At 32.3% G+C, this 142,957-nt stretch overlaps 15 protein-coding genes across 29 annotated transcripts in view; 4 read left to right on the top strand and 11 right to left on the bottom strand.

The window, feature by feature from the left end:
- The first annotated feature begins 5,085 nt into the window (after positions 1-5,085).
- Positions 5,086-7,945, top strand: LOC114381269 (peptidyl-prolyl cis-trans isomerase FKBP20-1-like). 2 transcript variants are annotated; one of them, XM_028340490.1, is made up of 6 exons: positions 5,086-5,237; positions 6,457-6,575; positions 6,786-6,919; positions 7,004-7,083; positions 7,316-7,408; positions 7,515-7,945. In XM_028340490.1, exons 2-6 carry the CDS (start codon positions 6,467-6,469, stop codon positions 7,663-7,665), a joined length of 567 nt encoding a protein of 188 aa, XP_028196291.1. In that variant the 5' UTR covers positions 5,086-5,237; positions 6,457-6,466; the 3' UTR covers positions 7,666-7,945. The 2 variants fall into 2 exon arrangements, with proteins under 2 accessions (XP_028196291.1, XP_028196290.1); XM_028340489.1 differs by lacking the exon at positions 5,086-5,237 and adding an exon at positions 5,490-5,545.
- A 789-nt stretch (positions 7,946-8,734) lies between these two features.
- On the bottom strand, positions 8,735-13,660 carry LOC114382757 (E3 ubiquitin-protein ligase SDIR1-like). Of its 2 annotated transcripts, none has more exons than XM_028342359.1 (9): positions 13,371-13,660; positions 12,085-12,249; positions 11,849-11,903; positions 11,679-11,731; positions 11,336-11,564; positions 11,059-11,173; positions 10,422-10,467; positions 9,729-9,851; positions 8,735-9,204 (listed from the first exon to the last, which is right to left on the bottom strand). In XM_028342359.1, exons 2-9 carry the CDS (start codon positions 12,160-12,162, stop codon positions 9,082-9,084), a joined length of 822 nt encoding a protein of 273 aa, XP_028198160.1. In that variant the 5' UTR covers positions 12,163-12,249; positions 13,371-13,660; the 3' UTR covers positions 8,735-9,081. The 2 variants fall into 2 exon arrangements, with proteins under 2 accessions (XP_028198160.1, XP_028198159.1); XM_028342358.1 differs by having other exon boundaries at positions 9,729-9,854; positions 13,371-13,657.
- Positions 13,661-17,820: 4,160 nt separating this feature from the next.
- LOC114381015 (aspartic proteinase PCS1-like) lies at positions 17,821-19,953 on the bottom strand. Its single transcript, XM_028340190.1, has one exon. It carries the CDS (start codon positions 19,672-19,674, stop codon positions 18,337-18,339), a length of 1,338 nt encoding a protein of 445 aa, XP_028195991.1. The 5' UTR covers positions 19,675-19,953; the 3' UTR covers positions 17,821-18,336.
- An 8,962-nt stretch (positions 19,954-28,915) lies between these two features.
- LOC114382320 (probable E3 ubiquitin-protein ligase RHC2A) lies at positions 28,916-30,881 on the bottom strand. The gene has a single exon (XM_028341646.1). It carries the CDS (start codon positions 30,729-30,731, stop codon positions 29,544-29,546), a length of 1,188 nt encoding a protein of 395 aa, XP_028197447.1. The 5' UTR covers positions 30,732-30,881; the 3' UTR covers positions 28,916-29,543.
- A 12,999-nt stretch (positions 30,882-43,880) lies between these two features.
- LOC114382802 (anaphase-promoting complex subunit 2-like) lies at positions 43,881-51,867 on the top strand. Of its 4 annotated transcripts, none has more exons than XM_028342421.1 (17): positions 43,883-44,307; positions 44,377-44,469; positions 44,558-44,789; positions 45,349-45,641; positions 45,796-45,867; positions 46,648-46,892; positions 47,311-47,727; positions 47,835-48,036; positions 48,186-48,300; positions 48,411-48,493; positions 49,414-49,533; positions 49,664-49,752; positions 49,831-49,912; positions 50,253-50,444; positions 50,879-50,947; positions 51,064-51,240; positions 51,392-51,867. In XM_028342421.1, the coding sequence occupies exons 1-16, from the start codon at positions 44,077-44,079 to the stop codon at positions 51,184-51,186; spliced, it is 2,658 nt and encodes an 885-aa protein (XP_028198222.1). In that variant the 5' UTR covers positions 43,883-44,076; the 3' UTR covers positions 51,187-51,240; positions 51,392-51,867. The 4 variants fall into 4 exon arrangements, with proteins under 4 accessions (XP_028198223.1, XP_028198222.1, XP_028198220.1 ...); XM_028342419.1 differs by having other exon boundaries at positions 43,884-44,307; positions 51,446-51,867; XM_028342420.1 differs by having other exon boundaries at positions 43,884-44,307; positions 51,449-51,867.
- Positions 51,369-54,488, bottom strand: LOC114381756 (protein RADIALIS-like 4). The gene is made up of 2 exons (XM_028340976.1): positions 54,211-54,488; positions 51,369-51,513 (listed from the first exon to the last, which is right to left on the bottom strand). The coding sequence occupies exons 1-2, from the start codon at positions 54,486-54,488 to the stop codon at positions 51,369-51,371; spliced, it is 423 nt and encodes a 140-aa protein (XP_028196777.1).
- Positions 54,489-61,077: 6,589 nt separating this feature from the next.
- LOC114381056 (thaumatin-like protein) lies at positions 61,078-62,691 on the bottom strand. The gene is made up of 2 exons (XM_028340233.1): positions 62,461-62,691; positions 61,078-61,946 (listed from the first exon to the last, which is right to left on the bottom strand). Exons 1-2 carry the CDS (start codon positions 62,519-62,521, stop codon positions 61,252-61,254), a joined length of 756 nt encoding a protein of 251 aa, XP_028196034.1. The 5' UTR covers positions 62,522-62,691; the 3' UTR covers positions 61,078-61,251.
- Positions 62,692-66,020: 3,329 nt separating this feature from the next.
- Positions 66,021-69,860, top strand: LOC114382531. Of its 3 annotated transcripts, XM_028342014.1 has the most exons (6): positions 66,021-66,301; positions 66,550-67,372; positions 67,463-68,365; positions 68,836-69,037; positions 69,129-69,325; positions 69,410-69,860. In XM_028342014.1, the coding sequence occupies exons 2-6, from the start codon at positions 66,565-66,567 to the stop codon at positions 69,487-69,489; spliced, it is 2,190 nt and encodes a 729-aa protein (XP_028197815.1). In that variant the 5' UTR covers positions 66,021-66,301; positions 66,550-66,564; the 3' UTR covers positions 69,490-69,860. The 3 variants fall into 3 exon arrangements, with proteins under 3 accessions (XP_028197815.1, XP_028197814.1, XP_028197813.1); XM_028342013.1 differs by having other exon boundaries at positions 66,021-66,200; positions 66,550-68,365; XM_028342012.1 differs by having other exon boundaries at positions 66,022-66,301; positions 66,550-68,365.
- An 878-nt stretch (positions 69,861-70,738) lies between these two features.
- Positions 70,739-73,165, bottom strand: LOC114381322 (L-type lectin-domain containing receptor kinase S.4-like). The gene is made up of 2 exons (XM_028340543.1): positions 71,828-73,165; positions 70,739-71,716 (listed from the first exon to the last, which is right to left on the bottom strand). The coding sequence occupies exons 1-2, from the start codon at positions 73,158-73,160 to the stop codon at positions 70,932-70,934; spliced, it is 2,118 nt and encodes a 705-aa protein (XP_028196344.1). The 5' UTR covers positions 73,161-73,165; the 3' UTR covers positions 70,739-70,931.
- Positions 73,166-78,633: 5,468 nt separating this feature from the next.
- On the bottom strand, positions 78,634-82,226 carry LOC114382085 (ribulose bisphosphate carboxylase/oxygenase activase, chloroplastic-like). The gene is made up of 7 exons (XM_028341322.1): positions 82,077-82,226; positions 81,203-81,537; positions 80,795-80,897; positions 80,608-80,693; positions 79,685-80,157; positions 78,972-79,268; positions 78,634-78,872 (listed from the first exon to the last, which is right to left on the bottom strand). Exons 1-6 carry the CDS (start codon positions 82,119-82,121, stop codon positions 78,979-78,981), a joined length of 1,332 nt encoding a protein of 443 aa, XP_028197123.1. The 5' UTR covers positions 82,122-82,226; the 3' UTR covers positions 78,634-78,872; positions 78,972-78,978.
- A 4,739-nt stretch (positions 82,227-86,965) lies between these two features.
- LOC114382241 (probable phosphoribosylformylglycinamidine synthase, chloroplastic/mitochondrial) lies at positions 86,966-91,959 on the bottom strand. Its single transcript, XM_028341524.1, has 3 exons — positions 91,670-91,959; positions 91,485-91,552; positions 86,966-91,348 (listed from the first exon to the last, which is right to left on the bottom strand). The coding sequence occupies exons 2-3, from the start codon at positions 91,524-91,526 to the stop codon at positions 87,158-87,160; spliced, it is 4,233 nt and encodes a 1,410-aa protein (XP_028197325.1). The 5' UTR covers positions 91,527-91,552; positions 91,670-91,959; the 3' UTR covers positions 86,966-87,157.
- Positions 91,960-95,445: 3,486 nt separating this feature from the next.
- LOC114382483 (AT-hook motif nuclear-localized protein 15-like) lies at positions 95,446-106,415 on the bottom strand. Of its 7 annotated transcripts, none has more exons than XR_003660254.1 (3): positions 101,603-102,181; positions 99,292-99,966; positions 95,446-97,355 (listed from the first exon to the last, which is right to left on the bottom strand). XR_003660254.1 is itself a non-coding variant. In XM_028341945.1 (3 exons), exon 3 carries the CDS (start codon positions 101,150-101,152, stop codon positions 100,292-100,294), a length of 861 nt encoding a protein of 286 aa, XP_028197746.1. In that variant the 5' UTR covers positions 101,153-101,932; positions 102,188-102,278; positions 106,167-106,415; the 3' UTR covers positions 99,989-100,291. The 7 variants fall into 7 exon arrangements, 6 of the variants coding, with proteins under 6 accessions (XP_028197746.1, XP_028197743.1, XP_028197744.1 ...); XM_028341945.1 differs by lacking the exons at positions 95,446-97,355; positions 99,292-99,966 and adding exons at positions 102,188-102,278; positions 106,167-106,415 and having other exon boundaries at positions 99,989-101,932; XM_028341942.1 differs by lacking the exons at positions 95,446-97,355; positions 99,292-99,966 and adding exons at positions 102,188-102,278; positions 106,167-106,415 and having other exon boundaries at positions 99,989-101,959.
- A 5,105-nt stretch (positions 106,416-111,520) lies between these two features.
- On the bottom strand, positions 111,521-114,748 carry LOC114380884 (tropinone reductase homolog At5g06060-like). Of its 2 annotated transcripts, none has more exons than XM_028339998.1 (5): positions 114,591-114,748; positions 114,232-114,439; positions 112,982-113,198; positions 112,806-112,884; positions 111,521-111,969 (listed from the first exon to the last, which is right to left on the bottom strand). In XM_028339998.1, the coding sequence occupies exons 1-5, from the start codon at positions 114,677-114,679 to the stop codon at positions 111,936-111,938; spliced, it is 627 nt and encodes a 208-aa protein (XP_028195799.1). In that variant the 5' UTR covers positions 114,680-114,748; the 3' UTR covers positions 111,521-111,935. The 2 variants fall into 2 exon arrangements, with proteins under 2 accessions (XP_028195799.1, XP_028195798.1); XM_028339997.1 differs by having other exon boundaries at positions 111,564-111,969; positions 112,778-112,884.
- Positions 114,749-119,292: 4,544 nt separating this feature from the next.
- LOC114380855 (probable transcriptional regulator RABBIT EARS) lies at positions 119,293-120,448 on the bottom strand. Its single transcript, XM_028339940.1, has 2 exons — positions 120,068-120,448; positions 119,293-119,948 (listed from the first exon to the last, which is right to left on the bottom strand). Exons 1-2 carry the CDS (start codon positions 120,381-120,383, stop codon positions 119,470-119,472), a joined length of 795 nt encoding a protein of 264 aa, XP_028195741.1. The 5' UTR covers positions 120,384-120,448; the 3' UTR covers positions 119,293-119,469.
- Positions 120,449-137,991: 17,543 nt separating this feature from the next.
- Positions 137,992-142,957, top strand: part of LOC114381342 — a 5,169-nt gene continuing 203 nt past the window's right edge. Inside the window, exons 1-5 of the mRNA XM_028340572.1 lie at positions 137,992-138,249; positions 138,437-138,574; positions 140,819-141,659; positions 142,085-142,624; positions 142,833-142,957. The exon at positions 142,833-142,957 is cut by the window's right edge and continues 203 nt beyond it. Coding sequence (XP_028196373.1) covers positions 140,829-141,659; positions 142,085-142,624; positions 142,833-142,940 — 1,479 coding nt within the window. The 5' untranslated portion in view covers positions 137,992-138,249; positions 138,437-138,574; positions 140,819-140,828 and the 3' untranslated portion in view covers positions 142,941-142,957. The remainder of the gene's footprint in view (positions 138,250-138,436; positions 138,575-140,818; positions 141,660-142,084; positions 142,625-142,832) is intronic.

The following is a 142,957-nucleotide window of genomic DNA, read 5'->3' on the forward strand; positions in this document are numbered from 1 at the left end:
TCGTCCACGTCAGCAAAAACTTTGCTTCATAATATCTTCACGTGTTTTATTATACTCCACAGTCACATCATCCAAATCACTCAACAACCAACAACGTTGTGTGACTTGCATCAAAATTTCCTTTGTTTTTCTTTTGTTTTGTCAAATTCTTTCAACCTTCTGTTATCTTGTAATTTTGTGAATATGTTGTTAGTAGGCAAACTTTTTATACTCAACTCTAATCTATATCTCAAAAGATTCTTTTAAATCATTTTGATATTGAAATTTTTTGAAAGTTTATTGAGAAATTTGCACAGACAACTTTCTAGACACTATCATATCATTGTGATATTTTTTGAAATTCTAATTTGTGAAATGTGTCCTATATATATTATAGTTTTATAAAGAATTAGTTGGAAAAAAAAGTAGCAATACTTATAATTATAATTATTTATAATTTGATACATCTTATACTATTTTTTTTTTAATTTCAATAGAATCTATAAAGCGAGCTTCACTTGTAATGAAAGTTATCAATACTCGGCTTTGTAACAAATTTACTAACTATCCATTAATGTTCAATTGATTGATTTCTTTTTTTTGGAAGCCATGGCCATGTTCAATTGATTGATACAAGATAACTTATACACGAATTTGTAGTACATTGAAAATTAATTAAACCCCAGAAATACGCGTCTACAAGTTACCTTCACAGGTTATGTCTTTTCATGAGTCTGAATGAATCAGAGGAGGTGTGTTGAGTATAAATAAACCAAGTAACTCAGTAAGAGTTAGAGAAAGACAAGCTTGGTAATTTTAATAAGATAAACTTTCCATGATGGCCATTAGTTTAGTGGTAGAGGCAGTAGAAGGTTGAACTTTGTTATATATATATATATATATATATATATATATATATATATTACTGGTTGAACTCTGTTTAACTTTGACAAAATTTAATAGTTGCACTTACAAAAATCATTACTCACGTTTTTGCCAAATGGAAAAACATAAGTGAAAAGGTAAATAGAATGCAGAATGTTTAGCAGACCATATATTGATAAGTCTGATAATGAAAGGAAATGAACTGTTGAGAGCAATATTAGTGCAGTCCATGTGACCACTGACCAACAAGCCAATTCCTAAAAATATGCACATGATTTCCAAGTTCCTCTTATAATTAATTTTCTCATGGACGTGGGATGCAGAAATGTAAACACATTCTTTTAAAAACATTTTTTAAACATGCATATATATTTTCTATAGTTGACCGGAATTAACATAAATTTTATTAAAAATAAATTAGATTTATTAAATAGGAGTGATAGCAATATTATTTAATAAATTTTATATAATTCATTCAAGAATATAAAATACTACTATTTAAAATGTTAAAAAAAATTCATTAACATTCCTCACATTGATCTGTCAAAAAAAAACATTCCTCATATTAATGAGAAAGTTACAATCTGCTAGTGAGCTAGAATGCTTGACAAAAGCTACAAAAGGCTCACCTTCGAGCAAGTGTTTCAAACTTCAGAGTAACCAAAGCTTGAAATTGTGTTTCTTAAATAATAAACTCCACTTATTATATATATATATATATATATATATATAATAAAAAAAATCATGGCTCATAAAGTGAGAGAAACATAAATGAAACTTACTTAGGCAAATTGCTCTTAAAAAAGAGTACATATTTCTATATTTTGAACAATGATGCGTATTTTCTTCTTAAAAACGCATCATTTTATTTAAGCATATTTCCTTCTTATTTCCAATGTTTCTTTTTTTATAATAATTAAATAAAATGATGTTTTTTTTAAGCATATTTCCTTCTTAAAAAAAAGTGTATTTCCAATATTTCCTTTTTTATAGCAATTAAATAAAATGACATTTTTTTAAGAGTATTTCCTTCTTAAAAAAATATATTTTCAATGTTTCCTTTTTTATAGCAATTAAATAAAATGACATTTTTTTAAGCGTATTTCCTCCTTAAAAAAAGCGTTTTTCCAATGTTTCCTTTTTATAGCAATTAAATCAAATAACGTTTTTTTAGCGTATTTCCTTCTTAAAAAAAGCATATTTTTAATGTTTCCTTTTTTATAACAATTAAATAAAATGACATTTTTTTAAGCGTATTTCTTTCTTATAAAAAATCGTATTTTCAACATATCTCTTCTGCACACAAGTCTGCGTCTTTTTCACGTCAAAGCCAAATCGCCAGATCTAGTGACGACATAGACATGCCAAATCGCCAAAAGGAATGGCGAGTCCCCTCCCACCTGCATCTCGCCATTCATGCTGGCGATATGCATGTCTGGTGACATTTTTCACGTACAAAACAGTCCCCATTAAAAAATCTTTACAAACAACCCCATTCCAGAAAATAGTTTGTAAAAAGATCCCAATGGAACAATTTCCCACTTACTTCTTGCATGTCTAAGCAAGCCATCTTCTTTTGATAATTATTTTTATTTATTTAAAAGGTATTAAATTATAAGTGGGCTTTCAGTTCTTTTGACTTGGGCTTAACATTCGTTACATATATGATATATGTTAACATATATTCAACAAAAATATTTGGGGGATGTTGACATATGAATAAATAGTATTCATCGATTAGTATCAATTAGAGCCACATATAAATGTATCTCTCTTTTAGGGAAAACAATCAAATAAATGAAATCAGATTTTTAACTTATTATTCTCTTTAGCTTTTATTTATAGTTTTAGTGGTATTTTCTTAGGAGTAGTGATAGAGTAATTTATATCAATCTATCACTCTCACTCAACGAGTTTTTTTCCAAAACAGAGGTCAAATTCTATTGATGAACTATCCTAATCCATCGTTTAACTAGATTTTGTCTTGATGATCTAAGAAAAGAATCAACATGAAATTGGAATTTTCATGTCTTCAGATGCTTACATGGCTTATGCTGCAAAAGTTACTGAATAGTGAAACCATATTAAATTGATCACACGCCCGAATATTTTCAAAGTTTAATGGTTATCCCCGTCATTCCAGTGAGTTATAATGGTTGCAAGAATTATGTCTTTCATAACAAATAAATTTTCAATGTCTAGATGCATCATTTTTCATGATCACAGTTTCTCTTCCAAATCCCAATTCACTTGAAATTTTATACACCTCTCCTCATCCATCATATTCTTCACCTCCTTTACCTTACCTGTAATCAAAACCAAATTTCTTGCCTCTGTAGGTCATACTAGACCATCTAACTACCTTAAAAACTACACTTCGTATAGTCTATAATGTCTCTTTTAACACTCACTTTTGTGTATTATATATTCTGTAGATTTTTTATTATTAATTTTAATATTGAGAAATGTAGACAAAATATTAAAATATTGATTCACATTGTGATCGGGATTTAATGTTCTACTTAATCATAAATTTTAATAATTATTTTGGGTCAAAGCCCAAATAACTTTAATTCTTCTTTAGTTTTCATCCTTAAAAAAAGTTACTATATATTATCTTTAACATTAATTTTAAGGTAGATAGATAAATATTTATTTTTATATATAAAAAAGTACCATATGTTTAGAGACATAAACGAGTCAGTCGAGTACCTAAATTTTTTCGTGGCTTGTGAGCAAGATAAGTTCCTCAAACTTGACTCTTTTACCTAAACAAGCTTAATTGATAACTTGAATTTGGCTTGTTTAAAAATAAAAGTAAATCTTGAACTTAACTTGTTTAACTCATTTATATTCAAATTTTAGTTATATTATTGATATTGGTTTATATTAATATTTTTTATTCATATATTTTTTTTATACTTCCTTGTATTTACTTGTAAAAATACTTACTTCCTTTTAATATTATTTTATCTTTAAATTTTAACACTAAAAAAATCTATAAATAGAAAATAAAAATATCTTTTATAAAAACTTGTCCTTAGAAAGATTATACAGAAGTGTTGTTATCTAATAGTTCTATCTATGATGTAAGTTTAATTTTTCTATGAAATATATATTTGTGTGTAGCAAATAAAAATATTTTCTGTAAAAAAAAGTCACCAATACAATACTAAAGTGTTTTCATATAAATGATAATATTTAGACTATACAAAATTAATTGAAAAGTTAACTAGAAATTGAAAATTTAGTTGGTAATTAAAAGTTAAAAGACCAACTTATTAGATTAAAAATGTTCAATAAAATTAGCAGTGAAGTGGTCGAAAAGTGTAAAATAATAAAATCATGATTTATTTAAAAAAATTAACAATAAAAATGAATAAATATATCAAGATTAAAAGTGGGAGAAAATATAAAAAAGTTATGTTTTAAGAAACATTACTTAAAAAATAATGAAAACTATTAAAATAACTTATTTACCAAACAATTAAATGAATTTTTCAACTAATTAAAAAATAATTAAAATACCTTAATAAACATGACCATAAATAATTTTAATTTTTTTAATGATATTTGTGTTTGTCCACATGTGTGCATATGTGTAAGGTGAACCTTAACCATCAATTATTATCAAGCTTATTTCTAAAAAAAATCATCAAGTAGAATTTAAGTTTGATTTATTTAATTAATCATGCTTAATCAAAAGTTTTACTTTGTTTGTTTAAGTAACAAATAATTTTGATTAAACATTTAATAAATTAAGTATGAATAATTCACAAATAACTCAATTTATTTACATTTTTATATAGGTTGACATCTTAATCTTTATTAAATAAATAAATAGCAAAAGAGTATTCCATGATAGTACGGAAAAACAATAATAATTTCATATGATAAAAACTAAAATGAAAAATAAAATAAAATAAATCAAAATTCAGTAATTTTACACTGATAAAAGTATATATTTAACTCAAAAATTTTATAATTAACTTTTTTTCCATAGTTGAAATTGAAATTTCTAAAACCTAAATCAAACGGACAGTAGAGAGTAGAGTGTAGGGTATATTCCTTGGGATGGTGAGGATCTGTTCATTTATTACAACTTGTACGCAATATTTACTTCCCCACGCTCCTCTTCGTCACATATAAAACACGCGCATGGTAATTTGACAAACACCCTATATCACGCGCTAGGTGTGCGCGTGGGAGAGTGTTGTCCTGTGGCGTTTATTCTGAAAACCTCTGACGCAGATGAGTTTCTTCAATCGCATGGCCAACCCAAATTCGGGGCTTTCATCAATTACACCCTTCATTCGCTTCATTCCACCCTTCACCTGAAAAAAAAAAAAAAAACAAACAAACAAACAAAAAGGGTTAGTCTCAATTATCAAAATTCCATTCTTTCGTTGCTTCTGATTCATTTTTGTGTAATTTTTATTTTTCACAACTGTAATATGCTACTGATATTTGAATTATCGAATCTTTTTAAGTGTGTGAATGATGGGTCTTGTAAAAAATAAGCAAAAGTTTGCAGATTTGAAGGTTCTGGAAAACTCGAGAACTTAAAGTTATTATTTTGTGGAGAATTGGACTCTTGTTTTTCGTTGCATTGTTTTGGGCATAGATTGCCAAAGGATGTGATGGAATCTGAATTGCATGATGTGATGTTGGTTTGTCAAATGTACTACTCTATTATACGCAGTGTGATAAATGTTGTTGATTGTATTTCATTTCTGATTGATGTGTAGGGATTGTTGTGCTTACTGGTTTCAATTTCCGTTTTCTATTATTATTATTATTATTATTTGCAGTACTTCTGTACTGAGATGATATATTAAAATTTTAACCCTTATGGACTCTTTATCTTACCAAGGTGAAAGGAAATTTTTGGTCCTTTTCCAGCATTTTTACCCCCAATTTCACTAACCTAAGCTATAGTAAGTTTAACATCTATGTGCATGTTTGGGTGACAAAATGAAGTTTGCAAAAACATACTCACCTTTCCTTTTGCATTCAGTTATTCAGTTTGTGGTGGACCATTGAATTTGGTTTTGGAATTCGTGCGTAGCAAGTTTGGACTGGAAACCAAACATGCTCTATATCACAATGCAATGACATTCAGATAACTGGAGATGGTTATTTAATACTGTCCTTGAGCTTTGGATCTAGAATGGTTCATCTGAGCTCCACTATTTAATTTTCACAATCTTACGATGTGGCCAAATGGTGGTCAAATTTTTTATGCATGTTGTTTTGCATAGTTATGAAATTGGTTGACTTTGCTTACAATAACATTTAGACATACAGAAGATTTTGTGATTGCATAGACACCAAACACTGAGGCGACTGATAGTCCACAACAATGTTAGTTCTTAGATAGAACAATGACTGTTACGTGATCAAATACTTTAGTGACTATGGCCATTAAATTTGAATTTTTTGTTCATTCTTGTCTCTGCTGTTCAGCTTGTTTGGATTAAAATTCTATTTATTCTCAGTAGTTTGATACTTGATATAATACAACCTTGTGAGAGTAGGCAATACTTCAATTATCCATGTTTATGTTCGTTAACTTCTCTATCTTATTAACAGAGTGCAAACCATGGGCGATGCAATTGATTTGTCCGGCGACGGAGGAGTCATTAAGACCATTGTCAGAAAAAGCAAAGCCGATGCTGTTGGTCCAACAGAAAATTTTCCTCTTGTTGATGGTAAGCTCGTGCTAGTGTGGTGAATATTTTGGAACTAGTCTAGTAATGGACTAACATTGTCAGAAAACTTCTGTTGTTATTTTCTTCTAGTAAAGTGATTGTTGTCTTTTAAGGTTCTGTAGAAGTCATTCCAAATATTAATTATCTTAAGGTTTATTTGCATATGCTTGATTTTACTGATTCTTGTTTCAATATTGCTATGTTGATCAGTTCATTATGAAGGCACACTTGCTGATACTGGTGAAGTTTTTGACACTACACATGAAGATAACACCATCTTCTCTTTCGAGATTGGAAAGGGCAGTGTTATCAAGGCTTGGGAAATTGCTGTGAAAACCATGAAGGTCTAACAAAGCAAACTTTTGATGAAACTATATTTAAATAAAGGTTTTCAATTTTTTCTCATGCTTATCTGCTAATTTTGCCAGGTTGGAGAAGTTGCAAAAATAACTTGCAAGCCAGAATATGCATATGGCAGTGCAGGATCTCCTCCAGATATTCCTCCAGAGTACTATTCTCATGCCACAATTATTTGTTTGGAAACATAATTATGAAGCAAAAATGTTCAAAAATAACCTGGGATACAAATTCTACTAGTGTTCTAATTAATTATTTTCGATGATACTATCATGTCATGAAATCAGCCTTTGGCAAATGCAAGGCTACTCCCACGTGTAGTGAGAGGCTTTTATGGCATACACTAAAGACTGAAAATTTATAATTTTTCAATTTCTTTGCAGCGCACAACTTGTTTTTGAAGTTGAGCTTGTTGCTTGTCGGCCAAGGAAGGGCTCCAGTTTGGGAAGTGTTTCAGAGGAGAGGGCTAGGCTTGAGTAAGTAACACAGTTAATATTTTGCCAAATCTATGTGCTTTGGATGTCTCTTTTTTTATTGAAAAGTAATAATAATATATATAATGTCCTGTGATAAAAAAAACAGTGAGCTGAAGAAGCAGAGAGAGCTAGCTGCTGCTGCCAAAGAGGAAGAGAAGAAGAAGAGGGAAGAAGCAAAAGCAGTGGCTGCCGCACGTGTGCAAGCCAAGTTAGAAGCCAAAAAAGGTCAAGGAAAGGGTAAAGGTAAAGCAAAGTAGGAAGTTAACAAACATCTATATGAGTTTGGTATATGATGACAATCAAATAGTTATGTGTTATACACTATTCAGTATCTCACTACTTCCCCTTTGGCCCATCCAAAACCTTATATAAATGAAATGCTGCTTTGGCTAGATGCTTTTGTCTAATTATATGGACACCATATTTCGTCCCTTCTGAATATAGCTAGCTGATATATACAAGCAATTCTGTAATAATAAGCGTTGGATACGTAATAAAGTTGATGGGAATGATGAGTTCCCTATGTCAATTTCACTATGGAAGCCATGATTTAGAGTAGTTCATTTCTATAATGTGTTACGTTGTGGCTTGTGTGTTACCTTGTATTCACACATTTGAGTTTATTTTAAAAAAAATTGTAATTGTTTTTTAAGAGAACTTTTGGGGAAAAATAATTATTTCTGCTTTAAAAAGAATTTTCCGAACACGTACTCAGTCTTGATCAAATGATTCCCTCTGTTCTTAACTTTTAAAATAATTATTATGTCAATAGTAGTAAAATACTATAAGAGTAAATAATATATGCCACATTTACACTTTTCTTTTTCCCTCTAGATGTACATGGATAATTTTTAATATTAAATCTTTTATATACTAGTTTGAGTTTGCAAGTTAATAAATTTTTGGTATTCTGTTTAAAAATATAAAAAAATGCTAATTTAACCAAGGTGATGAGTTCAACATGTTGAAGTTCGTTTGGAGTTTATTTATTTAGCAAATGAGGGGAAAAAATTGCCCATTTAGTTAACCGAATTGCAAGCAAAATCATAAATTGATTGGGATCATTAACAGCCCGACTGGTGACTAATGAAAACTTGACCATAAGATAACATTTGAGTGGACAAAAAGTATTTGATACATACACATACTAAACCATATTTATGAGACAGTTCAATTTGGCCGGCTGAACAAATGACTTGGTCATGTAACTAATTTAAGTAAACAGTTGAGATCAAATCTTGGATAACATCAATCATTACGTCGAGAAAATGTGTTGATTATCATATAACTATTGCACGCGTAGTTAAACCAAATGATCCATCGAACTCAATATCCTAACTGATCCAACTTAAACATTAATAAACATGCGCTAACTATCCAATCCCGTCAGATATACAAGCATTTTGACACAGAGAACACCATAGCAGAAAAGAAAATTTTTGTACATGCTGTTGGGTTAAGCACAGTGACCCAAGAAATGTAAGTTTAATGGTAAACAAATTGTATGATTTGTATAGTTGTTACACGGTACTCGCCGTTCTTCTGATCCCTACACGTCAGGGTAATTACACGAATACTAGTCATGAGCTACTAATCTTGATACATGATGAGAGTAAGTTACAGTTGTAGAAGATTATAATCACACGTCCATAAATAAAAATTAGATGAGGTATTCAAACCATGTCAGCTATGATATCATTATGTCCATTGTCACTCCAACCAGATCCAGCTCGAAATTTACATACAGGGCATGTCCCTTGTTGGCGCAGCCAGGGATCGATGCAGTTAGCGTGAAACTTCAAAAAATAAAAACATAAACAAGGTGTCAGTACCATTCACATGAGATAAATAAATACAGAATATCAACACTGATTTTATTGAACTTCAGACATACTTGTTAATAGTCAACAATTGTCCATAAACAATGCCCGTACTGAAATTTACTTTCCTAAAAACCCAAATGTTTTGGTATACTGTGACTGAGTAACTTTAAAGAACTTTAAAAAAAATGTTTAACACTTATTGCAATTCTTTAAAAAGTGTTTAGATTTAAAATTCGAGAAAATTGGCATGGCATCTTATAACTATATAAAAACATGTGTTTTTAATTCAATCACAGGTGCTGCTTCTATATGGAAAAGCCTCTCTTCCTTTTCATAAGTTCAAAGTGACTTCAATATTTTTTACTTCTATGAATCAGTGATTCGGACTCAGATGACAATAGCAGAGATGAATTGAAGCAATGTATCATCAAACAAATAGGAAAATAAGCTATTTGATAAAAAGTTACTGATTACTAAGCTTAAGCTATGAAATAAACCTGATGCAAGCAAGGTAAGCTACGCAGTACGTCACCAACATCAACTTGCTCCAAGCATACACTGCAAGTGAGCTCATCATCAGAGGCTTTCATGCTCCCAACAGCAGTTGAATTATCTTGCTTCTTCTGCCACAAATGTAAAGGAATAAAGTATTTAAATATAACATCACAATAACAGCTCACAAAACAATTTACAATTTGACAGTAAGGAAAAGGTAACCATGTAGAACAACAATAGCCAAGCCTTTTCCCTTTAAGTGAGGTTGGCTACATGGACCAAAGAACGCTATAATGTTTTCTTGTGAAGCATGTCTATAGAGTCATTTACTTACAATGTAGTCATTGCATATCTATATGATCCTTTGTCATTTAACTCCCCCAAGAGAAGAGAATTACAATGAGTATATGCACAATGGTGGATATAAGTGATACAATAGTATCCAAGAAAATAATACATCAGCATTGACTATTTTCAGAGTCCTCAACCAAGATAAATGTGCTATATATATATCTATATCCATGAAGTTTGGGTGCCAGCACCCATACTGTAGAGAATAGCATAAGAAAATCACAAGAAAAACATGCAGAAAATGCACCAACGGAATCAGTGAAGTTCTCATGAGATGCACTGTAATTCATTTGTTTAGGTCACATGGGTAGAAGCAAAAATAAAGCCAAGAATGTCGACAATACCTCAGCAGGAGTGGAAGATGATGTTTGTTGCATTGAGGAACTACCACTGTAAGCAAAAGCAGCTTTTTGTCAAACAATCAGTACTATAATTTATTTAGAGTGCATATATAGACTCCATAAAATTTCCAGATGAAGGACTAAATTCCCATTTCAACTAGCATTTTAAGTCAATAATAGAAACTGGCAGGTGAAAGTGTACTGGACAGCTAATATAGAAAGTATAGTTTAAGGTCTTCATATACCATATAAAATGGTCATACACAGTAATAATAATCATCCCAAAGGTACCAAACATGGCAGTAAAAATCAGTGTTTCCGTGTCATCATTCAATTTATACTATTCACAATCAAAGCTGTCATAATTTCCTTATATTATCATTACTCTTTTACCTTTATCCTTCAAACATATCCTTAATATTTGATTGATGACACAAAAATAGAGCTGTATTTTTGCCACATCAATTTTTACCAGAATTTTACTCGGTTTTGGTATATCAAGCAATACTCTTACAGATAGAGGCTTTTGTGTTTTTTTTCGGGGGGTGAAAGAACACTCTTACAAATAAGAGTTGTTAGTTTAAAATATTAGCATCCATTTAAAGGGAGGGCATGATAACTGATCTGATTGATTACTTACCTTTGAGGACCAGAAACCTTGTATTTGTGGACAGGAAGAGCATTTATCTCTTCCTCGGTCATGGAGGGTGCAGTAGAAACATTATCTGAATCTAGAGCTCTTAAAGTTTCATAATCTGAAATTGGAAAGAAAAATCTGTATATGAATATATTATATGTCACTTCTGAAGAGACTAGAGCTAAATTAACTATCAGAATTCATTTTCAAAAAGTTCTAAAAATTATCATGGGTAGCAAAGTATGAATTTATATCACAAAAACTGAAAAGAACTACTAACCTAGATCATCAAACTCCCGATCAAGAAGTGCAAGTTGAAGTCTGAGACCCTGTAGACGCCCTCGGCTTGCAAGAGCTATTGATGGTGGCATATGCAACCTCAATTCTGTGTGGCCAAGAATGCCACTGGCTGCAGCTGCATGAGCTTGGGCCTGCACCTGAAGCTGTTGACATGTTGCATACATCCTCAACATTGTTGCCATCAAGAAAACACCAAGCACCAGCCAGAGCTGCAAATAGAGATAACTCAGATAAGACCTTATAAACCACTAGAATAAATTAAATGTCATTTTTTTCATAAAAAAAAAACTTTCATGTCTGCTTTACTTACTACAAGACCTTACCAGAAAGTTTGGGGACATCTGGTGAGAGTTCAGTATCATGAATAACAGAAGAACTGAAACATACAAGCAGTAAGGCGTAAATGGGAGGGACATTGCATGCAATATAAGGGAAAGAAAAAACATATTCACAAAAAGTGATAAAAACAAACATAATATGAGTACATTAATACCTGTCACGAGAAAAGTGAGTGAATTGGAATTACTAGGACGTGTTGCATGAACGCGCTGAATAAAATATTGGAATCAGTATAAAATTTTAGTTGATGTTATTTTAAATAAACTAAACATGGGATGATGCTATTGTTCATCGAACAAGAAAACACAAACAATAAAGAATTGAATATGTCAGCTCGGTCAGTGCCAAACAGTCATGCAAATGCAGATAATTGGTTCAAAAAATGCATACCAATGCTCGCCTCTCAGGTATAAACCCTGGAAACCCATTTTCAATATCTGCTCTTGTTCCTCGAAAAACAAAACTCATGGCTCTATATATTTGAAAACTGGAATAAGAATTTCAAAGGTTGACTAGAGACTTGATCCAAATCAACAACTAAAACCTTTCAATATTCTGAAATATCAAATAAAATCATAGTCAGTAGACAAGAAATCAATAACAGATAAATGCTTGGGTATGAAGCTCAATAGGATACAAAGAGGGGGAAATGGATAAATTTCCAATAATACAATTTATATTAAGAGACTAAATCCAACAAACCAAAAGAGATAGAAAGACAGCATCCAACATACCACATTATCCCTAAAATCAACCAATAACGTAAAATATTATCACGCATAAAAAATCTTCATCCTACAAATAACACTACCACAAAGGAGTAATAAAGGATTAAATTGTGTGTCTGCCTTAACGATAAATAATTAGCTAAAGCACAATAACTAATACAATCAAAGTAATCCATGAACATTTCAAGTTGTTTCAGTCTCACATAGAACATGATCATAAAATATATATCCGTTAATCTGTTTATACAGTGAATGGAGCATTCGCAAAAATATATGGATCCCAAATGTTTGGCACAACAGCTAGAAAAATAAGTTGGGCCCTGTTCCGGTAGCCACAAAGTCTCACATCGCTAAGGAATCGAGGCCACTGGTCGTTTATAAACATCCTCTCCTCTCAACCCACTGAGGAATCTTTTACAAGGACAAAATCATGCCGGTCCACCGAGCACCTAAACAGACAATACCTCGGATTATAGGGACCTTAACAATGCCTACCGACTTGAGGTCGGAACAGTCCCTATTTTAGAATTAAGTAACAGAACATAATTCATCAATTCTGACTTGCAACCGGTTTTTTTTCCTTGACAAAATGAAACCATCCATCCACCAGCTCCAATAAAGAATAACATAAATTGACAGAACCAAAAAACTTAGCTGCCACTAACCTAAATTCATTTTCCTTAGGAACACACCAAACACCAGAACCTTGACGCAAAAATCACTTGAAGCTTTAGAGAAGATTACACAATTTGCAAGAATCTAATCCAATGGAGATACACAAATCAAAGGTGTCAACCGACCCTAGCTCAATCTTGAAATCACGTGCAATCGAATAGCAACAACAAAGAAACACTTAATAATAACAATAAATATAACAACAAACATTGGCGGAACATTTCAGGTGATGAAAATGGAACCGCTCGGAGAATTACAGAGAGAGGGAGTTACCGAAATTGACGACGAGGAACAACAACAGCTTAATACGATTGAGGTTGTGATCGGAAACAACTTTTTATGGCTTTCGATCACAAAACAGAGGCGAGGCGGGGTTGGATCTTTTACCTCTCGATTCGATTCGATTCGAGGCCAAAGATCACGAGAATCGGTGATATAGTTTTTTTTTTTTTTTTCCTTTTAGATTTTGTGTTAAACAAAACAGAGGTCAGAGGTCAAGTCTGTGTGTGGTGTGCGGTAATCCTCAAGCATATACGTCCATTCTTCTGCTACTACAAATTACAGCGATAAAAAAAGAGAAGGAGAAAAATACTAGTATAAGATAAAATAAGTAATGTAATAGGTAAAAAAAAAAATTGAAAAACAATGTGTTATATTTTCCTCATTCAAAAGAAATAACTAAATATGTCTAAGTGAAAATTTCACTCTCAAGATAATCATATAACAATAATAAATAACTTTTAACCCTAACTATTTATAAATAATTTTAAAACTGTTTTTTTTTTTTACTTTTATTCTCGTTTAAAAAATAAATTTCTTATTAAATGCATTTTTGTAATAGGATTAAAACTAGAAATAGGTAAAACACTTATTGAAAATTTAACAAACTGATTCATTTACTAAATAATTCAAGTTAAAGATTTTAAAAATAACTGTTTTATTAAAAATTTCAGACTTAAATTCAATTCAAAAGTCTCGTAAACTTAATAGTTAAAATATTAAATAAATAAAAACTAATATAAGAGCCGCCAGTAATATGTAATACAGTATACAGCTACAGAACAATAATAATATTGTATTAAGTATAAAAATATATATTATTATCTCAAACTTTTAATACAATACTACATTATTTAATGCACAAACTGACAGACCTTCAAACAGATTATGTGAGGAGGCATTGGTGTAAACGAATAAAAAAGTGAAACAGAGAAAAATGAGAAATGACTATGAAGATTGCGTGTTCAAAATTTAAATTACAATTGCAGCGGTGACCAAAATAAACCAAATCTTGATCAAGAATATAATTCTTTAAATAAACAATAATTTTAGTGATCCAATAGGACCAATAATCAAGAACGAAAAATCCATTCTTGAATTAAATGACATGTAGAAGACATGAATTTTGAAATACAATGAATAATTAATTAAAAATATTGTGTTAATTTAATTTGGCAAACAAGTAAATAACTTTTTGCCTATTGAAAAAAAAAGAAAGTAAACAACCTTATAAGTCAATTCAAATAAGTTAAAGTTAGAAGGAAAAAAAATGTGATAGATTGGAAAAACATAAATACCAGGCAACATTAGCTTGTTTTGTAGCGTCTTTTTTCCATGTAAAAATGTTTAACAAAGTAAAATTGTTAGAGTTATTAAATAATTTATTACTACTAAATTGTTTTAGCTATCTTTTAATTTATTTGATTAGTTATTGAAGTTTTTTAAACTAAAATAAATCTATCGAATAAATAAGTCTATCTTATTATTTTATAGTGTTTTTTTTAAAATATTACTTGAAGTAATATTTGAGTTTGTAATTGATATTTTTCCTGTTTTAACTTTAATATTTTAATGAAGGTTTTCATTTATTACCTTATTTGATATTGCGGTCTTTACCTTATCAATTTTTCCTTTAATATAACTTTTTTTTTACTGCATATGACTTTTTGTTTTAATTCTTACTTTTTAATAGTTTTTTCATTAGTATCACACAGTTATTTAATTTCGTCAATAAACTATGTAATTAATTGATCATTATAACTAATGTTTATATTTTTTAATACTTTACTATAAAAATCTTTTAGATTGTGTTTGGATGAGATAATTTAAAATTTTAAAGAATTTTAAATTTTGGATATAACTTCTCTCTTCAACAATCTCTAATGTCTTGTCTAACGCTTTACGTGCAATCTTGCAAATGGACCCAACATCTTTCTCCAAACGAGAGAGTGGTTCCCTCCCTCACCCGCCCTGGGCGCCCTCTCTATTAAGGGTGGGTAAATGGACCCAGGTCCATGAACTGGCCCGCGATCTGCGCGGGTAACAAACTGATTTTTTTAAATAGTCCATGGTTATGTAATATTTTTGGGCCCGCCCCGCTTAACCCGCGGACTGTGTGGGTTTGGCCCGCGGAGTCTGTGGGTTGCCCGTAAGCCCGCTTAATCCATGGTTTGAGAATCTCACCAACTACAACACCTTAAGAATCTCGCTTAATCTAAATCTTTCATTGTTGGCTTGTGATATTTTGAGCATCTAAATTATAACTATGGCTTCCAAATCAGCATTTAGTATTGACTCACATGTGCTTAACAAATATCGAACTAGACTTCTTGGTGATAATATGCAAGCCTTGATATGTACTAAAAATTGGTTATTAGGATTTGATGAGCAAGGTAAATAATGTGTAATAATTGTTGTCTTTTAATCACTTAACTTGAGTTGATTCTAATATTTATTATCATTTTGAGTTTTAGGAAAAGAATATGAAGATGTGGAGATGAAGAAGGCTCAAGCTACTTCAAATATGAAATCATTTGTTGTTGGAGATGTTTAAGTTTCATATTTTAGATTTATTGTTTGGATTTTCTTTTGTTAAGACATTATTTATTTTATTGATGTAATTGACTAATTGTTGATATTTTATTTACATTTGTGTTAAATTTAATTTGATTGTGTTGCATTTTTATTGAAATTAAAATTCTTTTAAAACTAGGCCGGCGGATCGGCCCGTTTGATCCACGGGGTCCGCGGGACGGGGGCAGACCAATTTATTAGGTCCGTATAAGAATGTGGGACGGGCTGATCTGATCCATTGTCAATGCGGGTGGGCCTTATGCGGGGCGAGCCGACCCGCTTACCCACCGCTACTCTCTGCCTTTCGTCAGACGTGTCGCGCCTTCGCCGTCATTAAGCACTCCACGCCCGACGACGCCTACGCCGTGGAGTCCATTAGCGACAATCCCCTAGCAGCGTCCAACAGCCAGGTCATCATGGGTGTCGAGAATCGCTACCGCGTCGTGTACCACCTCGTGAACGACATTTACATGTTCGACATCACCATTGCCAACCATGACAACTCGATGAATGTGTTCGAGTGCATCCACATCGTTAACCAGGGCGTGAGCGTCGTGGTGACGGCGTGCCGCGGCGTTGACGTCACGTCGGAGAAGCTCAGTCACAAGTATGCTGGTGAAGGTGGCAGAGGAGGGGCATGGCGACAACGGAGAGAGAAATTTTCAAATTCACCCCCAAGATAGAATTTAAAATTTTATTCTTTCAACTAACTTAAATCCCTTTTTAAAATTCTAAAATTTTGAATTCGTTTTACTAAAATATCCAAATAGTTACTTTTAATAAAAAAGAATTTAATTCTCTATAAAAAATACATTACCTAATTAAATTATCCTATCCACACACACTCTTAAGTAAATTATTTTTATTTGAGAGGCAAATTTAAGTAAATTTACTTTAAAATCACTTTTTATTTACTTTATATTTACATAATTTTGGCACTTTAGTTCTTACATCTAAAAATTATTCGTTTTAATTCTTACACATACATTTTTTAACTTGTTTTAGTCCATACACATAATTTTTAATTTATTTTAGTACCTATAATTTTAGATGAATAAGTTTTTAAAAAGTGCATACATAAGAATTAAAATGAATAAATTTTAAATAAAAAAACAAAAACATAAAGATTATTCAAGTATAAAAATAAATGAATAATTAAACCTTAATTCAGTAAACTTATTTTATATAATGTATTATAATAATAAAACCAGCAACAAGCCAAAACCAATCAACCATTCTTCAAGGTGCGCAAAACGCATTCTAACCAAAATAAAAAAAAAAGAGCGTAGAGTCATCAAACACGAAACGAAACACGTTCATACTTTAAATTAAGATCAACGCTTAACCGAGGCAAATCTGTATAAGAAATTAAGAATCCCTTCTCAGTTTTCAGAACAGAAACACTTCTTCAGTAAAATTGCTTCAGTAAAATACTGAGTGGATGTTTCAATGGTGGTTAACAAAATTAATTTGAATGAAATTAATTATGGCTTGATTTTAAAGATATATGATTTAGTTTAAATGTTTTTATCATAAAATTAAATTATAAGTAAATTTTAATACAAAATTTTAGATTTAACACATAAATTACTTATTTTAATCCATAATTAATTCTAAATCCAAAAAGTATTTATGAATTCTTTTACAATATAAAAATGTATCTAAAATTAATTATAAAATCAAAATCAATTCTTGACCATGAAATCAAAAGCACATTGAATTCTTAAAATTATACTGGTATTTCGATTGGGCAAGCATGATCGCTTCAGCTTAAATTAAGATCAACGATACTCATAAAAAATTAAGACCAACTCTTAACCGAGGCAAATCAGTTTAAGAATCCCTTTTCACAAAAGAAACACTTGTGCAGTAACATACTAAATTCTTAAAATTATACTAGAAGTTCAATTTGGCAAGCAAGATCGCTTCAGCTTAAATTAAACTCTGTTCACTTAGTTGTAACTGTCACATTAAGTAACACTATTACTTACCCTACCATTAATACTTCTCTGCTGCCTCCACTTACCTATACAGATTGACCAAAATAAGAACCTCTTAATAAAAAAACATCATCATCACATGACACCTCACCAAATTGCATGTGTCACTAACAAGTAGTTAGATTTAAGAACAAACCTAGCACATCCTCAAAATAAAATAAGAACAAAACTAGTACAACTAATATTTACCAAACCTATATAATTCGCTTCTCCAAATTTCCACGAGACTAACCTAATCTCCCAAATGGTAGGCCACACCCAAACCAAAGTAAAACTGAATGTGTGTTTGTGAAACAGTTTTGTTGAATATAATAGACGTTACCTCAAAAATGTATGTTTTTCTTTTTTCCATTAAATGAGTTTTGAATGAACATCCAAACATGTACTTATGAATCCAAACCAAGTCTTCGACTGGCAAGTTCACACCTGGTGTCAGCAAATCCAACCCTGGAGTTGACCAAGTCAAACTCCATCCACACGTTTTGCTGATGATGGTGTCCAATCACGTAAGCCTCAATCCCTAACAAGTCCGAATTCCCAAACGTCAAACAGTACACGTCACCATTCCCTTTCGCCACGTCACCATCACCCCCCACCCGATACAGTAACCTCTCACCGGAAACACTCATCTCCGCCCCTTCAAACACCATCGTCACCGCCGGCACCGCCGGCACAACACCCCCTCTTCTAACCCTAAAGCACAGATCCATCGCCCCTTCAAACACGAAATTCGGATCCTCCAAAAGGGTCAACACCCCTCTCGTCTGCGCCACAAACTCGTTCCTCAAAGCAGTGTAAACCGAACCGAGAAGAAAAGTGAATCGAGTACCCGAATCAACCATTGTCTGACCCGCCCCGGTATGATCTGGCGCGAAGATTTCCTTTGGAACCTGTAGCGGTTTTGACCCGACCCGAATGCCCATTAACCGAACCGTGTACGCGACCCGGTCGAAGTAGGGTAATGGGGTATTCATTTTCACCAAAGGAGTGTACTTTAACGGTCCAAGCCACTTGAACGTGGCGTCGCCGAAGAGTAACACGCCGGAAGCATCTTTGCCGGAGATGCAGTACGAGAATTTCGGAAACCCCATTTGGGTCACAAACGAGAGCGACCCTCGGTTCATGCCCATTAACCCGGTTGTTTTGGAGTCTTCGTTTGCGTTGGAGCTGAACCCGGAATCCATGCTCCCGAATATAATTCCCGGTTGACCCGACCCGGATATGGCGAACGTGTCTGAGGCGAGGTTGCCCTCCAAGGAGGTGAAGTCGGCGTAGGAGACGGTGACGTGGCAGAGGTTATTTGAGTCGCACGAAACGGGTATCAAAAAGTCTCGAGTTCGAGTCTTGCAGATAGGAGACATGCATGGTATTGGGGTGTAGGAGGAAGATAGATGTGGGTTGAAAACTGAGTTAATGTTTTGTTGTTTTTTGCAGTGGAGCCAGGAGAGCTCGCTGCCTGTGTCGAGGACCATGGTAACGCTCTGTGGGGGCGTGCCTACGGTTAGTGAAACGGTTAAGGTTACGTTGTGGTAGAATGAGACCTTACGTGTGGACGATGGTGTTGGAAGTGAAACTAAGCCATATGGGAGTGTTTGTGTTTTAAGAGGCAATATGAGAGGGGTTTGGAGGGAAGAGGAGAGAGAAGAGGTGGTTTGGATTTGGAGGAAAACGGTGAAAAGAGTGATTGTTAGAGGAGGAAGAAGGAGGAGGAGAATGGAGAACATGTTGGATGTTGGGGTGTTGTGTTGTGTTGTGTTGTGTATGTTCTTTTGGTTTGGTTTACTATGAATTGGAGCTTTTGAATTTTAATGGAAATTAAATGGGGAGAGCGAGTGGGGAAGGGAGTGTGTGTCTGTTTTTGTTATTGGGGTTCCTTTGAGGCAGTGACTGTGTGGTGGGAATGTGTTTGAGGTACATCTTCTTTCTCCAAATTCATATATAAAGCTGGTTTGAACTTGAATTGTATCATGACATGCAGAGGAATATGTGGACTACATAGCAACCTTTACAGTGGTGTTAATTTGTTTTTGTTATATAGTAGTTGACCGCGTGACTGATATGTTATTACTTATTACTAGTATTTTTTTTAATAAAGGGTATTCTTTAATTAGTTGGTTTCATAAATTATTCTTTTTATATATGAAAATCTATTTAAAGAACTGATATTTTTTTCATACGTAGATGTTTTTTCATATTCAACCAGAGATTATCTGCTGTTCTTACAGTAAAAATCCAAATCATGATTGATTATTCTAATAATTGTTAAAAAGAGAAAGAATGTGATATACAAATAGTTGAGATTTTTAAATATTGCTGCAGAGACATTGAATCTCTGATTTATTTACACTAGATATGAAAATTGAACTTCTGATTAGATTAGATATTTATGAAACATAATTATTCGTAAATCATATTATATTATATTAATTACTGTTGTTATTTTCATTCATACCCATTGTATTATTTCGTAGTATAGAAAATAGTGCAGTGCACGTTTGTATTCTAGTATTATTATGCTTGGGCGGAAAGTGCATTTTATAACACTGATGCTCGTTGATTAATTCTCTTGTTGACATGATTAATTTGAAAGGTGAGCTAAAGAGAAAAAAGAGATAAAGTTAGATACTACCAATGCTTTTTTGAGTTTTCTTAGGAAAAAGGTGTCACTTTAGAAGGAAGAACCATAGACATAAAGTGCAGAGTTTTAGGAAAACCGGGAGAGAAGAGGTTCGGGTTTGGAGATAATGAACTGGCATATTTATTATCCATTGACTCTATTAAAAATTAGTGTGTGTTTGAATGTAGATTGAGACACCTATTAGCCTAAGTATATTATTAAAAAATTATTTGAAAAGTAAACAAACACGCTAATCTTAGGCATGGTTATTTGTGAGAGTGCTGGCAGCTAAGCTGACAACATGTTCTATAATTTTTCTGTTTCAGTCAATTCAGTACAAATGTGAAATAGTTCAGCTTGTTTTGGACTTGTCTTTGATAGGTTAGGAAATAGTTTGTTGCTTGTATATTATTAGTTGGTGATAATCTACTGATATTAGCAATTATATATATTTTAAGATTTGGTTATATAGTTGTCTCCCGTAATAAACCCTTAAGTTGATTGCTTCGAATAAAATATTATGTTGAATTTTGGTTTACTAGTCTTTTCATGTGAAGTTTAGAAGGTAAAAGCTTGAGTCTTTGACTAAACTGGCCTGATTAGTTATAAATTTTAATGGCGACACTGACTTTTCCCTTTAAGGGTAGAACTGTGTACATTTAATCTAATCTTTTCCAGACTTTGCAACAGTAAAATTTCTGTACATTAATCATAGAGGTAAGGCTTGTGGGGAGAGTAATGTTGCAATATGGATTTTGTTTCATTCCTTTCTTTACTATCAAAGTTTTGCAGGATCATCTTTTTTATAATATATATGAGTAGCCTTTCGCGATATCAGTTTTTTTTTTCTTTTAAGAAATTGTTTGATTTACAAAACCTTATGAAAAGAATATATCTGCCAACTAAATTAATGATACTTTCTAAATAATGACAGTTTGGAGGAGTGTAAGCATTATTTTATTTTTATTTTTAATAATTTAGTGATTGAAATTTAACCTTAGTAATTCAATGATCTTAATTTTTAACTTTAGCTTATAAATAAAATTTATTGAGTTAATTAACAAGTCAGGTCTAAAAAGAATATCAAGAATTTTTTATCATTGTGGCCCTACGTACATATAACTCTAGAACTATAAATAATACAAATTCTTATATTTTATATGCATTGCAAGTGATATAATTAAATATTCAATACATAATCAGCTTTCTTGTTTAAAATTAAGTAATTTTAATATTGTATTTATTAATTTAACTATTTTTTTTTACAGATTTAACTATTTATGTCTATTACTTTATTTATATATATCCTAGCCAAGACTATAAAACAAACTCATAGAAGAATATATAAAAATTTGTTTTAAAAAACTTGTTCCAACCCCACTCAAAAATACAAAAGAGTCTGTTTAATTGATTGAGGATGTGTGAGTTGTTTATTATCCATCTTTGATTACCAAAATAAACCCACCCAAATGAAGAAACAAAATCCAAAATGTTAAAAGATTTCTCACTTGCTCCACCCAACGTTGTCATCGTGGCCGAGCTACACGCCACTTATGAGTGACCATTTCTTGTCCGTTTTACTAATCTGAGTCTTTTCCAGCTTCCTTAAGACTAAGATTAGGGACCATCCAAAACAATCAAATTTCAATTAGAACAACTCCCCTACTTTGGTCTTTCCTTTGAAATTTGCACATAATGACATGCCGCTAATGTACGGGTGTCATAAACAAATCAAATTGAGAGAAATTTCAATGCTATCAAATTTGTTTTTTCTAGCAACATGGACCTAGGATTTGGTATTACTATTCTAATATGACTGTCTTTATGCGTTTCAATTAAAATGATAGAAAACTACCCTTCCTTTTAATTATGGGTCAATTGAATGTGCTGATATGTTATTCTGTTCTCCTATGTAATTTATGTCTTCATAGAAGAAAAAGGGCTACAATTCCCACTTGAAAATTTTACTTTATTTACGCATGATAATTGATAAATTAATACTCATAAGGCCCTGGAACTGCTGCATAACAAATGTTTACTAAGTTTGCCTCAGAAGATGGAACTAAACGGATTCGTTACAATTTTTCAATCAAGATAAACAGCATGCAGAGAGAGTGACGCAAGTTGATTCTTGGCAATCCCAACGGGGTTAAATTAATTCCCCAAACAGCTAATTGATGTCATTCTCTTTCTAAAGATGTTAGTCGGAATATTTTATTATCGATAAATATTAAGTATTGATTTTATGTTAGTAGAGGAGATTAAATCATAACTTTTTTACGAGGATATATATACAAACTTATTACTAACTATTCGGTCATATTTTCAGTTCTCATTCATTAATTATTATTAAGCTCTATGATTGCTCTAATCATGCTAATAATAAGAGGCTTAGAGGCAGCCAATTTGGCTGAGTAATCTCACCATTTTGACGATTAATTTCGTTACCATATTTCCCATTTTTTTATGTGCTACTTACAAACTTGGAAAAAAAATGATTATCTATTGAAAAGTACATAAATAGCATCTAATTACATATATAGAAGCTGTATATATTGCCAAGGAGCCGACAAATTATCACCTTCAACAAACAAATTATCAAAGTGTGACCAAATAAATCCCTAGGGCAGAGCCAGGTTGAAACAGAAGCATATATACAGCGAAAGCCTTTCTAATCAGGAAGCCCTAAAATTGTTCTTTGTGAACTATCTTCAACAAGAACGGCTAAAAAGATGATGCTTGCAACAAACCCCACTAATCACCATAGAAGCTGGAATTGAATGAAGGGTTGAAAAGTATACCTTACCACCGTCAACTCCACCGCTAATTATCTTGTCATTTGGTAGAAAATTCCTAAACAAATTTTCCGCACAGGGTCCTCTAATTTTAACTAATACTCTTTAGTTTTTATACACTATTACTTTCATTTAATTATTAATTTTTAATATACAATTATGTGTAACTTTATATTCTACTTTATAAAATGTACTCCTTCCTTTAATAAAGTTTATTGAACTGTGTCCCAATCCCTACACAAATTAAAGCTATGGTGATTGAGTACATATATAAATAAGGCGAGGAAACGAAATAAAATCTGAAAAATATGGCGCATGAGACTAGAGGACAAAAGAAAATTATTACGCAATAGGTGGCCTTGATTTGAATGCAAACGCAAACGTCAATTTTGGATACAAAACACAAAATGATAAAAATAAAATACAGAGAATTTTAATAAAGACTAAAAGGAGCTAGTGATGTGTGAACGTCAATTTTGGATGCAAAACACACAATGCTCAAAAGAATAGAGAAGATTTTAATTACGAGTAAGACGAGCAAGTCATCTTGGTGTCTGTGTGTGAGATAAAGAAATAAAAAAGCTATTAAAAAATAATTATGGTATTAAAAATATGAATATCATGCAGTGCTTACTTTTTAAAATTGTATTATTTTTTTTGTTATTGGTGCGAGGAACAGAGAGAAAAAGGCTTAAAGGCCCAGTCCAGTAAAAGAAGAAACCAATGGACAAAGAGAACACAAGCTCTAGCAGTCTAGCTAGAATCTAGCAAATAAATATTTAATGCTTTCGTAACATACTACTTATTTCTTCCCAAAATAATAGTTGTTTTATATTATTTTATACAGAAGATTCAAATGATAATTATTTTGAACAATTTTTTTTCTTATATAATAACTATAATGAAATGGAGAGAATAAAATTTATGAATGAACCAGTTTCACTGTTTAAGTGGTCTTACACTGTGAGACAATAATCATTTTTAAATTTAATGTTCTAATAGTTTAATAAAATCATTGAAAATTTGGACATTATGTGATGGTAATCTCCAAGATCAACTAAACAAAAATATTAAAATTAATTAATTTATAATATATATTATAAATTAAAAAAATACAATAATGGCACTCTTCGTATTTGTGCAAGCAGTTATCTCTCAAGTTTAGATATTGTTTTGGTCCAATAATACCTATAAATCGTTTAGGTGGCCATTCAATCTCCTTGGTTAAGGAAACACTAGAGACCATCCTTATATCATCATGTCTTGAAAGTTATCTATTTTCTTATAAATATTTTGTTACTAAAGAGACATTAAAGAGACATGAGGATACAATTCTTAAACTAAGTTCTTAGTACAGAATATTCAAGTTTATTTTTTGGTTATTTAGATGGGTGAATTTTTATTAATACTTCCTCCTAGAGAACCTAGGAATATAGTTTAGGCAACTAAGAAAATAAGTATAGATAAGGTGGTTTTATTATAACCTTTTAAAATACGGATTACAGCACTTTAAATTTAACTTATATATCAATAGGTCCTTTTATACTATCTGACATGGTTATTTGTGATTATTTTTTCATGGACTGTTTCTACAGATGTGATTGTGCAACATCCGATTAAGACAGGCTAACAGACAATTTGGCCTAATCTTGTCAAATAGTAAAATGATGAAGATGCTTAATCATTCTTTGACTTGTATTATTAATTGGGCATTGATACATAACCCCACAAGTTTCATGCTTTCAAAAAACATTAGACCTTGTTGTGAGAATTGTTAGATAAAGATATAAGTTTTTTAAAAGATTGAGTTAAATCTATACAATACACACTTATCTCTGTTGTCAATCACCTGACTTTAAAATATTTCAATATATCCTTGATAGTGTAAAGAATATCATTCTATATTTAACCCATTTTCAAGCATATTGAAAAAAATCTATGAAATAATTTTTTTATCAACAAATATTAATTTTTATTAATGGAAGACTCAAGCCAACAACATATCATTTCCTTTCTCCTACTTTTACCATCAATTTAATCTTATATATCTACCTATGAAGTGATTAATTAGAATGTCAACAATAATTCTAATGTTATAAACATGTGAAAAAAAATTAAACTTCATGAATTTTGATATTTAGTTATGTATGTTTTTGGAATGTTAACGGAGGTAAACTCAATTGATAAAGTGGAGCAATATTAACTAAAAAACAGAGTTTAGTTTATGTGGTTACGTCATGAATACTCCTATATATTTTTATCAATATAGTACCCCATCTTGTTGACCAAAAACACTAGCATACGAGCCTTCAATTCTAAGCCTGTGCCTTACTCTATTGAGCCTTCTTCTAAACTAACTATTTGTCCCACCAAACTAACTTACTCAAGTATCTGCATAAAGTGTTTATCTCTGTCAACCAAGAAGAAGTGGATTGACAAGCAATTCGCATCAAAGAAACATACAAGAAAAAGACTAAAAATAAACTAACAAACTTTAACATATATTTTTAGTATCTGTACTAATAATTTGTATGGTCATATTTTTTTATACAAACAAAATAATTGGCCGGGATACACCCATCCCAAGCAAACGTGGAAAGATACAACTTTATTGTGGTACGTTTTGTCGTTTATACAATAAAAACCGTAAAGTTATATAACATTAGGATTGTTGTTTATTGTTTTATTCAGAAAAAAAAAAAACAAAAACAAAAACCGCTAAAGTTGTTATAAACTTGAGCATCATCATAACTAACAAAAATTATGGACGGTTTAAGACTTTTAAGTAACTCTTAGTATGCGTTTGTTAATAATATATAAGAGAAATTTTATATCTATAAGACTTATATCTCTTATATTCTATTTTAAATTCAATATTTTCTCTTTTGTTTTTCTCCTTTAAATCAAACATATCATTAAACTAGTGACAGCCACCACCGTAAGAAAGGGACAGAGCATATACGTTGTAAACCTTGGTGGAACTGGAACTTGTAATGTGTACCAAACATAAAATGGGTAAGCCTCACTTCCTAAACTTTAATCTCTCATGATATAAATTTTTGGACTCTAGCTTTCTTACATTAAACATGGCAAGATTTTATTTTCCCCTTATAAATGAAACGTGGCAACTTGCTTTAGCATAACAATATCATAGTAGTATTATATATATTACACAGCTCATACACAGCCCACAATTAGTGCCGTTGTTGTATGATTTTGATGCTCATCTCTCGGCTTATAATTGGGAAAATGAGGATTCCATACATATAAAGATTTGTATCCTTTAATCATCTAATCTAAATCATTATTTTTATCAATATAATATCAATTAAGAATATTTATCAATTTTATTAATAATTGATATTCATCATAAAAGTTGATTAATTACTTTTAATAATACTTTTTTCAATCACTTTTTGTCAATCAGAATATTTAAACTCAATATCATTCGGATTAATAATTCATTGGTATTTAATCTAAATCATAACCAATAGGAATAAGGTCATTCTTGTTTAATGCTTTAAGCATATAGAATATTTATGTTCTCTCGATGATACGATCCCAAGCAATAGCATCAACATTACCTTAATGGTGAAATCGTATAAGATCCCTCCCCAATTTCCAAATTTTCCTTGAATACATGGGTAAAAGTCATGCATGTGTAGAAATTATTGGCACTTGAATGGCTAGCGGGAAAAAAAATAAGTATTCACTATCCACCCAGCAGTGCACGTGCAATTATTTTCATTTCTCAAGTCTCAACGATCGTAACTTCTGAGAAGATGTGTACTAAATGACCAAATTCTGGTTCCAAGTTACATGCCAACCTTTTGGTCAGTCCCCACCAGAACAGAACTGAAACCCATCTTGGCCAATAGTAGTGCTGTCCAAACGTGTACAACTCAGCAACTCATATTTTGCCAAAACAAGTACCATGCCTATAACAATGGCATTCAGTCCCATGAATATCAATTGCCCATTTGTTTATTTATAGTTTTCTTACAACCGTAACAGGTTTCCACGTTGCAAAGGCTTCTAGGAACTGCTATAGAAAGAAAATATGAGCTTCTTTTGCCTTGGCACATTTAAATAAGTTAATTTCTTCTTCTTTTTTTAACTATTTTTAAATTGTTTGCTAAAATATAGTTATTTAATAAAGGATAGTATTTCATGGACTTCTAATTTATTTTTTTGAAATATTATTTTATGAAATGTGTAAATTTACAAGCTCCTATTTTATTATTTTTCCATATTTTCTCTCACTATTTTATTAAAATTTCTCTTTTACTCCTTTTATCTTCAACAACCTTTAATACTCTCGTGCTCTCATCAAATATCATTTTTTTATAATATAAAATCAACAAAATGACTAATATAAGAAAAAAAATTATTTGAAAATAAGAATGAAATTATTTTTTAAAAAATTTAAAAGTGATAAATTATTTGAAATAAATTCAAATAAGAAAAGTAATAATTATTTTAAAAATATATAAATTACCTAGTTTCAAATTATGCTAGATAATTAAAATATCACTTTATGTCATTTTATTTTTATTGTGTTGGTTTTATTGTACAGTTTTAATTCAATATGTTACATCATGAGTTTTGAGCTTCCCACTTACAACTTTGAAACATCTTTGAAACTGTTATCTATTTCATTTAGTTAATATGTCCACTAATTTTACTAAATACAACCTAAGATGAAGAAAACAGTTGTCATGCATCTTGTCTGTGGGTAAAAAAAATGTAACTTTAAGAAACAAGTGAGCTAATATGCAGGGGGGGTTGCATACTAGTTGTCCTAACTTGCATAAAAGGCCAAGAGATCAAAGCTGATTGGCTTCATAGGAAGGGTCAGTAGGTTTAGTTAGTTGGCATGCTACCTTCATGATAATAGGTAAATGTCCATGCTCAAAATATAATCAACTACTCATTGATACAAAATAGTACGAATTCATAGATGGTACTTGGTAGCAAGCACTATATGAAAAGAATGCGATATAAAAATCCTAAAACCCACCAAGCACAATATTAGCATGAACCTGTAAATTGGTACTATGATATAGCAGAAAAATTATAGAACATGTAGTCAGTTTAGATTCATGACTCGTGAGTATTGCTATTTATAATAACCACAAGTCGTGCATATATAAAGGTTGAGAAACACTCAAGTGTCTAAATCATTAAAACCCCAACCATAAAAACAATTTAGAAAGAGAAAAGAGGACCAGATATGGGGCTGGTTATTTCCCCCCCTCCCCCCCCATAGAAACAGTTAAGAAATTGATGTATTGTAAATAAATGTAAATCACACAGTTGAAGGTTTCACCCATTAGATTTTGGAGCTGCCTTGGATTTTTGCCTCCCGAATCTCAAAGTTCGTTTCACCCAGAATTGCCGTGAAAAGAATTCAAGAATGGGTTTATACTGAACTACAATAGAAGAATAATACTAGATTTTTGGACCATAAAAAGTTAAAAACTGCTACATGATCAATAAAACACGAACTGAACCAGAAGGGAGACACAAACGCAAGTAAAGCCATACAAAATGTTTGTTTAGAATCCAAGAATCGATTGTTTGGCTAGTAGTAGGAAACTATACAAATTGTAGCAAGGTAAAATAGCTCAGCATCAACACAATCAATTCAAGGCAGCAGTATGATAAAACCAATGACAAAAAACGACACCATGAATTTAAAGGATCATAAACTGAAGTACAGCAATGACGAGAAAGATAAAGCATGGAATGAAAAAACAATACGAAGATGCTTCAGTTCATATTATCAAAGTAAAATGAAGTTCACGATGATCATCATCATATCATATATCCCCTCCCTCCAAAAATTCCAAAGATACACAAATACTTCACAATCACAGCCCGAGTCCCTCCTCTCCTTCAATCTCATTTCTCTCCATTGGTTTCACTTTCTCCCATTGCTGCTGCCACTCCCTGCCCCTATCCCCCTATTGCTAACACAACGGTTCCCCCACCCAACATCCTGAAAATGTGAGAATCAATCACAAGACCCCATGATCATCGCATTGCATTGCATCCTCGACGACCCTCGATCAATCAGTCCCATTATGTACACTATGACAATGATACGGTACAGGGGAACCCCAGAAACAAAGTTGAGATTTTTAGCCTTTTACTCAGGTCATCAATCTCATTACAACAACTACCATGCTCTCATCCCACTGTTTACATCCATAGACCAAGTCCTGCGGGACCGCGGCGAAAGATCCATAGTACTAGAACGAGAGGAACTCGCCCTCATAGACTCTCTACTAGAAGCAGAACGCTGAGTAGCACTAGCACCACCACTACTACTAGTATTACTACTTCCTCCTCTGAAGCAACCAAACAAATTGCGGAAAAACCTGTTCAACCCTCCACTCTCCCTCCCTCTATTCCCTCTAGACCAAGAAATCCTCCTCGGCTCACCCCCCCCATTGTTAAACCCACCATCCATTTCAGTGTAAACCACAGGAAGCTCTCTATCAGCACCACTTCTTCCACCGGAGAATCTCCCAACAGCAAACCCTCCACCGGGCAGCCTCCAAATCGTCAACCCAACATTCTCTTCCTCGTTCAAGCCAACATTTTGTGACGGATTTTGGTTCGAATTCGAATTCGAATTCGAATTTGGATTTGGATTTGGATTTGGGGTATCTGCGGGTAACTCGTGGCGACAAACGGGGCAAGAGTTGTGAAGTGCGAGCCATGGTAAAATGCATTCAGGGTGGTATATGTGCTTACATGGCATTTCTCTAACTGCAGTGCTTGTTTCAAAAGCTTCCTTGCAGACCGCGCAGTGTGATTCCATGGCTAAATGGGTGTCATCGATTTCGATGGTTGGTAATGAATCAATGGCTGCTTTTGAAGCAGGAGGGTGCTCGTACCTTCCAATACCGTTGATCTCAATCTGAGAGAGTTGTTCCAAAAGCCTATCGAAGCCAGATCCGAGAAGAAACTCTGACATGCTTGGTGGCAGGGGTCGGAGGCCGGAACCGGTGCCGTCGTCGTAGAAGAGTTCAAAGCCGCGACTTTCGTCCTCCGCGCCGCCGCGGAGGACGATGACGGGGTTGAAGGGGGAGCGGTCGCCGCCGTTGCGGCGGGTGCGGCGGAGGGATGAGGCGGGGCGGGGGTCGGAGGAGGGTCGTTGTCCGATCATGTACATGGCGGCAGCGGGGAAGCGATGGCGGTGGCGTCGGGGGTCGAGGTGGACGGAGCGGGGCGGGTGTTCGATTTCTTCGATGAAGCCGCCGTCGCAGTCGGGACAGACGACGGTGTGGTGGGGCCAGACACGGACGAAGCGGCTGCAGCGGTAGCACCAGTACGAGGATGTCCCGGAAGACATCATCATCTGAGATCCGCACAACACAGTTTAAGGATGAGAAGATCGTGGATGGGGTGGTGTTGTTCAGAATGTTTCTTACTTCTCTTTCTCTCTGAGGGTTTCAGATTTCTTCTTCCCTGGGAGAGAGAGAACATGTGTCGCGTGGAACAAAGATAACAGCGAAACCGCGTAGTCATGTCTTAGCGTGTCGCCAAACACGTGGCTCTACGTGATTGGACAGAACCCAGACGACACCGTTTTGATGATTATGAATTATGAGCCGTTTCGGGAGCGAGAGACTTTGCTTTGATTCGGACTTTACGATTACGCTCTCTCTGCCTCAGTGTGGACACGTACCAATCATTCCTTCAGTATTTTTGAAATTTTACTCCCCTTATTTATCTATCCTCTCCTCTCTTAATATAAACATGAATGCATTATATAAACTATATCTTATTATAAAAATTATAGTAATTATTAACAAATATATTTTTGAATCAGAATCATCCTTGTAAACGGACAAAGAAACCTATAATTATTAAAAAGAATCATTCTTATTACAAAAAAAAAAAGAATCGTTCTAGCTAGTTTTAAATAAAGAAAATCCACATTCAAATTACAAATAATAAACACACATATAATTTATTATGAAATCCACATTTTTTCTCCCTCCCTCCCGTCATTCACATGTCTTACTTATGAGGAAAAGATATGAAAATGTTAGATTTTCGGATTTTAATACCATATCAACTCTCTTTATAAACAAAAAAAAAAAATACCATATATTTTATAATATACTCTCTTGTCCTCCCTTTTTTGTAAATTACCGCAAATAAATGAAAGCTGTGTTATTTTCCTTTCATAAAAAATGGCAAGCAGATGAGTTGGACATTTGTTTAGAATATTGTTAAATTATGTGTTTTACTAACAAATATGCCAAATATTTTAATTTTTATGCATGGTTAGGATTAAAAAAATTACTTTACTAATTAAACAAAAAAATCATTTTGCACATAAATTTTAAAATAATTATTATAAAAATCCAAGAACTCATCACGCATTATTAATAGATCAATCATAATATAAAAGGATTACACTAACATTGTATTTTAGTTAAATAAATTCAAATGTTAATTAAAGAATCTTTAATATATTTTATCCAATATTAATGTATTAAATAATTTTTAATTTTTTAAAATTATTTTATGACATTATTAACATTCCCTTCAAAATATTTATCCTTTATTATTATTGTTGTGATTGTATGATTAATTTATTATGCTTTTTATACGATCAAAAATTATATTTAAATTTTTCATCTTTAAAAAAATCAATTGATCAGCACTTGATATTTTTAAAGATGAATTTAATTATTTATCATTTATTTTCTCTCAATAGATAGAAAAATGTTTCAAACATTTTCGAATGTAATGGGGTCAGGGGACATTTTTTTTGTCAAACACGTCATTAGTTTTCTTAAAGGAGCGTTTTGACGTGCATTTTTACTTTTCATCTTTTAAGGCCGTGTTTGGTTGGTTGCTAGTCCTTATTCAAATTTCAAAATTTATAAAAACTAAATATAAAAAGAAAATTGAAATTTATTTTCTCTTCTAAGCTTTAGGTTTTGTTCTCATAAGTAATAATAATTGAATTTGAATTGGTTGTCTTAAATGGACCGACCATCTGACTTTACATTAATAAATTATGAATCGTAGTGCCATACGCTGCCCTGAATAAACGCTCAGAGAATCTTTTAATACAGTACATGTTTGGGTAATGAATGTTACCTCTTGTACAAATTCAAAAATCAGTAGTAATAATTAATAATTTAATACTTATTATAAACTTTTAAATAAATAGACAAACAAAAATTAAATTTTCTTTTAAAAGTAAAAAACAATAAAGCAAAAACATTAGAAGTATTTAATTAACTTATTAAATGTTTAGTGTTTTATTAAATTAGATAGTCTTGTTAGTTGTCATCTTATCCTAAAAAAATAATTAAAGAATTCATAAATACTTTTTTTTTACTAAAAACAAAGTAGAAATACATGAATAATGCTAATTAAATATTAAAATATTTTAATTTTTATTTATTATTCTTAATTGACTACTATTTATTAATTTTACTAAAAATACATAACAAAAACTTAATAGTAATATATTTTTAATTTAATAAATGTTTAGTAAAAAATCTCATTTTATTTATTTAATCAATGTCTTACAAATTACGGTAAAAAATCAATTTCTTAAAAATTAAAGATGTTCACAAATCAATCCAACTTACTAAAAAATAAAAATTGATCCACAAAATCATAACTGAACACTAAAAAACTATTATTTATCAGATTTAGTCAAATTTTAGATTTGATTTAGTACAATTCAAATTGAACTTGAATATATACATACAAACATACTTTTGTTTATCATTTTATGTTCTGGTCAATGTTTATATTTTTATTTTTTTTTATATGTTTACATAATTTATACTTATTTGTAAAAAAATTAAGGACAATTATGTATTAATTATTTGAGTGAAACTATATAACTACAATTATTAAGTTGTGAATTTTTATTTTTGATAGTATATATTTGAAGACTAATACTACTTCAATTCTTTTTTTTTTAAAAGGTTGTGTTGTCAAAATTAATAAATATAATGATTTTTTTATTCTATTTTTCTTTTTTCTGAATTATTTGGATAATAAGACTCAACACAAAATTATATATTACTCAAAATAGAGGGTCAACATTTATATCCATTCTCATGGAAGTTACAACAAAATTAGATAAGTTATCATAGAAACATACATTCAATATCAATGGTTAAATCATTTTTGCCAAAAAAGTTTGTCATATTATTTGTTTGATGAAGTACATGGACAATAGAACAGAAGTAAACTTTTCCTTTGTCTTCACAATCTCCTAGGCAAGATCTACAAATTGGCTTTCATTGTATTTGGGATCCTTCACAAGCTTGACAACTTTAGCCTAGTCAATCTCAACAAAATTTGCTCTATAACCCAAATCATAGGCCATATTCATATCAAATAGAATGACCCAAAGCTCAACCTTTAGAATATTACAATGCATAAGTCTCCTTGAAAACAATTTCAGAAAATCACCTTTACTATTCTAGAGTGCAACACAACAAGCAGCAAGGGCTGCTAAGGCAAGGTAAGAGTCATCACAATTAATTTTTGTAGTACTCTGCAGAGGCTTCTTCCACCTTTCAAATGCATCATGGTTGCCATATCATCTTTTGGTGCTAATATCATATGAGTGAGTTTGTTTCTACATATATCATATACACCACTCCAAACACTCAACACTAGACCCAGAGTGTATGTCACTTATTACTAAAGATGAATTCATTCTTTCTCGATCAAATGCGATCAACAATAGTTCCAAACGTAGTGTTCCACTTTAACTCTCCCTTTGTTTTCGTGCTACAAACATTCATGATAAGCTAATTAGACATGGCATGGTTAAAGAACACAAATCCAACATTCATACTAAATTCCCACCATATTGGTTGCACCCATTTACAGCCATTGAGCGTGTGCATCACTACATCTTTTATCTTATTTTTTCACAACGAGCAAATGGAGTCATTTGTCATATGCTGTCGAAATCGTAACTCATTCGTGAAAAACACTTTAAGACTAATTTTTCATAAATGAAATCTAATCATTTTTGGGTCATCCCAATGCCGGATGTTTTTAAACAACATAGATTCTTGAAGAGTATGAGCATTAGGCAATTCGAGATAAACATCTTTATATGAAAAGTGATCATCAATAACATTATTCCACTCCAAATAATTTGTTTTACGAGCCATGCAAGGCGGCTTTAACACCTTTATAATTTCAACAACATTCCCAGGTAAATCAACAATAATTCACTCTAAATCTCAATCTCCTCTAGCATTGACATAAAAACATACCATAATGTTCTTTCCATGATTTATTTATTCACTCCGATATTGATCTAGTTTACCATGATTTGAAATCCAATTATCTTTTCAAAATCGTATTCTTCTATCATTACTCACACTTCAGGTCATATTTAACAATAATAGATCTTTTTATCACCACATTTGTACTTTATACGTATAACTTGTTCCCATAAATCATTAAGTCTGCTACATAATTTCCACCCCACTTTCATTGAAAAAGGTCTTGTGCCCATATTGTTTTTATTCTATTAAAATAGTTGTGTGATTTTCTATGTTATTCCATTTTTTCACTTCAATAAAATGCATATGTAAATTAACTAAATATTAAGAGACAAAGTAAGTGTATATTTGATTAGATAATAATTAATTTAATTTTGAATTTTGAAAACGACACATAAATAAAAATAATTATTTTTTCAAAATCCGACAATTGAAAAAGAACGGAGAGGGAGTAAAATTTATTTAATACTTTCTCTAAAAAAATGAAAAGTATATAAATCAGAACATTTTAAATTAAATTAGATTAAATTGAATTTAAATTCTAAATCAAACAGTTGAATAATTAATTAAAACACTTAAATAACTCAATTAAATATTTTTCAAAGTCAATTATATTCAATCTAATCCGTGAATATTCGTATTAAAGATGTCTATTACTATTAGTGTGGCTGTTAATAAATTGAGCTTCCTGGAGTTTTTGTTAAAAAAAAGTGTAATATTTTTGCGTACAATTTAAAATGTATAAATTAATTTGTAGCAGGTTTTGTATGGAAGGGGACGTTTGAATTTTTCGTGGAATATTCCGTGTACTGTTCGTTTTTGTTCTTATTATCATTTCATTTCATTCATCTCCTCTTGCTGGAAAATTGTGTTAAACGAAAAATAATAAAAATGAGGAGCCAGGAGGGATGCATAATAATGTGATAAATGAACACATGCTTTTATTATATTTATAGTAACACTGTTGAAAATCATACATTGATAACGGATTAAATTTAAAAAAAAAATCTACGCATTTTTATAATCTTTATTTGTATGTAACTTGCCCGTTCGAATGATTATAAAAAAAATTATGCATGCTAATAAAATTATCAATTTTTTTTTACAATATTTATAAGTTTTATAATTCTTAGTTTCATTCTTTTACGTTTTAATAAAAAAAATCATTTCATTTATTTATTGAATATTTAATTTTACATGTAACATATTTTATAAATATATAAAATAATATATTAATTAACAAAATGAAAGAATTTTTAAATTTTGAGTATACTCAAGTACCTTAAAGATATTGGGAAATCTCATACACATGTTTGCAGGGGATATTTAGAAAAGTTGAATAATTTACTATATATATATATATATAAGACGTATATAAACACAAGAAAGAAGAAATAAACAATGCTTGCTCTGGACCAACGACTTATACGCACCGATGATCAAGCAAGCTTAGTGTACTCTTTGTCTTATAGCACTTCCTTTTCATTCAATTATACGTTTTGTCCAACCTTTCCAGTTAAAATTCTAGAAACAATAACTAGGAAAAGGTTTTTAAACTTTATATAAAATAAAATATGAATATTTTATAGGTGATGTAAAATCATATACATGCTCTATGCTTAGATACAATCTGATAATCAATTTCTTTCCTTCAAGTATGTATAGTCCTATAAAGCATATTACCACTATCAATCTTGGAACTCACTTATAGGCTGTGATTGCTTGAATACCCAACTCAATCTCTTCTTTTAGGATCAGTGGGGAATGACAGCTCATAACATATCCAAGTTTCCTTACCTAGCTATCTTGTTTACAAACCACAAATATATAAAAAGTTGCTATTCTAATCAGCCAATACCAAATGAAAGAATCAAGCATATTAATATCATTAATTTGCAATCACCTATCTATATGATATTTTAGACTCAATGGTCATTATCATTTGCTGAACTTGAATACTGTAATCGGGGTCTAGTCTACATCACGTGCTAAAAATTTGGGTAAAAAAAAATGTAATAGAAAACACGCGGTATAATTGACAATTCATCTTTGCATAAAGTTTGATTTGACACCAACAATTTTTTTTTGCAAATTAATGACTATAACTTGAGGATTTCGACAACCAATAAACAAAAGATTGAAAAAAGATATAATAATTGAAGTTACGGATGCACCACTTCATAGTCTGTTAATTCTTTAATTGGTTTGACAGATTAAAGTAGACTTGACTATTCCATTAATTGATCTTGATCATCCTCTATTTGTTTACCTTCACAAAAGATAATTTGCTTTACTCAAGTCAGAAAAGAAAACAAATACTTAGTGGACAATTACCACGTCCAACTGGGATAAGAATGTTGGAAGCCCACTTCCCCCACATTTCACGTGCTTCTTTTATTTTATTCCTATTATATTATTTTGGGAATTTTATTATTTTTGAATCTGGCCTATTTTTCATCCACATTCAACTCATATCTTTGTAACATATTTGTAATCATTTTCAATAACAAATTACGTACCTATCCTTTTTCACGTACTGATAACTTCTATCTCACGTTCTGATAACAAGTTGGTTGAGCTCTGTGATGGATAGACTCTATAAATAAGATGGAGTGCTCTCAGTTTTGTATCACCAAACTCACTTCTCTATTCAGAAAAAATACAACATCTATTCAGAGCGAGTAAGGGTTTGGAAGAACAAAATTGCATTTGCCTTCATGTTCGTATATGCACCGCTTCGCGTTCGATTTGCAATGGCTGGAGGTACGCTCATAATATTTAGTTTCCGCTGTTTTGATTTGAATATTCCATTTAAATTAATTTGCATGTTTAGATCAATGCCTCTTTAATTTACATTTGGTATCAGAGCCACATAGTGCCTCTGCCTTGCTTCTATTATGCTTTGTTCAATTAAAGAAGAAAGGTGAACAATAAGCCTTAAACAATTTTTTTTAAAAGCAACACTTCTCAAAAGGCTGAATTTAATATTTAAATATTAAAAGTTTGAACCTTTCTAGAAAGCGTAAAAGGGAAGCTAACTTTTATATATTAAAATAATGTGATACGCTGGAGGATGAAGAAATCGAACCTTATTAGACATGGTGAGAAGCATGAGTAGTAATGTAAAGCTTCCTCAATTTTTGTGGATTGATACTCTTAAGACGGTTACATATTTCTCAAACCAACTTTTAAATTTGGCAGAACAAAGAAATCGAATCTTATTAGACATGGTGAGAAGCATGAGGAGTAATGTAAAGCTTCCTCAATTTTTGTGGACTGATTCTCTTAAGACGGCTGCGTATATATTAAATCAAGTTCCAACCAAGCATGTCTCAAAGACATCTTTTGAGTTATTCAAGGGTTGAAAACCAAGTTTGCGACATATATGCGTTTGGGGATGCTCGTCTGAAGTAAGAATTTATAATCCACAAGAGAAGAAACTAGACCCTAGGACTATTACTGGGTATTTCATTGGATATGCTGAAAGATCTAAAGGGTATAGGTTCTATTGTCCATCCCACAACACTAGGATTGTGGAATCAAGGAATGCAACATTCCTTGAAAATGACTTGATCAGTGGGAGTAATCAATTTCAGAACATTTCTTCTGAAAGGGATCACTATGAAGCTGAACCTTATGGGACAAGTAATAGGTTGATAGTCATTCTCACCCCTCAAGTTAAAATAAGTGTTAGACAACCAGTGATTGAAGTTCCACAAGCTGTTGAAAGTGATCATGTAGATCAAGTTGTTTGTGAGGAACAACATAATGATATTGAACAAACTGGTGAAGAACCGGTTGAACAAGTTCCTCAGCAGGATGACCAAGCAACATTAAGAAGATCAACTAGAGTAAAAAAGACAACAATTCTTAGTGATTATGTAGTGTACCTACAAGAATTAGACTACAACATTGGAGCCGAAAATGATCCTGAGACATTTTCACTAGCCATGAGTTCTAAGGAATCAAATTTGTGGTATAATGCTATGAGGGATGAGATGAATTCTATGGCATCTAACCAAGTTTGGGATCTCATTGAGTTGCCTATTGGTGTAAAAGTCATCGGATGTAGATGGGTCTTCAAAACAAAGAAAGACTCAGAAGGCAACATTGAGAGACATAAGGCAAGACTTATTGCTAAAGGATTCACTCAAAGAGAAGGAATCGATTACAAAGAGACCTTTTCCCCTGTATCTAAGAAAGACTTTCTTCGAGTAATTTTGGCATTAGTAGCTCATTTTGATCTTGAGTTGCATCAAATGGATGTAAAAATGACATTCCTGAATGATGATCTAGAAGAAGAGGTTTACATGAAACAACCTGAGGGATTCTTATCTAGTGTTGGTGAGCACTTAGTCTGCAAGCTTAATAAGTCCATCTATGGATTGAAACAAGCCTCCCGCCAGTGGTATTTAAAATTTCATGAGGTCATTTCTTCATTCAGCTTTGAAGAGAATGTCATGGATCACTGTATATACCAGAAGGTCAGTGAGAGTAAGATTTGTTTCTTTGTATTATACGTAGATGATATTCTGCTTGCGACTAATGATAAGGGTATGTTATATGAGGTGAAATAATTTCTCTCAAAGAACTTTGATATGAAGGATATGGGAGAGGCATCTTATGTCATAGGCATAAAGATCCATAGAGAAATATCTTGAGGCATTTTAGGCTTGTCTCAAGAAACCTATATCAACAAAGTTTTAGAGAGATTTAACATGAAAAATTGTTCACCAAGTGTAGCTCCCATTGTGAAGGGTGACAAACTCGCTTTGAGTCAGTGCCCCAAAAATGATTTTGAGCGAGAACACATGAAAAATATTCCATATGCTTTAGCAATTGGAAGCCTTATGTATGCTCAGGTTTGCACTAGACTTGATATTGCGTTCGCTGTTGGAGTCTTGGGAAGATATCAAAGTAATCCAGGTATTGACCACTGGAAAGCTGCAAAGAAAGTGATGAGATATCTTCAAGGAACAAAGGATTACATGCTCATGTACAGACAAATTGATTGTCTGGAAGTGATTGGCTACTCCGACTCAGACTTTGCTGGTTGCGTTGATTCACGAAGATCAACATCTGGTTATATTGTTATGTTAGCCGGTGGAGATGTATCTTGGAGAAGTGCCAAGCAAACCTTAACTGCTACTTCCACTATGGAGGTTGAGTTCATTTCTTGTTTTAAGGCTACCTCGCATGGTGTATGGTTGAAGAGTTTCATGTCTGGCCTTGGAGTTGTGGACTCTATTTCTAGGCCATTAAAGTTGTATTGTGTCAACTTTGCTGCAATGTTTATGGCTAAAAACAACAAAAGTGGAAGTCGAAGTAAGCACATCGACATCAAGTACTTAGCCATAAGAGAACGTGTTAAAGAAAAGAAAGTGGTCATTGAACACGTCAACACTGAGTTGATGATTGCTGATCCTTTAACTAAAGACATGCCACCAAAGAATTTTAAGAATCATGTAGTACAAATGAGACTTGGTTCCATGATGTAATTTCATTGTACGTACATTTGTTATTTTCAATGAAACTCTTATTCAGTTAGATATTTTCTCATATGGTTTTGTGCACATATTTATTTATTTCAAGAAAAATCATTCGGTTTAGATATAGAATAAACATATGATTTGTTCATTAAGTTGAGAGCTAGTGTTGAGAGACTTGATATATTGTGGTACATGGAAGATACTACTCATCATCAGAGGACCTATCGCCATGACTCTTATATTATGTTTCTTGTTACGGTTGATGTTGAGTTAAATGGACCAAGTGGGAGAATGTTGGAAGCCCACGTTCCCCCATGTTCCACGTGCTTCTTTTATTTTATTACCATTATATTATTTTGGAAATTTTATTATTTCTGAATCTGATCCATTTTCCATCCATATTCAACTCATATCTTTGCAACATATTTGCAACCACCTTCAGTAACAAATCACGTACCCATCATTTATCTCACGTACTGATAACTTCTATCTCACGTTTTGATAACAAGTTGGTTGAGCTCTATGATGGACAGACTCTATAAATAGGATGAGGTGCTCTCAGTTTTATATTACCAAACTCACTTCTCTATTCAGAAAAAATACACCATCTATTCAGAGCGAGTAAGAGTTTGAAAGAACAAAATTGCATTTGCCTTCAGGTTCGTGTATGCGCCGCTTCGCATTCGATTTGCAATGGCTGGAGATACGCTCATAATATTTAGCTTTCGTTGTTTGATCTGAATATGCCATTTAAATTAATCTGCATGTTTAGATCAGTGCCTCTTTAATTTACAAAGAAAGGAAGCCAGGAAAATTGTATTTGTTAGAACGGATATTGGGTGGACAATTTTAGTTCTTTGTTCATCAAATATTTGTTACAATCACTTAAAGTTGTAAAAATTAAGTCCAATCAGTTCCAAATCCATAATCGAATACTATTGGTTTGGTTTTGACTTTTGAATCCTAATTTACAAAAACTATTACTCTATTAGTCCCCCTTTGGAGTGGATTAAAAATTTGAAATTAATTTTTTTAAAAATAATAATCACATTTTAGTTTTAGTTTTAGAAAATTTTAAACCTAGTTTTATAAAAATGTGATTAGTTTTAAAAAAACTCATTTTGAAAGTTTTATATCCTATTAAAATTAATTTAAAAATGTTTTTTTGTGATGGTAATAACAATGGTGAAAGTGACAACAATGTAGTGATAGTGGTGGTGGTGTTGATGGGGACGACCACGATAATGATAGTGATAGTAACAATGACGATGATGACATTAATAACAATGATGACAACAATGACAACTACAATATTGATGATGGTGGTAATGGAGGTGGCTAAGGTGGTAATAATGTCAATGATAGTGATGGTATTAATTATCAATGTCAATATAGGAAATATTTCTAAAGATGATGTCGGATATGAGACAAATTAATCTTGTATGTTAATGATTATTTTAATTAATTTTAATGTCAACCATCTTTTTCTTTGGGGGAAACATTTATAATGTTGGAAGATATGAAAGTTTATTAGGGTTTTTTGTTATAAGAACTCGTATTATTTCTAATTCTCTTGTCAGTGATGAGGAAAAGGAAATGAAATAATAATTGATTGCAGTGTTTAGATTGTTGTTCAAATCTATGGTCAAAAGAGCATAACATACTTCATGAATAGACTATTTCATGAGGAATGAGAGTGATGCGGAGGATGAGGAGTGTTTGTCTATGTGATTGCCAAAGTTTGTTTTTCCTACAAAACCATTTTGAAAAGTGTTTTTCTTATTTTTAGTACATTTGGATAAAGAAACTAAAATAGTTGTTGCAATTGCTATTTTAGCAAACATTTATAAGGATTTGAGTTTACTTAAATAACAAAAACAAATTTGTCACAAAGATTGATTGTTTTTGGTAACCAAGCTTAGAACCTTTGGATCCAACTTTTTTTAAGGCTTCCTTGACCCAAGAATCAAACTATTAGTTCTAGCTTATTCTCATCTTTGTATAAAATCCCATGGGACAAGGGTTTGAAGGTCTTCTGGCTCTAACTCTAACAACCGACCAGGTTGTTGGCACACAACATTGATGTTGTCTTGTGTTATTGCATACCACACATGTCGGGCTACACACTGTGTGCAAAATTGGTGGTCACATGGACCCATTTCAATCCAATCAAGTTTTAAGTCAAAACATATCACACAAACAAATTGACCTTCAGTATCATCTTCATCACTATCATCAATATCCTCTATTGCATAAAATTGACCTTTAGTAATGGCATCATTCTCAATTGCATCTCCATGTCTAGATTGACCTTCAGAGATCCTTTTGCATCTCCAACCCTAGATGAACCTTCAATCGAACTAGTGAGAGATCTCTCATCGTTAGATTGACCTTCATAATCAATTTTTCCTTTCCCTTTTGCATCTTTAGGACCTTCAACAAAATCATTGAGAGATTTCCTTTGATTAGCATCAATCAATGAGACCTTTTATGTTATACTCACTTGCTTTAACTTTTATTAGCATCCTCAAGTGATATCTCCAGGTGGATTATCGATCTCAATTTTTTTTTTCTACTACAACATGCATATATAATTATTAGTAAATGATGTATGATGTTCAACTCATGAAAAAATAAATGTAAGTAAAATGTATGTGAAGTTGGTCAAGATCATATATATTATGTAGTTTTTTTGACTGAAGATCATATATATTAGTTAGTTAGTAAGTTGTTAACTTAGATTTTTTAAAAAATATGCATATTTATTTATTTTGTAATTAAAGAAAGAGTTTAATGTTTATGCACTGGTATAAAATAATTTTACATTTTCATTTAATTATATATCATTGTTTAAATTATTTAAGATAAAAAATTTTAACGGTAGATATCTTTTGAGAATTAAAATGTAAATTTAAAGGATTAAAAAAAATCTACTTATTAACTTTAAGGACTAAAATAGATAAATTTAAAAACTATAAGAACTAAATAAATAATTAAACCTAAAAAGTAAAATTAGGTGCACAACCTTTGCTTTGCACAATTTTTTTTAAGTGAAAAGAAAGAAAGGTGAAAAAAAAAATGATATTCCATTATTCAGCGGCTTATACATGATAAGCTACTTGAGACATATATATATATATATATATATATATATATATATATATATATATGTATTTTGATGAGTGAGTACAATATTTACATAGGAATCAATTGGTCAAATAAATTAAAAAAATGCAAAAATACCTGCTTGATTTCCTAACTTAGTTTTTGGTTTTCAATTGATCCCTTGTATTTTAAAAGTCTTAAAATAGTCCCAAAAGAATTTTTTAGAAACACGTTTTTCCTTTTGTTAGATTAAACCCAAACAATGTTAAGCATGTGTCACCCACGAGTCAATCGTAGCTTTCTTCATTGTGGAATGCAATAGTGGTAACACCATCCTGTTGGTCACAATGGCGAAGTTCACTCTAAATGATGCTAACAAGACTAAATTTCTTTGACATGAACCCTGTCTAGAGTTATAACCTCTCTCTGATTGTGGAACCACATAATAAACTCATGCCAAATATCGCACCATCATGAAAGTCAAAGGAGCTGCCTTTACCAATAACACAAGTTTAATGCCGTTTGAATTAAAAGTAACCCAAAAACAAATATGTAACTAAAAAATTTATCTAGAAATTATTTTAAAACATAAATGGTGAATTTAAAAAATAAATAAATTTGAGGAGCAAACATATAGTTTAGCCTAAAAAAATGTGAAATGCTTAGAACCTGAACAACCATTGTTGCTCGAAGACCTTTGTTGTCGCTCCAACGAAAGTGGTGTAGCGTTTTTACGAAAATCCAATCTGGCGCCCAAATTACCTTCTACTGCACTGAGTATTCTTTTAGTTGAGTTCATTGACTCATAATTCCAAAGGCCATGGAGGAACCAAACCCGTGTTTTTTCAACCCTGCAATTTTGGATTCTCTCACTGACGATTCGGTGCACGAAATCCTCGACAGCTACAATGACTTTTGCAACGCTACGCAATCCCTTCTCGCCGGTAACGGCGATCTCTCCGTCGCTTCCGACTTCGTTTCTCACGTTCACACTCTCTGCAAGCACCGCCTCCGTTCCCTCGTTCAAGACCATTTTTTTCGACTCCTAGAGGTACCCCACAATTTTATTTCCCTAATAGTGCTGCAAAGTCCGAAAATTTATGGTGTTTTTTGGTCGCAGGAGACGTTTGAACGAAATGGGGCATCGAGATTTTGGCGCCATTTTGATCCTTATTTTCATGTTGCGGGTTTGAACAAGAATGATGACCTTGATGTGAGTGTTTTTCAACCTTACATGACTTTCCTTTTCTCACTTTATGTTGTGGTGATTGTTTTGGTTGTGTTGTGAACGGTTTAAGCAGATTGATGAGGATGAGATTCAGAGTGTGTTGTATAATGCTTTGGAAGAGATTACTTTGGAGAAACAATATCAGGAGAAGTGTCTGTTGATGTTGGTGCATGCTTTGCAATCTTACAAGGACCAGGTGTCAGAGGATAAGCATGGTTTTGAAGGAGACAGGAATTACCTTACCTCCAAGTATCAATGGATTGTCTCTTCTGTACTTATGGCTTCGCTTTCTCGGCATTTCCCTGGTTTGTATGCAGTTTATTGTCTTTTGTTAGGTTAAGATGAGAGCTTGCAATAAGTGAATTTATTGCTTTGGTTATAGAATTTTGTAGACAAATCTCTTGGTTTTCACCATAAGTGCAATTCTACATCCAAGTTTGTTGTGGTTAGCTCTAATGTATCGGTTAACATAGGTCTGTTCTTAATGCAGTATTTTCACCATTGGATTTGACTATGTACATGTAAATTAAGTAATCTCTGTTGTTGATGAAAAAATCAACTGTTGATAGTCCAGCATATCCATGATTTGTTAATCATGTGCACGCTACATTGACCCATCAACAATTCGGATTTGTTAATTTACCCTCAGAAGTGAGTTGCTCACTTTAGAGGAACCAAATCCTCCTCTTTTTCCCTTTGTAAAAATATCTAGTTGCTTGAAAGTTTTGCTTATTATGAATACAGTTACTGTCTTTCGTTCCTGTTGGCGTTAATTTCTCTTATTTGATGTTTTTTCTTGAGGAGCTTACTACATCCTTACTTTTTTGGCCTTGCATGTTTTCCCCCGTTTGCTGGTGCTATCAGTTATACTGCATTGGTATTTTAAAAGAAAACTGGAGGAGGTAAGTGCAATTATGGATGGAGAGTTCTGTGATGATGCATCTCAAAATAAAGATGGCATGAATTTAGATGAAAAAGGAAAAATATGCAACAAAGTTGGTGAAATGGATGTTGATGAGTGCTATAGCGACCATAGGTTCTCGGAAAACAGTAGACTTGTGAAGAACATTGGAAAAGTTGTTCTTGATCTTAGGAATCTTGGATTTACTTCCATGGCTGAAGATGCTTATGCTTCTGCTATATTTTTACTACTGAAGGTGAGCATGTTTGTTAAATTCAAAATCCTGGCTTTTCCAGTTGTCCTCAATCTCTTTTTTGCCTATTTTGCTCTCCCAATTTTGTTGCATTTATGTGTCTCTTTGCGAATCTAATCTTTGGATGACATTTGTTTTTCTCTCATCTGAATGACAGGCAAAAGTACATGATGTAGCTGGTGATGATTTTCGGAGTTCTGTTTTACAATCTATTAAAAGCTGGATACAGGTTTGTTGTGCATAGAGAAGTACATCTCACTGTGGCATGAATGCAAATTAACTGCAGTAATTTGTTCTTTTGCCAATCCTATTATGTTTTAAAATTCAATTGCTGTTTTTAATATCATGGTGAAACATAATTTTGACTCATTATACTTCAAATGTGTATTTCTATCATATTGTAACAATTAATGTTTTGGTACTTCTCATTATTCAGTTAGCAATGAACAATTTATCATCTTAAAAGAGACTGGTCACTGGTTGATCAAATGATGACCAACCCCCAAAAACATTTCCAAGTATCCAGTCGTGTCAAAATTTTATACCACATACAAGTTTCACTTCACTTGTTTTCTTAATAGCATTTTTTACTTTGTTAGTCTTGTTGCATTTCAATTCTTACATAACTATGATTCTTTCCTCAGGAGATATATTAAATTCATTTACATATATTGTATGGATTCCGTTAATAAGATTTTTTAGGATGCTTTGCTTTGGCCAATCATTTGTTTTCACAGGAACAATTTTAATTACATGCTGTATAAAAAATATCAATGATCATATGCAATAAGTCTAGTAGGTGAAAAGTATCTCTATAGTGCATACGAGTTCCAAAGTTGTTAATGGAAGAATTTAAAACTAGATCCTAGTTTTATTTATTTCTGAAAATTGGACAGTCACTGTGGCACTATATCTAAAATATAATTTCTGCCCATAGTAGCCTATTTAGAAAAATAAATGTATGCTTTCATAATTCTAACACAGTACACTGATAACTGGAATCATTCAGGCTGTTCCTCTTCAGTTTCTTCATGCACTTCTTGTCTATCTTGGTGATGTCGTTAGTTATGAGAGTACTTCATCAGGTCTGAAATCACCTTTGGCACCACAGCCATCTTCATGCTGTCCTGGAATTGATACTCCCTCTGAAGGGCTTGTAAGGTGGAAGTTGCGGCTGGAATATTTTGCATATGAAACACTACAAGATTTAAGAATAGCCAAATTATTCGAGATAATTGTTGATTATCCTGAGAGGTACTTTGTTTTTAATTCTCTGTTTTTCTTCTGAGTTTTCTATTAGAAAATTAATTACCCTCTTTTATGTCTTAGCAAATTGAAGGGCTAGATTAGCACCCTTGACTGAAACATGTTCACTGGTTATAGCTTCCAGCAATAGCAGAGAGAATGACAATTATTCTAGGCTTTAACATGTTCTTCTGGAAATGTTGTTTCTGTTTGTCTGAACAATGAAGCTTGAATTTGAATTATCACCTCTTTCTTGTTACACTTGCATGCTTTAACCTTGGTTTTGAATAACTTTTAAACTCCAACATTAAACACTAGTGCCATTTGACATGTCATAACAAATTAATTCTTTGCTAGATTGTGGCTCATTTGTTCATGTGACATCTTCTGATAATTTATTTTCCTTTCTCTCTACCAATATTGGAAGCTCTCCGGCAATTGAAGACTTAAAATTGTGTCTTGAATACACTGGACAACATTCAAAGCTGGTGGAATCATTTATTTCAGCACTGCGTTATCGCTTGCTTACTGCAGGCGCGTCAACCAATGATATATTACACCAATATGTTTCAACTATTAAAGCACTTAGGACAATAGACCCTGCAGGTGTTTTTCTTGAGGCAGTTGGTGAACCCATAAGGGATTATCTAAGAGGAAGGAGAGATACCATAAAGTGCATAGTAACCATGATGACAGATGGGACTGGTGCACATTCAAGTTCATCTGGAAATCCTGGAGATAGCCTTCTTGAAGAGTTGAACAGAGATGAAGAGATTCAAGAGAATGCTGGTGTTGATGATGATTTTAACACTGATGATAGGCAAGCATGGATCAATGCCATGCGGTATAGTTTTATTCTGGATGATCAGCTGTTTTTAATTGTTCTTTCTGATTTGGTCTGCCTGACATATTATAAACTGATGTTTCTTTTAATTGGGCTTTTCCGAGCAGATGGCAACCTGACCCTGTGGAAGCAGATCCATTAAAGGGAAGCAGAAACCAAAGGAAGGTTGACATACTTGGGATGATTGTTAGCATAATTGGTTCAAAAGATCAATTAGTTCATGAATATCGAACTATGCTTGCCGAGAAACTTCTAAATAAATCAGATTACGATATTGATTCAGAGATACGTACTCTAGAACTCCTCAAGGTATTTATTCAAATAAAAACTCATTAAGCCTTTTTATTTGATGGGTATGGAGTTAATATTTTATTATAATATTATTATTATTTTGTGTGTATTCATTCTTGATTTTGTATTGCAATCTAAACATTTGTTTAATTCTTTTATTTTTGCAGATACACTTTGGAGAGAGCAGCCTACAGAAATGTGAGATTATGCTCAATGATCTAATTGGCTCAAAGAGAACCAACAGTAACATTAAAGCTACCATAAATCAGCCATCTCAGACAAGTAATTTCCAAGTTCATATTTCCCATATTTGTGATTATTGCCAACAACAATTTTAGCTACTATTTATGTTTTAAGTCTTTTTAACAAATAAATTGGTGATGCACCCTCAGGTGTTGAAGTGGGAGACAATGCAATATCCATGGATGCAATTTCTGCTACTATCATATCTTCTAATTTCTGGCCTCCAATACAGGTTTGCAGACAAGATTCTTTTATTGGTTCTTTGAATTTTGGTGAATGAGCAAATAAATGATTGTTATGATACAGTATCTATTCCTCACTACTCAGGTTATATTTTATATTTAGGTTCAGCAATAAGGCTTCTCAGAAAAAGTAGCAATAATTATTCTTCAGTGCAATTATTATTATTACTATTATATGTGTACTCTTCATTATCTAGCAGTATCTAATTACTTCTTTCTATTAATTTCTATTTAAGAATCACTTCTACAACTTGAGAGGCAGGAGTTATATTGGTCCCATGGTTCTTTTTATTCTCTTGTTCCTTAATATTTTAGCTCGTAAATCCAAATCATTTTACATAATTTTTCCTCGCCTTATCTTAAGCAAATATAATCCCAAAATTGAGCAAACTTTCTTTTTCCTGTCCCTACCTTTCTTGCTATTGTCACTCATTTTTCATTGTTGTCATCATTATGTGGGAGGCAAATTTGTATTCTCCAAAGGTAAATGTACTCCTCACATGCATATGCAATATTTTTTGCAGCAAAATATTTGAATTTTTCTTTCTAAAAGGTAAAGTAGAAAATAAAAACACATCAATCAAATCAGGTTTTTAGTGTTGATTGGGTCTTTTCAAGCAGCTTAAACAATTTCAGAGTTTTGTGATATTCCATTTCAGTTTTAATATAATCTCATTGAGATTTTCTTCTAACTAGTGATATTTGCTTTACATTTTTTATAACAGTTTTCTTTTCTAGAAAGCTCTGCCTTTCTCTTCTGTTTTTGTTTTGATTCATTTTCAACTTGAAGCATAAACCAAGCACAATATGATATCATAATGAATTGTTGGACCAGAACAGATTTTTAATGATTTCATTGTTGTCCTGCAAAACTGTCTCTGTACTATATTAACTTTGAAGAGAATTACAGGATGAGCCCCTTAACCTGCCTGAGCCTGTTGACCAGCTCCTATCTGATTATGCAAAGAGATTTAATGAAATCAAAACTCCCCGTAAGCTGCAGTGGAAAAAAAGTCTTGGAACCATCAAGGTTAGTTGCTCTTAGCCGTCTGCAGATATTTGACAGTTTTTGAATTTGATGAATAATGTTGACACTTTCTCACCTTTTACTGTTTTACCTCTATATTTTTTTCCTAATATTATCATTTTCAATGGTTTAGCTGGAGTTGCAGTTTCAAGATAGGGAAATACAATTCACAGTAGCGCCTGTTCATGCATCTATCATTATGAAATTTCAAGATCAACCAAGGTATCCTCAGCAATCCATGCATACCTTTAGTCTGTTTTTTGATTGTATAATAATATTATATTATATTTCTTCTTTCAGTTGGACCTCTAAAAACCTTGCAGCTGCTATTGGGATACCTGCAGATGTTTTAAATCGGAGAATAAATTTCTGGATAAGCAAGGTAGGTCTGATGGGCCACTTCTACAAATTTTCTTAGTGTTCTTTTTGGTATCACTATTTTGCTGCATGATTATATTTAGTAGGTGTAGACAAATATTATTATTATTATTATTATCTTGAGTTATCTAACTTATGATGGCTTTTTCATAGCAAAAAAAATTCGTTTAGTTTACTTCAACAATCACGTTCATTTATCTATGATGATTCTAATATTTCGATGACATGACTTGCTGTTCAATTGAGTATAACTTTCATGGCTGTGAATTTTCTTGTTTAAAACTGCAAGTCTGTAGTTTAGAAGTGAAGTTGAAAGTAACTACTCACTGTTTTTTTGTACACAGGGAATCATTGCAGAGTCGCAAGGGGCAGATTCCTCTGACCATGTATACACCATTGTGGAAAACATGGCTGAGACAAGTAAGAATGGAGCTAGTACTGGTTGTGCTCAGGAACTTCTAGGAGGTGAAGAGGAGGAAGAGAGATCTGTGGCATCGGTGGAAAATCAACTTCGTAAGGAAATGACTGTATATGAGGTATGTGAGATAAAGTAATGGTTAGTTGATACTTGTGACTTGCTTCCATATTTTTAGTTAATCAATACTAATAAAAAAAATAACTTCCAAGACTTGAGAATTCTTGCAATGTATGTTATTTAAAATTTTAATCTTTGATGGGTAATATATCTTGTAGCAATTCTTAATGGCTTTCATTCACATGGGGGCTGGGAAATCTATTTAATGAAGGAACACTATAGAGAATGGATGTTCCCTGAGTAAATAAATGCAGTTCTTTGTCATCATCAGCCTGTTATTCCTAGTTTTGCCAATATGCACAAATCGTTTTCTTGCAAATGATGATGGTTTTGGGCTGTACAATTTATTCATTAATGCATCTTGAGGTATTTAAACACAAGGGAGTGTGCAATGCATATGATTAAAGATATCTAACTGGTGTAGCTTCATGGCAGAAATTTATCCTGGGGATGCTCACAAACTTTGGTAGCATGGCATTAGATCGAATTCACAATACTCTCAAGGTAAGAATGGCTTGTCTTGTACCCCCTGAATTTTTTTTACACCTAATCACCTATATAAATGTTTGGACACAGATAGACCAATCAGTTAGATTGGTTACATGATTGTATTGTTGCAGATGTTTTGCATTGCCGATCCCCCATATGACAAGTCACTCCAGCAACTACAAAGCTTTTTGTCTGGTCTAGTTTCTGAGGAGAAGTTAGAACTTCGGGATGGAATGTACTTTCTAAAGAAGTAGTTTGACTTCGGAGTTGAAATGGAATCAATTTGGTCATGAGTTCTGAGCAAAAAGGTGAGATTTCTAAATGTTTTCCGGAACCCGAATATCATGAAAGTTTTGCATTTTTTTTTAAAATTAACTTAGTCATCATCAGTTATCACAAATTTCTTTCATTGCATCAATCTTAACTATCCATGTTTTTACTGATGTGTTTGTTCATTAGTCATTACCACATAAGGTTCATGAATGACTTTATCTTTGGAATTCACTGAACCAGCAGCTTGAGCTCCATTTTTGGTGGCATCTTTGTGTTGTCCTGAGGAAATTGCTATATATGCTTCCACTCTAGGGATAACACAAATTCAAGCACACCAAAGATAATCTTTGTTCCAGGAGATGTGGATTTGAAGACATTATTTGCTCTTTTGGCTTTCATGGTGTGCTACTCCTGGTTTTGCTAATCCTTTTCCAAAGATTCCTCTTTTTTATATTATCTATTCTCACTGAGTCACCTACCGCTATGTAAATGTGTATTATTTACTGCTAATTTAGTGTTGTGGATAAATTATATTATATTGAATAGGAGAAAATATTTTATATGGCCCCATGCAGTGTTTACATCAAATAGTGTAAAAGTTAATTCGTATGAGCAAACTAAGGGAATTTGTATGGAACAAACTCTTCCCAAGTTGATCCTTATCTAGTTGGGGTTGCACCCCGTTGAAATTATTAAAATTTTAAGAAATTGAAGTTCATGGGTTCGTGTCGTGTTAGACCAAGGGGACTATTGGGCTTGATTAATGGTAATTAATTTACAAATTTTAATAACTAAATTTAGTGTCATGCAATTTTGGCATTAATTTTTTTAGAAGCGATTTTAGGCTTTAAATTGGTGATTTACTTGTATTGAAATCCTTGATTTTAATTCTTTTTAAGATCATTAAAGTGTTTTTTTATTGAAGAAAGTTCAAATTGTGATCCACTTTACATAATACAAACTTTACTATTTTTTTAAATTATTGTTTTAGTCTTCTAATTTATTTTTTAGATTTAATTTGATCTTTAGTTTTTTTATTTAATTTGATTTTTTGATTTTTTTAAATCGATTTAATTTGATCTTTCAGTTTAATTTATAAGAAATTATATTTTGTGGCAGTTTAAAATTTTCATTAAATGGTTTTAAATTGTTACAAAATATATATTTTATAAAAAAAAAATTAATTTTAAAAATTAAAGAACTAAATTGAATAAAAAAATTAAAAAAATTAAATTGAATCTAAATAATAAATTAGTGGGAAAAAATAATTAACCATTTTTTTTTTGTGAATACAAATACTCGACAATGATAAAATTATCAATAGTATTAAATTAAACAATGTTAATTACTGGGATAAATTGTTTCCAATTTGTAATATTGAATGCGATGAAGAAAACATTTTTTTTTCTCGAGAAAATTTACTGTTAATATTTATTATATAGTATGAAGTATTATTTTGCCATGAGAAGGAGAAAGTCCTTATCGAGTCGATTATGAAGAAAAAAAAACATGCAATGTTGAATTGCAAGTTACCAAGGTTCCCAAGCTGGCTTTATCACAAACGAAAGATAATAGAGAAATGAAATTGATTAAAGAAAATGAAAATGTTTATTAATTAGAAAAAATGGCTGACTTGTTAAAAAAATGTTTACTCCTGCACCATCCCTTCTTATATCCGACAAATTTGCCTCCATGTACGTCCTACAAAAAGATATTTGAAATTGAATTGCTTAGAGCATTCAATTCAAATTAAAATACTTGGGATGCCTGCATAATTAAAAGAGAAAAAAAAATGTATCATAAATTGCATTATAATTAATTTTGATAAACTAGAATGGGACCCCTGCAGTTGCAGGGTTTTTAAAAAATAAAAATAGAAAGTGAGAGTAACAGAGAAAAGTAACAAAAAAAATTGTTGATTAATTTGTATTTTTTTAATTTTTTTTTTAAATAAGGTTGTACCAAAGCTAGTTGGAAGTGACAAAAAAAAAAAGTGTTTTTTTTGCTGTATTTGCAGGGTGATAAAACAGAAGACAGTAGAGTACATAAAAGTAAAAGTAACTGGGACCCTAGGACAGAAAACAATAACACGTGGCAAAGGAGTTAGGGGTGACACGTGGAAGTAAATGGTTGCTGGACGGTTTTATTAATACTATTGATTACATTTTAGTGCTACTTGGTTTGAGTTTTACTGAAAAAACACATCCTCCCTCCCATGTTATTGTAAGATTGAAATGTTAAAGAAAATCAAAATTAAAAAAGATGATAGTTTGAGGGAACCAAATCATCGGTTCCACTTTGTTTCACTTGATGTCCTACTAATTAAAATTTATCATATTAATTAAAAATTAAATTTCACTCACCACTTTAAAACATGATCTTGTTCGAAATAAAATCAAATTTTAATTTTAATTGATGTGATAAATTTTAATTAATAAAACTAATGATTTATTCTTAGTTTGAGATGGTTGAGATAATTATAAAAATAGTATATGAAATATATATTTGAAAGAGAAGATAAATAATTAAGCATTTCAATTTATAGTATAAGAATAAAGTTATATTTGGATAACTTTTTTTATAAACACAAAAATAAAAATAAAAATGAAAAATAATTCTCTTGAGAGGTTAAAATCAACTTTTGAAAAAACTAAAATGTAAGAGTTTTACTAATTAACTTATGCCTTATTTCATTTTTTTTTCTTCTATATATAAATACTTATTTAACCAAGCCTAAATCACTTAACATTTAATGTTATTTAAGTTAAAATTCTGTAGTAGAGAATGCGACATGTTTTCCACCCATATTAACATGTAAATTAATGAATGTAAGAGCCAAAAGAATATGAATAAATAAACAAAAAAAATAGCCAAGAGAAAGGTATGGAAATGGAATCATATTGCAATGCTTGCATGAGAGAAGAAACAAAAGAAAAAGAGTAGGCAGAATTGAAATTCATTTTGTTACATCTTAATTAAAAGCAGTACTAGTAATTAGTAAATACCTCTCTGCATGATCATTCATGTTTTCTGAGAACTTATAATCGGGAATTGGAACACGCCCTGACTCTATTCTACCAAGATCTTCTAAAAGAATTGCATAGTGTCTCTCCACTTCCTCCACCGATTTATTGCCAACTTCTTTGGCTATATTTTGCCACCGATCTGGGGTGTGTTCATCAAACAAGACCAATGCCTTCTCAAATTGTTTGTTCTGCAATCTTGTCCACGGGGGAATAAAATGTTCTTTGTGATTATTATTGTTCAAGGATTTTGAAGCCATTGGGTTGCGTACTTTCATAGAATTTCAAAGTGTACAAGAAGAAATATTGAAGTAATATATATATATATATATATATATATATATATATATATATATGATACAATTATTGTACTTATCCTTTATATATGGAGGTGTAAAGATTTACGTTGGTTGTGGCTTGAGTATAGGGTCACTCGTGGCTAACTTATATATAGATTAAACGTGTGACAGATACCAATTCTGTTTATAACTATCTCAAGTTGATCATGTTTAGTGGTAAAGATAAATATATGAGAACTAATGCTAAATGACACCAATGCTGATTATAGCACTAAAAGATTTAAATAAATCTGATTTATTATGTAATTACATACTACAGCAGTGCTATTTAGAACGAAATAACAAACATACTAAACATGTAAATCTATACGTGGATGAATGTCGTTTTTTAAATAAATATTAATTTGAAAATTTTAAAAAATATATATAACATGGCTGATGGTTTTGGCGGAATACAGTTTGTGATGATTTAATGAAATTATTTTTATACAAATTAGCATTTTTCTGCTATACTTATGCTCTGTTTGCCTTTTGTCAAAGATCATGTAACTTTCTTCTTCATGTAACTTGATAGAAACAAAAATAATGAAGTGGGCCTTGAGGAGAATTATAAGCCCCAGGTTTGGAGAGTTTACAAGAGGAAACGTGGGAAGGGAATGAAAGATGATGAGCTGGCAAAAAGGGTGATGAGGAGCACGTGAAGTAGTTAGTATTTAGTATGCGGAGGGAAGAGAGAATAATCACGATAGAATTTGGGATTAGGAGAGAGAAATGAGATCACCTTGAGGTGAGGGAAGCTGTTAGTGCTTTGGGTTGATAGCTATCACTATCAATACATTCTATCTTTGTTTTATCTGTAATTTGTCATTTCTTCCATCAATATAATTATAGATTGTCCATTCTTTTGCTGTGTTATTTTGTTATCTGTTATATAACCCATCAATTGGTCCGACTTGTCGGATTTCAAATCGCTCTCTGTGACGGAGATTGTTCATGACAAGGATGGGTGACCGACTTGAAGCTTTGGAAACTCAGGTTGAAAACGTGACGATGACGCTACAGGAGCTTGCTTTGCAAATGCAACAACATGCACAGCAAATGCAACAACAGAGTGTGATCATGACAGAATTAAGCAAACAGATGGGGAAGAAGACAGCGAGGCAGGAGGACTCTACGGGTGATTCATCACATAGTGAGTCTCGTCTTGCAGGGAAGAAGGTGAAGCTTCCACTGTTTGAAGGAGAGGACCCAATAGCGTGGATTACACGAGTTGAGATCTACTTTGATGTTCAAAATACATCGAATGAGATGTGTGTGAAATTGGCGCGCCTAAGCATGGAAGGTTCAACCATTCACTGGTTCAATCTTTTGATGGAAACGGAGGACGAGTTATCGTGGGAGAAACTGAAACGAGCGTTGATCGCCCGTTACGGTGGGAGGTGGTTAGAGAATCCTTTTGAAGAATTGTCGATGTTGAGACAAACAGGGAGTGTGGAAGAATTTGTCGAAGCGTTTGAACTCTTGTCGTTGCAGGTGGGACGACTCCTTGAGGAGCAGTACCTGGGGTACTTTATTAGTGGGTTGAAAGCTCAAATTCGAAGGAGAGTGAGAACCTTAAATCCTCAGAATCGTATGCAAATGATGAGGATGGAAAAGGATGTTGAGGACGAGCTGAAGGACGAGGACGATGATGGTGAAAGACGTTATGGGAAGAAGTCGGTGGGTTATCGTTTGGGCCGAAACGAATGGGGTGGGCAAGCGTCCAAATTTCGGAGCGGGTCAAATCAGGCCCACACAGATTCTACCCGATTCTCAAATCCGGGTTGGAACAACCCGGGGCAGAAAACGGGTTCAATTGCGTCAAACCTTATTTCCACTTCATCTTTGAGTTCGACAGGAAAGAAAGGTGAAAACGATCGTCGCATGCTAGTTTCAGAACGGTGGAAGGGAGTTCGGAGTATTCAAAATGATGAAATGGCAGAACGGCGAGCTAAGGGACTGTGTTTCAAATGTGGAGGAAAATTTCATCCCACTCTTCACAAATGTCCTGAACGTTCAATGCGTGTCCTCATTTTGGGAGAAGGTGAAGGGGTGAATGAAGAAGTTGAGATTGTTTCCATCGAAACTGTGGAGACTGAGGAAGAAGACGAAGATGCAGAAGCTAAATGCAAAATTATTGGAGTGATGGGGAGTATGGGGGAATTTCACACGATGAAGATAGATGGAAAGATTGCCAGCATCGAAGTGGTGGTCTTAATTGATAGTGGAGCTAGCCATAACTTCATATCCCCAGAAATAACTACTGCTTTAGGGTTGCAAATTACCCCTATGGCAGCTAAAACGATCAGATTGGGATATGGTCATAAGGTTCTTTCTAAAGGATTATGTGAGGGAGTTAGGATCAGTTTGGGTTCTCAAACATTTGTGGTTGATGCTTTAGTGCTGGAGTTGGGAGGTTTGGATGTGGTGTTAGGAGTATCATGGTTGAGTACTCTAGGGAAAGTGGTAGTGGACTGGAAGGATCTTTCTATGCAATTTTTATATGAGGGAAAGATGATTAATCTGCAATCTCAAGGTAGGTTCCAAGGGAGACAAAGGTGCTTACAATCTTTCTTGGAGGACAAACACAGGAGAAGTGGTGAAGATTGGTGGTGGACTAATCATGATGAAGTAGAGACAACATCAGAAGTTGGGCATGAGGAAGTGACTAAACTATTGGGTCAATTTTTTGGTGTGTTCCAAGAGAAAATAACACTGCCTCCTGAAAGAAAACAGGTGCATCAGATCAAGTTATTCCCAGAGCATGGTCCTATTAATGTGAGGCCATATAGATATCCACATCACCAAAAGGAAGAAATTGAAAAACAAGTGGCAGAGTTGTTGATTGCGGGAGTGATTCGACCAAGCATGAGTGCTTTTTCTAGTCCAGTAATCTTAGTCAAGAAGAAAGATGGTTCATGGCGTATGTGTGTCGACTATAGAGCTTTGAACAAAGCTACTGTCCCAGATAAGTACCCCATCCCTATTGTCGATGAGTTGCTAGATGAGTTGTATGGGGCAACAATTTTTTCTAAGATAGATCTAAAATCTGGTTATCATCATATTCGTGTCCATGAAAATGATGTTGAGAAAACTGCTTTTAGGACTCATAATGGGCACTATGAATACCTTGTTATGCCTTTTGGATTAATGAACGCTCCAGCCACGTTCCAAGCCACTATGAATGATATTTTTAGACCCTATCTTAGAAGCTTTGTGTTGGTATTCTTTGATGACATTCTTGTGTATAGTCGGAATGAAACTGAACACTTAGAGCACTTGAAGCAAGTGTTGACAGTTCTAAAATTGCATTGCTTTGTTGCTAATAAGGCAAAGTGCAAATTTGGATGTAAACAGATTGACTACCTGGGTCATATCATTTCTGGTGAGGGTGTAGCAGTAGATCCAAGGAAGATTAGGTGTATCATGGAGTGGCCTGAACCTAAGAATGTCAAAGGAGTACGTGGGTTTTTAGGTCTCACGGGTTATTACAAAAAATTTATCAAGGATTATGGTAAAATTGCTAAACCGTTGACTGAAATGACTAAGAAGAATAACTTTATTTGGGGAAAAGATGCTCTGGAGGCTTTCAATCATCTGAAGCAGATCATGACTACAGCTCCAGTACTAGTGTTACCTAATTTCTCTATTCCGTTTGAAGTGGAATGTGATGCGGCGAGGAGAGGAATTGGTGTTGTTTTGATGCAGCAGAGGCAACCTATAGCTTTTTTTAGCAAAGCTTTATCAGAGGGCAATTTAACAAAATCTGTGTATGAAAAGGAGCTCATGGCTTTAGTCTTAGCCATCCAACACTGGAGGCACTATCTGTTGGGTAGGCCCTTTGTGGTTTACACTGACCATAAAAGTTTGAAACATTTTTTACAACAAAGACTGACATCACCTGATCAACAGTGCTGGTTGGCCAAGCTTTTGGGCTATCAATTTGAGGTCAAATACAAGTCGGGGTTAGAGAATAAGGCGGCAGATGCTCTGTCAAGGTGTCATGGTGACCTGGAATTTTCTGCGTTGTTGTCTTATCCTACTTGGCTGGATGGAGAGAAGCTGTTGCAGGAAGTCAGGCAGGACACAATGCTTCAGAAGACAGTCAAAGAACTTCAAATGAATCCTGATTTGAAGGCTGGTTTTACTGTGCAGCAAGGTATTTTGTTTTATCAGGGTCGTTTGGTGTTGTCTCCTAATTCACCTTCTATTCCTCTATTGCTGAAAGAGTTTCATGAGACACCTATGGAAGGTCATTCGGGGTTCTTGAGAACTTATAAAAGGTTAGCAGCTAATTTGTATTGGCCAAGAATACAAAGATGGGTCAGGGACTTTGTGAGGGCATGTGATGTATGCTAGAGACAGAAATATGCAGCTACTTCACCTGGGGGATTGTTACAACCTTTGCCAATTCCCAATCCCAAATTCTATTCTGATTATTCTCTCTTCCCTCCGCACACTAAATACTAATTACTTCACGTGCTCCTCATCACCCTTTTTGCCAGCTCATCATCTTTCATTCCCTTCCCACGTTTCCTCTTGTAAACTCTCCAAACCTGGGGCTTATAATTTTCCTCAAGGCCCACTTCATTATTTTTGTTTCTATCAATTGGGAGGACCTTTCAATTGACTTTATAACTGGTCTTCCAAAGTCTAGAGGGTTTGAAGCGGTTTTGGTAGTGGTTGATAGACTCTCAAAGTATAGTCACTTTTTATTATTGAAGCATCCTTACACGGCCAAATCTGTTGCTGAATTGTTTGTTAGGGAGGTTGTGCGCTTGCATGGGATTCCTATGAGCATCATTAGTGACAGAGACCCTATATTTGTGAGTCACTTTTGGTCGGAGCTATTTAAGTTGCAAGGGACTCAGCTGAACATGAGTTCTGCTTATCATCTTGAGACGGATGGGCAAACTGAGGTTACTAATCGTTGTTTAGAGAGTTATTTGCGTTGTTTTGCCTCTGAACAATTGAAGACATGGTCGTATTGGATTCCATGGGCTGAATTTTGGTATAACACCACATTTCATATATCTATAGGGAGGACACCTTTTGAGGTCGTATATGGTAGGCAACCACCAAGTATCATTCGTTTCCTAAGTAATGAGGCTAAGGTGGCTGCAGTGGCATTGGAATTAAGTGAAAGAGACGAGGCTCTGAATCAGCTGAAGGCTCATTTGTTGAGAACACAACAACAAATGAAAACGTATGCAGATAAGAAGAGAAGGGAAGTGAAATTCAAAGTGGGTGAATGGGTCTTTCTCAAATTAAGACCTCACAGACAACAATTTGTGGTAAAAAGGATTAATGCCAAGCTTGCTGCACGGTTTTATGGCCTTTTCAAGATTATAACTCAGGTGGGGGAAGTTGCCTATAAGTTACAGTTACCAAAACGGTCTAAGATACATCCTGTTTTTCATGTCTCTTTATTGAAGAAAGCTATTGGGAATTATTCTGTGTTAGGAGAACTTCCCAAGGAATTAGAGGTTGGTCCTGTTGATGACATATATCCAGAGAAGGTTATTGGCTCAAGGCTGATCACACAGGGGGGTGTCTCAATTCCTCAAAGCCTTATTCAATGGAAGAATAAGTCTAGTGAGGATGTTACTTGGGAAGACGATGTTGTCATACGAGGACAATTTCTAGATTTTAGCCTTGTGGACAAGGCTGGATTTAAGGAGGGTGGTATTGATAGAAACAAAAATAATGAAGTGGGCCTTGAGGAGAATTATAAGCCCTAGGTTTGGAGAGTTTACAAGAGGAAACGTGGGAAGGGAATGAAAGATGATGAGCTGACAAAAAGGGTGATGAGGAGCACGTGAAGTAGTTAGTATTTAGTGTGCGGAGGGAAGAGAGAATAATCACGATAGAATTTGGGATTGGGAGAGAGAAATGAGATCACCTTAAGGTGAAGGAAGCCGTTAATGCTTTGGGTTGATAGCTATCACTATCAATACATTCTATCTTTGTTTTATCTGTAATTTGTCATTTCTTCCATCAATATAATTACAGATTGTTCATTCTTTTGCTGTGTTATTTTGTTATTTGTTATATAAGCCATCATAACTTCACTATATTATAGGCAATTTTGGCACATAGAAGACAACATGAGCTATATGAAATTGGAAAAGAATATACTTCGATAGAGAGACTTTTTTAAAAAAATAAATAGAGAAAAATGATGAGTGTGAAATAGGTGTTTGAAAAAATTGTGTTACAATATCAAAACTAAATCTAATTGGCGTGCCAATAAATTAAGGAAAAATAATGATACAGGAATCATTATTCATTTAAATATCTTCCGACACTTCTCATGTTTTTCTCTTTATATTATTTCTTTTCTAGGTGTTGGATAACGCATTAAATTTTTATCAAACATTTTCCATTAAGGAAGACTCAGTTAACAATATAATCTAATAGTTGATATAATTGGAACACAATCAGTTAACCACAACTCCTTATGGTAGAATGCAACTGTAAGAGACTCAATCAACAATCTAATAATTGGACATAATCAGTTCATCACACAACTCCAAATGACATAGAGCACTGATAAGATCATAAATTTCCACCCTTGAAAAAATTGGCAAGACTAAAACAAAAGAGAATCACAAATTCGTTCAGACTGAATAAGAGAACAACTAAATTAAAAACGCTGAAAAGTGAAAACACCACAAACACATGATCAGTGTGGAGGGCAAAATGTGATGACATAGCGAGGTGCCACACAAGTCTTGAGCACTGCCGAATCATCATCATAAGCATAGCTATAAGCATTAGGGCAAACAGTCTTGAAAAGACGAGCAAACACAGTTGGCTTGCAATAGTATCTCCCACCAGCAAACTCACCAGTGCAGCAATACCTATCTGACTTTGCAGCCAAGCAAGCACTCTTGCACCCCACAACCTTCCCATTCCTCTCCACAACCAAAGAAGAAGGGCAATAAACGTTCAAGTTTGCCTCACACGCCGCCACGCCGCAACCTGCACCACCACCACCACCACCTTCCACAGGCTTCACTGACACTGGAAGGTTAAACCCATCAACCAAACTAACATCATAGAAATGCAATGGTGATTGAGAGGTTCCAAGGGTCATTTCTACTAGTGTAGCTGGAGGGACTCCACCAATTCCGTTGCATTGTAATAGGCCTCCACAATCACCTGTTTGACATGAACCTTTGGCTGTGTTTTGGTCGAAGCAACAACCTTGTCTGCCCCAGATTCTCCCTGACCAAACCTTAGGGACATGGATAACAATCTCTTCGCCGCTACCGAGGTGGAATCCACCATGTTTAGGTGAAGGGTGTCCTCCATTGCCGAGAATTCCTGGCCATACACTTTCTTTGCAATTGTTTACTATTATGAGTTGTGTTCCATCTGTGTAATTAACATAACATCACCATATGACACATTAACACCACAAACCATATAACTTGGTAACACTTCTTTTTTAATATATTTTATTTTCTTTCTTTTTAATGTTTCAAAAGCTTTTTCAATGCAAACGTGAGTAATAAGTACCTCATACCGCGGTTTTAAATTGTAGCCACATCATAAGTTTCCAATTTCTCACAATATCAAAGATGGCAATAAAACCACAACCAGGACTTAGGCCGTAACTTAAAACGATGCCTGATATAAACTATATCATGAACTAACTGTAACAAAAGTTTAAGTAAATAGGCAAGGCTAGTTTTAAATTACATTTTTTACAGTTCTCAATAATGTTAAGTAATAGAATAAAAATGAAGAGCCTGAAACATAATGTAACGTAATACAATGACTAATGAGTGAATTCAAGTAGTAATAATTAATGAAGAGAAATGAGTTGAGAAGCTTAATTAATTTGATGGGAGGGATATGTGATCGTGAGAGAGTGAAGAAGGTATACCTGTGAGGGAGATGGAGACCAGAATGCTGAAGAAAATGAAGTAATGTGAGGAAGTAGCCATTGAGTTTGGGAAAGTACGTGGAACCGTTTCTGCTCTTTCAATTTCTTCCCCAATTGTGGATGTGTTTCATATCACAGTGCTGCTGCATATAGAAGGAAAAACAAAGGGGAATGAGGTTCCTTCTTTTTAGGCATTTTCTACTTCTGTTTGAAAACCGTTTCCCACTACTTCACTTCTGAATTCTTATCCTTCATTACGACCAATTAATATCTGTAAAACAAAAATTACGCAGTAGTGATTTATTTATTTATGTTATAATTTTTTTTAATTAGAGATGAAATAAACATGCTTATTATTGGTATTTTATACTTTAGTTTTAAGAAAGTCACGAACAAAATATTTTCTTTAGCTGATTTAAGTTTTCCCTAAAAATCAAAAGAAAAAAAATGCTTTGGTTCTTATTTACTAATAGTATATTTTTATCTATGCTAAATTGCTAATAAACATGAAACTGTTAATAGTTTAATATCAAACTAGAAAAATTGGAAACTTTAGAACAATGAAAAATACCAATAAGTCGTTAGTTTGAATGGTATTGAATTCAATCCTCTTAAGCAAAATTTCATATTCTGAGTCATGTGGATAGAAAAAAAACGTGATAGGGAGGAGAGAATTCTACTAAAGTTGACTAGTCATGTTTCTAACAAAGATTAATTATCGGCAAAATCAGAGGATACTCCTATTAAGTCTGGATGCGTCGAAGTCACATTGAACTATACCAAACAATTAAATCCCTAAGGTTTTGATGTTAATAAAATATAAATTTTATGTATTAACATTTCATGCTTAAGCTACAGGTTCATCTATCTCTATGAGATATAAGTAGAAAAGTATGAACGGAAAGACTTTAGACGATAGCCAAAGTACCAGTCATTGGACGATACTGTTTCAGCGTCTAGTCTTGAGAAGACAAGTACTTTAGCACTTGGCTCGCAGTACAAAAGCAATGGAACAGTTACATGATCCTCAAGTACCAAAAACAATCATTAGAAAGTAACGTTCGTAGGTTCAGTAAGAAACTCATGCCATAGCGCATAAGAGAGAAGATTTAAATTGTCTTGTCTTGACATTCTTAATTCCTTTTGTCTTATGTTGTTAACGTTTCTTTCGATTTGTACACAGAAAGTCAGCTCTAAGTATCAGACGACAATGACAGATTATACTTCTTTGAAGATTTGTCGTAGAAAATGTTTGTGGTCCTCACTTTTTCTCTCTGTATAGTAACAGTCTCATGTCAAACACCAAAGCTATTAGACAATGGCTAGTTGAGATCTCTCAATGGATCGAAGCTATGAAGTCTCTATAAATCTTGAAGATGTTTGTGTTAAAGTGTGTCAAATCATAAGAGAATAATCTAAGACAAAACGAACAAGTGTTGTAGCATTGTTAGTTTACTGAACGAAGAAAACTTGAGCAAATTGAGTGAATCTTAGCTTTGCTAAATTAGCGAGTTTCATTGTATTCGAGCTAATTGTGTAAACATTTTTTGAGTGATTAAGAATATATGTTATATCAAACATATATTATCTGTGAAAGCCAAGAGTGACTCAGTGACATTGAATACTTGGATCTTAATCTCAGGAGGAGATTAAGTGTAATGTCAAGAGTAGGGGTGAGTAAACGGGCTCAGGTTCATAGACTGACTCTCGGTTCGTGCAGGCCGTGAACCAAATTTTTTTAAGAGTCCATGGTTATATGTAGGATTTTGGACTCGCCCTATTTAATCCGTGGATTGTGCTTGTTTGGACGGCAGGGTCCGCGGGTTGGCCCGTAAATCTGCAACCGTTCGCCATTAGCCAAGCCCCTAACCCACTTTCTAGTTATGAATCAAGAATAGAAACAGTAGGCGATTCTTGGTTACATTTTCGAATCTGTTATTATATGTTTGCTCTCATTTTTGTCGTTTTTGATGTTGAAACAGTTATCAAGATTTTCTGTTTTCGATTATCTAATAAATCATTTAAGAAAGTAGACTATCTTTCCATTCATTTCAAAATGTCTAGGATCTCTTCCCGAACCAAAAATGAATCTTTCGATAATTAATCCTAATTCCTAATCCACCACAACAACGCACAACACAAACTATTTCTTCTCCGCACGTTCCTTCTTCTCTGTCATTGCCTCCGCGGCTCATAGCCACAGCCACCACGATGTCGGTGTCAACCACCTGTTCTCCCCATGTGGATCTCCTCATGTGTGTGCACTGTGTAGTTTGTGTAGCAGTTGTTATCACTGCATAAGTTGTTTCTTTTTCATTGTGCCACAACCATTTATGGTTTTTCTTCATCTAATTTTTGAAATTGTAGTTTTTTTTTTAAAACCAGGCCTGCAAACCAACCCGTTTGGCCCACGGGGTTCGCGAGGCGAGGGCAAACCAATGTAGTAAGTTCTTGTAAGAGTGCGGGACGAGGTCGTCTAGTCCATTGCCAATGCGAGCTTATGCAGGCAGACCTTATGCAGGATAGACTGACCTGTTTACCCACCCCAAGTCAAGAGTGACCTAGAGAATACTCGTTGTAACTAGAAGTGGTATCTAGAGAATATCTAGTTATAATCAAAGAATTGATTAGTGAAACCCTTCAAGGTTTAAAGGAGAATGAGGCATAGCCCAAGAGATGAGGTGAACCAGTATAAAACCTCCATGTTTTCTTTACGGCTTTTATATAAATAATTCTCTTCTATAAGTTACTCTTACACTATTGTATCCAAGTTTTATGAATTGATTTTCTAAGCACAATGTGATTTTGAACCCCTTGGACAAAATCCATCGTCCATTGATATTTGTTTGAATTTTTAATTTTTTTTCGAAATATCAAATTTTTGTTCATTAAACTGTTCAATTCCATTTCTAGTATGTTTCAGGTACTTTCCATACTAATAATATGGTTAAAAAAATTACAAAATAGTAGTAAAGTTCTAGTGTTACAACTTACAATTTAATTAAAATAATAACAGTTTATATTTGAAATGATTTAATATTTAATTTTTAAAATTATTTGTTAATAAAATATTATTCATAAATATAAATAAATTAGATTAGTTATAAAATAAAATTATATAGAGTTGTTTAAATTGACTTGAATATAATAAATAAATATTTAATTTTAAAAATATTTTTTATGGTAATAGTCATTTAATAGTTAGTTATACAAGAGTATATATATATATATATATATATATATATATATATATATATATATATATATATTGTGTAAACCAGATATTATTCAATAAAAGTCAATAACTAATATTCTAAGGTACTATGTTCATGTAAAAAATTGACATTTTTCAATAGATAATTTTTTATTTATTTTCATACTCATGAATTAGAAATTAAAATCATAATTACATGTTTAAAAGGTTAAAATTATCTATCAATTATATTGCATATATATTTTAATGTTTGATTTCTAATTACCGAAAAGGGCAATACACCCAAAATATTTAAAAAGTAAACTGTAATATAATTATCTAATAATAAATAATATAAAAGCGGCAGAGTTGGGCTGTGGAGGAGAGGATCGGCACGAATATCGGTTTTCCCATTGCTTGTGGCAAAACAAACCGGTCCGGCTACCCACTTTTTACCACTGAAACCGGATCTATTCCAACCGAAGCCAACTCAATCGGATCCCTCTCTCTCTATGCCCTAACCGGTCCGTCCGGTCACTTCTCCACGGTTCTCCTCTTCTTTTCTCTTCGGTTCATTCTCTGTTCCTATTCCTCCTCTCCTCCTCCAATTTTTTTTTTTTTTTTAAAAAAAGCGATTCATCAAACCGGGTATGCACTTTTCATTTTCCTACTCTCTTTTTTGTTCTTCAATTTTCATTTTTTTCTTCTTTCAAAACCAGACCCAGAGGCTTTGAAAGATTTGATTTCAAATAAATATTGAAACTTTATAACAATTTGGCTGTGTGGAAACTGAATCCAGATTTGGGTCATGAGAAGTTGTTGTTTTTTTTGTTGCGGACATACTAACATGACTTTTGTGTTGTTATTAATGTCCGCTGTGGTTGATGTGATTATAGGAAAAAGAAAAAAAAATGGGTTCGAATCTGGAACCAGTGCCAATTACATCCCAGAAACATGACCCGGCATGGAAACATGTTCAGATGTTTAAGAATGGGGACAAGGTGCAGCTGAAGTGCATATATTGTCTGAAGATGTTCAAGGGTGGTGGGATTCATAGGATTAAGGAACACCTCGCTTGTCAGAAAGGGAATGCTTCAACTTGCAGCCGTGTCCCCCATGATGTCAGGCTTCACATGCAGCAGAGTTTGGATGGGGTTGTGGTGAAGAAGAGGAGGAAGCAGAGAATTGAAGAAGAGATTATGAGTGTTAATCCTTTGACCACTGTTGTGAACTCACTTCCCAATAATAATAATCGGGTGGTGGATGTGAATCAGGGGCTGCAGGCCATTGGAGTGGAACACAATTCTTCTCTGGTAGTGAATCCTGGTGAAGGAATGAGTAGGAATATGGAAAGGAGGAAGAAAATGAGAGCTACCAAGAATCCTGCAGCAGTTTATGCAAACTCTGAGGGTGTTATTGCTGTGGAGAAGAATGGATTGTTTCCCAAAAAGATGGACAACCACATTTATATGGCGATTGGTCGGTTTTTGTATGACATTGGTGCGCCTTTTGATGCTGTGAACTCGGTCTATTTTCAAGAAATGGTTGACGCAATTGCTTCAAGGGGGGTGGGTTTTGAACGGCCCTGGCATCATGAACTTCGGGGTTGGATCCTGAAGAATTCCGTGGAGGAAGTGAAAAATGATATAGATAGATGCAAGATGACTTGGGGGAGGACTGGCTGTTCCATTTTGGTTGACCAATGGACCACAGAAACGGGTAAAATACTGATAAGTTTTTTAGCGTATTGTCCTGAAGGCCTAGTCTTTTTGAGATCCTTGGATGCTACTGAGATTTCAACTTCTGCAGATTTTCTGTATGACTTGATAAAACAAGTAGTAGAAGAAGTTGGAGCTGGGCAAGTGGTGCAAGTGATTACGTCGGGTGAAGAACAGTATGGTATTGCTGGTAGACGGCTGACGGATACTTTTCCTACCCTTTATTTGAGCCCTTCTGCTGCTCATTGCATTGATTTGATTCTTGAAGATTTTGGAAATCTTGAGTGGATTAGTGCAGTAATTGAACAAGCTAGATCCGTAACAAGATTTGTGTACAATTACAGTGCAATTTTGAATATGGTTAAAAGGTATACCTTAGGGAATGATATTGTGGATCCCTCTTTCTCACACTTTGCGACTAACTTTACCACATTGAAACGGATGGTTGATCTTAAACACAATTTGCAGGCCTTGGTCACTTCTCAGGAGTGGGCGGATAGCCCATATTCAAAGCAAACAGCTGGTCTTGAAATGTTAGATTGCCTAAGCAATCAAACATTTTGGTCCTCATGTGACATGATTGTTTGTCTAACAGCTCCTCTCTTAAAAGTTATGAGAATAGCTAGTAGTGAGATGAGACCTGCAATGGGATACGTTTATGCTGGAATGTACCGGGCAAAAGAAGCAATTAAAAAAGCACTTGGTAAGAGGGAGGAATATATGGTGTACTGGAATATTATACATCATAGATGGGAAAGGCTGTGGCATCATCCTCTTCATGCTGCTGGATTCTACCTTAATCCAAAGTTCTTCTATAGTATTCAAGGAGATATACATGGTCAGATTGTCTCTGGAATGTTTGACTGCATAGAGAGATTGGTACCTGATACAAGAATCCAAGATAAAATTATCAAAGAGATAAACTTATACAAGTCTGCTTCAGGAGACTTTGGGAGAAAGATGGCAGTCAGAGCTAGAGATAATCTGCTTCCTTGTAAGTGGCCAATTGCCCATTCTCCTAGATAATATTAATATACTCAGTTGCTCTGTTGTAGCTTAACTTTCCCAACCTTAAGTAATTCCATTGAAAAAATAGAATCTATGCCCAGTATAAAAATAGTTATAAAAGAGTGCCGACGCCAAAACTGATGAGCTGAAAGAGGACAAAAATTGACTGTGTCAAGAATTTATTATGCTTTTGACATGATGACCAAAGCTGTATAAGTTGAAGTTGAAAATTTCTGTCTGAATTTTCTGCACAAGTAACTTGCAGTTTTAGAATCACTGCCAGCATAATTGTTTTCAAATCCTGCACTGATGGATTATAACTGTCTGGAGTTACACAAAATATGTGACTTTTATGCAGGAGAATTTGAAATTTCATCACATAAGACATCCACTTGAGTATTTCCTTTCTCTCATGACCACTTGTTAACTGTCTTTTCACTTTTGCTGTTTGTCTAGCTGAATGGTGGTCAACATATGGAGGGGGCTGCCCTAACTTGTCACGGTTAGCAATTCGTATTCTCAGCCAAACATCTAGTGTGATGTCTTGCAAGAGAAACCAGATTCCTTTTGAACAAATAATCAACACAAGGAATTATATAGAGCGCCAACATCTTACCGATCTTGTCTTTGTTCACTGCAATTTACGATTAAGACAAATGTGAGCTTAAACATTTGTATATATTGATAGATTGTTTTAATGCAGTTGCCAGTTGAAGGGAATTATAGTGTATTGTTTGATTTTCTTTCAGGTTTATGAGTAAAGAGCAAGATTTTAGTGATCCCCTATCATTTGACAACATTAGTAATGTTGAAGAATGGATTAGGCCGAGGGATTTATACATAGATGATGAGTGTGGGAACTCAGATTGGATGGCTCTGGATCCATCTTCTGTTAACACAATGCTTTTGAGGCCTTTGAATGATGAAGCTGAAGATTTGGGTGAAGGTAAGCTGCAGCATGTACTTAAATGGATATGGAAACAACCCGGTAGAAAATGTCATTAACTAACATTGTTTTCAACTCTTGTAGGTTATGATGATTATGAGATTTTCAGTTGTGGGAAAGATAGTGAGGATGAAAATACTGGAGACAAGTTGTTAGAGCAATAGGGTATGATCAGAAGAAGCATGCTTTTGTTTGTGGAATCAGTGCTGATAGCTTTCCACATTATTTGCCTGCATAAAAGGTGTAATATCCACGTGTTTCCATTGTTTCCCAAATGGTGGTTGGAAGAAATTATTAATCTTGGAAATAAATGGAAGGAAACTGAGGTGGTATGGTATGGTGCTTTCTGGACAACTGGGGTATCCTATTTATTGTTAGAACGAGCATGATTTGCAGTGTATCTGTACAGTTTACATGTACTGTATTTAATAGTTTTTTTTTTTTTTTCCTTTCTTGCACAACTAGAGTGTACAGCTCTTGCAGCAAACTGAAAACAAATGGAAAATCGAACCCCCAATTTTTTATTTTTGGCTAAGATTCGTCTTATGAATTACTGTGATAAATGATCACAAATATAAAAGCTGATGAGTGCTGATGAGGTGGACGTGACTGTATTACAGGTGTACGTGTATTATATTAGCTGCCAAATCACGTTCAACGTGAATGTTACTAGAGAAATTGATTTAGATAAAGTAAAGGGAAAAAAAAAAGAGAGAAAAGTTGAATGTGTATTTGACCAAATAATGGCCTATTTGATCCGATTACATAGTCATTGTAACAAAGGTATTGCAATTGAAAAATGTCATAATTTTTTTATTTAAAAGTTCAAAGCGATCTTCGTAAGTGAATTAAAGGGTGTCCAGAAAGGAAATCAGTCTCTTAGTTTATTCAGGTCGATCCTTGTCTCGGTTATACACTTGAGACAATATGTTATATGTATGGTGTTTTTGTTTGACATTCCACCTTAACTAATTCCCACTCTTCAGATAAAATTATTCCAACGCCCTTCATTTTTCATTTACATAAACTGAACTCGAGATTAAACACTTTAATTACGGTTAAATAAACAAATAAATCCCGTTAAATATTAAAAATCAAAATCAAATAATTCCACCTTAATTTAAAGGGAAAAACAACTATACAAAAATCTAAAAAATATAAATATGATGATATTTCAACATCCAAAATTTACAACAACTCCACCAATCTTATCAATTATTTATCTCTCACTTGATATATACGACTGATAATTCATTTTTGGTCACTTTTATAAACAAATTATTAATATGAATTTGTTATAAAATACTTTATCAATAACATGACATATGACACCGGTTAAATTTTTCTTTAAACCTACTAGTCAAATAGATCATTTTTATCGGTCAAATGATAATAAAAAAAATGCTGATAAACTATTTTAAAACATACGTATATTGATATTTTATTTATAAAAATGACCTAAAATAATCCATGAGTAGCCAATGTATACACTAAAATATGTCCAAGAAGTATTTCTCAAAATATAAATAAAGTTACTAAAAATAGAAAAAATAAGTAGGCACAGGCAAAGAGAAGAGAATCTAGTGCAAGCTGACAGTCCCCTTACCTACCGGCCACCGGAAAGTGACAGAGATGACGCAGATTCACTCTCCACGTCAAAAAACGACGCCGTCGAATACGAATGCGCATAACCCTTAAACTCCCCATCTCCACCACCTTCTTTCTTCCCCTCCACCAGCACCTCCGGCGGCGCCACCTCCCTCTCCAAGTACCTCACCACCTGCCTCATACTCGGCCTCTCCTCCGGCGCCTCCGCAGAACACGACAACCCCACCTTCACCACCAACAAAGCCTCCTCCTCATCAAACACCCCACCCAACCTGGGGTCCACCACCGCCAACACGTTCCCCACGCGCCACCGCTCCCACACCCACTCCACCAGCACAAGCTCCTCCGGCAGCGCCTTCACCTCAATCGGCCTCCTCCCACACAGCACCTCCAACACCAAAGCCCCGAACGCATAAACATCAGAGCTCGTCGTTGGCTTCCCGGTTCGTGTGAGCTCCGGCGCAAGATACCCCAACGTTCCCACCACACGTGTCGTGCTAGGGTTCGAACCGTGCTCGTAAAGCTTCGCCAAACCAAAATCACCCAACCTTCCGTTCATTTGGTTATCTAACAGAACATTCCCCGCTTTGACGTCTCTGTGAATTACCGTTTGCTCCCACTCCTCGTGCAAATAAACCAACCCCGAAGCCACACCTTTTATTATCTTAAATCTCTGCTCCCAACTAAGTATTCTTTTCGGTTGCTCGAATAGGTATTTGTCTAAGCTTCCGTTTCGCATGAAATCATAGACCAGTAAAAGGTCGTTTTGTTTCCGACACCAACCTGCTTAGAAAAATGTTACATCAACACCATTGTTGTACTATTTAACACCCATAACCCATAGAGAATGATTAAAAAAAAAAAAACAAGGTATTTGTGTATGATTGGTGTCACCTAGCAACTGTACGAGGTTCCTGTGACGTAGCCTTCCTATGGTTGAGATTTCTGACACGAACTCCTGCATGCCTTGTTTTGATTCGTTCGAGACTCTCTTCACCGCGACTTCGATGTTGGACTTGGGGAGCACCCCTTTGTAGACGCGACCGAATCCTCCGAACCCAATGAGGTTCTTGTCTTTGAATCCTTTTGTGGCTTTGTGTAGCTCCTTGTATGGGAATCTGTGTGGCCCTACAACTTCCATCTCCCAAGCTTCGATCACCTCGCTGTTCCTCATCTTTCTCAAGAGGAAATAATAACATGCTAGAGCAGTTGCTGCGAGTACTGTTGGAATGATCAGTGAAAGGGAAAGTGCAAAGATTAATCGCTTTTGAGGTTTGCTGGAGGCAGAGAGCGAAGGAAGATTTTTCAAGGAGAGAGTTTTGGCGTCTCCGTTTATTTTGAAGCTCCAACCTAAAATATAGTGGGAGCTTGAGAGTAACCCAGTTGAAGAAGAGAACCCCACGTACATGGAATCTTGGATAATTTGTGAGAGATCTACTTTGTATGACAAAATTGGTGAAGTGGGTTTGGAAGAAGTTGTGGAGAGTCGAACTTCTAAATTGTTTTTTAAGGAATCGTAATCAACCCATGCTTGAGTCACTTCACCACTCTTCAAATTGAGCTTCTGCTTATTATTTGTGGAGGTAAAAAACGCGGCTTCGACGGATTTGTTGGATGCCAAGTTGTTGAGGTTGATGCCGACATGATTGCCATTGATGTCCCCGAACTCGAAGTCTTGGACGGTGTCGAATTCCACCGCGAAAAGGTGGTTTGAGAAATTCCCCACGTCGTTTGGGTTGAGGAGACCCAAGTACTGGCTCGGGTACGCATCTTCAAGCGATCTGGAGCGCGAAATGGTGAAGGCGAAACCGTGGCCACCGAGTTTTGGGTGCTGTGGGATGATTGCAAACGCAAAAGCGGTGGAAAAGGAGAAAACTTTGGTGGCGTTTTTGTTTCTGTGCTTGAACTGAATTGGGGTTGGATAAAACGCGTGCCCTATTACTCTCTGAGTGTCGTTTGTTAAACGAAGTATTCCCTTGTGCTCAATCACTGCTCCTCCATTTAAGGTTATGTTGGAGGAAGCAGCACCACCAAACCCATTGAAGAAAAACTCTTCTTGCTGAGATTTTGCAAGGTTTGTGACCATAATGGTCATAACACAGAGATGAAGCACAAGTGAAAGTGTTTTGGTTTTGACCATCATGAGGCAGAGCAAGTGAATAATAGAACACAGAAAAACTCTATTCACATGTAACATACTTTGTTTTAATTTATCAAGAGCAAGCATTAATAAGTAAGCATAATCAGTGCGGTGTGGTGTGATGTGTTGTGATCTAATAGTTTGTGGGTTATAAACTGAAACGTGGCTATTACTTGTTTGTTTGAATTCTTTCACGTGTTTAATGTTTACCATGGATTGTGACTGAACATAGCTCTACCATTTTTGTATCTCATCATAATCGCCCACTTCCACTTCATTTTATTTTTAATATAAGTCAGCTTTATACCATTTTATTAATTTTATGTGTTGCTATCTCATCCTATTGTCCTTTTCCCTTGAAATTTGTTATTCACTATGCATATGTTTGCATGTAGGCCATACTTGGTGAGTTGTATGGCTGAATGTGGATGGCATGTGATGATGTCAAGTGTCTCTTTCTTTACAATTTATATGTATGGATTAGACAATTTTTTCCTTCTTTTGTTGGATTTTTAAATTCAGGTATATTACTGGAATATAATCGAAAGTTTATTGACTTAATAATATTATTTGATGTGCAAGAGTTTCATTCTGGATTATAGTACATGTTTCACAGTGTTTCAGATATATAATAAATTGAGAGTCAGCGTCAACTCAGCAAAAAAAACTGTCATTTTCCATGCCTCATGTTTTAAGTGACACAATAAGTGTCTGAACATGCAGGTAAAATAACATAAAATATAATGGGGTGGATAGGTTTGGCTTTTGAAATACTATACACCAATTTTTGTTAGCTAGTCAAAACGGGAACCGACTTTTAGGTGATATCTGTATGTGAGTTGAGGTAGAAATAGGTCAACATTAGCAATTACATTTTCTTTCAAAAAAGTTGTGATTATAAATTCTTTTATATATTTAAATTGAATACTCTTCTTTAATTTTAGGGTTAACTTCTCTTCTAATTTACTTTCTTTATATATATATATATATATATATATATATATATATATATATATATATATATTAAGATGCATAGTACATTTTAGTAGTAAATATTTCATTTTGATTTCTTTTATGTTTTTATTCGTTTAAATGTTATCACATAACTTTAATCTAAATTTTAATTTTAATAAGTTATATCTTAATAGACAAAAATATTATGTGTCTTAATTCACACAATTTATTTTCATAATTTTATTATAATAAAATAAAATGATCATTATTGACAATGTTAACATTTTTTTATTATCCTTATTCTTTTTGATAAAATGATTAATTACCTCGAATATGTTTTAACGTCTGCTATATAATGGTGCACATTTAAAATGATACATACAGTAGTTTATTAGTTTTAATTGATATTAAAACTAGTTTAACCCTTAATATTTTTATTTATTTATAGTAATTGGATACGATATAAGGAAGTTTGTAACACTCATGTTATATTCAACCAAACTGAACTAAACTTTCTTGGTTTATATAATAGTTTGAAATTTGGATAGTTCAATTATACATAATTCTATGTTCAAATTTTATTATTGTCGCTATATACACACACAAAAAATAGCTTACAGAAAAAGAGTGTATATAGATTTATCTAATACAAAAAAAAAATATTTAACAAAATGAACTAAAAAGTTAAATGTCAAAAAACATAAAATATTGGATATAGGAAGAATAAAAACCCATTAGATTTATTAAAAAAAATCATTAGATCGATTTCCTAATTCGATTTAGGAACTTGATTTAATTCAAACCAATGAAATTTACAAATATATGTATAGTTTTATTTATGAATTAACCGTATCTTCTAAACTTATATGGTTTTCATTTATAAATGTGAGTGAAATCACAATACTAGTACCACCTAGTTATGAAAAGTGCATGTATATAAAAAAAAAGTTATGACAAGTGCATTTGAGTGAAAATCGATTTTTTGGTTAATCTTTGTGTACTCTACCAATCCAAATTCCCAGCCCAAACATATGCGAGTTACATCAAAATGCACGTTTTGTCTATTCGTAGGCTCGTGGCAAACTTGACTACCTCCACCCAAATTTCAGTGCTTGCTCTAATGCTCCTTCACGTCATAAGTGAAATGGAGAAAAAAAATAAAATAAAAGAATATAAAAGAAAAAGAGAATGTAAAAATGGGCTTAAATAGAGAGAAATAAGAAAAAAATCTCTTCACTTATTTGAATAAGTAAAAATAAATTATATGAAATGTTTTTATGTTATTTAAAAATTATTTTTAACCTAATTAAATAAATTAAACTTATCACTCTATAATTTTTCTTAACATTAAAATATCTATTATTTTTTAAAAAAAATGTTATAAAAATTATTTAATCTTTTTTAAAAAAATGAAAAAAAAGATCATCTTTCTAATTTCACGCCAATTTAAGGGGAGGAGAATTTTTTTTAATGGATCCCATATAAAACTTTTCTTTTCATATTTCTCATCTCCAACAAAAAAAATAAAAATTTAATAAGATTTTTTTTTAATATTTCTCTTCTCAAACAAAAAGTGAATATTTTTACCAAATCTCTATTCTTTTCATTTCTTTTTTCTCTAATTGCATAGACACAAAAAATGAGAAAGTCACATTAGTTAAACAACACTAAAAAATATATTGAAGTATGCTTAGATTAAAATTTGCATACATAAATTTGAATTTAAAGCATCTTGTAAACTCAAGTTTAACAAAAAAAAAATTATTATGTGATTTATGTTTGGATAACTTTTTTATTTTTTTTTAAATAGACAAATATAATATATAATAACTGCACAAGAAGTGCTATAGAGTAACAGATGTTAGTATATACAAATGTCATACATAGAAGAAGATACTAGGAACCAAAAAAGAGCTAGGAAGCTATTCCTATTTTCCATCCACCGATCGCCTTATGAGAGATAGCAGTGGAGAAAATAAAACACCCAAACAGCTTTTCCAGGATGCAAGCTGCAGTGTTGAGTTCTCACTGCATATAAGAGAATCTCAAATTTTGCTCATTGGCTTTCAGCCATGATGACCAACTTTGAAACAAGATGGCATGCAGAATTTTGTCTCTGTTAAGCACCACACCTCGGAAAATGATGTTGTTCCAAGTAATAGCGCACCAAAATGATGTTGTTTAGATAATTTTTATTTTAGAGTATGTTGATAAAAATAATTTTTTATTTGGATAATACTAATCAAAAGTCCTTTTACTTGTTGTTGCTGTTGAATAAATACTGCCAACGAAAAATGAACTTAAAAAAAAATCCATATATTGCTTCCAACACATAGACAAACTCAATTAATTAGTCGCAAAACGTAGGTGCAAGTATTTTTTTTAGGGACAACCAAATATAAAGGCAAACTGAATTTAGACTGTTTAGTAAGGCAAAAGTATGTTTGGACTCCCCAAACGATTATCCAAACATAGCTTAATGCTCTCCACTACTCTTAAGCGATTAGAAAGACTACGAACTCTACTCATCTCATCTAATCATGATTTACATGCACCTCAAGTCCTCAACCATATAAATAGCCTAACCCCAGGTCCAGACCCATTCAGGTTCAACTGCAATCCCACAGTAAAATAAAAATATTCAGTACTTCAAATAGTTGCTCTTTCTTCTCCTTAATTATTTTTTTGTCTATTTCCAAGATTTTATATATATATATATATATATATATATATATATATATATAAACATGCACATCAAGCCACTTCATAACAGCCTAATAGCACCAATTAATCCATTTAAACTTAGCATGTGACTATACATGACACGTAAAATGAATATATTTGGAAATGATACATTATTTCTAGTGAGGTGTATATAAACATGTGGAAGATATTCATACATTTGAGCCAACTCGTTTTTCACTTAGTCATCATTGAAACTTTCCAGTTCATGTGGAAGATATTCTTTGTGTTATTTTGTGGAAATTTATATTAGTTTGTATTATCTGATGGGATTTGTTTTTTAGGGAGGGTCAATAATTCATTCATGAAAATGTCCATCGACACTTACATAAGGGTACATATGCTAAAAGAACATTACAGTGTAACATATGAACAATGAAAGATCACGTTAAAAGAGTGTGTTATCAGTGCAACATCTGATGGGAGTTATTTGATAAATGGTTTTGGTGCTTATTTCTTTTTGGGCCTAAAGTGGGTACTGTCCGGCTAACCTGGACCTCTTTATTTTCATTTCCTCATTTATTTGTTTATTGTATATAGGGTAAGTAGTCATTTTTGTCCCTTAATGTGTAATTCGTTGATAAATGCATTCTTGAAAGATGAAAAATAAAATTTAGTTTTTGAAAGTATAAAAAGTGCGACAAATATATCCTGTTGTTAACTTTCGTCGGTCACCGTTAATAAAGTCGCCTACGTGACACAGAAGGGCAAATTTGTCACTGAAATGATTACCAACGTGGATTGCCAGAGGTATATATTTGTTATAATATTCTTTTAACTTTTTGTCTTCCGACTCCGCTAACAAATGCATCTTTGAAAGATGAAAATACAAAATTTAGTCTCTAAAAGTATAAAAAGTATGACAAATATATCCGGACATTAATAATAAATTGTAACTTATTATTATTATTATTATTATTATTATTATTATGTGTTTATAATTTATTGCTATTTGTTTAGTACTTCTGTAATATATTTTTGAATTGTCTTTAAATATATATATATTATTATTATTTTGATTTCCTTGACAAACCTTAATCTTTACTGTTAAAAAAAATTTATCTTATATTTTATAATTTTATCAAATTTTTACTAAATTTTTCACTTTTAATCTTTAAAATTATTCTATATCTCAATTTCAACTTAAGTACTCTAATATTTAGATTGAAATTAATATGTTAAGTATTTCGAGTAGAAAAAACACAACGAACCACATGACCAAATTTATTTATTTATTTATTTTTTAAAAATAATGTAATCAACTATTTTTTTTTAAAAAAAGTCTCAGAAAATTTAAATTAGATAGAACTAAAGTGAAATTATAAGTCTTTTTTCTTAATCAATAAAATGTATATATACACCTCAAATATGAAAGAATCCCATGGATAAATCTTATGTGTTTCTACTCGAAACAACACTTATTATACATAATACGAATGAAATGAAAAATAATTACTAACAAATAAAGAACCCAAATAAATTTAAATAAAAAAAATACAAAAATGCTCAAATTAAAAAAAATACAAAAATGCTCAAATTAATACAGAGGTTAACTTCAAAAAAAAACTAGTATATAGGTTTATTACTTGCGAAACGTAGAGTTGTATCTCTCGCTTATTTAGAAGCTGCAATGACCTTGCATTTCATTTGACATATTATGGAAGAGCATATAATAAAGATTAATAATTAATTGAAGAAACAAAAAATTTCAAAAAATAAAAGACTTTTATTTTTTTAAATGATAACTCAATTGACCGCATTCGGATCCTTAGCACTTCGAGAATGAAGATATAAGGCTACCTATGTACTAATATTTGTACGTCAAACAAAAGATATAAATTTAAAGCATAAAAAATCAAGAATATAGGACAAAAGGGAAAGGCACCAAATTCAATTTAAGTGGACACTTTAACTCAAAATTATAGAGGAAGACAGTCCAATATGAAAAATATAGTAAAATCATCTCAAACTTGGCATCTTCTCTTTGCACCTAAGACATTGAGAATTCTAAGAATGTTACACGCAAGTCCCATCACAACTTCTAGCACTTGGATCAGCACAACCTTCAGGAACAGAAATATTTACTTGCCAAGTTTGCTTTGCCTGCACAGAAAAAAAAAGAAAAGAAATTCAACATTTTTAGACCAAGTTATACTTTGAACCTAACATTATTTTTGCAAGTTAGAGAAACATTATACAAACCTCCAATTCAAGATTGGAAGAAAGTTCCCCTGTTAATAGCATCCTCGTTAGCATTTCCAAGTGCAGCCTCGTTCAAGTACTTGTCAGCCAATTGGACTCTCTTGACATTCTCTTGTTCTTGGACAAGCATGTTACCATACGTCAAGAGCTTCTCCAGAGTCATCTTGGGCTGCTCAAAGGTTGGAGGTCCATCTTTTGAGTTCACAAGCTTCTTCCCAATGCCGTCAACACCAACACCAGAAATCCACTTCCTCACTTCATCATCATATACTCTGGCCCTCAGTGCACCAAAGAAATCTGCACTTGTACAACAACATCATGGGATGGGATAACATTAGTATTCACTATTAATTTAGTCATTCTTGTTTTCACTCGTTCTATACAAATATTTGAAAATAAGATCCAAAGTGAAAAACAATGGCGATACGATTATTGTAAGAATTTAATGGCTATACACTATCAGAGTAAAGCTCCATCAATCAGAATTCACTGTTGCTATGATTTTTAAGGTATATGTGGTTTGTAAACATCTTACAAGGTGTTTGATACTATATGTTAGAATTTGAGGATTGTCTTCTACTTATATACGCTAGTCAATGCTAGATTTCTAATGGTTCTATTTTCTAGAACACATCAAACATAGAATAGAATTGATATATTATGTTTTGTTCCATTTTAACACATGTAACCACCAAATTGTACTTGGTTCTTACCAATGGATTGGCCAGGGAAGGTGTCAACAATCTTGACAACGTCCTGTTCAGGAATTGAATCGGTGCGAAAAATTCCAGTGCAGACACCAATGCGGTCATCCCTTGTTGGTGCCCAGTAGAACTTCTCCATACGCCCATCACGGATGAGAGGCGCATAGAGTGTGGAGAAATCGTTACCGGTGACGATGATGGGCACACGGGGATTCTCTTCCTTGTTATACATACCAGGAAGCTGCACATTGGTGGGGTTATCAGCAATGTTCATGAGGGTGGCATTCACCATCTGGTTGTTGACAGTGTATTGGGTGGTTCCACCAAGACGACCAGCTCCTGCATCAAGATCGTTGATGAAGAGAGCACACATCTTTCCCTTCTTGATCAAGTCTGCGGCTTCACGGTATCTCTGCCTGATCAGTTTTGCAGGCTCTCCTGCATTTCCACTTTCCAACTCTCCAGCACTCATCATGATGGGGCTGCAATGGAATCACAGCACCACAATAGGGGTTTAAATGTTAAAAGAGTGTTTGATTTTTTTACTTGAGGTTCAATATACTTCAAATCTTTGATGCAGCATGAGTATAGTAGCAAGACATCAGTTCTTTCTTTTGTGTGTGTTTCTGAGGTTTTATAAAGATGATTTTTTTTAAAGTGAAATGGTTCATGTTTGGACCTTTTTATTTTGAAATTAGAAAGTTAACCGTTAAACTGATAAAATTTTGGATCCAATACAAAAGTTACTTAAAGTTAAAGTTGTTTAAAGTCAAAATCAATTTTGGACTCATAATAATTGTTCAACATAAGACTGAACAAGTGATTTTATATTTAAAATTATGTTTGCTGATATTTCAATGTGGTTTTGGATGATCTAACTGAATTTTTGAAAAATGCACATAATGGAGGGGCTAGTTCAGCAAGAAACTCACTTGATTCCCATCTTGGCAAAGACAAGCTCACATTGGAAAGATTTTCCTTGTCCCTTGCCTCCCCAGATACCAAGAATGAGAGGAACCTGGTAAAATATTGAAAAAAAAAAATGAATGTGTCTCCCAATTTTGCAAAAGTCTAACTGTTCAGTTTATGCAAAGAATTAATATGTTTGTAGTGACATGCCTTGATGTTGGGCAGGGTCATGAAGTTCTTGGTAATGTGAACAACAAGTTTGTCCATAAAAGCTGGAGCAATGTAAAATCCATCCATGTTGTTGTCCAAGTACCTAATTTAAACACCATCAATCATAAGGGTCAGGTTCATAACAAAACTGAAGTAAACAACACTAAATTACAGTTTGTTTAAACTTATTAATTGAAAAAAATATATTTATTTTGATAAAAATAAACCGTTTTTTTAGTATATTTGACTAACTCGTTTTTATTTAGAAAAAAAAAACAGTTTTTTTTGGTTTTTTTTCATAAGTAAATTTTGTCTGTTTATTAAACAAGAATTTTTTTCAAAATGACTTATTTAAAGTTTATACAAACTGATCCTAAACATGTAAATATGTGAGTAGTGAGTACTTACTGGCGAAGTCCAGTGCTAAGGTACTCGTAGGAGCTCATGACAGCATAGTGAGTTCCAGCATCCTGTGGAGCTTGGAAAAGGGAGTCAACCAAACCCTTTCCTCTTGTGATGTCCTGTTGGTCGTCTGAGATATCATAGGCAAGACCCTTCCATCTGTCCTTGTCGGTCTGCTGGGTCTCTTCAATCTCTTTCTTCTCTTCTACAGCAACAATCTTGAAGCTTCCAGAGGAAATCTTTGTGTTGGGGACCCTTGAGCCAATAACCTTCTTCAAGCTGCTCCCAAAGAAGGATGAACTGGGAGCTGAAACCCCAGCTCCAGACCCATTCAGGTTCAACTGCAATCCCACAGTAAAATAAAAATATTCAGTACTTCAAATAGTTGCTCTTTCTTCTCCTTAATTATTTTTTTGTCTATTTCCAAGATTATATATATATATAAACATACACATCAAGCCACTTCATAACAGCCTAATAGCACCAATTAATCCATTTAAACTTAGCATGTGACTATACATGACACGTAAAATGAATATATTTGGAAATGATACATTATTTCTAGTGAGGTGTATATAAACATGTGGAAGATATTCATACATTTGAGCCAACTCGTTTTTCACTTAGTCATCATTGAAACTTTCCAGTTCATGATCAATAATGACTAAGTGGAAAATTAAGTATAAAGGAAATTAAAGGAAAAAAAATCATGATTGTAATTTAATTAAAGATATCATATGACATACATGTAAAGAGAAAAAAGTAGGGGAGTACAATACATGCATGAAAAGCATGCATATGAAATAAGACCTTAACGAGGGTAATAGTAATTAAAAAAGTGCAAAGTGTAAGAAATTAAAGTGGGAAAAAGGCATCATACAAGAGCTCTGTTGACAGCTCCGACAGTGGAGACGGAGGCAGCCATGGATGATGATGTCTTGTGTTTGGAGTTGAAGAGAGAAGGGCAAGACTTCAACTTCAATTGCAAGACTCAGTGCTAAGTGGCTTGTGACCATGAATGAGGCTGTGACTTATAGTAGTTGCTTGGTGGAGTGAGTGTACACAAAAGGATTGGTCATAGAAGCCTTACATCCACACATAGAAGATTGATCAGCCGACACGTGGCAACATAATGTGCCTGCAAGGTTTTTTGTCACTCTTAGTCCTACTCTTTGCGGTTGGTATTCAAGCTTTTTCTATCTCCACCAGTATTAAGGAGATGTTATTGCCACACACACAAGCCTGTGAGGAGAACTTTTGTCGTTTATTCAAATTCAAAGCATTGGTTATTGTCATTTCAGTGCTCTTCAATCTTGATAACCAATGATAATATTATCAGTATTTTTTAAAGAACAACTACCATAATATTTGAGGTGGTGTTTTACTTACGTAAAGATGGTACTGTTCACCCCACATAGTAGCCAACATATCCAATTTTCAATTTTCATGAAATTATGTTAACTTAGAATCTTAGAGTATTTTCAGATGAAGATAAATTTAACATGAATTATTATGAGTTTAATGCCACTTAGAACGTAAAATAATTTTATAATATTATTTAATTTTAAGATAATTTATGATTCAATAATATGTAAAATTATTTTATATTATTAATATAAGATTTGTTTCTCAATTATTATTGGGTAGATACAAGAAATTAATTTTGGTGAGTCGGATTATAATTTGATGAAGGTGATTGAGTCCTATTAATTACATTCATGGACCCTACGATGATAACAAGCTCCTTGTTCTTTTACTCTCTCTGCCTCTTCCTCTGGCTCTCTCCTTGTCTCTTCTACGTGTTGCTTGTGGCTCTAGGAACACAAACATGCTCCATACTGCAATTAAAGGAAATTCTCAACTTCACCAGTTTTCTTCAGTGTTAAGCTTCAGAATAACCCAAAAAAAAAAAAGAGATTACTTCATCAATTCAGTTTGGTATTTATATATCTGTATATAAGAATGTTTAAAATTTTCACTTTTGCGTCCAAAAACTTTATATTTAAAATAAACATAAATTCATCTTTCTTTCGTTGTTTTTCTTCATTTTGCCAAACCAGTCAAAACCAAGTTTGCTATCTGATCCATCCAGAGATCTTAATCAAAGAAACTCAATATTGCTTAGAATTTTTATTTTTTTTTTATTTTTGTATTTTTCATTATAAAGAAATGTCTTACTTATAGCTTGACACGTGTACATCTTAAGGCTCACATGTGGTTTAACTGCAGCTAGAGAGAGGGGAAGTTGAATGTCTTCCCTTTGTTTTATTTTCCAAATTAACCTTACAACATTAATGAAATATAAAAAAAGAATTAAATTGAGTCCTTGGATTATGACCACAGATAATCGAAGTCCACACAAGTGAGACAACATCTAATTGGTGGCGCTTTTATATAAAGATTGCACCATGCCGTTCTATAACTCAACGGGAGGATTGAGTAGTATTTTTTAAGTTGTTAAATTCCTCTGTTGCCTGAGGAATAAATTGGTCAAGCATTCATCGGAGTTCTAAGGCTTATAGCTTTTATCAAACTTGGACGAGACATAACCAATAAGTTAAGACTTATTAAAAAAATATTTAGTTAAAAAGACATACATTAGATTATTTGAAGAACTTTTTTAGATCTAATACATCAATTTATATTATGTAAATAATAATAACAATAGTATATTAAAAATTAATCATAATTCCGTAAAAAAAACATTTATCTTAATTGATACTTTGGAATTATGTATTTTTTTGGTCTACTTATTAAGTAAATTTTATGACCCATCTAAAAGAGCTAGTTAAATTATAAAAAAGGAAAAATAGATAGAATACATGTGTTATGTGTTAGTGTTCCGTAATACATAGGTATTCTAAATATGCATTTCAAAATACATGTTTCATAATGTATCAATATATATTACGAAATAGAATATATTTTTGAAATACTTGTATATTACGGTTTAAGCGTTATGTATTTTGAAATACATGTTTTGTAATATATGTTGATTTATTACGGAACATAACATTTACTTTGGAATACTTGTGTATTACAAATCAAGTGTTTCATAATACAATTTTGATGGTGGGTGGTTTGCACATGGCAGTGGTGGCCTGGTGGGTAGCAGCATGGTGGTTGGTTTGGTGTGGTGTGGAGGTGGCAATGAGTGATTGCAAAGATATTTGGGTGCGGCGGTGGTGTTGGGCGGAGGTGGTGTTGGGCGGAGGTGGGGCGTCATTGTTATGGAGGTTTTGGGGGGAGACAACTAGGGTTGGCTGAGAGAGAGGAAGGGTGCAGTATAGGAAGAGAAGGGCATATACTTCCATTTGGGGTCTCAATTGTTTCTTATGGGTGCATAAAGCAATTGTCCTCTAGGTTTATCTTGGTTGTCCTCTAATCATCTCACTAGAGTAGGGCAATTCAGTTTGGATTTGGTTTTATTCTTTCAAAATCCTAACTCTCTTAATCTGTGCTATCTATGGGACTAGCTAGCTGTAGTATACATCTTATCAGAATATACCACTACCACATATGGGTGGTGAAATTTTCATGAATTTCAATTCTCTTAATAAGACGCAGACCTTCATCTATGCATTATGCATACATGGATTAATTCAAATAACTTGGAAACAAGTACTCAAACCTACACGTGAATACAATAAATATCTTTACAATATTCATTTATAAAAAGTGATTCTAACTGTAATATGGGATTATGGGTACTGAAAATTGATAAGATAACTCATTAGAAGTCGCCATCACTAGAAACAGTTACAGCCAACACCGTATATATAATACCAATTAGACTAAGGAATATTTCCTGCTTAATCAGAGCATCAATAGTTGTGAATATGATGAAGCTTCACACGACATTGTCCGCTAACTGTTGAATTTTATGACAGAGAACAGATTTGCAGCAAAATGCCTATGCATGATAACAACCAAAGAATATGTGCCAGTCATAGCTTTTGCTCAAGTTAAACGAAGAAAATAGGAACTAAAAGATGAACATGGGAAACTTAGCATTTTAGTTCAAATAATATTAGAACTTTAGGAAAGAAAACTTAAATTATCTAAACTTGGAGAAATGAGTATTAACTAAAACCAAAATAGGCCAACTAACAGTATCAGACCAAAAAATTATGAGATGAATTTTCTGAATGCTAGCAAGCATGTGAGGAGTGAATCGAAGCAATAATTGCATTAAAGTCTCTTTGGCCATTTGATGGGATAGGGTTCAAGTTACTATAGTAGGCATAAAGTGATCACAATACTATGCTTCTTAAACCACCACGGCATTTTAATTGAACTTATAATAGGAAAGGAAATTTAAAGCATGTGAACTTACAAATAAAATACAAACGCTAAGGCTTCATGATAAAAAAAAAGGGAACAAAACTGCGTACCACACTCAAATATGGATACAGAAGGAATTAATGCTTAGAGTGATGCAAATGGCATTGGTGACTGAGTGAGTGAAGAAAGATGAAAAAGTCAGGGCAGGTTCACAGGGCCCTGTTGAATTGAATTATGCATGTACCACTATTGCCAGAACCAATTGAATTTATATGTTTTATGTATCTGTGTATTCATTAAGTATGACCAATATAGTTTTTTATTAACTCTTTACTAGTAGGCCTTAGTAGCAATAAGGTTCACAGGGCACAAGCAACTTTCTTAAAAAAATTCTCATTTATGCCAATATTAATCATCAAAGAAAAAACAAACAAACTATTATCAACTCTTAAAATGGAATACCACATTACAGCTCAATTGTACCTGCTACAACCCAATTCACATCTCTACCTCCTCAATGACATAAACTTGGATGGGGTCATATTTGAAGTCCAGAAATATCCGCCTATTAAATCATATTTCTCTATAAACAACAAGGTACAAGCATCAGACTTGCATTTGTTGAATTAGAGATATATCTTACCTAACATGATGAAAGAACCAGGAAGCAAAAAGAAATACAGAGTACCATCAGCATGTTGAAAATATATAGCACTCAAGATAAAAATAATCTCAGGTTGAAAAATCAAAGCTGGACAATGGCATCAGTATATTGAAATAATCAATCAAGCATAGCTCACCATTAACCACCTGACACAGTTACCATATCCATGCCCATCCAGAAGTAAAATTCACCAAAAACACAAATCCAGTAATCCCAAGTAATAAACATATGCCAAATCATTATCTTGAAGTGTGAAACTACTTTAAAATCATGCATTACTAGATTGCTAACTTATAATATAGAAAACTTAATCCCTAAAAGCATGTCTTAATCATCCTGGACTAATCTACATAACTCCCAGAAGGACAAAAAATTCACGAGAACCAGACCTGTGATTGTCTCAAACACGGAATGGTATTCTTTTGGCATAGATGAGCACTTCTTTGTAGCATAATGAATATACTCATCGGGAAGTGCTTCAAGCTCCATGCTTCATTGCAAGCTACAAGCGTTCCTTTCTTGGTACACTTATAATTCTTTCAGTCATGCTTGAAACAAGTAAAATAACCAAGCATAAACTAATGAGTAAAAGTAAAAGAAAAACCAGTAAATGATCAAACATGTGGTAGGCACATAAATATTCTAATAAATTCAACTCACATTTCCAAGAAACTTAATTACCAGACACAAAATGACAGTGAAATTGAAAAAATTAACAAAGCAACTTAACCATTCAGCTATTAAGAAAATTAAGCGTTAAAGACAGTGCTCGGCTAGCATTTAGACAGATCAGGCAATAGGCAGATAAAAGAATTGTTGAATAGCAAACAAGCATTAGATAAAATTCCTTAAAACTTGTAATTTCACTCTAGCTATTTGTTATTGATGAGTAACCTGTCCATTAATTATTGAAGGAGGACATGGATAAGTTGTCAACTAAAGCAAGGACAAGTGCTTTATATGGAAAAAGAAAAGAAAAAGATAAGACAAGATGAGAAAAACATTTGATCATTTCAGGAACACCACTCTCTTGCATTCTGGAACATGCGTAACCAAGGACTAGGCCCCTTCTTCTCCACATCCCACTGCTTTGGATACCATGGGAACTGCCACATTAAGAAGCAACGCTCAGGATGAGGCATCATGGCAAGATGCCTCCCATCTGGGGAACAAATAGCTGCCACCCCTAAAGGAGAGCCATTCACATTGAAAGGGTAGGCCTCTGTTGGATTCCCAGCATCATCACAGTATCTTATAGGAGCCAACTCAGAATGAACTATACGGTCCAACACGCCTTCATCTGGGAAATAAGCTCTTCCCTCACCATGAGCAGCCCATATACCCAATGTGCTACCTGCCATGTCTTTGAACATTATAGCCGGTGAGTCCTTTATGGTCACACTTGTAAAGCGGCACTCAAACCGCCCTGACTCATTATGAATGAACCTCGGTTGTGATAGGTCGCCGCCAGCACCATGCACACCCCCAACTTGTGGACCCGGTACCCATCCCAACAAAGCCATTAGCTGACATCCATTGCATACACCGAGACTGAAAGTGTCTGGACGCTTGTAAAACTCCTGAAATTGTTGTAAAACGGACTCATTGAATCTTATGCTAGCAGACCAACCTTTTGCAGAATCAAGCACATCAGCATAGCTAAATCCACCAACAAACACAATTCCGCGGAAGTCTTGCAAAGAGATCTTTCCATTAAGAAGGTCTGACATAGTAATATCCCATGGTTCAAAACCAGCAGCATAAAATGCTGCAGCCATTTCTCTGTCTCCATTACTGCCTTCTTCTCTAATCACAGCCACTTTAGGTTTTATAGTTGCAGACAGAAGCTTTCCATCAGTGAAGGTGGGAGTAAAAGACAATTCCCATGAGGGCTCATATCGATGTTTTAGTCCTTCTTTCTCCATATCCACACAAGATGCCAATCTTTGGAACTTTTCCAGCTGAAAACTGGTCTCTTCCCACAAGTCCCTAAGGATACTAGTTTTTTCAGTTAAATAAGTCTCCCCATCAACCTTAACTTCTATTGATGGATTGGCTGTTACTTGACCAATGATTTCAGCTGAAACTCCCACATTACTCAATTTATCCATTACCAAAGCCAGATTTTTCTTGTTTACCTCAAGAACTAACCCAAGCTCTTCAGCATAGAGTGTTTGGAAAAGGCTGGTACCTTGCGACGCCAAGTCCAAACTAAGACCACAGTTACCAGCAAATGCCATCTCTAAGGCACAAACTAGCAGCCCACCATCACTGATGTCATGACCAGCAGATATCAATTCATCAGAAAGAAGGTCTTGAACACCTTCAAAGGCCTTTTTAAGGTAAGGAACATCATCAAGATCAGGACACTCATCTCCAACTTGGTCAAACGCCTGGGCAAGAGCAGATCCACCTAACCGCCTCTTACCTTTTGACAAATCAATATGAAGCAAAATACCATCATCCTTGAGTTTTAAATCTGGAGTCACTGTTTTTGTTATATCAGGACAAGTAACATAAACACTGATGACAAGATTTCCTGGTGCCTTGACAACTTCACTTTCAGCGTGGGCTGCCATAGAAAGGCTGTCTTTCCCTCCATCAATAGCAATGCCAAGTTCAATCATTGCTTCAGATAGAGATATAGCTGCATCATACATGTCAGCTCCTTCCCCATCAAGCTTGGCAGCATACATCCAGTTACCACTAGCCTTGACATCAGAAAGGGAAGTGACCTTTGCCCATACAAGATTTGTTAGTGCTTCTCCAACAGCCAACCGAGCCATTGCTTTGGGGTCTAACAGGCCTTTGATGGGTTGCTCACCAATGGCACAAGCACCTCCAGTCACATCAACAAAAGTTTGAGCTGTAACAGCAACATCAGCAATGGGAATCTGCAAAGGGCCAACAGTTTGTTGTTGTGCCACTAGACCAGTAACACACCTATCAACTTTTGTTGTTAAGAAGCGCTTTGAACAAACAGACGGTAAACTCAATACCCTCTTTAGGGAATCTATCACTTCAATCCCAGGGGCAATATCAAGTGGCTCCCTCTCATAAACAACCCGATTAAATTTAAAAGTTTTCTTAGGCATGTCACCAAGGACTTTCTCCAATTCAAGATCCACGGCAGGGGGAGGTGAAGTGAGTCCATTTGAAATAGACTTCTGGACTGCTACACTGTCAACTAAAACAACACGTCCATCACCACTGATAGTTCCAATAACAGCCATTGAAACTTTCTCCCTGTTACAGATTGATTCCAGAAGATCACGACTTTCAGGCTTCACCAAGATTGCATCCTGCTCCTGATACTCTGCACCCCAAATTTCTAGAACAGACATTGTATGATCGCCAACCACAATTGCTCGAACATCTATCTCAGCACCCTTTGGATATATAATTTCCTTTACAACATTGCAATTCCCACCAGCTCCCTGATCATGAATGCTGATAATTGGGTTTTTATCCCCCATCTCAATACAAGCACGCACAAGACGATATAGTTTTTGAGCCATCTCAGCATCCCCACGTTGCACAGCATTGAAATCAAGCTCTGCATCATTCTGCCCACTGACCATGCTTGAGGCTGCCCCGCCTCCCATACCAATACGATAAGCCGGGCCTCCAATCTTAACAACCAGCATCCCAATGTCAGGCTCTCCCTTTGATATATGAAGGTGGTCAATCTGTCCAATGCCTGCGCTGAACATGATAGGCTTCAACCATTCTCGCCTCTCCCCACTGGGAAGTCTCATTCCAAAAGTTCTACAGAAACCCTGGATCAATGGCTCTCCAAATTTGTTCCCATAGTCAGATGCACCATTACTAGAATCTATCAGAATCTGTAAAGGTGGTGCCAAATTTGATGGATAAGTAAAGGAGGAATCTTCCCATGGAGCATAAAAGCCTGGTGTGTTGAGATTCCCAACGCAATAACCAGCTGTAGCTGCTTGGACAAAGGACCCCCTTCCTGTAGCATGTGTATCCCTAATACGACCTCCTGCACCTGTCTCTGCACCAGGATAAGGTGCCACTGCACATGGAAAATTATGTGTTTCGGCTGTAAACAAGATATCTAACTCATGTACTGCAACTTCTAATGGACAAGCTGAACCAGGTTGAACTGGTCGGAGCTGCTTCACTGGAAAACCCCTGATTGCACTCGAGTTATCCTTGAAGCCAATAACTGAGTTATTTGGGTTTGCCTGCAGAGTACTTTTCACAATCTGCATGAGAGTTCTATTCACAGGCTGTCCATCAATGAAAATATTTCCAGTAAAAAACCAGTGTCTGCTGTGCTCACTGTTGGACTGCGCAATATCAAACAATTCCACATTTGTTGGGTTACGCTTAATGTCTTCCCTGAAGAGTTTGGTGTAGTATTCCAAATCCTGGTCATCAAAGGCAAAACCCATCTCCAGATTAATCTCTTCTAATGCCTTTCGCCCCTTCTCCATGACAGGTATATAACGAATCTCCTCTGGAACAACACTAGTCTCGAAGGATGTTAGCTTCTGAACATAAACACATTCAGTCATCCTATCATGCACCATAGACGTAAAATCATTGATTTGATAATCTTGCAGTTCAGTGGTGGTGAACAACAAGTACCTCCTGGACCGTTCCAAACGGTTCACTTCTGTCAAACCACAGGCTTGGCAAATTGCAACAGCATTGGTAGACCATGCCGTGGTAAATGACAGCCTGGGGCCAACTTCAACAATAACTGGACTCAGACCCTCTTTCTTCTTCTTCTCAAGAAAGCTCTCAGTTCCCAGATTCTCAGGCTCAAATGTTTCTTGAAGAAGCCATCTAAGGACCGAAAATTTTCCACCAGAAAGTTGTGAACTAAGGCCAACATTATAACACTGCTCAGTCTGTATTTCCACGATCTGACCGGAGATTTTCACTTGAGCTTCCTTCAAAAGCTCAGCAGCTGCACTTGCTTGCATAAACGGGACACGATACAAATGAACTACTTCGGAAGCGGGCTTCTCAACCAAGGCAGGTTGCTCCTCTACAGAACTGCTCACGCCACCAGAAACTACAGCTCTGGGATTTTCCTGAGCCTGGCACCTTAAAGGCAAAGCTCTGTGAGTTGATCCCAGAGCCCAATTCCTATTCCAGAGCGCACCCCAAAACATGCTTCTTCTCTGTCTCTGTGGCTTCTTCTTCAAAAACAGAGTTTGCCTGGAGGTACCCTGAAACCAAAATCACAAAACCAAACAGCATCAAAGCATGAAACTTTTTCCCCCAACAAGAGCAGCAATTAATAAATTAATAAAAGGGGTGCAGCAGCATATGATGTTAATTCAAAGAGAGGGATTAAAATCAAACCTGCAAGAATTGCGACACCCCAAATTCCGTCGCAGCCGCCATGTCCTCGAACAAGTGTAGGGAAAGCTCTAAATAAATTAAAAAAAAAAAAAAAAAAGCTTGAGAAAGAATCACTAAGCACAATCAGAACTGTGGCACAATGAGTATAGTGAGAATCAAGAAGAAGAAGTAGAATCGAAGAATACCAGAACAAAACAGAGTGTGGCAGTGGCGTAAAACGAAGAGAGGGTTTTGGTGTGGCACAAAATAAAACCCTACTAGCCACTTGGTACTCTCTTTCTTTCCCTTCCAAGTTCCAATCAAACCAATAAAATATAAAAAGTTTTCAACCTTTCAATTCAACTATTGGTTGCGTTGGCGCTACTTTATATATTTTAATTCTCCTTCCTCTGTTTTATCGACAATTTCTTTGTCTGCTGATGCTTACTTTTAGCCGAATCCGAATCGGATGCGTTATCCAAAGTTCATAACAGACGCCGATAAGAGCTTTGTCAGTATAAACACACTAGTTTCTTTGTGAAACTCGAAGCTGTAAATTGGTAAGATATCTTATAAAAAAAAAACTAAAAGCTAGTATTAATATTTTTTAATTTAAAGTAAGTGTTTTTTAAATGCTTTTTACATTAATAGATAAGATTTTTTTTAAAACAAGAAAAATAAAATAGGTAAAAACGATTTAAACAAACACTAAAAAAGAAAAAAAATTGTTTATTTTATTAAAATAAGTATTTTTTATAGAATAAATTTAAACAAATTTACACGATATATTCCTACTTATTATTTTAAGAAGTATTTTCAAGTATTCCGTAAAAAAAAAAAAAGCATTTTCAACTATAGTTAACTTGTATTAATATAAGATCATAAAATTAGTCTTGTGTTAAAAATTATATTATTATTTAATCACAAATTATTATTAAAATTTTGTTTAAATAAGAGAGAATTTGACAAAGAATATGATAAAATAAGATAAAAGCAAGATATCCTTTAATTATATATAATATTTAGTGCATTATATGACTTTTAAATGCAGTAAAAAGTGACTTTTAGATATTTAATTCGAAAGATATTTCTCTATAAAAAAATCAAAAGAGATTATCTCTTATGTAATCTAGATAAAAAAAAACTTTTATCAAAAAAGGTGTATTTGATTTTATGGGAGGAAAACAAAATAGAATTGGCTCTTCAATAAACTCTAGGTAGAATTGGGCCTGTGGGAACCGTAAGTACAATTTGGATTTTCTTTTTAAAGTTTTAACGTCTCTATCAAATTGCCTGTGGTTTATAAAAAGTTGAAATCGTTAAATTAATAATTAATGAATTAAAATATCTCAAGATAAATTATCTTCTATAGCTACATAAAATATAAAATTCATTCTTATATAATAAGTTTAGATTTTTACTTGAGTGAGATAATTCATCTGCATATTATTTATTTTCTTTTATAAGTATATTTTCTATCTTATCATGTGTCTACTTCAATAATAATCTTCACATCTTAATTGAAATATATATAAAAAATTCTTATCGGTTGATTCTCTCATTTTCACATTAAATTCCCAAAAGATTCAGAAACTTGTGAGTTGCGGGAGTGGCTTTTGCATTAGACGTTGATCTATTTTTTAAAAATGCATAGCCAAACTTATGCTAAAATTAATTTATGTCCTTGATTTGTAAAGTGCAAGTTACTATACGATATTTTCAAAAAAAAAGTTACTATGTGACAACATTTTTTTTTCAATTCAATTTTTTAAGGAACAATCCAATTTTGTTATTGAAAAACCTGTAATTAAGAAAAATTAAATATAATGTCATCATATTATAAGAGAAATCAATCTCAACAAATTCAAAGAATTTTATTGATTACAAAATGAATGACAAAAAAAAAATCAACTGAAAGTTTCAATTTAAATATTGAAATAAAATAGATATATGAAAATCTCACGATCTTCTTGAACTGGTTGATAAATTTGAGCCAAAATTAGAAATAATTATTAAAATGATATTATTTAAAATGTTTTATTAAAATGAGACTGTTTTTATCACATCCTATCAAAATTGTTAATCCACCTGACACATTCTTATAAAGTGCACTAGAGATTCTCACATGATATGTTATGTGGGATACAGTTCTTAAAAAAAAGTCTCCAATATCGATATTCCCAGTACATATGAAAACTTTTTTAAAATTTTAAAAATAAAATACAAAAGCTTAAATTGAAAAAATCATAATTAGAAAAATAAAATAATAAACCTATAAAATATTAATTATATAAACATATCAAATAAAAATATAATATAGTATACAAAAAATGATATATGCATAAATAAATATATATTATATAATAAAATAAATAAACAAAAATATATATTATTTATTAATACTACATTCATAATAAATAATATATATTTGTATATATATAAATACAATAAAATACATAACCATAATGTATAATATTGTATAGTTTTTGGGGAAAAAATGTTCAATATAATTATATAAATATTAATTATACACTATATTTTAATTATATAAAGTTATTATCTATATGATATTTTAGCATGATCCCTTGATTTTTTTTTTCTCATTTGAATATAAAACTTTTATTTTCTTTTTAAAATATCGTTTATTCGAACAGCATCCTTTCAAATACCAATTTACAAAATATTCTCTCTCTGGTATTATCGATCTAATCCACCACATACAAGCTATTATAAAAAAAAAAAAAAAAAAAAAAAGCTTGTATTGAATTTGATCACCAACACAAAAAAAATAAAATAAATGTTAGTTATTTTAATTTATAACAACAATTAAAATATAAGAAAATTTTTTTTTTTAAGGATATTATGTATTTTTTCTAATTAGTCAAAGATCATCGGTTAGTGTCTTCCAACCTATGAACAGAGACTAATCCTATGATTAATGCTCATCAGATAATTTTATAAAAAAAATTAAACACAATTTTTTTACTAAATTAATATTTTCCTTACTAACAGTTACTACAAAATCTTACATTTTTTAGATAAACCTTAATTAATATTTTTTTTACTCTTACATCATTTTAAGATAAATCTTAATTAATATTTGTTTTTACTAACAATCACTACAAAATCTTACATCATTTTAAGATAAACCTTATGAGTTGAAGGTGTCTGTCATGACGAGAAATATTATAGTAACAAAGAATTTCTCAAATGTGATGTACTCCTATAGAAGGTTGGCAAAAGATTGACTATAATTATTTTAGTTTTAAATTTTTCATTTAAATTTATTTATTTGTCTAACTAATATGTGTTTATAAGTTTATATTTTGATTTAAATTTATTTATTTATGATTAATATGTAAAAATAATTAATATTTATTTGAGCTTGTTATTTTTTAATCAATATTTCGCTTAAGTTTATTTATTCATTGTAATTAACATTTTATTTAAATTTATTTATTGTAATATTGATTTTTTATTATTTTACCTTAATTATTTTAGATCATTTAATTTTTAAAGAAGTGACCATATCAACTAATTAAAATGTGATTGAACCCTTAATCAAATGGTCGAATATTCTTAAACATGAAATAAAATAAATCATGATAAGAGAAAAATGTTCATCTTGTGAGCTAGTGTCTTGATAAGAATAACTTTGTACCAATATCATCATTAACAAAAATGAAATTGAATAATGAACTTTGTCATATTTTACCTTTTATGCAAAAGAAAGAATATTTTTGGATTTCTATGTTCAAGTTACTTCTTGACAATCAAAAGTTGATTAGAGGATAAGGAAATGCCTTCTCACACTTGAATGAAAAATAATATAAATGAACAAAATGTATCTAAATCTCGAGAACCTAGTTTACAAAATTAGTTTGTAAAATGTGAACTTCAAATATTTATCAAATGTTGGTTTTCTGTTATAGCAATCTTATGTTGTTTTTGAACTAAAAAACAAGTTATAACTTTTTCAAAGTTAATTATAATACTGAGTTCAATTCATATTAAAATCTTTTCATGTTACAAAAGAAATATCCAAGTTATAAACTATAAAGTAAATAGATAAGAAAAAAGTAGGAAAGGATATACTACACAAATATTTTTAAATTGATTCACTCTCATCTTCAGGTAACATTCAGATCTTATCTCCCAGGATTTTCACTACAAAACAAATCAATTACATGGGTATTAGTAATCCTTAAGCCTTCAGAGGCTTTCACACTAGCCTTTGTAGGCTGCACATCACTCAATATTCTCATCTTTGTAGGTTAACACCGAGTATTATCACCTCTGCAAATTCTACATCTAGTATTCTCACCATTGCAAGTCACACAGTTAGTATATTTTACCTCTACAAATTCTCAATTCGATATTTTGACCTTCGTAGGTTCTACCAACCTACATATATTATTTCATAAGTCTCTCCATACTTAAAGCCAAAGCTCAACAATTATAACACTTCACAACTGATTCATATGTACTTGTAAGAAAGTATCTTAATTGATCGTTTGAGTTTTCTGTCTCTCACCCAACTAACCAAAGTAACTAAACACCAAGATAATAAATATTTTTATACATAAAAAAACATATATAACGTTAAAATCACATATTTTACAAAAAAAAAAAAAGAATTGTTCACTTTCTTTTTTATTTTATTTTCATTTCATTTTCTTCAAATATCTCTCTATTTCATATCACATTATATTTATCATTTTTTTCATCACTTATAATGTTTTTTTTTTTTTACTTTCCTCTTTTTTCATTTCTCTTTCACCTTTCAATCCTAATCATTCCCATTTTATTAGGACTTATATCACCCAAAAAAATGTATTAACAGTAATTCAATTCCCAATGGCGACTTACATCATATAGATACTACTAGTACATAGTACGAAATATCGAAATAATTGACACGATCAATTCATATAAACAGGTTTTAATGGATTAAGTGTAAAATTTTAACAATAAAAACTTTTAATTTCTTTATAAAATAATCTACAATAATTCATATAAAAACGAAAATCTTTTGTCAGAGGCATTATCTCAAGTTTTCTACAAGCCAGGTGTTTGATTCAGCAAGAGGGCAAGCTCCCACACTATTCTGTCAGAGTCATTATCTTACTCTTATCTCCAGTTTTCTAGCATGTCATGCCAGGTGTTTCATTTTAAGGGTTGCCACCCCAGGGACGAGTGTCAAGCCTGTGTGCATCTATGGATTGAACCCAGACACAACATGAACTTGGTTTTTTTTTTTCGGTTAAAATAAACTAGTTTTAAATGTGGATAAATTACTTCGACCACAATCCTATTTCCTATATGTGTAACAGTGTAAGTCTATAATTATAATAAATAAATTATTTAACAACAATAACAAGCAAGTTGTGTAAGTCAGAGACAAAGAAAAGCACTAGTTAATTGAACCGCAGCTACTAGCTATATAAACACATATTCAACCTTACGACAGCATATGCTACATTCAAGCAGAAAACCTAAGATACTACAAGCTCAAATATGCAATATTTAAAACTGATCTTGTTTTTAGTAAAATCGTTATTTTCATCATTGTAATATCTTCCTTGACCAAGCTTTATTACAGATATACACATTTCCAGTGATAAGATGGAACGCAATTTCGTTCGCAGTTAATTGATCCATAGTCAGGGACCTTTATATTGGCTAATGGGTGGCAGTTATTTTATTTTATTTTCTTAATGTTACAAGTATTATGTGAGTATATATGTGTATAATTGTTCCCACAGGATTATATGGGTGTGTTATCATCCCCTCAGCCTAAAATTTATTGTAACTCACCGAGTATAGTCACTTGCATTTGAAAATCATGTAGATAAAAGCTACATAAAATATATGCTGAACAACAATTTCCATCTGCCAATCAAAAAAAAAAAAAGATTGTCATGAAGGAAATTATTTTCATAGAAAATTGTTTCCCCAAACAGTAATTCTCCTACATCAATTTCCTAAATGTTAACATGATGCTTTGTATGGTGTAACTATGTATGCAATACAACAAATCAGTGTCTTAAATTTAGCTTTCACCAGACATATATATTTGTTAGAATTTGTTTAGCTAAGGGGTGAAGCATTTGAACATATGGTTTGCCTCTTTAGTGGAAAAACCAGGTAGTCATCTGGACTATTATTAAGTGGCCTAGGGTTTTATTTGATCATATTAGACAAACTTAACCCGGCTAAAATTGCTAAATTACATTCTTGAATTTTTAATTTCAAGAAATATGGGTATCCTTCTCTGTTTCCCTTATCACTTTGATATCCTAGGCCTACAAGGCTACAACAAACACCAAAGAGACTAAGACACACGCTATACACTGATAAAATTTTAACCTTATCAAGAAAAGGTCATAGGTATGCTCATCAAGGAACGGTTATATATAGGTATACAATTGGTGGATAGTAGTAATAATATGACGGAACAACACCAATTTAGAAGCAAATTCAATGATAGGCCTTGTGAACAGCATCACAAAAAAATTGCAATTGTCAGTCAATACAAATGTTCCTTTGCTTCAACTATTTCAGAGCACGACAAAAATAGTATATACTAATTAACAAGGAAAAAAAGTTTACCCCCTCCATTCCAAAATAAGTAGTCCTCTCTTTTAAGCTATTTTTTTTCAACAATATCCCTAGCTTTGATTAAGAAGATAAATTAATACTTGCATTGAAAAGAGACATCAACCATAAAAATAAGTTGGTGGATAATAAAATGTATCTACTATTGGTGGATAGTAGGATAATTTATGACAAGAGTAGTTGAAAATTAAAATTGAAGATATTTTTGTATACATTTTTATCAATTGAATATTTTGCGTGCCACAACCTAAAAAGATTATTTATTTTGGAATGGAATTTGCTAGGTTGTTTTTTTTTTCTTTTTTTGCTGATGAGTGTTTGTTAGGTTTGTATATATCTTGGCATAGTATGATAAAAAAAAAGTAGAATTAATTAAGTTTTTAGTCCCTCTAACTTTTTTAGATTTCAACTTTTAGTTCTTCAAAATGTATTTATCAACTTTTAGTCATCCATTAATTTTTTATCAGCATTTTTAGTTCCTTAAAAAAATTGTTCATTTTTAGTCCTTCATTTATTTTTATTGCTCAAAATTAGTCCAAAATATATAAAAATGAGGGACTAAAAATGGACATATAAAGAAGAACTAATTTTGAGCAATAAAAATAAATGAGCGACTAAAAATAAATATTTTTTTTAGAAACTAAAAATACTAACAAAAAATTAACTATATCCAAAAAAATATCTTGGCATAGTATTTATCCGATAAAAATTAAACTATCGGTATAAACATTGTACTATCTATTAGTATGACCTGCAATTAATGTTTAGAGATGTATTATTTATGCAATAGCTTTTTTTTAAGCATTATACAATAGTTCATAACAATATTTTGTCTCTATCTCTCTTCATTGCATTATTTATTAGATGTCATACTTCTCTCTCTTCTCTCTTCTAGTTATAAAATTGGTTGTTCAGATAACATTTCTCTAATGTTCATATTAACAACTTCATTTTTGTGAAACAAAGACTATACTAATGGGAGCAAAGCTAATGACTAGCATTTTTTTCATTAATATATAACTATTTTATAGTGGAAGCGTTAAATAATGCACATGGATTTCAACCACACAGATGAAATATGAAAGAACAAAGAAGTCACGTTAAAATTTCTCACATTCAATATCATCCAAAACAAATGAAAATGAGAATATAAAGTATCAAATTGATGAATGAATAGAACAAGAGAGCAAGCAAACTAAGGTATGAATACCTCAGGAGTCCAAGATGTCGACCACCCTTGATCCAATACCAAACAATTAAAAATTTAGAGGACAACATTATGCCACCCCTCCCATACTTCATGTCCATCGATCAATACCTATAATCTCGATCAACTTAAAAATTGATTAAAAGATGTTGGCTAGCTAGATGAGTTTCTAAGCAATAGACCAAAAGGCCAAGACCATAACCAATAATATCGACCATGGGGTCCAAATTTAATAGGTGCAGGTTATATTCCTAGAAAATACTAAAAAGCAAAACCTAGAAATCTAAAACAATGGGGAGAACTACACCCGACAACCTTTTTTGACACCATATAGATGACGCAAAATAATGTCGACTTAAATTTAAGCAGTATGAAGTCCAAACGGCAAGATCAGTGACTCATTCAGGGAAAGGGAGATGAACCAACCGAATCACCATCACCCCTTCCCCTCTCTAGAAGAAAAAAGTTGTTCCATGTCAATGTACCAAGTGCAAAAATATTCAATGCGAAAACTGTCCAAAATTAATGCCATTTTTTTTTTCTCGCACTCAATGAAGTACTAAATGTTACTCAATTGGAAGAGTCAAAACAACAACGTTTTTGCTTACCACAAATTCCAGCACACAGCTCCAATCTTATTCCCCGGACCATTTCAAACTCCATCCTTATTAATTATACCTACACACAATCATAATTAAACTCTTCCACCAAAACAAGCAGCTTGATTAGACAGAAGTAAAACCAACAACAAATAAACAAACCAGTAGTACTACTACTACAAAGTAGTATCTTAAAGATAATAACATCATCTACTTGACTCGAGTCTCTAAGAAGCACAAATTAACAAAACGAACCAAAAACACAATCCTAATAATTAACTAACTTTGCTAGATAGCTAGCTATGCTTACAAGAGAAAAACCGTCAGAAATTAATTAACATACTTAATTCACAAATCAGTGAGATTAATTAAAGACATGATGATGATTGGCAATGCAAGGCTGATTAGAAGGAAGGAGGAGGGCGAGGTGGAGCTCCCCAAAGCACATCATGAGGCATGTTCTGACCATTGTGTAGCAAATTAGGAGGCAAATTATACATAGGCATTGAAACCTGTTCACCCAAACCTTGAGATTGTTGCTGCTGCTGCTGCTGTTGCACTTGCATTCCCTCCTCACCTTGTTCATCCTCCAGTGGCAACCTCTCATAGGTGGCATTAGCAAAAGTGGCGGCGATCACCATCACGGGCCCGGAGGCAACGAGCGAGCCGGCGACAGTGCCACCGACAACCTGCCCCTGCCCGCCAGCCAAATAGACAGTTAGTCCCGTGGCTCCCGGCGGCGAGGGGGACGGCAAAAAGGCTCCCGAGAGGGACAGTATCTCGAACCTCCCATGGAGCGTTATGACGCCGGCCGGGGCGGCGGGCTGGCGGAGAGTGACGTTGGCGACAATGCCACTCCCGCTGAGCACCGACACGCCGCGGTGGCGGCGGTTGGCAAAGGCGGCGATGCTCTCAGCAACGTCACTGCCGGAGGTGATTTCCAGGACGTGGCTTCGGAGTGCGTTGGGACTTTCCTTGGTTATGACTATGGGCGGCTTGGGCTTGTTCTTGGACCCAGGTGGCCTGCCACGTGGCCTCCGACCGCTGCTTCCTGGCTCCGAGCCTTCGTGGCTTCCGAGGTTTTGGTTCTGCAGGTCCTCTCCGTTGTCCCTGCTCACCTCTTCCTCGGTCGTGTTTGTGTTCGCATTAGTGTTGCTGTTGCTGCTATTCGTCGGTGTAGTAGTAGCGTTGTTGTTGTTGCTGTTCTCCATCAACTCTTGCTCTCTTATCATTCCCACATTCCCAGTCCACCATCGATTCGCCATCTTTGATTTTTTTTTTCTTCTCAAAACCTTTCTAGATAGATAGATAGATAGATAGATACTTTCTTTTCTACTTAATAAAATTCAGATCTCTGTCCCAAAACCTTGTCTGAGGATGAATTAGACACGAAGCACATGCGTTTCTGCATGTAAACCCTAACCACACAAGTCACATCCAGCTAATTGAGACTATGACACAAAAATTAACTCAACTCAGTGCCGGGAAATAAATAAATAAATAGAAAAGCTTTAGTATCTATCTAGCTAGTAGTACAAGAGAAGAGAAGTTGTTGAAAAAAATATCGCAGTGTGTTTGGGGGGGGGGGGGGGGGGGGGGGGGTTTGCAGCAGAAAGGATATGATACGGGTAATATGCTTTTGTAATTGTACCTCAATCTATGCCACTAAAAGGGTCAGATTAGTACGGGCATAAAATGGGAACAGTGGGAAGTACCTTGAGAGTGAGCGGGGTCCCCAGGCCCAGTGTTTTGTTTTTTACTTTTATGGGCTGAAGATGATGCTGATGATGATGATGTTAGTAATAAATGGTTCTTGTTTATCTGTGTAGTATGAAAGAGTATTGCATATATTTATTTAATGGCAGGAAGGGAAGATAGAGAGAAGAAAGCGGTATTTGTATATGGGGGAGTGGAGTGGTATTGGGTTGTCTCCCTGGTAAGCGGTTCTTGTGTTGTGTTCAAAGTTTTCAACTTCCCAAGCAAGCATAGCTCCATCCACTTGTTGCTGTTGTGTCACCTACTCACTCACTCATGCCAGCTTCTCCCTTCAAAACAACAACACCAACTTGCGCCTAATATTGGGAAAAACCTAACTTTTAGGTCTGGAGATAAAAATAAACTTAAACAAATTTCATCTCGTAAATTAACTTGTAGATCTAAACTCCCCTGTTGTTGCGTGAAAAAAACCTGAGTTGGATTAGAAAAAACCAAAGCTTCTTCGTTCAAAACGACAGCAAGTTGCGCGAGATGTACAAGGAAAAAAGAGTTTTGAGTTTTGAGTTTTGAGGGGATGAAATTACCTTTGTGCCCCGGTACTTGTTTGGTTGGTCAGTACTTTGTAGCATGGTGGCTCGAGCGACGCGTGGGGTGAGTGAGGGCTTCAGCGGGCTCCTGCTATTTTGTCAAGTGAAATGCATTGACTCTTGCATTTCTCCAATAGATTTACATGACAACAAATAACATCCTTTTCCTATTTTTTTTATTTTTATTTTTTATATAAAAACTATCGTACGTATATGTGTGAAAAAAATATTTTATAGCTAGTTAATTTTAAAAATGTTCGTGAGTTTAAAAGGATCGTACTAGTACCTTTTAACATCAGAACGTTTAGTACATGGAATTTCGTTAACCGTTAACTAATGTCTTTGCAATATTTTGAAAAGTAGAATAAACTATATTTAATGTTTTAAAAGGTAGAATGAACTACATTAAACAATTTAAACTTTAAATATTTTTATCAGATACATAAATTAAAAAAATAGTTATTGTATTTTTAAATTTCTTATTTGACCTATTATTTATTTTACCCTTATATTTTTTCAATAGTAGAGTTGTAATTTATTATTATTTAAGAATGGTTAGTACCTCATTCAGTATTAAATATAAGGAAAAAAATATTAGTATATTTTAATCTTAGAATAAGTAAATCTCAACTAATTTTATTATATTAATAAATTTTTTAAAAATATTTTTAATTTAATTAAGATCGTATTTTCAATGATCCATTTTTGTTCCTTATATCAACTTCTAATAATAATGGATAATTTGGGAATAAAAAAATCTAAGTGAAATTAATAAACTTAAATGATGTTAACTGTGAACTTAGTTTTTTTTTTTTTCTTATGATGGAGATCGAAAAGAATATATGGAATTTTCTTTTTTTAAGTGTACAAATAGAAATTTATCATATATGGGAGTACTAACTAAAGTTGAGTTTTCAGAGCTGCTAACAAAAACCAAACAAGCACTTAATACTTCAGTGTGACTGAGATAGTATATCAGTATATGTGAGAAGATAACATAAGAGATAATCCCCGAGCACCTCGTGGGAGAACTTTCGCGATGGTTGGATTTTCTGTCTTTTGAGTAAAAGACTAATCAAAACTCGAAAAGATAGTTTTATCCTATTGCCAAAACATGTCCTTAATATGATTCTTTTAAAAGAATTGTGTATTGATGATAATATTTAGATAATTTAATATACTTATAATGATGTTATTTATTTTAAAGATGTTTTATAAAATATATCTAAATTTAAATTTTATACTTCGATATTTTGAAAGACATTTTATAAAAATGTACTTTCATTTACTATTTAAGAAAAATGCTGAGAAATATTTTAAAAAAATATTATAGTTTTCAAAGGAAAATTAACTAAACACATAATGTTTTAACTTCAATAAAATATTTAAAGTCAAATGTGTATTATCACAATAAACGTTTACACTGGAATTCAGTAACTCATTAAATATTACAGTATATAAATATATATGTAGTACAAGTTTCAGTATACAGCTGGTAACAAAATGAATACGTAAGTTTTGGTAAATTCAAATTAAACTAGCTCAATATTTTATACTTAGAGGTTAGTAGTTATTGTTAAAATGAGTTTTGGAAAGGTGTTAGAGTAATTTAATAAATTAAAAATAAGAATATGTAGATGGAATAAAAAAAGTTGTGGTGAGGGCGGCACGAGCAGGGGTGGGTTAACGTGCTGATGCGGCAGTGGGACACATCAATGTCTGCATGCCGCGACAAAAGTAACGAATGCCAATGTCTGAAACATCACCGCCAAGAAAATTTCTACTTTCTAGGGTCTCTCGCTCGCAGGGGAATTAGTTGAGAAACGTCATTAATGAATGAATCATTATGGGTTTCGTTTAGATTCACTTCTACTGTGATTAATTATAAATCACATACTAATAAATAATTTTTTCAATTTTTTCATCTTGTGTATTAGACTCTGTTCTTATTTGTTATCAAAAGCCACTATAAGTTTATACTATATACTTGTTATTCAGACTCAATTAGCTCGTTTGTTAGGATTAAGAAAAATAATTAATTTATTTTGAATTTATAATTTTTTTTAAAAATTATTATTGTAATTAATTAATGGGGTATTTATAATCTAAACATAATTAGTACAAGAAACTTGTGTCTTAAAAAAAAGAACAATTATTATTTTAAAATTGAGTCTTATAAATAAGAATAAAAATAGTAATAATTAGTGTCTTTGAAATATTAGTTAAAAAATTATTAATTAGAATATGCAAAATTACATTTTGTATGATTTTTTTACGTTATCTTATAATATTCACAATAAATATTTTTTTTTTAATTTTTTAACTAATGATATAAGAACATTAGTTAACAAGACCATGAGTTTATTTAGAGTCATATGAAAAGAAAAACTATCCACAAGTGTTATACAAGTGGTAAGTAGTTGGATTCTTTAAACATATGCTAAATTTCGATCTCTAGGTATGTGAATAGAACAACACATGTTAAAAAAAAGAATTTATTTAAAATTATATTCTACTTTCTTCATAAAATTAGTACTATTTTTGTAAGTTAAAATTAACTTATGTACCAGAGTTTTTGTAAGTTACCTTGTACAATTTTATTGAAATTTTTATTTTATTATCAAATACTAAATGATGAATTAGCAATAAATTTTATATTTATTTTTTACTTAATTATATTTTTAACTTCTCATGATATTATAATTATATAATTTTTATTTTTTAAGTTTGAATGGTATGAAATGAGTTTTTATGTAGGAGTGTTCATGAGGCATTTGTGAATCCAAATCAATTGAATATATATGTAATTAAAAAAATATAAACATTACAATTTGTAAGTTTATTTTCTGCCAATCCCATTTAGTTGCATAAAAATCGAATTTTCACATGCAGCAAATATTAGTCTAGAATGAACAGTATTGCAGATAATGTAATATTGGTAAAATCTTAATTCGGTTAACACAATGCATCTTTTGACTTTCTCTTATTGTTGTCAGCTAAAGATACAGGGGTACATGCCTATGCCTAGAAAAATCGGTAGCAATTGTAAGTCTTACATGATCTCATAGGAAGATTTAACACAATTTTATAAATTGTTTATTAACTTCAAGTTGTATTTGATTTTTTTAAGTTATAAATAGTTTCTGTACTTTAAATTTGAAAAGAAAATCAATCCAACACAAACTTATTTTATCCTCCATTCTATCTTTAATGTTTTAAGTTTAAGTCTATTATTTTCTTTTATAACATTTCTCGTTTAAATAAAAAAAAATTGACTGAGGAAAATAATTTATCAGAAAATTTAAATTTTTATAATTTAAAATTCATTGTTTAAATGTTTTTTATGAAGAATTTAAAATTTTAAAATAGAATTTTAAATAACTAAAATTCTGGAATTTTAATTTTCTTTTAAAATGTGAGAAATTGAAATTCTTTTTTCAAAGTCTTCTTCAAGAAATATCGTATGAGATTGTACAATTTCGATCGGCTCTGAGCGTAGAGGAACATGTATAACTAATACACCAATCATATTTTTTTCTTTTTTTTATTTATCGTTTTTCACCTTCATAATTTTAACTTTTTTATCTAAACACAAAATTTTAAAAATAAAAGAATTTTAATTAAAGTATTTAAAATTTTTAAAATTTAAAATTTTTCAAAATTTTAAATTCTTCCATCCAAACACTCTAATGTTTTTCTTTACCTCTTTAATTTATATATTGTTGTCAGTCTTTACTTTTCATTCATCTGCACCAAAATACTTTTCGTAATAACTTGAAAACTCAGTCATTTTCCTTCTTGACACAAATCATCATCTTTATTTTAGAATCTTATTAAGATAAGATTAACCTAAGTCTATTTTCACTTATTTTAAATTTATGGGATAACACTTATTAAAAGATTATCTCACTTGATTTATTTCTTAATTCAAACATAATAATTAATAAAGAGAGTGCTCCTTTCACAGTACTCGTACCTTCATTTCTCATAATCAGGTAATAAATCTGTGCATCAGCTCTCTCTTTCTCTGTTGTGGGATGCGTACGTCCCGTGTGCAGTGTGTTCTTGGACATTGTCTTGCTTTGTTTTATTCAACTTTCAATCAAATGATGCGTCTGCTCTCAATGGCGACACCTTTTCCTGAGCACTGCCAGCAATACTTAACATAAGTAGTGATGCCACTTTTTGCAATAACCAATTTCAGAAAGAAAAAAAAAGTGAGAATGGAACCCAGAAAGAAACTCGAATAAATAGATGTTCCAAGAAAGTAGATGCTTGCGAGAAAGGAAAGAAAAAAAGAAAAGACTTTGATGTAATTAGGGGTGAGTAAATGTCTCGCTCCGTTATACGTAAGGTCAGTTTCCATAAGTTTACATTAACTGTGAATAGGGTCACTTTGTCCCATATATGAATACGGATTTAAAATATTGGTCCAGTTCTAGTTTTGCCGATTCGATGGGCCAAACAGACTAATGCACGTGTCTATTTTTTCTATATAAAAAAAATTAATTTTAAAATAAATATATTTTTTTCTTAAAAAATAATTAATTATATTCAATTATATATATGTTTTTAAAAATTCTTAATAAATTTATGACAAATACTTAATTAGAAAAATTTTAATACAATTAAATAAATTTTCAATATAAATTAAATAAATTTTAGATTGAATTTTTAAGATTAATTGGATTTGAATTTGGGTTAGACGCTTAACCGGTGGTTGTGGGTTTGTGGGCCAACTCGCAGACCCCACATAACAAACTCGTGGATTATGTGAAACGGACCTAAAATCCTATATAGCCATAAATTTAAAAAAAAAAAATTGATCCATAACTCGCGCAGACGACATGCGAGTCCATGGAACTAAGCTCATTTAGTCACTCTAGATGTAATGAAAATCGAACAGAATGAAAATTAGGTAGTGATTTTTTATGTTGAAATGTTCATATAAATATAGTATTAAATAAAACAAAACTACTAATATATTAACAGAAATTAAATATGTTTTTATTTTATTTTTACAAAAAAGAGGTTTTTTTCTATTGATTAAACTTTAAAGCATGTTAAATTTATTTTTTATATTTTTTAAAATTCTTTTACAATTATAAATATCTTACATTAGGATCTTAAACATCTCAACGGTAACTAAGATATTCTCTCTCATAAACTTCGATTCTTTAAAAAATATTTGCGAGAATCAAACTTAGACTAATCACACTTTCAAGAATATATTATATGAAGAATCAAACTTAAATTTTCTCGAATTCAACAAAAATATATTGTCAACTAAGTTAAATGCATGATATCTATAAGCCTATAGCATGAGCAGCTTAAATTTAGATAAATAATTATTTATTTTGTAAAAATTATATTGATAAATTTATAAAAACAAATAAAACAGTAATCAATATCTAAATTTATAATTATGAGCACAAACTCGGGCTCAACGGGGCAGCTTCTTCTTTAGATTCTAACAATTAATTAGCATTTAGCAATGAGTGGTTACTGTCTTTATCCAATCGAGAGCAAGAGCATCATCAATGTTCCAATTCTTGTGTTTTCGTCACAGGTCGCTTTCAGGTCGATGATCACTTCATCAGAAATTTAGAAAGAAATGGCAGACATGTAAGTTTGTTCTACCACTGCTATCTTATCTCGATTGAGACGTCAACTTCTAGATTTGTTTTATTTTTTAAATTAGTATTTTTAAATAATTACATTTTTATTTATTAAAAAATGTATTATCATTTAATAATAACAAATAATTATATATTATAAATTTTTTAACTTTTAAAATAATTATCTGAAAACATTATATATATATATATATATATATATATATATATATATAAATTTCTTATTAATTAACTACAAGGATTATTTATATCGTTCCTTAACTAGAATTGAAATTTTACTATTGATCACATAGTAATATGTTAAATGATAAATAATAAATTTAAACAATAAAAATGAAAATTAAACTCTATTAAAACTTGCTTTAAATTTTGTTAAAAATGTATTTTATTCTGTGATAAGTTTATCTTTTAAAACAAAATAATTTAGTGAAATGATAACTTTTCAGAAAAAGTTATATGAACAAGTGATTAATGCATGTTTGAAACATCTTATCTACAATAATAATTATGTTTTAAAATTATTAAAAACAAATAATTATTTCTTTAAAGTAAATTAAGTTAAATCAAATCCGTGTCTGCTACTGAGTTATACACTACTGCAATTTAAAAGAAATCATCATTCAAAAGTCTGCTTGTTTCAGTTTGTTCATGAAGAATTATTTTTATTTTGAAAAAAAACATAAATTTAAATAAAAGAAAATTAGTGTTTGTTTAAGCTTATGAAAAAATTAAAATAAAAACAAAGTTTTTATTATTTCAAGTAATTATAGTTAAAGTACTAAACAAAACCTTTTTATAATTATAATTAAATAAAAAATATTTTTAAATCAATTTTCTAAAAACAATTCACTTTTTTTTTTCTAGTTTTTATACCTTCTTAAGATTATTTTATTATTAAAAAATGTAAACAAACTGATATTGATCTCGTGGCTAAAATTCAAATATGATCAAATTCTCGAAAGCTAGAAAGCAAAGGGATAAGTCTTATTACTAAATTCAAATGTGATCAAAATCTCAACACTGAAAAGCTAGAAAGCAAATGGATAAGTGCTCTCAAGATTAATTAGCACCTTTGAAAGTAGCATCAACATCGTTATCCATTTTCGTAATATAAAATATAAAATAGAAACGAAGAGGACAAATTTGGGAAGTGATGTTTTTCAATGGGATGATGGCACGAATGGCAGTTGAAGGGAAGATTCGTGAGTTTAGGTTTTCTCTTCGAACACGGTACATTTGGTAGGAAAGACTTCTGGGTTAGGGTTTGAACTTTGAAATTAGAACAAAATTTTAAAAAAAATTAGTCAAACAACTTGAGCAGCATAACATGGCGTGGAAGTAAACCTGATCTGGTTGGTTATCCAAAGTCCAATTGGCAAACCGATCAAGGATTTCATATAAAAAAAGTAGGTAGAAATTATAATTCTTTTAAGCAAACCTCAATATCGATCTACTCCCACAATTTAGAAATAAATAGTTTAAAATAGGGGGAAGTGGGGAGCTTTACCGTCTCTATTAATACACTAAATGACAAGTTTTAAATTGAAAGTCATATTAATCTCAACTAATTTGAGACGAATTAGAAAAACTTTTTAAGCTACACCCTTCAGTGGGAGAGAGATATGAGTCATGTATCTTTCTTTTTCTTGTTATATTAGAGTATTAATTGACATATCAAATGACTTTGGTAAGGACATGTCCATATCCAAATCCTACCTTTAGGAATCGGGTCTAAAATTTCCAATGATGCAAGCCAGCTTATTTTTTTAAAATAACTGTTTTTTTTAATAAAACAAACATTTTTTATGTGTTTGTTTAAATTGTTTTAACTTAAAATAAATAATTTTTTGCTTTATTTAAGAAGTAAATCTTATATGTTTTTTAATAAAACATTTTTTTTAAAAACTCTTATTTTAAAGTTTTTTCTTATGTTTACAGTCTAAAAAAACTCATCCATTATTAGGGATGCAAATGGGTTATATAGTTTGTTGAAGCCTACGTCTTACTCCAGATTGGAAAATTAAGGCTAAATTTATTTATTGAATGAATAAGTAATCCAGTACAAAAAAATCAAGACTTTTTTTACAAAGTTTATTAAATAAAAATGTCAAATTTTTATTTATTTTAAAGAGATTTGAAGCCTAAGTGGATGGTTAATTTAAATAAATACAAATAACATAATGATAGTAACATTATTATTTTATTATTTTATCATGTTATTGAATTTTTACTACAGTATTTTAAGATTATATGCTTGTTAGTGTAGGCCAATTAGACTATTAAAAGATAGGCTCATAAACTTATTTAATAAACCTTACCATACAATTATGTCAAAAAAATAAAATCTTACCATACAATAAATTCTTAGATAACAACAAACATTTGCCTACCAAATTTGGATATTAATAACAAAACTTACATTTGCTTATAAAAAAACTATACAATAATTTTTTTAGATAAAACCATACTTTGAATACATTTAGGCTAGTTTGATCCCAATATATAAAATAAGAGCTATATTAGAGAAATGGGATAGGTTTAAAGCTTTAATTTAAGGGGTAGGTTATATTATACAACCTAGTTAAGTCCACCCCATTTTTATTTCAATTCTCTTTTTAGTATATTATAATACATAAATTAAATGTTTAAAGAGATTTATCATCCTTTTTATCCAATAGATGAGAGAGAAATGAAATACTCTTCTGACTAGCTAATGATTTATGAAAAACTCAAATGACTAGGGGTTGCATATTCTTGAACAATCCCCTTAGTGAATGTTTGAAATAGTTATTTTAGAATTTTACTTGTTCTTATTTTATTTTTATGGTACCCTTAAATTTAATTTTTTACATTTCACCGATATTTGAAAGTAACCATACAGTACTTGTCCAAAAACGTGCTTCTTACAAAAAAAAAGTATAAAATATGTTAATAATAGTTAAACAATGACTTTTTTAAAAGTTTCCTTAGGAATCTAGAAAATTATTATTATTTCAAAATATAAATTACACTCATGAAATTTAACAAAATCGATGTTATGTTTATTTAAATTGAAAAAAGTTCAAGTTAACAAATATAGTATGAGTATAGAATATAATATCTAACGATTTGAAAAAAGGTATACAATGCTATGCTTAGGAGGTATGTTTATAGTTTACTTTCCTATTTTGGACATAAGTCGAATCATATACACATCATCCGTATATACTGATATCCTTTCTCAGAGAACATCACTATTAGATGTGAAGTTCAAAACACATAACACAGATTCCAGTACATGACGTATGATTAGAGGTTTTGTATTTTAGCATAACATTGATTATTATTAGCTATTGGCTCCATGTGAAATGCGAATCAAATTTGTTAGAAGCTCTGCATTTGATCCAGTTCGTGACAGATGAAGTGCAATAATTTTACAAAAACACAGTGTAAACTAATGGCACATGGCAGTAGTTATATTCTCCCTTCGTCCTGATTCACCTCCGTTAAGAAAAATAATTAATAATATTAATAATATTAATTTTTTTAATTAATTATATTATCATTTTAAAATTATATTTTTTTATTTCTCTGTTCACTCAATTGTTTTTCATTAATATTTGGAGACAAAATAATTAAGTAAAAATATATAAGAAAATAAATTAATGCATCTAAAAATAAAAAAAATTATATTATAGGAGGACTAACAAATTTATAAAAAATGTCTTGTAATAGGGATGGAGGGAGTAAGAGATATGTTGAATGATGGTAAGAGGTGAGGGAAATGTGTAATGTGTTCCAAGAGCACCCATCATCTCACAATGATAGCCGTTGAAAATGACAATGCAAATTTCTAAAATACTAAAATAATTTATTGACCAATCAAAACAAGTTGATCATAGATGGTCCAAAACTCAAGTGGCCACCACTTTGTTCACACAATCCAACAATAAAAATGGCCATTTTGCTTTAAGAAATTCTCATGCTGGGTTGAAATCCATTAGCAGTGAATCCTCCATCAACTGAAACAATCTGTCCAGTGATGTAGGATGCTGCTGGCAGGCAAAGGAAAGTCACCAAGGATGAAACTTCATGTGTTTCTGCCATCCGCTTTATCGGCGTTCGAGATATTATCTCACTAACAAGCTGTTTGTTCGCAAGCAACTGTTAGAAAAAAAAAAGGTAACAATTAGCACACCCAAGTTAAGATGATAATGTAGTCATTTGAAGATTAGTTATTCTGATGATCATGCTAACATAATAATTCATCAGCACTTAAAAGGTAAGGGCAAAGCTATGAATTATTAGCAAAAAACCAACACACACAAATACATACTATACTCTTAGAATTTAGGTCCAATTCAACCCTAAAAGATGTTGAGTACTAGACATTTACTCTAATACTATGTTAAAATTTGGGTTTAAACCTAACTCAACTCCAAAAGTTAACTCAAGAGATGAGAATTGTCCCCCACTTATATACTCTATTTTGATCATATCTCTAGTCAATGTATGATCTCCAACAAGCACACTTAAGCCATGATGATTGAATATCAATTGCTAACATCAACCCAACTCAATGAGGCATCCCAAGATGCAGGCTAATTAGATTTCCCAATTCAATAATCTAAAAGACCGATAGACAAACACTCTTTTTATCTGAATACTCCTATAATGCTGAATACCAATCCTTAAAACTTAAAAGGAGCATGAATGTATGAACTTCAAAGCACAAGATTATGCATTGATATTTTAGAACATGGTATGAAGACTAGAGGGATGGAGGTGGTGACAGGATCAACAAAATAGAAGAATACTATCTGCATGCATAGAATTTACTAATGACCAATCAGTTAACTTCTCCATTCTCATTCAACTCAATTTTAATTAGTCAACATAATTAACCAATCTTCATAGTGAGAAAATGACTAGTCCTTGGAAAAGGAAATAAAACAGGGTAAAAGAGAATTACAGGTTCCACAAGTGAAGTTATGGTATACCAGGGTGCAACACCGTTGCTCCTTATATTGTCTTTTGCCCATTCACAAGCAAAATATTTGGTAAGCTGATCAATAGCAGCTGAAAAAAACATGATGAATCTCTTTAGTCAATATCTTTCAAAATAGTTTGTAATCTATGTTTGAATCGGTGATGACATAATTTTACATCAACTCACCTTTAGTTGCTGCGTAAATGGCTCCAGAACCTACGCTTGTCTGACTTGCAACAGAGGAAATGGACACAATACTTCCATTTCCAGATGCTTTAAGAAGAGGATATGCAAGTTGGCACAAATGGTATGCGGAGTCCAAGTTAGTTGCCATCAATTTTGAATATTCTTCGGCTGTATACTCAATTGTCGGCTTCCTCACATTTGTTCCAACATTGTTTACCTAAGCTCACAAGACGATTATGTGGTGAAGTCTTGCTCATAAGAGAAACAAGTCTAGCTATTTTAACATTTTTAATTTAACAGTTTTATGCTGACATCAACAAATAATCACAAATAGAAAAGTTTTATACATATCATGTTTTAAATTATTAACCGCATTGTGCAGATATATAAATGCTGCCCCTTCTGAATGCATTTCAAGCAACAATCACAGTCTTAATCCGGTAAATTGAGTATATTACCAGAAATGTTATTACAATACATGATAGCATCATACAACAATAAAGTATACTGAAACCCTGTTTGAGTTATAATACATAAGATCGATCTCTAACATTTTCAGTAACTGATATTCCAATATAAACTAGACAGTCATCGATAAAGCTGAACACACAGGTTATCCTGCCTACTATCTTAAACACAGGCAGAGAGCCACTGAGTTGCATCAGGGTATAGGACCTCCAAAAGATTTTGAAATTTAACATAGTAAACACTAAACAAAGTACCAAGTGCTCCATACATTAACATTCACTTATAACCTTTTGACAGCATAGTTTCCTTGATTTCAAAAGTATTATCTTGAAATGTGTCATTATCTTACACCGTATCTTTAACTTTTTAAAGTATATGATAATAATAACACATCTCAAGATAATACTATAATGCAAGGAAACCTCTAGCCTTGACATGTTTCAACATGCACTTCTTGTCAGCAACATTACTACAAACCACTGTTATTTACAACCGCCTGATGAGCTCACATAAGTTAAAAAATGATAGAGTACATTATACATTATCGGAAGATCATATACGTGAATAAGATAACATGATATAGTAAAAATATTTTAAACTGACAATATATATAAATTAAACTTTTTAAATATTTGTTGGGCAACATATGTTCCCCTTTTTTTTTCTTTTTTCTTTTTCACAGGCTCTTATATTTTATTTTTTTGTTCTAAATAACTTTAAACAAAAAAATTCAAAACAAAGTATTCCAATTTCCAAACATGCAAAAAAAGAAAAAGACTAACAAGTATGTTGAGCTTGCCGTTGAAAGCAGAGGCCACTTGTTGAATGAGGTTCTCTCTATGGGGTGGAGAAGACGCATCACAAACCAACCCAGAAACCGAAAATCCCTTCTCTTTCCACTCCTTCAAGCATGCATTCAGCTCTTCTTCATTCCTCGAACAAGTGTACACTGTGGCACCAAACTCCGCTAGTTCCTCCACCACAGCGTGCCTGAATCAACACCCAGAAAAAACACCACGCAAAAAACGAAACTTTAGGTCATTTCAACAAACCCCAGAATCAAGATACCCAATTCAATTCATGCAACAAATAGAATCCACTAAAAAAAGATTCTGTAACGAGGGAAAAAAAAAAGACGAACCCAATTCCACGCGTTCCTCCAGTAACGAGAGCAGTGGTTCCCTTAAGGGACCATCTAGAGCCTCTGCTACTGCCTTCAGGGTTCGCCATTGTTGTTTGCTTTTGGTTTTGCTTACGTTTTTATCTTAATTGAACGGACCATGAAGGTAAGAACGTGTTTGTCATCTTATCAGAAAACGACGTCGTTTCCTATTGGGCATATGTGCTGGTATTTGCTGCTGTGCTTTTTTACGGGCCTAATTACTGTTTTCCTGATCTCAAAATGGGCTCATTGTGGGGGATGTTTAGGTGTTGCTAGGCGCATCATTGCCATAAGATTTTTTTAATTTTTTTTTCAAAAATATGTTTTACAAATTACTGATTCGAGTAGAATTGAACCCATAATTTTTGTATTATTAGCAAATCACTATAACTAACTGAACTAATAGATAAATTATGTTATAAAATAATTAATGTCATTATATATATTACTAAAATTTATAATGTATATTTAATGCGCATGTAAATTTAGATAATGTATTTTGAGACAATTGATTTTGATATAATAATTAATATGTTTACATATATGAATTTTTATGGAACCTATGATTTTTATTTAAAATTTATATATGAAAAAATACATTATTAGATCAAAATTAATTGTAATAAGGTCAAAAAATACATTAGTAGATTTATGTTAATAAATTTATGATTTTTATTTACAATTTATATATGTAAAAAATTAATTATTAGATCAAAATTAATTGTTACAAAATTTATTATCTAATTACGTGTGCAATAAATATACATTAGAAATTTTGGTGTTACATATAGCGACATTAATTATTTTATAACATAATTGACTTATTAGCTTAATTGGTTAAAGCGTCGTGTTAATAACGCGAAAGCCACTAAGCCTCTGCCAATCCATATGAGGCTTACGGATTGCCCAATCCATAAGTCTCATACAGATTGACCAATCTGTATCTGTTTTATGAAAGGACAAAACAGGAATCGCGTTGTTATGTTGGGTGTACCAGCAATTGTGTTAGGTGTGTGTAGCAACAATCGAGATGATTGTGTTGTGACATTGCTAGTTGTGAGGCAAGAGAGTTGTTCTAAGCATGTTTTTGTTTTTAGTATAGTGGAAAAGGACTCACATGCAAGTATACAATGCAATATAAATATGAGAAACATAAGTCAAAGTTACATGTATTTTTATTTGAAAATTATTAAGCTGGTTGGTCCAAGTGATAATGAACTTGAATTTCTTAAGCAAATGATCAAAACTTCAAATCCTAATTTTTATACATGGAGAAAATCTTGTTTGAATATTGCATCTTGCTTTTGAATGTCTTCAAATCTTTTAAACTTGAGATACAACTTACAATTACGAGTGCACAAAAATCGGTTCGATAAAATAACTAAATCAAACAACCAATTTCAAATATTTATAATAGATTTGATTTTAAATCCGAATCACCAAATTGTTTTAAAAAATTGATTCAAAACCGATTTGGTTTTAAAAAATCGATTCTAAACTAAATTGATTTTAAACGTTTTTACTTTCAAGAATTGAACTAGTTTTAAACTATTTTTTAAAATAAAAAATTGATTTGGTTAGTCAAACCAGTTTTGTAAAAATAATATAGTTAATCAAATAACTTTTGTACAAAGGTGTAATTCATTCGCAAGGAATTTTAATCATGTGGCACATTCACATGAGTAGGTAATTAATTAGGTAGCCACAAAATTACAAAACCTATTATAGCTAGTCACGGAGGAGATTTCATTACAATTTACAATTGCCATCACGTGCATGTAGAGATTGTAGAAGCCCCTATTCTTAATTCCCTTTTGTCAAATTGAAAGAACTATTTTATCTTTAAAAAGGTTTCAATTTCTACATGGAAGAGTAAAGCGACATTGTAGGAAGGAGAATAAGCCTGTGAAGTGTCATTTGTCAAATCGTCTTTCACAACCAATGAATAGATTAATTATACGACGAAGTGTCTGTGAAGTTGTTTTCACTGCCAGAAGCTAGAAAAAAATCCCTAATGCATAGACACACACGTGCTAGGTAGCTACGAATTTTAATCTCTGGAGACGCTTAAACTTCAGCAGTATATAGCAATTAGCTATAGAAAACACTATCACTACACTTTGCATACATCGAAGCACCCTAAATAAAGTAAACAAACTTGCTAAAGCAAGGAACATGTATCAATCTGAATTAATTCCCACAATAAATACCCCAAAGAAAAACAGAAACACACACATCATGCATCATCCCCGGCCATGTGACCTCTCTCTGCTGCATATGTATATATCTTTAGACTTTAATTCAAACATACGATAGAACCAGATATCAGGCATTGCCAAAATAACAAAATGTTGCATTAATTAATCAAAATCATCCCATGAACAAGTTGTGATGGCTAACACAGTAACACCACTTCCTCTACCAACTAGGGTTGGTTGCGTGAGCAAGTTTTTAGAAATAAAAAAACAAAACAAAAAAGGGAACTTCAAACCAAGAAAAAGTCAATTATCGGAATGACTTTAGATGCTACAGGCTCACAAAGTTGGTTTCGTAGCACCGCCTCAAGGGGAAAAAAAATCAATACAAAATTGAGATATTAACAAAAGGTTGTTTATTTGATTTTGTGACATATTTTTGAGATGCGTGCGTGTACAACAAAAAAAAATACACAAATAAGTGAAATATACAGATATATAACTATATACAATGTGTATATATAATGTCAGTTTTATATGTTCAAATAATAAAACGACAAATAAGTGAAATAAAATTCTAGTCAAAGACCAAACTATCCTTTGGCAGAAATATAATATAAAATTCATATAACTTTATTTTAGAGTTTCTTTTTAGATACCACAATTATCCTCTGCTTGCATTCCCACAATTACAACTCCAAGACATTGATTATATTAAGCTGGAATATACATCGGTTGATCCATACATTCGGTGGTGAATTATTTTAGAGTTTGATCTTTCTTGTCCTTATTTTTTCAATCAAGAGTTAATTTTTTGCATAAAATTAGAAGACATATATTCAACATAAGTGTAAATTCCATGTACATTATTATCCATGGTTAATGGAATTGTTGGATGGCAAACTTGCTTTTCTTCATTAATCTCACTTTCGTGTCAATCTTTTCTATCGCTATGTGAATCAATATAAATGTAGCCCATAATGGGAAAAACTTAATTTTGTGAAAAGGGGTAGCTGGATTTCCCCCTTGATCTAAGACAGACAGCAATGGTTCTGTGTTCCCTCTTCGCAAACTGCAAAGAAACATGAAGTCAAAAGCGATATTCCATCACATTTCCTTACAAAGAAAGGCTGAAAAGAAGACTATGACGTCCCCGCGTGTATTCTGGAGGAACGGTCCGTGTCACAATAAGGTGGCTAACACTGTTTTTAAGTAACTACAGTCTCGGGCTTCGAAATACTATTTGAAAGATCTAAGAAGTGGACATTTTTAGGGATAACTATAACTAACATGAATATATATTAATAATATGTCACAAGCGGATATGTTGTCATTGATATCATATTTATTCATTTGGTTAATGACTGATTTTGATAATAAAAAAAAATAATTATTCATCTTTAATTAGTGAGATTTTTTTTTTAATTATATTTTTATTTATTTATAAGATTCCAACATAAAATTTTATTTAAGAAAAGAGATTTTAATATTTCTGGGACCAACTATTTGTTGGTAGAGTAAAAAAAAAACAATGACACATATGCTAATAAGGCCAATGATGTGATGCCCTTTCGTTTCTCTATCAAACTAAATTAAATATTTGGCTGTGCTGTATTAATATTCAATTTCCGCGTGGTTGGTTGGTTTTTGGGAAGTGTTAGGAAGAAGAAGCATGTGGAAAGCAACTGAACAGACTGGAATATATGAGTAACTGGGTGAGCGATCACTTTTAATGATCCGTGTAAAAAGGTTATTTCATAATTTTTGTGCAGGTTTATGTGCATGTGACTACTGTTAGTTCCCTGGAATGTATGTAGCTGAAGTGACTTCTAATTGTCAGTTATGTCAGTTCTCCCACCACTTTAATTATTACCTTGCACTTCAACTTTTCTCCTCTTTGATTCCCCTCTCAACTTACACTGTTAGTTCTTAGTTGAGGAGAACCACAACAAAGGAGAAGAAAGTTTATTATTATATCAATAGAAAATGTTTTTTCTTGAACAAAAATCCAATTTGGTTGATGTTTATTTGTTTGTTTATCTTTTCATAGCCCCTTCTTTATGAAACCCTAGCTAGCACAGAGATTCCATTAACATATTAGAGTTTGTCCAACTTACTTAATTATCACATTTGAAATGGTGAAATTTTATATGTTGAAGTACTATAGTGCATGTTGTATTTTCATTTGTCATTTGCTTTCCAATGATGATGAACTGCATTCAGTCACCAAACTAATAATTCAAGAGAAACGTTATTCTTATTTAAGATTCTCATAATACTTTGTTAATTTTATTCTGTTCAACATATCATTCATTTTATCTTACACTATTCTCTCTTCTCTTCTTACATTTCTTCTTGTTGTAACAGAAAGTATTGTAAAAATTAAATGTGAAAATAACATTACTCATAATTCTAGGCTCAAAACTGCAGAAAGGAAATATATACCTACATATTCAAGAAATAAAAAAAAGATAGTAACATGCAACTTGAGATAATATAACATTAGTATTCAAATAAACCTAAGAATTCTACTCAAGGTGGTTTTAGTAAGGCAAAGAAGGTTCTTGCCTATTTTCTATGAACCTCTAATAGGAAAGGTGAAAAAAAAAGGCAAACACTGACATTCCACTACAACTTCTTTTGTTTGTCCTATATACTAAATACTAAATAACTTTCTGTGGCTTCCCCAGCCTGAGTTCAAGATCTAAGTCTTCCATTCCAGGCTTGACTCCAAGTACAAATTCAGCGGACTGAAAAGTTAGGTTTCTATCATTTGAACATGGCTTGAGGAAAACAGCAGGCAAAGGAGCCATAGAAGTTTTTGATCTTTTATAACTGATGGCTTCGTCCCCACATGAATGATCAGTTGTTGTTGGCAATTTTTGGCCAAACACTACTGCACTTTGTCCCACAGACAAACTTGTTTCAAAAAAATCATTACAACCCAAACCTTTTAAAAACTCTTCCCTTGCAGTCACTTGCTCTTTTGGTTCTGAATCAGAAGACCCCATGTTGTGATGATGGTGTCCCCACCCAATTGAGGAAGAATAAGAAGACATGGTAGGCTGATGATGATAACAATTTTCTTGGATAGATATATTTGAAGGCCTAGAAGATGAGACTTTGCTTGTTGCAACTGTACCTGCAGTAATTAAGGTTAGAGTAATTATATAAGGATTATTAAGACAACAATATCTACCTAGATGAGATCATGAAAGTAGTTCTCTTCAGAAAATTGAGCACTACTACTTGATGACTTACAATCATTTTTGTGATGATGTTGAAGGGCTAATTCATTATGGTGGTGACTAAGGCTTTGTTTGAGTCTAGCCCTGTCCCTCCTGTGCACATTCATGTGTCCCCCTAGAGCCTGAGCAGACCTAAACTCTCTTTTACAGAAATTGCATGAGTAAGACCGTGGAGGCCATATGCACCCACCAAGTATCCTAGCAGCATCTTCTGCAAAGGCCCTTTCCTCCCATGATGATGAGTTGTTGTTGGTTCCAAATGGTTGCTGAATATGTGACTTCAACATTTGTTTTCTCCTGATCCACAGCAAGTACTGTGATTCCTCCATGTTGATCAATAGCAAGAAAAAAAAATTAAACTTGTTGGGAGATATATGATGATGAGATGAGAGTGTGAAACAGGTTTGGTGGAAGAAGCTTTATATAATGAGAAAAGAGTGGCTTGGGGAGAGGGAAATATTGAATATGAATAGTCTAGGGTTGCAATATTGCATGTCCTTGTTAATATTATAATATTTGAAAGCAACCTAAGAATCTATGAGGGAAGAGAAAAAGGTTATCTGAAAAAGGTCTTGTTATAAGCTCTATGTCTTGCCTTTTAGTACTTGAGCTTTTCTGTTGTTTTTTTGCTTGGTTTACTTGCAACACTGGCTTAGGAGGGTCCCATTTATGCAACTGTCTTGCATCATAATTTGATTCACACACGGATGAATTGGAGATAACGGTTATGAAAGTAAGAAATTACATGTAAACTGTTTCTCTGAAGCTTCCACACCGAACCCATATGGTAATAATACTGTTACACACTGTCTAGTGTTCTCATAATAACTTCTACTATGTAGCACGCACATAAAGTACCATAGTCATTTAAACCCGTGTCTAGTATTTCTGTTCCACTATAGTAAATACTTTATTGATTATAGCATGTCACTAGTCAATAAATAATACAAATTGTACATTGCATGTGAGGAGCTATGAAACAAATTAAGGAAAAGAAAGAAAATCCCCATAAAAGAATTAATCCGTACATGTTGTAGATATTTTTTATTTCAATACATACATATATATATATATATATATATATATATATATATATATATATAGGATTATCTCATGAAAGGTCTTAGCTTATACCAAAAAAATATTAAAGAAAAGAAAATTATATATGTTTTGTAAGATTTTGATGCTATCAATTCCAATTAAACAACGTGCATGGAGACTCAACAAACGAATTGCCAAAGAAAAAGAAAAGGCAACTAATTACTTTTTGAGTTGTTGGTAAAGCTAAGAAAAATACGTACATTGTAATATGACAATTCAAAATTAATGTTGAAGTCATTGTTTTCTGTCGTCCATGAACAAATGATATATTGAGTTTTCGAAGTATATATATATATAAGAGCCACCCTTTATTTGGATTATGTAAACACCTTTTCCTCTTGCATCTGTCTCTCAGAAACACCCACAGAATCTTTAAGGCTTTTCCTCCCATATCACGTTAAGCTAACAAATCAAATTAAGAAGTCAAATTAATGATGTATAATTGAGCTTTTCTCTCTGTCTCGCATTCACACAGTCACACACTATTGAGACAAACACTCGAACTAGTCAATTCAATTAAGGCACATATATAAATTGGTAGTAGCACAAGGTTGACTTCACTCCTTCTAAAGTAGTATAACTAAGAAACAATAAATAAAGATTAAAAAAGGAAGCTTGGCAAACGTATTTTTAATTTTTCAAATGTTGAAAAACATCTGGGGTTCTTATATATTTGGTGGTGAATTGGCTTCTTTCAATTATATAATTCAATGGTTGTGTTTTCAAACGAATTATCTGCGTCATTAATTAATGGTATAAACTATTTAGGATCCTTGTCATTATTTGCTTTTTAATGTTTAGTGGACTTTTGTGGGTAGGAATATAGTTACCCAGTGCCTATTTATTAAGAACAATTTAAATTATTGGCCAGACTAAATCAGAAATATAAATCAATTACACACTCCGAGCCCCACAAGGTAGTGATTCAAATATATTAGTACCTAATCCTTGTTCTTAAGCAAGAACAAATGCCTTGTACAAGTGACCAAGAGAGAAAGGATGTGCCTAGCTACCATTTGTGCTGACACAAGGCAATGGAACTACCCTATGTTTTTATGCTAGTGTTCCTTCACACGTGGATCTGGAAGCCAATTAGTATACGACAAGTGTATATGAATATGATATTAATTGGTATTGAATTTGAACAGCAATACACCGTCGTAATTTATTCTGTAATTGTTTTTCTAATATTTATTATCAATCACAATCAGGATATATCACGACAAAAATAAAATGAAAATCCTTGATCATGAAACCGGACCAATTAAATCAAGCATATCATAATCAATACTAGCTCACTGAAACTATAGTTAGAAGATAAATAATACAAAGATTAATCTACCAAGCGGAAATCGAATATATTCTGAGTAAAATATATGCTTCTAAATAATAAATAAATTTTAAGAGCTTTTATGGTAATAATTTGTTGTGGGTGTTATCCAGTTTTTGTTGGTCTAAAAAGTAATTTACCGTTGCAGACGACATTTCGTAAATACAGGTTTGGTCCAACGAAAAGAAAAATGATGAATTCAATGACTGAAAAATCTGATAATGAAGAGATAATATAAACTGAAAAGTTAGTAAATGAAACTACTTAGGATAGTTGCAGACCTCACATGATTCCGACACCACAGACAAAATAAATAATGACATGGAAATGAATTATACATAGATGTCAAGGTCATTGACTCGTGAGAACTTAAATTAATAATATTCTACTCATGAAAATTTGTTCACTCTTTTGGAAGGATAATATTTGGAAGAAATTATATGCATATTTGCAAATTTATTATACAAAACAACAAGAAGAAGAAGGCTCAGTGATAAAAAAAAAAGAATGGTTTTGATCGTATAAGTACTGTATAATATAGTTGTTGATTAATTAAGTACAGTATTATTTTTGCATGCCTACCTAATTGCAGAGTCTGCAAACTGCGAGTACTGTGTCATAGATCAATTTAATATGTGCTTTCGGAAGAAAATGAAAAGGTGAGTGATGTATGCATGCATTCGACATTTATTGAACGTGACATGACACTTGGTAATCAACCATGTAATGTAATTAATTAAACTTTATTAAAATTTGTAATATATATAGAGGGAGGAGTAATTGAGACAGGAAAGTAGATAATGTCAGTTCCAATCCAATTGATGTAAGGAATTCAAATAATATTTTTATATGAAAAAGACAAATGGTGTTTCTTCAAAAAAAAAAAATGGTGTAAAAAGTATCCCGCGCGCCGTATGAAATATGAACCATGCTGTTGATTAAACGAGTCTGTGATACACTTGCTCACGATTAAGGACCCATAAACTAATGGGTAATAGGTTAACTTTTTTCGTCAAGTGGTGACACCTAAAATAAAAAAAGCCATTGACGTGAAGATTTCAAACACATCTTCTGCTATGTAACTAATACCTATGATTTTATAATATATAGGTCATGAAGAAAATAGTTAACACATTGATTATTGGGAATCGAGGATAATATTTCTTGATTCTTATTACATTATTTAAGCTTGATTTTCTTTAAAAAGAATAATTTTTATTTTTTCCATTAAAAAATATGTTGTGATTGTGAGAGTGTTCCTTAGAAGTGCATTTTTGCCCCCATTAAGTATCAAATTTTATTTATTGAATTTAATTAGACTTTTGGAATCTAACTCAGTTGATTGAGTAAGTACATGAATTATAAATTTTTAATACTTATTTTTTATTTTCAAATAAAAAAAAACAACACTTTTGATGTTTTAAGTAGTGTGCTTCTATGATTTTATTTCTTGTATTTCAATTGTGTCAACGGAGTCTCTCAAGTATTATAAATGTGTAATTTTAGTTCTTTAGGTTTCAATTATACCAATTAAATCTCTCAAATATCATAATTATATAATTTTAGTTCATATATATATATATATATATATATATATATATATATATTATTAACAAGATGTTGATCATAGAGAGTTTATTAAAATAAGATAATAATAACTTAAGAGAATATATCATAAAATATCTTTATAAGTTTTTTTTCAATATTTGTTAATAAGATAAGTTTAAATAAATTCTTCACAATACAATTTGGTTATTTGGGTCCAAGACCTTATTTGCGTTCAAAATACAAACCGGGGCCCAATTGAAAAATTGTGAAGAAACCTTGATAGTTGTTTATTGCTATTTCCACTCCCCCTTTATGCTAATGCACTCATCTTTTTCATTTTTTTGTCCAAACTATCCTCAGAAAATACACTCCCCTCAATTTCTTCGTCCTATATATTTCTCTTCTAGAACTCCACACCTCTCCAAATATGGCAAAGCGACACGTTTGACAATTATCAATGACATCGTTAGCTATTCTTTCAGTCTCTTTGTTGATTCTTCCCAACCCCAAGAAACAAAAAAAAGTTCCACCACTCAACAAACCCTTAACGCCAATCCAGATCCACAAAGAAACCAAAGCCTCTGGATGACTACATCCATATAGAGGTTGAAGATGCATTAACGTGCAACAAGTCTAAAAATGTGTGTCTTTCCACATATCTACATATAATTTCCTATGCAACATCAAACAGAGTAAAAAGTCACAACCGCCCCAACCCTTGAAGCTAACTTGTGACCATAGATTGGTGAACAAACTCCATCAATCCCACGCATGTTGTTGTTAGTTTGCTCATGCACACGTCTTCATAAGTGTAGTTAGGAGATGCATCGAAGGGGAGAATGTTTTTAACCCAATAAGTGTAACTTAATTAACAACACATATTAAGTTTGTGAGAAAGAACTCAGTTTTCTTCTCACATAATATACTCTTGAAAAGGGATAAAAAGTTTTAATTGTGACTAAGTCACAATCGAGAAATAGTCACAAAATCGGTCCATAGGATCGAAATTTGTAAAAATACCTTGGGTATCCTTAAAATAAACACTCTATAATTGATATTGTTATGATTATTAATTTTTATTATTGTTCTGACATAATTAACTTATCATAATAATTTACCATGTTAAGTTATTGGCTCCCATCAAAAGTCAAATTCTTGGTGTTGGATTGTGTTTCTACATATATGACATACAAGTCTTTGGAGGTCGGTCATACGTGCCCTATAACAGTGATTGCCTCCACCATTCATATGAAGATGGAATTCTACACAAATAAATTATTATGATTGAACACCACTAATGAATATTCATAATATTGAAGCAATCACCTTTTCAGGAAGTGCTAAGTTTTTTTTTTCTTTTTTAAAGACAATGGCATTAAACATTAATAATGAAGTGCTAAGCCAAATCATATTGAAATGATATAAAATAAAATGTGCTCGTTATATTAATTATATTCAAAGGTCAACATGATTGCTATTTATATTGGTAAGAAAATCTCAAATATACGGAATTAAATATAGTCGAACAAATCCAAGTGGAGCTTAAATGCTTAGCGACCAAATTGTCAAATCAAATCACCTTTGTCTTTATTCTTTATAGGTTGACTTAAGATCCAAGCAGTCCAAACAAAGGTTTTAAAACCCTAAAAAAAGGTCTCAAATTTTTTTTAAGTACTAATATATCTCAAAAAAAATATTGTAAAATTATATTTGAAAATAAATTTTAAATAAAATAATGATAATTTTAATAAAGTATTTTATATATAAATAAAATGTCTCATTCTTAAATTTGCTTTAAACCTCTCAAGTCTTTGAGCTGTCCCTGATTCTTTAAGACATGCGATTCTCTTAATTTTAAGTGTATTTTAAGAATTTAATTAGAATATATTTATTGTATAAATATTTTTATATTCTCATTTAATTTGATATTATTATGTATGATAAATTTATTAATTTTATAATGGTTATTTCAAAAGTTATATTTAAAATATTATTTTGATTAATTAATTATGTAAACATTAACAATAACTAAACTCATTTGTTTCAATCTAGTCTAATATTTACATTCTTATATAAAGTATAACTTCTTAAGAATTATATATATAGATAGTATAACATCTTAATTCAATGATCAATATTTTGTATAACATGATATTATATTTGTTAGGAAAGTCAATATTTTAAGATTCTTGTTATTATGAGAGTTAATTATATCCTATAATTCTTGCTTTAAATATGGTAACAATAAGTCATATTAGAATGACTTGATTGTAGGAATAGATTGCTGAGTTATAGGAACAGAATCATCTAATTAGAGATATGTATTTGTGTATATATTACCTCTATGATTGTGAATAAAAACACAACCAAATTATTTTCATCTTCTCTTTCCATTTTTTACATGGCATCAGAGCAGTAACGATCTGCTTTCTCTCTTTCCCATTTTTTTACCTTTCAAACATTTTTTCTAAACCATTATGGCTAACGTTGGAAACAAATCTGATTCCAATAGCTCTTACTCTCTTCACCATTTCGATCATCCTGGAATGGTCCCATCAACACATGTTCAGCCCCTTGTGAATGGATTGACTGAATTATAATTACAACAATTTTTGTCTACTATGCAGGGCAATGGAGCATCTCAATCAGTTGCTCCCAAGGCAAATAATGTAAATTTTTCTTCAGGTTTGTCCGCACCCAAGTTGATAATTGATAGTGGTGCAACAAATCACATAACTTTTTCTCCATCTCTACTTGTCAACAGCAAAGAAAATACTTCTTTACCACCAGTTGTTATGCCAAATGGAGATCAAGCTCCAATTATTTCTACTAGAAATTTACCTTTGAGTTCTATTATTTGTTTGAAGTATGTACTTGGGGTACCATCTTGTAAGGTGGATTTGATGTCTACGAGTCAAGTCACAAGAGAATTAAATTGTTCAATAACCTTTTTCCCTCGATTATGTACTTTGCAGGATTTGATGATGAGGATGATGATTAGTTTGGGTGAACAACGAGATGGACTCTATTACTTGGTTTCAATGAATAAGACACACAAAGTAAATACCATCAAAGTTGTCTCCACTTCAAACACCTCAAGTATATTGTGGCATAAACGTCTTGGACACTTATCCTTTTCTCGATTAGACTTTATGGCCAAAAACCTCCTTCATTTCCCTTTCAAGCAAAATAATGATTGTATTGTTTGTGCTCTTGCAAAACAAACTAGGCTTCCTTTTTCCACAAGTTCAATTTCCTCTGAAAAACCTTTTGAATTAATACATTGTGATATTTTGGGACCTTTCAAAGTTCCTTCCCTTTTTGGTGCAAAATATTTTTTGACTATTGTGGATGACTTTTCTCGTTTTACTTGGGTTTTTCTAATGCGTCATAAAAGTGAGACAAAAAAAATTTCTAACCAATTTTTTCTCATATGTGAAAATCCAATTCAATACTACAATAGCAAATATTCAGGTTGACAATGGAGGAGAGTTTTTCTCTATGCGAGATTTTTCTTCCCAACAGGGCACTAATTATCAACATTCTTGCATTTACACACCTCAATAAAATGGGGTGGTTGAATGCAAACATAGACATATCCTTAAGTCAGTCCGAGCTCTTCGTTTTCAATCTCATCTCCCTTTACACTTTTGGGTAGAATGTATCTCCACTGCTGTTCATATAATTAATAGGTTGCCCACACCTATACTTTCTCACCAAACTCCTTTCAAAAAACTTTATAAAAAAATTCTCTTATTCGCACCTTAGAGTTTTCGGATGTCTAGCTTATGCTACAAATGTTCATGTACCCCATAAGTTTGCTCCTCGTGCCACCAAATGTGTTTTTATTGGTTATCCGGTTGGTTAGAAAGCTTATAAATTATATGATATTGAAACCAATAAAGTCTTCACTAGTCGTGATGTTATTTTCCACGAGGATATTATTCCTTACGAATCTATTTCTCCTTCTCCAACTAAAACAGATTCTGTCCTACCCATTGTTGTCTTAGATTCCTCACCATCCAGCCAACACATGTAGAATCTAACCCTGCCACTACTGTTTCTCCAACAACCCCTTTGCGTCGTTCTCAAAGAGCTCATGTCCCCCCTATAGCCTTGAGTGATTATGTTTGTAATCAAGTAAGTTCTCCCGAATCATTGTCATTCTCGTCATCTTTTTCAAGTAAAGGTACACGATATCTTCTCTGCAATTTTATCTCATATGATTGTTACTCACCACAACATAGATCCTTTATTGCTACTATTACTAATGATGTTGAACCTACATGTTATGAACAAGCTGCTTCCCAATCTCATTGACAAATAGCAATGCAATCTAAGTTGACTGCTTTAAAGGCCAATAATACTTGGTTTTTCACACCTCTCCCTCCTGGAAAGCAAGTTATTAGTTGTTGTTGGGTCTACAAAATCAAGTGCAAATCAGATGGTTTTCTTGAACGCTATAAAGCACGGTTAGTAGCAAAAGGTTACACACAACTTGAAGGGATTGATTACCATGACACTTTTTCACCTATTGCTAAAATGGTTACAATATGATGTTTATTAGCTTTGGCGGCTACTCAAAATTGGTCACTTCATCAACTTGATGTCCACAATGTATTTCTTCATAGAGATCTTTCTGAAGAAATTTATATGTCTCTTCCTCCTGGTTTTCAACGGCAGGGGAAGAACCTTGTGTGTTGCCTCAATAAATCCTTATATGGATTAAAATAAGCCTCTCGCCAATGGTTTGCTAAGTTCTCTACAGTTGTTCAAGGTGCTAGATTTATTCAATCAAAAACATATTATTCGTTGTTTACATGTAAAAAGGCAAATCATTTACTGCCTTATTGATCTATGTTGATGACATCCTCATAACTGGTAATGATCCCAATGTCATAATTGCTCTTAAAAAGTTTTTGCATAATCAATTTCGGATTAAAGATTTGGGTGACTTGAAGTATTTTTTGGGCATGGAGGTTTCTCGGTCCAAGAAAGGTATATTCATTTCGCAAAGAAAATATGCTTTGGAAATTCTAAAAGATGGAGGATGTTTGGGAGCTAAGCTTGTGAATTTTCCCATGGATCAAAATGTAAAATTGTCAGATGAAGGAGAATTGTTGAAAGATCCATCCCCATATAGGCGACTTGTAGGACACCTAATTTATTTGACTGTTACTCGTCCGGATATCACCTACTCAGTGCACATATTGAGTAGATTCATGCATGCTCCTCGCAAACCTCATATGAAAGCTGCCATGCGAATATTGCGATATCTAAAGAACAATCTAGGTCAAGGTTTATTTTTCTCTTCCCAAAATGATTTATCTTTACGTGCTTTTTGTGATTCAGATTGGGGAGGTTGTCCAATATCTAGAAAATCAACTACAAGGTATTGTGTTTTTTGGAATCCTCTCTAATTTCTTGGCGAACAAAAAGACAAAAGACAGTTTCTCTATCATCAGCTGAAGCAAAATATAGAGCTATGACAGGCGCATGTTGTGAGTTGTCTTGGCTACGTTCATTGTTGAAGGATTTGAGGATATTGCACTCAAGGGTAACATTGTTGTATTGTGACAACAAAGCAACTCTTCACATTGTGTCTAATTCAATATTTCATGAAAGAACTCGACATATAGAAATAGATTGTCATTTTATTCGTGATAAAATTCAAGATGGTTCAGTTGCAACTGAATATGTTCCTTCAACAGAACAAGTTGTCGATGTGTTCACTAAACCACTAGGAAATGAATCCTTTCTTACAATGAAACGCAAGTTGGGAGTTCTTGATATCCACTCTCCAACTTGAGGGGAAGTGTTAGGAAAGTCAATATTGTATGATTCTTGTTATTATGAAAATTAATTGTATCCCATGGTTCTTGCTTTAAATATGATAACAGTTATAAGAGCATAATCATCTAATTAAAAATATGTATTTGTGTATATATTATTTATATGATTCTGAATGAAAACACAACCAAATTATTTTCATTTTCTCTTTTCATTTTTTACTATATTTATATTGATATTATTTATTTAAAATACATAATATATATATATATATATATTTTGTAATTATAGGTACACACTTTTTTAATTTTATGATTTAACTATATGTATGATATTATTATTTGTATATTTTACTAATAAATTGAATTAACACAATCTTGTATCATATACTGTTAGACTTTAATCAAATCAAATTTAATATAAATAAATAAAATCTAATTAAAAATGAAACAGAAATAAATCCATCCCAACTCGTAAGGATATACGTAAAGAATTGGTGGTATTTATTAGTTTTAATTTGATTTAAGATGTGTTAAATAGTAATGCATGAAATGGATGGATTATGAATGAATGCATGATGAAATGAGAAGCACATCACATTCACATCCATCACCTTATCTTATCTTGGAATGGTTGCGCCGTAGCCGTATGCTGTTTTCTCGATAGTCTCCCTGCATTGCGTTTGCACCCAACACATATAAGAGTTTTTTTTTTTTTTTTTTTTTGAATTTACACATATAAGAGGTGGAGAAAAGACAAATATATTTTAAAGGAATATTTGAAAATTTTTGTAAGAGAAAGAAATAAGAAAAATAATTAGAATAGAAGTGTGTAAAGAAAATAAGGAAGTTAAATTATTAATAAAAACTCAAAAGTTTAAAATATATTTTTTATCATGTTATTTAATGTAAAATATTTATCAATTTTATTTATAATTATTTTTTCTTATTAGATGGAATCTCTCACTCACCCCCTTATAATTTTTTTATCCATAATAATCAAATTTAAGATTTTTTTAAAAAGTTCCAAATCAAAATTTTAAGTTTAAAATTTATTGAAAATAATTAAATAAGATGTAGATTTATAAAATATTGTGATTTTTAGTAAAAATATAATGTAATTTTTAATAAATTTTACTAAAATTTATTTTATTTTATATGATGTTTAAGATTTTGATATAAATATTAAAAATATAATTAATATTTAAATTTTTTATAAAATAATATGTAACTTTTTAATATATCTTTTATTTTGTAATTAATTAATTTTTTATCATTTACTATAAAATAATAACTACTCCAACTAAAAGTACTCCATAAATAAATATTTAATATTTCGATAATTTTTTTTATTAAAATGTCATATAAAATAGAGTGAAGGATAACTAATTAAATAGTGTATATTCGAAAGAATGCGTTAAATATATTGTTTAGTATTTTTCTTATATTATGTATTTATGAATATACTTATTTTTATTTTCAATTCTTTCATTCACAAATTGAAATAATTTATTAAGTAAATTATCTAGTATGAGGTTAATTGTATGAAGGAAAAAATGACAGAAAATTGTAAGGAAATATTTAAATTAAAATAAAGAAAAAAAATATAAACCCATACATAATTTAAAAAATATATTTTTCTTTTATTTTCTCTTGTTTATATTTATAAGATTCAAATTTAAAATAATTTTTTTTATAATAGTCATCTTATAATATTTTTATATTAATTATTTTTAGATTAAAAATACATTTCATTAAAAAAATAAAAAAAATATTGACAAAGTATTAGAAGTAAGCAAAATACTAATGATAAGTAAATTTTTAAAAAATATAGATTTATTATGATAATTTAAATTAATCACTTATTTAATTTCGATGAATTAAATAACAGATAAAAGAAGCAAAAAAAGAGTATATTTCTTTACAATGAAACATACATTTAGTGCGCGGGCATGGACTCTATACTCTATAGTCTATAGAGGACCCAAATTTAGTTATTTAATGATGGTATGAAAAGTAGGACATAGAAAATTGAAAAACGGAGCAGTGAGGCCCACATCATTAACTTAGACGTGCTATTTTTCTGTTCTTTAGCAGACACATCATAAAAAGGTAGGTTGCATGTGCCTCATGGCACATTCTGGTTCGCTTATTCGGTTGTTCCTTGTCATGTTCTCATCATGCAATGGACCCGTTTATTTTATTATTCGTACACCAAAAAGTCTATGATCGGGGATGAATTCTGGGTTCTTGTACTTAGTGCTGCATTCTTTTGTATAACTGTAGTTCTTGTCAAAGTAAAAAACAGAGTAAATCGTCTTCCCATTCTTGAAAGTATTAAGGTAGTGTTGGATAGAGGTGAATGAAAAAGGAATAAAAGTATCATAGATGTAAAAGGATGAAAGGAAAGTTGTTTGATATAGACGAAAGAATTAGTTGAGTGCAACAAAGATATCTCACATATGATAGGTGATAGGTGATAGGTGATAGGTGATAGGTTTAAACTTTTGCTTGTTTTTTAGATGAGGTAAATGCAATTATGCAAGTGTTATTTAAGTTTAAAGACTTTTTTATTATCTTGAATTTGTGCGCCATCAAATTTCAATCATCAAAATAAAAATTGTGAAAATATATGAAAGCTTTTAATAAAAATGGTTAGTTAGATAATAAAAGAAAATAAAATAAAATTAGACAATTATAAATTGCCAATCTTATCCCAATGCTGAAAATAAATTTGATTGATGGAAAGGTGTTTTTAACCAACTTAGCCACAAGAAAAGAATTCAAGACCCTTATGTTGATTATGTAAGAATTAATGTCTTAGAGATATTTGATTTATGTAAAAATTAATAAAAAAATAATAATAAATAAGGACTAAATTATAATTAAGTTAAATTAGAATAGTTTAGAGATGATTATTATTTGAGTAATTATAAAGGAATTAATATCTCTAACTTAAAATAAAGTTTTTTTTAACAAAAGAATATTTTCTTAAAATTTTTAATCATCACAAATATAAAAAGACAAAGAACAATTAAACAAGTGAAATTTTATTTTCTTCGTTGTTCAAAGAAAATCGAGAGATATTAAAGATTTGATGGAGATTTCAATATAAACCAAAATATGTATTATTCTCTTATGATTATATGAGACTCATAAATTTTAAAATCTTAATAATTTTTTATACTTGATAATCTTAAAAACCCTTGAGATTTATCGATACTGCAATGACATGTTTTCCTAAGGGAGACAATCACACTATGGTAACCACAAAAGGCAGGAGGGCAGGACCCGAAAGTTTTAATTTTAAATTCTAAGAATTTTGAATAATTAAATTCTTTTATTTTTAAAATTTTGTGTTTGGATAAAAAAAATTATGAAGGTGAAAGAAAACGAATACAAAGAAAGGAGAAAATATAGTTGGTGTATTTCCAAAGAGAAGAACACTGATACGATATAGGAAGTTACAGGGGAACCGGAACACGACGGTGTACCCCACCACACTTGACCACAACATTCAGTCAACGCCGCAAGGCATTGTCTTAGGCTCTCCGCGTCGGCGAACACCTCATTCACATGATGAATAGTGATGATTGCTCGCCTGACTAACAAGAAAAAAATTGTGAAGGTGAAAGAAAATGAATACAAAGAAAGAAGAAAATATAGTTGGTGTATTTCCAAAGAGAAGAACACTGATACGGCATAGGAAGTTGCAGGGGAACCGGGACACGACGGTGTACCCCACCACACTTGACCACAACATTCAGTCAACGCCGCAAGGCATTGTCCCAGGCTCTCCGCATCGGCGAGCACCTCAGTCGCGTGATGAATAGTGATGATTGCTCCCCTGACTAACAAGTATAGTTCTATGTGTCTCCCAACGTCCACACTCGATTAATGCTCCAACAATATTTTAGCGGAGAGGTGAAGCACATTCAGTGGGACCCAGAGTATTTCACCGGAGAGGTGAAACACATTCAGTGTATTTCAGCGCTGGACCCTTCATTGCTAGACTTACGTCTCTACCATATGGTGTAATTCATTCTCCATCGAATGTTAATATATTTGTATATTTTTTATTATAAAATTATAGGTACTAAATTAAATTATTTTATAATCTATTTTTAATCTTAAATTCTTTCTCCATTGAATTTTAGTCTTTTTACATACCACTAGCAACAAATTTGGTTAAATATTTTGTCACTCCTAATGTATATACTATGCCTACAAGGCTACAACTACTTAAGAAGAGAAGAAATATTAACATGTAGATAGGAAGTAATGCTAAACATTAAGTGATTGAAGAGTAATTCTTCTTGGTTCTTTTATAATTATTGTGTAAGAGAAAAAATTATTTTAAAATAATTATTATTTTAATTTTTTAATGTAATATTAATTATAATTTTTTTACCTATATTTTTTATAATATTAATGATAGATAGTAAAATTTATAAATAATTAAATTAACGATGATATAAGGTTAATTTTGTAATTTTTTTTATCTATTTTGGTATGTGTAAAATAATCTAGGATAGCTATTATTTTAGAATGGATGGAGTAACTTGGTAAATTAATTTTGTTTACTATAATTTTAATTGAAAATATATTTTAAAATTATTCTTTAGTAGTATTAAGTCAAAAGTTGAATGAACTAAATTGAAATTTTTTATATATAACTACATTGTATATTTTAATATAAAAGGAAATGATAGTGTAATACTTACATTGCTTAAGAAAGAGAAATATAATTTACTTTATAGATGTTAATTTAAAAGGATTAAGCTATATATTTTATTTTAAAATTAAAGAAAAAAATCCTTAATACTTATATTTTCTTAGAGTATTGTAACTTATTATAAATAAAAATAGAACCAAACATAAAAATATACTCCTTCTGCTTATTATTATCTGCGAAACTTTTTTTTACTAGATTATGAGCAAAATTTATAACTTCTTACATCAGTGTTAAGTAGACAAGTTGGCATGTGAAGTGTGATGTTCCATGTACTTGTTACCTGAGTGAAATTATACATTTTTAAAAAGTAATTACGTCGTTTGTTAGGTTTTGCTCATTCACTTTCTTCCTTGATTCCATTCCCACTCCTAATGCCCTGATAGACCTAAAACACTGACAAAATGCGTTGACGCCTCCCTCTCTTTGCTCACTCCCTCCCCATCTTCCCTATTCTAAACCCACTTCCCTTCGCCCCTCGCCGCTTCTCCTTTGCCACCTTGTCAAAAGACGACGACTTATCCCTTTACTGCCAAATGTGGATCGACAACTTCCGCCACCCCGACCACTTTGTCATTAATCTCTCGACCTTCCTCCGCTACTTCGACCTCTGGGTCCTCACCTACCAGAAGGTCGCCACGACGACATCGGCTCCTCCCTCCAGGCCTCCACCCTCTGGGACCTCCTCGCCCTCTGCAGACGGTCAAGAAGAAAAGGTTCAAAATCAGAGAGGAATAATAACAATCAGAGGAAGTCATCGAGCCACGTTTCGTCGACGTGGTTCACGCATATTGAGATTTTGATTCATGCATTTGGGTTCGGGGCGAAGAGTGATTCCAGTCAGGAATTGGGGGAGGACGCATTGCGAAGTATGTGGGTGGGCTTTTGAGCGTGGTGGTTCAGGATTTAAGGATTCAAGTAGGGTTTGAATCTGAGTCAGTTGAGATCAGCGCGATTTACTCGTGTAGTGGAAGGCCCATGCTGATGAGCTCAAGGGCAGTGCGGCTAGACAATTTGTATGCCAAGGAAGAGAGGAAGCTTTTGGTTGAGTTGAGAGTCCCCACACCATCAAGAATTGGGGATCACCACCATATAATGACAGTATGGTGTTTCTATAAAGACTCTGCCACGCAGGAGATCATATATTGTAGCGAGCAAGGTCTTTTGGTGTCGTCGCCCTAGAGCGTGCGTACATTTAAAAGTTTTTTTAACCTAAATCCAATTTAGACAATGAGTACATATGATACCACACTTCACATGCTAAAGATGAAATTTGAAAGAAATCTCTATCAGAAATTAAATATGATATATATATAAGTTTTTTTATAAAATCTCACACGGGTGGGTCTCACTCCTTCTACCTTTACTTGGATCTTGCACCACATTATATGGAATTCTCAACACAAAACACTAACTTACACCTGCTTCAAAGGTGTCATGTTTTAATGCTAGTCATGTGTCATTTTTAAATTTCAAACACTCGTGAATCATGATTACGGTTTGGATTAATGTTATATCAACTTATATACAAAATTGTTTAACTCTTATATTTATTTTAAAATTTATATTAACATTTAAAATTAATTAACTTAAATATATTTTTCCTACTTGAAATATAAATTTTTTAATATTGTTACTTATTCAATATTTTTTTTTAATTTTCTACCTAATATTTTTTAATTTTTTGAATTTAATATTTATCATCTTATTTATCAAATAATGATATAATAGATGAAGTGTCATCATTATTTTCACATAATTATCATATTAATCGATAACAAGTTTTGCTTAATTTTTTATTGTTGTTGAACTTCTAGATCTAAGATTGTGCAAAAGTCGTGTGCTCGGTGTGATGGACGTATAGAGAGAGAGAAAGAATGTGAGATAGAGAGAGAGAAAGAAAGAACTGCAGAAGCTAACAGAGAGTCAAGGGAAGGTCATGGCAAAAAGTCCAAAAAAACATCTCTCTATCAACATTCATTCTCAAATATGAAGTTTGCATTGGCTAAATGGATACTAATAACAATAATAAAAAAATTAAATAAAACCTGATATAGGCCAATATAGTAATTACTGACTGTGATAATATGACATTCTGATTTTCATATCATTATTTAATCTCAAAACCAAAAAATTAAAAACTTTCAGATAGAAAAATAAAGAAAATATTAAATAAGTAATAATTTGAAAGAAAAAAATAGTATATCTCAGATAAAAAAATATTTAAGTCAAATTAATTTGAGTTTAATAATAATAATGATAAATAGAGGATTTTTTTAAGTTTCAGACTTCTTAAATAATATGTTCAAAATTTATATTCTATAAGCATATCATTTTTTATTGTAAAAAAAGCATATCAATTTTTGTTTTAAATTTTTATATATTTCATTTATTTTGATCCTACTATGTTATCTGTTTCAGAATTATCGTCAATTAGTCATATACCTACCATTAGCATATATATATATATATATATATATATATAAATTTAATACCTATACACTGAATTTGTTTTTTAGTGGCCGTAAAATTTAACAGTTTGTGTTATCGCAACCGAAACTTAAACAAATGACAACAGATATTATAGGAATAAAAAATGATTTTAATGAATACGAGTTCAATCAATACGTATTATCAATGAAAACACTTTTATAGAATTAATTAATAAGAAAATAATATGATTTTTTAAAAGATAATTATTATAAAAATACATAAATTTATTATTTGTAATTGAATAAAAGTATTAAACTACTTTCAGTGTTCATGCCTAGTCTATTTTTTTTATAAAGAATTTACCACTACTAAAATAAAAAGAGAGAAAAAATTAAGTATCGATAATATAAAAAGTTTCTGCTTAAAAAAAATAAAAATAAAAAAATATTAAATTTATTAATTTTTATAATAATAATTATCTTAAAAGTTATATTGGACGATAATTTATAATTATAAAATAAAATTATTTTATATTATTAACGTATTGTCCTTAAATTCAAATAAAAAATACTTTAATGACTATACAATAATGTAAATTAGACTCTCAATCAATTAAAAATACTATAATGGAAAGTTTTATTTGTTTTGATTTAAATAGAGCATGCACTTTGTGGTATATATTTTAACTGGAGTACGAAATGTGTTATTATGGATGGATGTTAGATTAAGAGGCAGGTTCGGTAGAGTTCTTGAAATTGACATTTGGGCATTATTACCCCCGCTGATACGGCAAAACACTTTTTCATTTCTTAGAAAGAATACGTGTCATCTATTGTTATGGGTGGAAAATACAACTTTTCACTTCTTTTTTTTTTTTTTATATTCATTCTGAACAAAATAAGAATTTTTTTATTAAAAAAAAAGTAGAAGAACAACCTTTTTGAAACATTTCTATGAATGTGTGTGTATTCCTATGAATGCATGATGCAATAGGAACAGGAACATATATGGCACATGACCATGATGTTCCATAAACCCACCCCTAAGGGTCCCAACAAAAAATTGTGTCATTTGCTTGCACCCTCTCTTCTTCTGTGTAAATGTACAATGTTCTCCTTTAAATGCAATGTGAACAGCGAATCATGATCTCAGACATAGTCTGAGGAATCTGCACCATAACAAAATCAGCAACAAATATCCAAAAAAAAAAAAGAGATTTCTGTTGAATGATGAGGAATCTACTACCCTCCTGTGCTGATTGAGTATGATAAAAATCTCTGTGCATCAATTCTTCTAAGTTTCCTTTTTAATCTTCATCATGATCATTATTTTTTCTATTATTCATTTGGGCATCGCCATGTTCATTCTTTTATGTCAAAGTTAGCACCTTTTTGTTTTTATTTTTGTGGTACTTATTTTTTAAAATTTTGTTCCTCTGTTTCATTGTAGGGATAAGAACCAGAACAGGTTGCAGTTAAAAAAAAAACCATAACTTGATGCAAAGAGGAGTAGCAGAACCATGTAACAAACCAAAAGGAAAGGAAAAGGAAAAGAAAATAAGTGTTTGAAGTTGATCGTTAAACTAAGGTATGAGCCACGACTCTGAATGTTTGAAGGATTGTTTTTCTTCTTCTGTTTTCCGCAATTGTTGGAATTCTACTTCTCTCTCTCATGTCTATCTTGGCACAAGGATAAAATTATCATCAATCCAAGTTTACTTTTACTTCTTTTCATTTTAAATTTATTGAACAATTTTTTGGGGGGAAGAGGATGAAATCTATTGAGCTTTATTTCAAGGCTATTTAACGTGATAATCCAAGAGGTTACACAACAAAAGTGCCTTTGAATCGATAAGTTTTAGGAAACGTGTTTCATTTGGTTCTACTCTTCTTAGTTATGCAGAAGAAATGAGAACTCAATTCCCAGAAATGTTTGTGTTTTTTAATTTTTTTTTTCAAAGGGGGAGAAGGTGGGGTGTAAATATGTGTATAAGATATTTTTTTATAGCATAACATTGCTGTAAATATTCATCAGTTTGACTAATATGTGTATAAGATATTGCTATGTTATGGGTATTGCTTTTTGCCTTCTTTCTTGTTTTAATTTCTCTTTTTTTTTTTTTTTTTGGTTTGTGGCTTTGATTGAGATACTTGAATTGATTATTTTTTTTTACAGTAACTTGAATTGATTTATTAGGAACCAATATATACGTAGATCTAAATTTATCATTTTAAGAAATACATTTGTTGTAAATTATGGTGATGTAGAAATGGTAATGTTAATAACAGTTTCATTATTTGAAGATTAAAAAATGATATTGACGTGCTAAATAATTTTATTTATTTATTTTCGTACTTGGATCTCAGAAATAAAATTTAAAATTAAAGGGAATAAATTTTTCCTGTTATGTTAACCCCAAAAAAATATATTACTTGATCTGTCTTATCCCCGAGACTTTTTTTTCTCTCAGCAGAATACAGTTCAATTTATTTACCATATAAACAATCAAGCAATTGGAGGTGATTATATAAAACAATCAAGCAATTTTTAACGGAAAATATATAAAATAAAACAAGATAACAAAGGAAATTCAGCTTAAATTTCCTCTCAAGTCAACTTCAAATTGGAGGTGATTATAGTTATGGATTTTAATTAATTATGTGATTTGATTTTTTATTCCGGTCAGTATTATGTGATATGATTTTGATTACTAATATTTAATAGCGCAGAAGGTTTTTTTTAGTTAAGAAGGTACGAGATTGTATTTATTTTTTTAGGTCAATTGAATTTTATTGCATTAGAGTAAGCTTCAGCGTGTAGGAGGGTTCAAAAGGGTGTATCTCTTAAACAAATAATTTGAACAGTGTTTTGTAGAGATAGTTTAAAAAATTTAAAATTAAAACATTAAATTTTACAAATATTATTTGTACAACACTAATTTTGCGATAAATTTTACTACTGAAAGAGAGAAAGAGAAGTATGAAATCTAATAAATAAATGATGTGATGGAGAGAAGCAAAGCAAAAAATATTGTTATATAAATTATTGTGAGTTGTTGTATGAATAACATGTTCTCATGGTCTCCAATCACCACTAGTGCCTTAACATCAAGGTATTTTTAAACTTCATAACCGCATGACTACCTCAATTGTCCGCAATGTAAAGGTTTTTTTGTTTTACCGCAACGCGACCACAATTTAAGACCATGATGTTTCTTAGTCTTTTATATAGAAACCCCAATGTTATGTTGCATTCTAGAGATCTTTGTAAAATGCCATGGGAAAACTTTCTGTATCCTCATGCTGTTTCTTCTTTCATACAGAAGAATTTGTATCAGTAGCATAGTTTATGTGATATGGAGGGTAAGATGTTCAAACGAACTTAGAATGAAAAATTATAGGGAAGGAATCAAATGGATTGTACCGTATCCACTTGTACCTTATTCAACAAATCTTTAGTTGTAGAAGATAATGTTTAGTATTCTATTTAGTTGAGCAATTTTTGAGGTGCCATAGGTCTGAAATCAAAGTAATACAGTCTATTGCTTTACACGTATGATGGATTGGGTATGTGAAAATAATGGATTTAGAAAAGGACCTGAGTTTGGCTTATTCTGGTTAATGGTTTGAATAAAATATGGTTTATAACTTCTTCAGGGTTAAGGATTCTCATTGCTCAATAAAAATGGTGTATCTTTTCATGACTTAAAGCATCCTTAGTGGCAATGTAATTGAATTGTTTCATATAGTAACTTTTTGATCAATTGAAAGTTCTATGATTTGTTACAACTCATGTCTAAATTCTTGCTTGAGTTTATTTCAAATGTAACAGGGAGAAGAAGATGAGTCACACTCGCTTGGAGCATTGTCATGAATGTCCTCTTAAAGTATCCAAATTCTGTTTTGTCCCAGAAAAACTTGGTGGCATGGTTATACTCTTAATAATGTTTGGCATACTTGTGTGCCTTGTTGCATCCATATCACTTGCTCCCCACTCAGCATTCTCTAAACCGGACCGGTGGTTTCCGTTACCGGAGCATATTCTCGCCGTCCAGAAGAATACTTCAGTCATTCACAGTGGACCAACAAACATCTCACATCTTCAATTTGGCATTGCTGGATCAGCAAACACATGGCATGACCGTAGCAACTACACTAAACTATGGTGGAATCCTAACACCACAAGAGGTTTTGTTTGGCTTGACAAGAAGCCTAAGATTTTGCACAGTGACATGTTAGTACCACCATATCAAATCTCAAGGGGATGGACTCGGTTCAAGTATTTGCACTCAGCATCTGCAGTTCGGATAGCTCGGATAGTTTACGAGAGCTTTAAGCTTGGTTTGCCAAATGTTAGGTGGTTTGTGATGGGGGATGATGATACCCTGTTCTTTACTGAGAACTTGGTCACTGTGTTGGGAAAATATGATCCCAATGAAATGTATTATATTGGTGGGAATTCTGAGAGTGTGGAGCAAGATGTGATGCACGCTTACAACATGGCATTTGGTGGTGGTGGATTTGCAATCAGTTATGCATTAGCAACTCAACTAGCAAAAATAATGGATGGTTGTCTAAGTAGATATTTCTTTTTTTATGGTTCTGATCAAAGAGTCTGGGCATGTATTCATGAAATTGGGGTGCCCCTTACCAGAGAAAATGGATTCCACCAGGTATACTTTGTTTCCACTTGTTTCATTTGTGTAGTTTTTGGTATATACTACTGATATGCATAGTTTGATCAATTGCCCCTCCTGCATAACATCCATGTACTACAAAGTTTGGAAGCTTAGCAATAGAGTAAATAGTACATACATTGAAAGTGTAAAGTGATTTTACATTGTTAGCCAATCATTGTCATGTATGCTAATTTTGTTCACTTTTACAATAACTACCTTAAAAATCATTTTTAACATGATTTGTAATCGGTTGAGAGAGTAAAAACTCTTATAATGCATAGAAGTTAAAATCCTAACAATATCAGGCTTGATGCAACTCAAGTCTTTTGATTGTTGTTATACAAGGAATGAACAAGATCTTTGGACTTGTTCATGTATAATATAACAATTTTGGTTTTTTTATTGTTCATTTCTTTCAGTTTGACATAAGAGGGAATCCATATGGTTTTCTAGCAGCACACCCCTTGGTACCACTTGTATCACTCCATCACCTTGACCAATTGAGCTCCTTGTTTCCCAACCAGACTCAAATAAACTCAATGAAAAAGCTCATCAGTGCATACCATATTGACCCTGCGCGGATAGTGCAGCAAATCATATGCTATGATCATAAGCGCGGATGGTCGATATCTATTTCATGGGGTTACACTATACAAATCTATACAGCGTTGTTGATAGCAGCAGACTTGCAGATGCCATTGCAGACATTTCAGACTTGGCGAAGTTCGATGAATGGTCCCTTCATATTCAATACTCGACCTATGAGCTCTGATCCGTGCCAGCAGCCAACTATGTTTTTCCTGGACCAGGCTACAAAGGTGGGAAAAAGTGGAAGTATCACTATCTACAAGAGACATGAAGGCAATGAATCAAAGTGCTTGAGATCAGGCACCAATAATTTGGAATTGCAAAGAATTAGAGTTACTGCCTTGAAGCTGGATCCAGAATATTGGAAGAATGTACCCCTCTCTCTCTCTCTCTTCACACACACATGCACGCGTGCACACACAATCAAAACAAAATCATGAATACATCATTGGATTTAGATTTTAGAACTTCTTAGCTTGCCATGATAGTAATGTACTTGAATAGATTTGAATTCCATGTATAATTGGAGTTTAAAAATGGATTCTAAATTGATCATTTGATTTGGCTGTACTGAACCAGGTACCGCGCAGGCATTGCTGCCAATTATTGGGTGGTGGAAGCATAAAGAATGGCAGTATGGATATCAGGATTAAGAAGTGCAGATCTCACGAAACAATTACTATTTAAGAATCAGCTGTTTTTGT

The sequence above is a fragment of the Glycine soja genome, chromosome 13 (assembly GCF_004193775.1).
Source record: "Glycine soja cultivar W05 chromosome 13, ASM419377v2, whole genome shotgun sequence".
Taxonomy (NCBI): domain Eukaryota; kingdom Viridiplantae; phylum Streptophyta; class Magnoliopsida; order Fabales; family Fabaceae; genus Glycine; species Glycine soja.

What these genes read in the sequence shown, in the direction of transcription:
- LOC114382085 (XM_028341322.1), bottom strand. Translation starts at nt 82,121, where the DNA reads ATGGCTGCCTCCGTCTCCACTGTCGGAGCTGTCAACAGAGCTCTT. An exon ending in GAGCTGTCAACAGAGCTCTT is followed by an intron (nt 81,538 to 82,076) that starts GTATGATGCCTT and finishes GTGGGATTGCAG; the next exon opens with TTGAACCTGAATGGGTCTGG. An exon ending in TTTGCCAAGATGGGAATCAA is followed by an intron (nt 80,158 to 80,607) that starts GTGAGTTTCTTG and finishes ATTCCATTGCAG; the next exon opens with CCCCATCATGATGAGTGCTG.
- LOC114381015 (XM_028340190.1), bottom strand. Translation starts at nt 19,674, where the DNA reads ATGTTCTCCATTCTCCTCCTCCTTCTTCCTCCTCTAACAATCACTCTT.
- LOC114382531 (XM_028342013.1), top strand. Translation starts at nt 66,565, where the DNA reads ATGGGTTCGAATCTGGAACCAGTGCCAATTACATCCCAGAAACATGAC. An exon ending in TAGAGATAATCTGCTTCCTT is followed by an intron (nt 68,366 to 68,835) that starts GTAAGTGGCCAA and finishes CTGTTTGTCTAG; the next exon opens with CTGAATGGTGGTCAACATAT. An exon ending in AATTTACGATTAAGACAAAT is followed by an intron (nt 69,038 to 69,128) that starts GTGAGCTTAAAC and finishes ATTTTCTTTCAG; the next exon opens with GTTTATGAGTAAAGAGCAAG.
- LOC114382483 (XM_028341945.1), bottom strand. Translation starts at nt 101,152, where the DNA reads ATGGCGAATCGATGGTGGACTGGGAATGTGGGAATGATAAGAGAGCAA.
- LOC114381322 (XM_028340543.1), bottom strand. Translation starts at nt 73,160, where the DNA reads ATGCTTGCTCTTGATAAATTAAAACAAAGTATGTTACATGTGAATAGA. An exon ending in GAACCTCGTACAGTTGCTAG is followed by an intron (nt 71,717 to 71,827) that starts GTGACACCAATC and finishes TTTTCTAAGCAG; the next exon opens with GTTGGTGTCGGAAACAAAAC.
- LOC114381056 (XM_028340233.1), bottom strand. Translation starts at nt 62,521, where the DNA reads ATGGCTACTTCCTCACATTACTTCATTTTCTTCAGCATTCTGGTCTCC. An exon ending in GGTCTCCATCTCCCTCACAG is followed by an intron (nt 61,947 to 62,460) that starts GTATACCTTCTT and finishes TTAATTACACAG; the next exon opens with ATGGAACACAACTCATAATA.
- LOC114381269 (XM_028340489.1), top strand. Translation starts at nt 5,505, where the DNA reads ATGGAATCTGAATTGCATGATGTGATGTTGGTTTGTCAAAT. An exon ending in GTGATGTTGGTTTGTCAAAT is followed by an intron (nt 5,546 to 6,456) that starts GTACTACTCTAT and finishes TCTTATTAACAG; the next exon opens with AGTGCAAACCATGGGCGATG. An exon ending in GAGGAGAGGGCTAGGCTTGA is followed by an intron (nt 7,409 to 7,514) that starts GTAAGTAACACA and finishes TAAAAAAAACAG; the next exon opens with TGAGCTGAAGAAGCAGAGAG.
- LOC114382802 (XM_028342421.1), top strand. Translation starts at nt 44,077, where the DNA reads ATGGAGGAACCAAACCCGTGTTTTTTCAACCCTGCAATTTTGGATTCT. An exon ending in ACAAGAATGATGACCTTGAT is followed by an intron (nt 44,470 to 44,557) that starts GTGAGTGTTTTT and finishes CGGTTTAAGCAG; the next exon opens with ATTGATGAGGATGAGATTCA. An exon ending in GCTTTCTCGGCATTTCCCTG is followed by an intron (nt 44,790 to 45,348) that starts GTTTGTATGCAG and finishes TGGTGCTATCAG; the next exon opens with TTATACTGCATTGGTATTTT.
- LOC114382241 (XM_028341524.1), bottom strand. Translation starts at nt 91,526, where the DNA reads ATGGCGGCTGCGACGGAATTTGGGGTGTCGCAATTCTTGCAG. An exon ending in GGGTGTCGCAATTCTTGCAG is followed by an intron (nt 91,349 to 91,484) that starts GTTTGATTTTAA and finishes TTTTGGTTTCAG; the next exon opens with GGTACCTCCAGGCAAACTCT.
- LOC114380855 (XM_028339940.1), bottom strand. Translation starts at nt 120,383, where the DNA reads ATGGAGGAATCACAGTACTTGCTGTGGATCAGGAGAAAACAAATGTTG. An exon ending in ACATCATCACAAAAATGATT is followed by an intron (nt 119,949 to 120,067) that starts GTAAGTCATCAA and finishes TAATTACTGCAG; the next exon opens with GTACAGTTGCAACAAGCAAA.
- LOC114381756 (XM_028340976.1), bottom strand. Translation starts at nt 54,488, where the DNA reads ATGGCTTCAAAATCCTTGAACAATAATAATCACAAAGAACATTTTATT. An exon ending in ATGAATGATCATGCAGAGAG is followed by an intron (nt 51,514 to 54,210) that starts GTATTTACTAAT and finishes TGTTATCCCTAG; the next exon opens with AGTGGAAGCATATATAGCAA.
- LOC114382757 (XM_028342358.1), bottom strand. Translation starts at nt 12,162, where the DNA reads ATGAGTTTTGTTTTTCGAGGAACAAGAGCAGATATTGAAAATGGGTTT. An exon ending in TACCTGAGAGGCGAGCATTG is followed by an intron (nt 11,904 to 12,084) that starts GTATGCATTTTT and finishes TATTTTATTCAG; the next exon opens with CGCGTTCATGCAACACGTCC. An exon ending in CATCTTCCACTCCTGCTGAG is followed by an intron (nt 9,855 to 10,421) that starts GTATTGTCGACA and finishes CATTTGTGGCAG; the next exon opens with AAGAAGCAAGATAATTCAAC.
- LOC114380884 (XM_028339997.1), bottom strand. Translation starts at nt 114,679, where the DNA reads ATGGCGAACCCTGAAGGCAGTAGCAGAGGCTCTAGATGGTCCCTTAAG. An exon ending in CATTTACGCAGCAACTAAAG is followed by an intron (nt 112,885 to 112,981) that starts GTGAGTTGATGT and finishes TGTTTTTTTCAG; the next exon opens with CTGCTATTGATCAGCTTACC. An exon ending in TAACTTCACTTGTGGAACCT is followed by an intron (nt 111,970 to 112,777) that starts GTAATTCTCTTT and finishes TTTTTCTAACAG; the next exon opens with TTGCTTGCGAACAAACAGCT.
- LOC114382320 (XM_028341646.1), bottom strand. Translation starts at nt 30,731, where the DNA reads ATGATGATGTCTTCCGGGACATCCTCGTACTGGTGCTACCGCTGCAGC.